Source organism: Adiantum capillus-veneris, chromosome 1 (assembly GCF_014529385.1).
Source record: "Adiantum capillus-veneris isolate H3 chromosome 1, ASM1452938v2, whole genome shotgun sequence".
Lineage (NCBI taxonomy): Eukaryota > Viridiplantae > Streptophyta > Polypodiopsida > Polypodiales > Pteridaceae > Adiantum > Adiantum capillus-veneris.
The window spans coordinates 123,193,316-123,337,494 of record NC_140931.1 but is presented as its reverse complement, the minus strand read 5'-3'; the positions used below and the strand labels follow the sequence as shown (position 1 = coordinate 123,337,494).

The following is a 144,179-nucleotide window of genomic DNA, read 5'->3' as shown; positions in this document are numbered from 1 at the left end:
TCGGCAACAGTGGAACAAACTTGACAGATATGACAATGGATTCTAACTTATACTAAGCTTCATGTTTATCCCCATGAAAATAAACATTGTGTTTTCTTTGCCACATGGGCCCGCTAAGATCAGTGAACTACCAAGGAGAATCAGGTGGTAAATCAAAGAACAGGTGTGGAGAGGGCAATCCCTATATGTACAATTTGATCTCTTCTGAACCTAAAGCCAGAGTTTTTGTTCCAATGAACCCTCAAAAGGTTGCATTTGTCAATTAAAGCAAAAAAATTTAAGCCGTTGTTATAAATCCCAGCTAAAAACATTGAAATATGCTTCAAAATCTATCAATGTAGTGGCCTATATCCTTGGTTGACCTAGTTGTACAAGAACGTAAGGCTCCAATTCCTCCAGAGTTTCATCCAAGTTTGTGATTTGATTAATGTTAAAGCACTTTACATCTGTTTTTGTAGGGTTGAAGTGTTTTACACTCTTGTTGATATTCTCTTTTCAGTTTTCTTTTTGCAACTCATTGACGAGAATCCTTCTGCGCTTGTCAAACAATTTTCTATAGTTTGGTTTTACGCTCCTTAGTTGCATGTGCTCTTTCCAGCATTTCTTGGTCAGTGGTAATTGGTATATTTTTAGATGACAACCACTAATCCAATTTGGCATTTCTTCTCCGTTTAATATTGCAAACTTAATGGCATTACTTGATAATATGGGATGAATCACAAATGGTCCCATTCCCCGGCCTTTTAATTTCCTTGTTATTTGCTTAACAGTAAAGACAAGCATATAGTCAAAAATTGTAAATTCTTTAAATTTGATGTGTATGTAATGAAACTCTTTCATGCGGCGCTTTGTGTGTACATGTCCACAACTAATTTCATTCATAATTCATTCAACTTCTCAAGTTCATCTAAGCGATCAAACCACTCATGACCAATCCATTGAAGCTATTTTGCTACTTGAAGTGTTGGGACTAGGAACTCTATGGGTATTATTGCATTTAGCCCAAGCACCATATTATACGGTGTTGTGCCTAACACCGTTTTGTATGCAACTCTATAAGCTCATACTGCAAAGTGGTGCTTTTGATTCCAATCATACCTATTTTCATTGACATCTTTGTTAGAGCCGTGCACAAATTTTTGTTGATACTTTTGGCTTGTCCATCGGCTTGTATAATTATGAATTCATTAAGTAATTACTCAATGAATTTGTTTAAAAAGTGCATGTCTCTATCACTCACAATTTTAATAGGCAATCCATACCTAGTAAATATATTTTCATACAAAAATTGTGTGGTGGTTTGTGTATTATTTTTCTATGTAGCTTTAGCTTCAAGCCACTTGGTCATATAGTCAGTTGCTTTAATAATATATTCTGTGTGTGACTTTTAGATTGGTGGTGCTATGGGACCCAAAAAATCTAAGCCGCAATTGGCAACGCCCTAGCTCTCACCATTCACCTTAATGGCATTTCATCCTTTCTACTGGGTACTTTGATTTTTGGCACTCGTCACATCTTTCCACATATGTTGCTGCATCCACGAAAAGGGTTGGCCACTAAATTCTAGCAAACAATATAATTTTGGCAGTTTTGCAGCTGAAAAATGTCCGCTAGCCTGTCTTGAATGTGCCTCTTGGAAGATGGAAAATTATTCTTGTCAAAACAAAATTCTCAATCAAGTCAAAAAGATTTGACTTCTGTCTGTATATTTTTTACCCTCGTTTTTTATTTGCTTTTGGAAAATGGAAATCCTTTCAAGCAACCAATCATACATTTGCTCCATCAAGGGGCTATTGTAATTTGGAACAGTGTTGCGTGTTCTATGGGTGGTTTTATTTGACAAGTTCAACAATTCCAAAGATGCATATGCATAGCAAACTTCATTGTTGGCCAATACACCCCCATATGCATGAGACTATGAAAAGAGATATGCTTCCCTTTATGTATGCCATCGAGATGTTCATGAATAGGCGGTCTTGTAGACTTAAAGAAAAATGATTAGGCTTGATAGAAAATTTTGAGCTATTTATCTATACTTGTGGCACACATTATTAAAAGCCTTGTATGCTATAAGATTCTTTTTACAGAATTTTTAATTATGTGAAGTGATGTGGGTCTAATATTTCATGCATTGGTTAATAACAAAAGCAAAACATGTTTTCAAGGCAATTCATGCTATAAAACATCATTTTTGCACCTTTTCTAGTCAACCAACACTTTAAATAATAATATCTATTGGATATGTAAGCTAGGAATTGTCAATTATCTTGAATGTTCAAAACTGCGTCTCATAGAAATTCTCTTTTTTTGTTTGTGAGTTATTGGCTAAAAATTGGAGATTGCTTAAAACTTCTGGTGAATATCAATAAAACATATGTAATGCTTAGAATATACCCAATATGGGCATCTATAACCTTATTTTCATAGTTGCTAAAGAGAATTCTAGATTTTCAATACATTTTTCATACCAAAAAAAAAAACAAAATGAGCCTCAAGCTACAAGATATTTGTGATATTGAAGCCCCAAAGAATATGTACATTCTTGGTTTTGACCTAAAGAGTTGATTTTGATCATAAAATGAGCTTAAATAAGCATCAACACCTTAAAAAGTTCAATGGAAGACCAATTTTTTTCTCTTTTTCAGCATTTTCAACTTTTTGAATTTTGGTTAATAGCTCACTATGAGAATGAAAACTCGGCCTTGAGTTGTCATTTTACCTGTCCTAATCTTGAGTTTGATTATTTAAGCTAGACAAACATGGAAAACTACATTTATTCAAGAAAATGAGCATTTTATGAGATTTCTGACAAAACAGCTTTAGATTTTGGTGAAATTTTCAACGTAGAACTTATCGTTAATCTCCTAACATATCACGTTCTCTTGGCATAGAAAAAATTTCTGCATATTTTTCATGTCTTGACCCACCTACAGTACAAACAAGGCCTATAAATATTGTTGCTACCTATACAAATTAAATGCCAAAACTTGGTAGGAAACCATGACACTGTAGTGTCTTAGGACATTTGAATGTTTGATTACAGAACTAGTGTTAACAAGCTTTTGATTTACATACTTTATGTAAAGGTAGCAGATTCTACGCTAAGTGTCAAACTCTACATACCTTCTATCAAATCAAGTACCAAGTACCAAATCTAACACTAGTTTTTTTATAAAAAAATCATGTTGATTTATTGGTTACAATAGCGCAAAGTTACACTGACCAATTGGTATCATAGACCATGTACCAATTGCAAGTATGAAGTTTCATAATGGAACCTAATAGCAAAGCAAGGACCAAGTACCAAGTACCGACATGTATCAAGTTTTCTCTGTTTTCATGTTAAACCCACATGTAACGAGTTGTATGAAATAGGAACAAGTTTTTTTTATCGTGGACTTCAGAAACGCTCCATGGCGAGCCGCTTGAGCTCTTGCCAGCCCACATGGCATGCATATGTACCAATGAGGCATGTGGGCAAGCTATACGGCTCGCTAGGAGCTCAAACAGCTTATCGATGGACCATTTTTGAAGTCCTCGAGCGAAAAACACTCGAAAACGGCACATCGTTCAGTTGTTTGAGCTCTCGGCGAGCCCTATAGCTTGCCCACATGCCTCTTTGGCACGTGTACAAGCTATGTGGGCTCGCAAAAGCTCTAATGTCCCGTCAATGGGCGTTTCCTAAGTAGTCCGCGAGCGTTTTTTTGGTCCTGGACTTCAGAAATGGTTGATCGACGAGCTTCAGTGCATACGAGCCCACGTGCCAATGGGGCGTGTGAACAAGCTATAGAGCTTATTGGGACTTTCGAAATGACCCATTCGCGAGCCATTTGTGCTTCTGCGAGCCCACATAGCTTGTCCACGTGCCAACGAGGCATGTTGGCAAGCTATATGGTTTGCAAGAGCTGAAATGGTTGGCCGGTGGATCATTTTTGAAGTTCGCAAGCATTGTTTCTATGTTAGGCTCTAATGTTCTCTCTCTCTCTCTCTCTCTCTCTCTCTCTCTCTCTCTCTCTCTCTCTCTCTCTCTCTCTCTCTCTCTATGGCATCTTATGTTATACATCAAGAACGTTTGTCCTAACTGAACAAAAGGAGCCGGTTTGGAACGTAGCAACGATTGCTACATGACAAAAATCATGGGTTTGGGATTTGGCTTGAGCGCCTGCTATTTAAGACTCCATGTATATATTTTAATACACATTTCTAATAAACAAACACAATCATCTATTTTTTATTTAATTTAAAGTTTCAACTTCAAATATTAGCAAAAAGAGAGAGAGAGAGAGCGTTGTTTACCATAATCCATATTCAAGCCGAATTGTAAATTTGTATCACTTACATATGCATCGGTGTGACCAACCTCCGCACTATTATGCGGAATGCAAACAATACGAGCAATGAGAGCAATCATAAATGCAAGAACATGAGAGAGAGAGAGAGAGAGAGAGAGAGAGAGAGAGATGTTTAATAGTCTAATAACTTGTGTGTAGCGGAAAATAACATAGACATAGTGAGTATCTCATTAAGAATAGATTCCTAATGAGCAGAGCAAGAGTGCTTGGATAGAAAGACCAACAAAAGCATAACACCTAGTTAGATAGGCATGGACAATACTTCAAAAAATGAGAGAAATTAAGCTATTGACAATAGTTGAGGACCGGATTTACATGGAGCCAGGTCACCCCTCCAAAAGGCTTTGTATTATAGGTTTCCCCCATCAAGGGAGACATTTTACAATACAATACTTTGTGTTCCTTCAATAACTTGTTTGTGCAATGAAGATGGAAGCTTCAAGCACCAAGCTTACACTTGAAAACACAACATCAATTCCCTCATGGTCTCAGACCCGAGACCTCACACACCTTCGAAGATGGTGAGAGCTAGTGGGGTATGAGAGTAGATCTAAAGGAATACATAGCTTTGAACATGGAGCCTCAATTTCCCAATTAAGGGAGTGACTAAGGCTTCTTGCCCCTTGAAAGCACCATCGGTAGGTAGGACATCTCCCATCTCATAGGCTTGGATGCCTAGCTTGGTAGCCAACTCTGTGGATATGAGATTGTAATTAGAACCAGGGTCAAAGAGAATGAAATCATCATATTCCCGTACCTTTCCCCAAGCATGGCATAGAGGAGATTTTGTGGTGAGCATCCTCTTCTTGGATTTCGACCAAGGTAGCTCTAGGAGGCTCATTTCGTGTATTCTTGTGGGGACAAGCATGATGGGCATGCCCTTGCTCCCCGCACTTGAAACAACGGTTATCTTTACGATAACGCTCTAGCTCTTCAAGAGAGATTTATTTTCACCTTTATAAACTCCCTTTTCCTTCGCTTTGTTGTTGTTGGCATTGCCTTTGGGAGACTTTTGGACATTTTCCTCCCCCTTAGGCTCGTTATGGTCCTTGTTTTTTGTGGGCTTAAGAGTTCTCTTAGCCCCTTGTTGGAAATTGATTCATGAATCCACCATGGTATGGTGTATGACCACAGATATGGTGTGTGACCACAGATATGGTGCGTGGCCTTTGGGAGTTGACATACTCCGCCATATATTTAGTTAAACCCGCCCAAAATTGTTGTTTTTGCTCTCCAAAACCCAACTTTTTGAAGACAGTGGCTTTGAGATGTAAGTCCCAAAACTTGTCTACATATTTGTGAATAGATATATAGGAGGGCTTCAAGCTTCGCCATTCGGGGAGTACTTCGTCTTTGGCAAGTTGTAGCCAAAAACAGCTTCATGTGGAAGCTCTCAAAGCTTTCCATGTTCATGGAGCTTCCCCGTTTGCTCGTAGGCTAGACCACCATTGCCTGGCGGACTTTTGAAAATGCATAGCTACACGGGGTAGCTTAGAGGACTCCGTGAAGCCCTCATCTCCAAACGCCGCATTGAATTGTTGGATGTGTTGGGGTATAAAGCCCAATGTGGTCGCCCAGGTAAGTGGGCGGGCCGCCAGGTATGTACACATATTCTTTTGTAAAAACCTAATAAGAACTCACTATGCTCTACACATTACAGTAGAGCGAGTTCACCATATCGTCGTGCTCTTCTTCTCGCACTCTCTCTCGCGTCGCACTTCCGCTCGTACTCCTTCAACTGGTATCAGAGCTCAGATCGAGGCTCGGGGCAGCACTGTAGGAGGCTAGAGTCACCAACTCAGATTGGAGTGAAATTCGACAGGCGAAAACACGGACCCAAATCTCGTGGGCGAGCCCTAAGGGCTCGGTGTTGGCAGGTGCTGAGGATATCGACACTCCCAGAGTGTTGATTTGTGGCTGTCTACACATCGAAGGATCGCTCACAGTTCTTGGAGGCGTGTCACATACGACACGGGTGCATCTACACACAGACTGTAGGCGACATCCACTAGTTCATCGGGTAGCTTTTGTTTGCTGCTTGATATTCTAGATTTCATCCTGACATTGCAGGTACTTCCACATGGGATGTATTTTCAGAGATGATGTATGTCTGTTGAGGGTTTGCTGGCTGTGAGTCACGCAGCAAACAACCGCCGCAGCGGTTACAGCATATACTAGGAAATTTGTGGATGTATGACTTTGTGGGAAGTCTATGTACTGTCAGATTTACTGCAGCCTTTGTTGAGGGTCGAGTGAGGTTTTATTGAGCTGGGGGATTCTCGAATGTTGAGATCCTTTCAGTGATACAGGTCTTGGAGCGATCCCTCAAGCACCCTTAGATAGGCAGCGAGGATGTATTGACTGTGAGTTAGACAGTTGGGATTGCATCTTTGCTTTACTGCCATGGAGGCATTGTCACATTCTATGCTTACAGGACAGTGACAGGACAATGAGAGACGGTACAGGTGCAGGACAGGTTTACCCACAGCTTACAGTGTTAGAGAGACAGTGGTTTTTTGAGCTGTTTTTGGTCTGTTTTTTAGTACACCATAGCCATTTTACAAAGGAGACTCTGTCAAAAATTCTGCAGAATCTGAAGCTTTCTTGGTTCATTTAACAAGTTGATATTGGTTCAGAGGTCAGTTTACAGGGGAAACTCTACCAAATTTTTCCCAGGAAAGTAAACTACTGTGAAGAGTAGCTATGGCTGGATCACAGGACACTGCTCTTTACAATATCAAGAAGCTGGATGGAACCAATTTCCCATTGTGGAAGAAGCAGATTTGGCACGTGTTGGTACAAAAGAAGCAGATAAAACCTATAAAGCTCAAGGGGATAAAACCAGAAGATATGGACGAAGATGAATGGAGCGAAATGGATGAATTGGCCCTTTCTACCATTATGTTGACTTTGGCAGAAAGCGTTTACTTCAATGTAGCAGACGAGATGTCGGCTTATGAAGCATGGACAAAGCTGAGTGATCTTTATGAGAAGCAGAGTGCAGCTTCACAGGTATACTGGCTTAAGAAGCTTGTTGACTTGAAGATGAAAGAAGGGACACCTATGTCCAATCATCTGAATGAATTCAACACCATCTACAGTCAATTGTCAGCTCAAGGTGTCAAGTTTGATGAAACTGTTAGAGCTATGTTCCTGTTGATCACATTGCCGAAAAGTTGGGACACTTTTCGCACAGCTTTGAGTAATTCTGCACCTCCAGATGGTTTGACCATAGCACGTGTAGAAGGCAGTCTGCTTACGGAAGAAATCAATAGAAAGACAATGGACAAAGGCAGAGGAACAGCCTTAGTTGTCAGGGGAAGGACCAAAGAAAAGTACAAAGGTAGAAAGAGGAATCAGTCTCGTAGCAAGTCCCGCAGTGCTAAAGGCAAGAGTGACATAGAATGCTACCATTGTGGCAAGAAGCGTCACATGAAAAGAGACTGCAGAGAATGGAAAGCAGAAAAAGGCAAAGAGAAAGCTGAAGACCATGGTGAGAAGAACAAGTCCTCAGTGAAGATTCAAGAAATAAATGTGACAAACACTGTTGCAGAGGATGACAGTCTAGTGTGAGGAGACATCTACTTCTTGAAGAATACAATGGGCTCATCTCTTCTTACAGCATCTGATAGAAATGCAGTGAGTGGCTGGATTATAGACTCAGGGGCATCACTTCATGTGTCTCCAAACAAGGAGTGGTTTACCTCTTATGTGACCACTAAAGATCATGTTCGGCTAGGAAATGGGCAGACATGTGAGATCTTAGGTGTTGGAGATGTTCAATTGAAGTTTCAGAATGGCTCTTCTTTCACGCTGAAGAATGTGAGACATGTTCCCGCAATTACAAAGAGCTTGATCAGCACAGGTTTACTTGATGATGCTGGCTACGTCACCACTTTTGGACAGAACATGTGGAAGATATCCAAGGGTTCTATGACAGTAGCACATGGAGTAAAGTCTGGAGGACTTTACATGATTTATGTATCAAATGTCTCTAAAAATGTAATCAATGTAACCGAGCAGCCGAACGTTTCTTTGTGGCATAGCCGGTTAGGACATATGTCCAAGAAGGGACTGGAAATCTTGTCTCGTTCTGGTTATTTGCCTGGCTTTTCATTTAATGATTTTGAATTCTGTGAACATTGTCTGTATGGTAAGCAAACACAGCAGCCACATAAGCATAGAATGTTGAGATCCTTTCGGTGATACAGGTCTTGGAGCGATCCCTCGAGCACCCTTAGATAGGCAGCTAGGATGTATTGACTGTGAGTTAGACAGTTGGGATTGCATCTTTGCTTTACTGCCGTTGAGGCATTGTCACAGTCTATGCTTACAGGACAGTGAAAGGACAGTGAGAGACAGTACAGGTGCAGGACAGGTTTACCCGCAGATTACAGTATCAGAGAGACAATGTTTTTTGAGCTGTTTTTTGGTCTGTTTTTTGAGTACACCAGAGCCATTTTACAAAGGAGACTCTGTCAAAAATTCTGCAGAATCTGAAGCTTTCTTGGTTCATTTAACAAGTTGATATTGGTTCAGAGGTCAGTTTACAGGGGAAACTCTACCAAATTTTTCCCAGGAAAGTAAACCACTGTGAAGAGTAGCTATGGCTAGATCACATGACATTGCTCTTTACAATATCAAGAAGCTGGATGGAACCAATTTCCCATTGTGGAAGAAGCAGATTTGGCACGTGTTGGTACAAAAGAAGCAGATAAAACCTATAAAGCTCAAGGGGATAAAACCAGAAGATATGGACGAAGATGAATGGAGCAAAATGGATGAATTGGCACTTTCTACCATTATGCTGACTTTGGCAGAAAGCGTTTACTTCAATGTAGCAGACGAGATGTCGGCTTATCAAGCATGGTTAAAGCTGAGTGATCTTTATGAGAAGCAGAGTGCAGCTTCACAGGTATACTGGCTTAAGAAGCTTGTTGACTTGAAGATGAAAGAAGGGACACCTATGTCCAATCATCTGAATGAATTCAACACAATCTACAGTCAGTTGTCAGCTCGAGGTGTCAAGTTTGATGAACCTGTTAGAGCTATGTTCCTGTTGATCACATTGCCGGAAAGTTGGGACACTTTTCGTACAGCTTTGAGTAATCCTGCACCTCCAGATGGTTTGAACATAGCAGGTGTAGAAGGAAGTCTGCTTACTGAAGAAACCAATAGAAAGACAATGGACAAAGGCAAAGGAATAGCCTTAGTTGTCAGGGGAAGGGCCAAAGAAAAGTACAAAGGTGGAAATAGGAATCAGTCTCGTAGCAAGTCCCGCAGTGCTAAAGGCAAGAGTGACATAGAATGCTACCATTGTGGCAAGAAGGGTCACGTGAAAAGAGACTGCAGAGAATGGAAAGCAGAAAAAGGCAAAGAGAAAGCTGAAGACCATGGTGAGAAGAACAAGTCCTCAGTGAAGATTCAAGAAATAAATGTGACAAACACTGTTGCAGAGGATGAGAGTCTAGTGTCAGGAGACATCTACTTCTTGAAGAATACAATGGACTCATCTCTTCTTACAGCATCTGATGGAAATGCACTGAGTGACTGGATTATAGACTCAGGGGCATCACTTCATGTGTCTCCAAACAAGGAGTGGTTTACTTCTTATGTGACCACTAAAGATCATGTTCGGCTAGGAAATGGGCAGACATGTGAGATCTTAGGTGTTGGAGATGTTCAATTGAAGTTTCAGAATGGCTCTTCTTTCACGCTGAAGAATGTGAGACATGTTCCCACAATTACAAAGAGCTTGATCAGCACAGGTTTACTTGATGATGCTGGCTACGTCACCACTTTTGGACAGAACATGTGGAAGATATCCAAGGGTTCTATGACAGTAGCACATGGAGTAAAGTCTGGAGGACTTTACATGATTTATGTATCAAATGTCTCTAAAAATGTAATCAATGTAACCGAGCAGCCGAACGTTTCTTTGTGGCATAGCCGGTTAGGACATATGTCCAAGAAGGGACTGGAAATCTTGTCTCATTCTGGTTATTTGCCTGGCTTTTCATTTAATGATTTTGAATTCTGTGAACATTGTCTGTATGGTAAGCAAACACAGCAGCCACATAAGCATAGAAGCAGTAGAAGAGATACACAGTTGGCACTTGTTCATAGTGATTTGTGTGGACCTATGCCTAACCTATCTCTAGGGGGAGCTTCTTACTTTATGACATTTATAGATGATTACTCGAGGAAAGTATGGGTTTACTTTCTCAAGCACAAGGATGAAGCGTTTAGTGTTTTCAAAACGTTTGTGACACTTGTGGAGAATCAGAGTGGCAAGAAGCTTAAATGCTTACACACTGACAATGGTGGAGAGTATGTTTCAAAGGCCTTTCAGGACTTTTGTGAGTCAAAAGGTATAAAACGTGAAATTATTGCTCCTTACAATCCTCCTTACTGCTCCCGAATCCAGAAAGGTTGTCCGTAGCAATGATGTTCACTTTAATGAATCCAAATATCATTCTAAACCAGAGAGGGTTGAGAAGATTAGAAGAGTTGTCTTCCAAGAAGATGGACCTACACGTGCAAGACAAAATGTCAGGGCTCAAGAGGAGCAAGGACAGGATAGAGTGGAACCACAAGTTGTGGCTGAGCCTAAGCCACCTATTGTGCGTAGATCTGGACGTGTCACGCGACCTCCTCAGAGGTTTGTTCCATCTATGAACTATGTCATGTTGAGTGATTGCAATGAGCCTTCATGTTACAAGGAAGCAGTGCAAATGAAGGACTCCGGGAATTGGCAATTGGCCATGCAGTCAGAGATGACAGCTCTGCATAAAAACAAGACATGGAAGCTAGTTAAATTACCACAGGGCAAAAAGGCTCTACCTTGTAAATGGGTTTACAGGTATAAGATCACCGCTCATGATAGTCAGCCAAAGTACAAAGCAAGGGTTGTTGCCAAGGGCTTTAAGCAAGAACAAGGCATTGACTTTGATGAAGTCTTCTCTCCGGTGGTCAAGATGACTACATTGAGATGCTTTCTTGCATTGGTTGCCATATTAGATTTGGTGTTGCACCAAATGGATGTCAAGACAGAGTTCTTGCATGGTGATTTAGATGTGGAAATTTACATGCAGCAGCCATAAGGGTTTGTTGAGAAAGGCAAGGAAGATTGGGTATGCCAGTTGTTAAAGAGTCTTTATGGCTTAAAACAATCACCGAGGGCGTGGTACCATAAATTCCACAAGTTTATGCTTTCTCAAGGCTACAAACGTAGTGAGTTCGATCACTGTCTATATACAAAGAAGGCTAAGGATGGCAGTTGGTTGATCCTTATTTTGTATGTGGATGACATGTTGATTGCTGGCAAACACTTGGAAGAAATTTCAGCTTTGAAGTCAAAGATGGCAAAATCGTTTGACATGAAAGACATGGGTGAGGCAAGTCATATACTTGGTATGCGCATTGAGAGAGACAGATCAAAGAAGTTGATTTGGTTATCTCAAACAGAGTATATTGACAAGGTTTTGCAACGTTTCAATATGGAGAAGGGAAAGGCACTGAGTGTTCCATTGCCACCATACGTGAAACTTAGCAAACAAGATTGTCCTGTGTCTGAGGAAGAACAGGCTGAAATGGATAAGATTCCATATGCGTCTGCAGTGGGTAGTTTGATGTATGCAATGATTGCTACTCGCCCACACATTGCATTTGCAGTGGGAGTAGTAAGTCGATACATGTCAAACCCAGGCAAGAAACATTGGGAGGCAGTGAAAGGAATATTGAGATACTTGAAAGCTACAAAGAGTATGCGTATATGCTATGGGAGTCAGAAGCTAAGTGCAAAGGGTTTTACAGACTCAGATTATGCAGGTGTCTTAGACAACCGAAGGTCTACGTCAGGGTATGTCTTTACATTGGCTGGTGGAGCAGTATCATGGCGTTCTAGATTACAAGATTGTGTTACTCAGTCTACTACAGAGGCTGAATATGTTGCAACATCAGAGGCATGCAAAGAATCAATTTGGCTTAATCGACTAGTAACAGATTTGGGAATCAAAGAAGAGATGCATGTGTTATATTGTGATAGTCAAAGTGCTATACAATTGGCTCACAATCCAGTTTATCACTCAAAGACAAAGCATGTGGATGTGAAGTATCATTTCATCAGGGAAATGCTCGAGGATAAGCAACTTCAGCTTGTCAAAGTTCACACCACAGAAAATCCTGCTGGTCTACTTACAAAAGGACTTCCCTCAGAGAGCTTTGCGCATTTTCGCAAGCAGTTAGGTGTAGGGTAGTACATCACTTCTCTACATCTCTTGTATATTAGCTTGTATAGCAGCTTCTCTCACACTTAAAGTACCACATTGGACTTTAAGTGGGAGGTTGTTGGGGTATAAAGCCCAATGTGGTCGCCCAGGTAAGTGGGCGGGCCGCTAGGTATGTACACATATTCTTTTGTAAAAACCTAATAAGAACTCACTATGCTCTACACATTACAGTAGAGCGAGTTCACCATATCGTCGTGCTCTTCTTCTCGCACTCTCTCTCGCGTCGCACTTCCGCTCGTACTCCTTCAGGATGAAGGCCAAGACTTTGTCCGTAGCACCAAAGGTGCCATCGTAGTTAAGGAAAGAGATGTTCTTTCCTCCCTCTTTGAACTTTTTGAGCTTGGACGACCTCTTCCATGCGGCATAGGATTTCCTATGGCCTCTTCTTTTAGGTGGTTCAAGAGCTGCACCATCACTTTCTTCAGAAGAGGAAGAGTATGAGGAGGATGGAGAAGAGGGTGCCTTCTTTCTCGCGTTTTTCTTTACTTGTTCCTCCTTGTCTGCACCATCACTTTCTTTAGAAGAGGAAGATGATGAAGAAGAGGGTGACCTCTTTCTCGCCTTTTTCTTCTCTTGTTTTCTCTCGTCCCTCTTTGAATTATGGTGTAGAGAAGTGTGCGATGGTATTCTCTGTTTAGGGGGTGTTGGAGAGCACCGAGGTGGCAGGAGACTCACTTATTTCTCGTTCTTTCGGTGATGGCTCTACCATTGAAACTTGAGTTCTCCTTTGGGAAAAAGATGCATCGTCAAGTAGTAGATTTTTGAGCCCTTCGTACGGATCCTCTTCTTCTTCCCTTATCGGAGAGAGGACTCTTTTGGAAGTCTGACTAGGAGGCTTCCTAGGTACTCTCTCTTCTTGGAGGGGAGTTTGGAGAATCCCATGAGTACGTAGTTACCGTTGCACTTCACCTTGGAGGGATGGATTTCCCATGGCTTGTTGAAGCCTAGTAACAAAGTAATTAACAAGCATAGGGGCATCATTAGTAGGTTTTTTATTAGCAAAATCAAAGCTATCAACATTAATTTCACTCTATTTACTATTGTCAGCCATTCTAGCAAATTTTAGGTGTAAAATTTTTAAGTGTACTTTGGCACTTCAAGCCCTAGTTGCTACTCCTCTTATCCCTTTAGAAAAGCACTCAAGCTCCTATACCCGTGGCTCGAATATCATTAATTGCAAGGAATAGAAGAAAGAGACTTTCACCACCAAAACAGCATCGGCTCATGGCAAGCTTCTAATAGCTCAATAATGGTTAAGCCGTAGGCAAGCCCCGTAGGACTCCACTATTAAGATCATAGCTCTGAACAGTGATGCCCCGTTGTCTGCACGAAGTAGGCGCACTGCAAGGCTGAAAAACCCCTATTCTATTTACTCAATTGCAATTAATAACACCAACCATTTATAGTCAACTTGAGGACCTCTCTTCTTCAGCAAGAAAAGAGAAACCTTGTGCTCTAATCCCAATGTAACTTTTAATGGTCTAGTAACTTGTGTGTAGTGGAAAATAACATAGACATAGTGAGCATTTCATTAAGAATAGATTCCTAATGAGCATAGCAAGAGTGCTTGGATGGAGAGACCAACAAAAGCATAACACCTAGTTAGATAGGCATGAACAATACTTTAAAAAGAGAGAGAAATTGAGCTATTGACAACGGTTGAGGACCAGATTTATATGGAGCTGGGTCCCCCCCCCCCAAAAGGCTTTGTATTATAGTTTTCCCCCATCAAGGGAGACATTTTACAATACAATACTTTGTGTTCCTTCAATAACTTGTTGGTGTAATGAAGATGGAAGCTTCAAGCACCAAGCTTACAATTGAAAACCAAGATCAATTCCCTCACGGTCTCAAACCCAAGACCTCACACACCTTTGAAGATGGTGAGAGCTAGCGGGGTATGAGAGTAGATCTAGAGGAAGGAGGAGTATTCTTACAAGAAAGAAGTATTTCTCCTCACATAATCTTATATCTTTATTAAAAGGCAGAGGTCATCTCCACGTGGCAACAAATCCGTGGAAGAGCTGCAGCCAGCCCTCCACAATCGCTTGCCAACAGCCTATGTGGAGTGCTTGCAGTTTGGGTAGCCTACGTGGAGCGCTTGCATCGGGTTGCGGGACAAAAATGCGTCGGGTTGTGGACAGGGCTACGGGGCACAGGCTGCAATATGGTGAGGCTATAAAAAGCCACACCTCAATTGAGGCTTCTTTCCAGGCGCGAATCGAAACGACTCAGGTAACGCAATGGGGTGTGTGTGTGTGTGTGTGTGTGTGTGTGTGTGTGTGTGTGTGTGTGTGTGTGTGTGTGTGTGTGTGTGTGTGTGTGTGTGTGTGTGTGTGTGTGTGTGTGTGTGTGTGTGTGTGTGAGAGAGAGAGAGAGAGAGAGAGAGAGAGAGAGAGAGAGATTGTTGTTGTCCGCCTCTGTCGGCCTGAGCTGCAAGGCTTTTTTTGCAGGCTATTGCAACTTAAGCTACTCTCTGCAATAAGCTCTCTCTCTCTCTCTCTCTCTCTCTCTCTCTCTCTCTCTCTTACACACACACACATTTTGACGCCTCTCTCTCTCATTCTGGCACAAAGTAATCTCTTTCTCTCTCTCTCTCTCTCTCTCTCTCTCTCTCTCTCTCTCTCTCTCTCTCTCTCTCTCTCTCTCCCAACCCGGCCCCGAGACCCTTTAGCTGCCCCAGGCGCGAATCGAAACCGCTCAGGTAACGCAACGGGGTGCATGTGTGTGTGTGTGTGTGTGTGTGTGTGTGTGTGTGTGTGTGTGTGTGTGTGTGTGTGTGTGTGTGTGTGTGAGAGAGAGAGAGAGAGAGAGAGAGAGAGAGTGAGAGATTGTTGTTGTCCGTCTCTGTCGGCCTGAGCTGCAAGGTTTTTTTTGCAGGCTATTGCAACTTAAGCTCCCCTCTGCAATAAGCTCTCTCTCTCTCTCTCTCTCTCTCTCTCTCTCTCTCTCTCTCTCTCTCACACACACACACACACACACACACACACACACACATGCACGCACGCACATTGTGACACCTCTCTCTCTCTCTCTCTCATTCTGGCGAATCTCTCTCTCTCTCTCTCTCTCTCTCTCTCTCTCTCTCTCTCTCTCTCTCACACACACACACACACACACACACACACACACACACACACGCACACGCACATTGTGACGCCTCTCTCTCTCATTCTGGCGCAAAGTAATCTCTCTCTCTCTCTCTCTCTCTCTCTCTCTCTCTCTCTCTCTCTCTCTCTCTCCCCGAGCCCTTCTGCTCCAGGTGTTGGCGGGGCTGATTGAGTTCTCTGCTCTACGGTCTCCTCCCTGCTCGCTTTGAACCTCAAACACAAGGCGCAGCTCTACTCGAGTCCTTCACCCTTAGAAAACAAGGTCGATCTAGGGCATGGTCAGTTGAAATGTCCCTGAATAAAGTTTTTTTCAATTTTAGTTGCTCAAAGTGTAGGCTTGGTTTTATTACTAAGGTATCTCAAATTATTGAGAAAGCGTTTGCCTCAACACACTATGGGATTGCCTTTGATCATGGGGCGACTCGCAGTGTTTGGGAAAAATCATTTTTCTAAACATACAAAAATTCTTTCCTTGAATTTCCCAAGAGGAAATTGTAAAAAATTAGGTTGTTTTTTTGGATTTTTGCACTTTTTTTTCTATTTTGGGGTAAAATTTCTCCCTTTCCTTTTGCTCTCAACCAGCATTTTTGAAATTGAAAATCGTACGATATTAAGCTGAGACACATTTCCCCTGAACATTGGGGGAGGGAGAGAGAGAGAGAGAGAGAGAGAGAGAGAGAGAGATGGATGGGCCTCTTAGATGCGAGTGCTCGAAAAGCACCATTTTCTTGGCCATGTTTACTATAGGCAAACTAGCTATATTTATGTCAAAATGTAAAGTATTCTCCAAAAATTACTGATTATAATTAAAATCCCAAAATGTTTTGCCTTGAAAATCAAGGTCCAATGAAAATACAACTATGACATTTTATTTTCAACCCGAAAATGTGCACTTCAGAGCGGGATAAATGAGTATTGCTTCCCATGTAAAAAAGCATGGCCTACTTATGTGCGCTCAAAAAATCTCGCCAGCTCCATTTATGCTAGAGCCTCCACAACAACAAGGATGTGTTCAAGTCGAGATGATTGATTGCGCTTCTAGAAGAGGTCCTTGGGTGGCTGCCCACAACTCAATAGCAGGAGCACGGAGTGGCTACCCGCAATTCAAGAGGAAGGGTTGTATCTTGCCCAAGCTCAAGGCCTCTCTATGTATCTATGCAGTAGCCTATATTTCCTTGATCTGCGTGAACATCATTGAGGGGCCTCAAGTTGCTGCCTCACCACCGCTCATGCACGATGTCTCCTCGCATTTTGTGTGTTGTTCCCGTGTCTGGCCACCCTCAATGGTGTCCTTCCAACAAGTTTTCCTATTGCGCTCAACACCTCCCCGTCAAGTGTCTCATTTCCCCCCTCATTTTTGTAATTGGTCACTCGATGTAGCTCTATCCTCTATTTCATCTGTGGATCCCATGTCTAGCCGCCCTCAACGTCCTCCGTGTATGCACGCTTATTGCAACATGCTACTCCCATTCAACAGCCACACTTGCTAAAGCTCTGCTCTTTCATCAAAAGCAGCCTAGCAGGTCTTTGATCCTCGGATGTCGATACGCTCCTTGGTCAAGCAACAATCATTTTTTCCTTCACCAACCCACTACCCAAGGTGCATGCCACACCTCTGGCCCATTCCTCCCTCCATTGAAGCAACAATCCTCCACTCTATAAATAGTAGCCCAAGAGCTCAGATCGGTTGGTATTCAAGAACATCAACCTTCTTTCTAGGTCACCAAAAGAAACTATGTGAGATGTAGAGGAGCCTTGGTACATGTGAAATCTTACCAAGTCGTATAGATGAATTTGCAAGGTTGTCTGTTGAAAGGAAAGTTTGAGGCCAACAGGTTATATGGATTAGGGACAGCTAAACTGTGAGTGAATTCTGCCATGGTACAAAGGGGGATGGGTGATGCCAAAGGGAAATGGATAAAAATCAACACGCTATTGTATAGCAGCACCTTCTTCCATTGCATGCATGGCCTCCAGGCCACGTAATACAGAGCCTAATACAGAGCGCGCCGTCTAACAGTCAATTGAAATTTATTTGAGCGAGACTAAAAGAGTTTAAGCTCTAGATCCGGAGGGTATGTACAGAGATCAATACCGAGCACAAGGCAATGTCCAACATGGCCGATGGTGGCAGTGGCACATCAGATAGGCCCTATGGACAAAACAACGAGTGGCACCGATTTAGAAACATTGCAGCGCTGGGAAAATTGAGCAACAGGGCTGTGTAGATAATTTTTGCAACCTTTGAAAATGAGTAGTTACCCTTTGAGCTATGCTAAACTTAGTGAGAAAATTTGGAATTTTCAGTTGAGTTTGATGCAGAGCTAGAGATGATATAAGGATGCTTCTTTTCAAGAGTCAATGCCATGTGTTGGATGATGCATGGTCATTGAAGCATCCAATGATGACAAGTAGCTCATCGAATGGTCAACAAATGGATATGTATCTAGAATGCAAATCATAGAGCCCCTTAATGATTTGGCTTTGTATCTTCTAACTAACTACTGAGACACTTTGTATCTTCTAACTACTGAGACACTTTGATGACGGTGTTCTTTGTAACAAAGGCAATGGCTTGCTTGCCACTTTGAAAATTGGTGCCTTATGGAAGGTTAGGCACACCATGTGCTACCCTTTGTCCTAAATTCCCACTTCTACCCATTTAGATGACTTGTCTATATCCATCATGGCTAAGAGGATATTCTTATCAAGATTACCCATACATTTTTAGATTGGATAAAACGGATTTTTGAGGTGCATAAACATACCCCACTAATTGAAACGATGGATTTCTTAAACCAATGTTAGAACTCAATGAGATGATCACATAGCCATAGAACTTGGCCTGATCGAAATATATATAGCACAAAAAGTGCTTGAGGAGCTTTCTGTCTAGGATGTCATTTGTTGAACTGCATTGACTGCAGGATATGCCTAACCTAGGCAAGAGGGCAAAGGAGCTCTGGGCTATTTTCGATGGATGTGACGTCGTGCTTGAAACTACCTTGATCGACATGTATGCTGAATGTGGTGCACTTCATAAAGCATGAAAGTCCTTGAGGAGCTTTGTGTCCAGGATGTCGTCTCTTGGACTGCATTGATCGCAAGATATGCCCAACTAGGGCATGACCAAGGAGGTTTGGGCGTATTTCAGCAGATGTTAAGGGAGGGTGTCTCTTCAAATAGCGTTGGCATGCCTAAGGTTAGAAAATCCGCATAGGCAGTTCCGCCGTCGACGGCGGCACCGTTGTACTAGTCACTCTTAATAGCTTAGCATAGCTTAGTAATTATCATGGTAGAGGAGGTGAGCGTGCATTGAAGCTTGGCTCTTGGTTGGATTTGCATCACAAAGCCAAGAGTTGTTGGTGTAGGCCTCCCTTCTCACAAGCTTGGAGAGATGATGAGCTTTTCATTAAATCTTGGAGAACGAGAGAGTGTTCTTTGCTTCACACATGAGTTGTGTGAGTGTGTGTGTGTGATAATGCATTGCAAAAATCAGCCCCCTCTCTCTCTTGGTTGACCCCTCTTGCTATTTCCTCATGATGCTGGCATCCCATTGGCCCCTGTAAAGCTTAGCCAATCATAAATTAGAACCATAATTGCTAGCCTTGTGACATGTCCCCCTTTCCCCTTTTGTGAGAGTTTTAGGTATTTAAATAATTCAATTAATCTCTCATTGGACCTCTGGCCAATAGGCAAGGTGTTGAGTTGTTGAATGCTCATTGGACCCCTTGGGAGACTGTCCAATAGTTTTCTAGAGAGCTTAATCTCTATTGGTTCTTTTATCAAGTGTATATAAATGAATTAAAATAAATTTACTCTAGCCTAATTTTCATTGGTCCACCTCTATGGCCATCCAATAGGATTTTAATGGAAATTGGGGGCAACTGGGCTAGGAATCTGACATGTGTCCACTATGCCCTCTGTGTAAAGGGAAGCCTTCAGTGTGTGTGTGTGTGTGTGTGTGTGTGTGTGTGTGTGTGTGTGTGTGTGTTCTCTCACCTATTCTCTCTCTTCCCCTACTTTTAGGGCTCCCCCCCCCCCCCCCAACATCTAGGGATATGTGAAGACTTTATGGTCTTCACAAAAGTATCCAATTTTGCTAAGCTTGACCATTTGGGCTTTACCTTTGAATTTTGGAACCTTAGCATTTTGGAAGTCTTAATGGGCTAAACCCTAAGGTCTTTGAAGCACCATTTATGCACATTGCTCTTTTGCAGATGGCCCCCGTTTGGATCCCTATTTTCCCTCCTTTGGATCTCTACTGTGACCGGTCTGTCAGCCTAACCAATATTCTAGCTTTTTCTCCCCTAGTACTTCCCCATATTAAATGATCAATTTAACATGAGAAAATCATTTAGCAAAATTAGATATTAGTTATTATGAGAGAGAGAGAGAGAGCACTAGAGCTAGAGTTTTGTGTATGTATTTTTTCACCCAAGAGCTAGTGTATATGTGTGTGAGAGAGAGAGAGAGGGGGGGGGAGGAGAGATCACTTAAAGATCTCGAGTGAAAACTGCACACCCAATCCGCCATACAGTCATTGCATGTCCAAACCGTCGCTGATACGACCACTTTTTTTTTAATAAAAAAAATGATTGCTGCTTAAGTGACGTGCCGCTTATGCTACGATGTCACGCGCCACTTATGGCATGCGCCGCTTATGCGATGAAAAGTAAACATCTCAATTTTTGTTGCTTATGCGATGGTTAGGCATCATTAAACCCCTCGCTGGAATCACGGGGGATTCACTAGTAGTAATAGGGGATACCACCTACGTGCAACAAATTTGCCTTTTTAACCCCTATATACGGGACCCTCCTATGTAAAATCTATCCATTTGGCCTTAGAAAACCCCCCTATTGTACACTCACGTGATACCATACGGTAACCCTTAGTGAATCCCCCGTGGCTGGAATCCTTGTTTATGTAACGTGAAGTAGCAATGGCTAAAGCGATGCCTTTTTTCCTCGTATATGCAATGACAAATCGTTGTTGTAGCCGTCGTTGTAGGGGGTTGGATGTAGTAGTGATGTAAAACGTGTGCCAACAATATTGCTACAAGTCTTTGTGGCTATGTTACTCAAATGTAAGACACTAGGGAGAAGTGATAAAGCAAAGAGCCTTGCCCTAGGTCTCCTATAAAGGTGCCCCTTTAATGTAAGACACTAAAACAGGAAAGCAATATAACCATTGTAATAGATTACTATCTTTTGCATAAAGCTAGGTACGTCCAATTTTATATAATCAGCTATTGGACTCATACCTCAAAATTGGTTATGTAATCAGCTATATTTAGTCTATCTAATGTGAGGTGTCCGCCATAATCTTCTTGTTGATACTAGAGAGGACCTTTGGAGATGTAATTGGAGATGTCATTTTCATAATAGCCATGTGCTTGTCTCTCTATGAGGTGGTTTACAAAGTTGAAAACCTGTACCATAAGACGTGCACTAAACCATACTTTAGCCTGCAAACTAAACACTAACAAGAAAATTAGTGAGTAGAAACTTAAAACCTAAAAACCTCATTAATAAACTTTTTGCTAGTTATAAGGCTTGAAAAGCATGGCACTATGTGAAATCTTATTCACAGATCATGGTAAAATCAGTATAGAACGAGTATAAGATTTCTAAAACTGCAATCTAGGTTGAGATATGCTCCTACACATAGTAAGCAGATGATCAAGCCCTAAAAAAAACTCCCTTCTGCATACACACACGATACACAAAAGCCAAGGCTAAGTGAGGGGCATAGAGCAACCCTCACCTGGTTTAAGTAGTGATACCCGTCTAGTAAATGGTCTGAGTAGCCCCAATCTTGGCGAATCACTCTCGATCTGTTCATCATCTTGTTAACATCTCGAGGTATATGCTATCCAACGACAACCACCATGGTTAATCCTCTGTGTGTGTGTGTGTGGGGGGGGGGGGGGGGGGGGGGGGGGGGTATGAGAAGAAATCACACACAGTCAGTGTGCAAGCGTAAAGAATTATTACGGCTACTGGTTAGGGGTAGAGAGCGAGGACAGAGGGAGGGAGTGGGGTGTGAAGCCAAAGTAAAAGCGACATCCTCATCATAATGTACCCAAGTAATGTCCCATTGCGAGAGTAAAAGAGCCATGCATCCAAATGGAAGAGTTCATGTGCGGATTAAACCCCAAAGGCAGGTGCCCATTGAAGGAGTCCATCCCACGTAGGGTAGTAAAAAAAATGCCGCCTGATGCCAAGGAAAGGCCTGCAAATTTCTTAATAAACTTAAACAGGGGCAGGTTTTTCCTAGGAAAAAACTTTAATTAATCCAATTAATTAATCCAAATCTGTACCTAAGAGTGTGTGTGTGTGTGTGTGTGTGTGTACCCGCCCTATCCTAGGTGCCATACACAATGTGTTGGCAAAAGGCCCATTGTATATGGGCCTACTGTTGCCTAATTAAGGAGCTACGATTAGTGTAATTAAATTTCAGGCCAGGCCAACCATTTAGTAAAATAACTTTAATGATGGTATTATTTAGGTCATTCCTTTTAAATCCATTAAGGAAAAATCTGTGAATAAGAAGCCTGATGTCCTCCCAAGCCAAGAAGCAGGTAGAGGAAGAATAGAAAATCATGTACAAAAGACTAATACATGTATTAAGGGTTGTTTTATGTGGTATGTTACTCCCCTTTTTGATAAATTCAATGGAAGAAATTTTAGTTGATCTCTTTTCCACATGAATCGGTAGTCATAGTTACCATTCCAAGGACTGTGTAATACCATTGAAAAGTTAAGGGATTGTATAGAAGTGGAAAAGAACCCGTTAAAGCCATGTAGGTTGGCTCAATTTTAAGGTAGTTAGGGTAAATAAGTCTAATCTCATCCGAGAAAGATCTATTGTTTGAGGCTTAAAATATCATCCATGTATCTGTATGTGTGTTTAAATAGCTCCAGTTTATGACTAGCACTTTTATTCCCATGATTTTAAGAAATTATTTGTATTAAAAAAAGGCTAAATACAAATTGCACATAAGGGGTGAGCAGGAGAAGCCGATAGGGATGCCAAAGCTTTGGTTAAAGCAATGGCCTCCAAAGTGGGCTGAGTTGTCCAGAAGCCAAGTTATGTTATTAACAAGCTTTTCCTCATCAAAGTGGGAGGAGTGAGATGAGTTCATTTTTAAATTCCATCTAGGCTTATTAACGAGAGAAATGTAGAAAAAACCCTTTAACCTAACATGACCAAACAAAATCTTATTCATTTTTCTCAGGACCCTTTAGGGGTATATTCTCGTAACATTGAGTGATGTCAACAAAAAAGAGATGGAATATCTGACTAAGTAGGTTGAGAGTGACCCTTCAAATTCTTGTTCTAACTGGACTTACTTTTTTTGTTCCTGGTTTGGTCTCTGAGACAGTAGGTCTAAACATTCTAGGAGTGGCATAATATTGATGGAATGGACCTCCAAAGTATGTAAATATTCTAGCTTGCAGTCTACTACAAAGTATTTCCGCCCATACATATCAAACATGATTAAACGGGTATCTCTGCCTTTTATGTATGGAAAAACATACAAGCGTTTTTGCTCCGACAACTCTCCAATGTAGGGCTTGTTGCACTTATAATAGAGTATTTGCTCTCCTTTGTTGTAGTTGTACAACCCCACATGAGTGCTATTCGTGTTGACTTGAGTCGCCTCATTCACTCGCCTTAGTTTTGTATTAGGAATGTCCACCAACTTAGGCAGCTTGTCCTTAGGCTCTACATCAACTTTGTCCTTGGTGCCTGTCAAATACCCATTTGTCCACAATATAGGGATTTTGCACAATAAATACATAATGCCCTCATCTTCAAAGTATCGATTACCAGTTTAGTCCATAGCAACAATGTCCTTGAACTCACTAGGTTGCTCTTCTAACTTTACACAATAGCGATCCATACCGTCTTTGTAAATTTCTACTCTCTGTTCGTTTTCAAACTGGTATTTTAAGGACAACATTGTCATGATTCGTGCAGGTTGGGATTGTCCTGCTCCCATGTTTGTTCCCTTTTTGAAACTCACGCTTTTGTATCCCACAACCATGTAGGTATAAGATCTTTTTGACAAAGAGTCAGACAGATTTTCCTTTGGTATTGGCTTTAATGTCTACAACGGTCCCAAATTCACACTCTCCTTTGTGGAAATATGGCTAACTTAGTCTCCTAAAGCAAGGTTTCTACTCTGGTACAATTTTCCTGATCGCAAACACATCAAGAAAAAGTACTATTGTAAAACCCTAACATGTTACCTCATAAATTGCTTCCAAATCCTTGAATTGGAATCATTTCAAGCCGCAAGACTCTAACCCTTGCAATCTATATAAAAAACACTTGGTGGCTATGAGTTTACAGCCACTCTGTTAGTCAAAATTTTGGAACCGAAAAAAATATATCATGCTTTTGGCACAAAACCTAATTTAGCTTGCATAACCCTCAAATGAAGTCCAAATTCAATTTTGAAAAGACCACTAGGCTCCTTGTGACTAGCTCTAGCTATGGTGCAAATTTGGTCTAAGTCTATGACAAAGGAACATAAGTCTATGACAAAGGAACATGGATCGTGATCCATGTACCTCAGTGGTAGAATGTGGTGAAACTTGACACACAGCTTGCCCTTGGTACCCTGACACTAGCTATAAGATTTTTTTGTGGTTTGGACTTGATTAGGTCACCCAAAAGTCAAACCTTAGGTATGTCTTGTCGGTTTTTAGCATGGAATTTTCTTTGGTCTTTTCCATGCATGCTTAGAGTAATCATCAATGAAAGTCACAACGTAAAGGTAATTGCCCAAGGATGGAGTTTGCATGGCCCACAAACATCACTATGCACAAGTTGCAACCTACATGTGGCAACTAAACCATCCTTTAAAACTTCAAAAGCTACATATTACCCAAAATACAACCTTCACAAACATGTTTGACAAGTGCTTCAAGGGGCGGCAAATAAGCAACCATATCAGATTTTTGCAAATGCAGTAAACTATCAAAATTCAGATGCCAAAAACGTGCATGCAAAAGTTTTGCATCTAAAACAGCCTTTGAATCCTATTACCATATACATGTGGTAGTGATGTGTGTAAACACACTAGGACCGCCAGGGCATTTTTTCCCTGTTTAGGAGGTTTTTTCCCCTGTGCATTGTATATACGCCATTCATTCTAGGGCTATCTATCTTTCCATTGCACACTAAGTAACACACTCTATTGTGTGCCTTGAGCTTCCTTTGTCTTCTCTAAGCTATGTGCGTTTCTCTGCAACCCTAATTCCAACAATTGGTATTAGAGCAGGTTGCATCCTCCCGAGCTTAGTCGCCAGCAGCTTGAGCACAAACCTGCTCACTTTCTGCGATTTTAGTGAGCTTTGGGGAGCCTTCGCAACATTTTTGATTCGGGCTCGGTCTCATTACTAAGATTTGTGAACTTGGTTATTTCGTCATTTTGTGCAGCATTTTTGTCAGTGCAATTTTTTGCATAACAGGTCCCTTACAGTCTTTTACGGTTTGTGCTATATAGCACGTGTTTTTCCTGCTTCATTTCTCCTCTTTTCGAGCAGTTTTCACATCAGGTGCAACACACCATGGCTGACAACAACACAGATGTGTTCAAGATGTTTGCTGTTGAGGACAGATTGGATGGGGACAATTACCGTATGTGGGCTTACATGATGGAACATGTTCTTGTGTCAAAGGGCGTTTGGAATATTGTGCAAGGCATTGATGTACATCCTAATTTTGAGGATGTAGGCGATGTTGAGGATGTGGCAGGTCTTGCTTCAAGGAATGCTGCTATTAGAGTTGTTTTGCCTACGACAGAACAAGCTCGTTGGGATGTAAAGGATGTGCAGGCTCATGCACGGATTGCGTTGTCTGTGAAGCGCACCATTGTTCCTCACATTCGTTTAGTAAAATCTGCAAAATAGGCTTGGGATATTCTAGAATGCCTTTATGCAAGCCGCAATGAGGCTAAAATTGCTTTGCTGCGTAAAGAGCTGGAATCAAAGATTATGCATGAGGAAGATGATATGGACACTTTCCTTGCTGGTGTTAACGATATCAATGAGTAAATTATTTGTGCAGGTGGAGTCATTCAGACAGTTCCCTTGTGCAGATCGTTCTTGATGCCTTACCAGATTCTTACCAGACTTTTGCTAGTACTTGGAGACTGATGACCCAAGGAAATCCTGAAGTTGTCAAGTTTGATACATTATGCACATTGCTGTTGCAAAAGTCACTTTCCAAAAAATATAGGATTAGGTAGCGTGCAGTTGACAAGGCTTTTATTTCTTCTCAAAGAAAGGGTGGTAACAGCAATGCGGCCACTTCTTATGGTTCTGTTGCGAGTGGATAAACTTCTATTCCTGATGCTTCTGCTGGCAGAAATTCGTTTGGAAATTTTGGTGATAAGGGCAAAAAGAAGATGCGTTGCCATTATTGTAAAGCTAATGATCACTTGATCAAGCAATGTCCTAAGTTGAAGGCCAAAGAGGCTAAGAAGAAAGAGGGTGGTTCCACTGCAAATGCTAGTTCCACTACAAATGCAGTCATCGTTGAGTCTTCTATGAAAGGAGACTGTGATGCTGATGTTGATGCATAATGGGCTTTTAGTGTAGAGTGCACTTACAATCCTGCTGTCCATGATGCATGCATGTCAGTTGCTGCAGATTCACATGTGTGGTATTTTGACAATGGTACTACAAAGCACATTACCTCGCATCGTGAATTGTTCACCTCTCTCGAGTCTGTCCCTCATGGGAATTCAGTCACTTGTGACAACAATGCCTCTTATCCAGTTCAGGGAGCTGAAAAGATTGTGCTTATTGCTGCAAATGGTAGTTCTTTCACACTTGTTGATGCACTTTATGTACATGGGATCAAGAAGAATATTTTGTATGTATCTGCACTTGCTAGACTTGGACTTGTGGTCAAATTTGTGGATGGCAGATGTATAGTTCATGATCTTAGTTTTGGTGATGAAATTGTTGCATCTGGGCTTTTGTGCTGTGGGATGTATAAGCTCACTTTGTATGACAAGTGTGGACGAAATTTTGCAAATGCAGTTGCAGATTCAAGGGCTATTTCAGATGCAAAACTTTGGCATACATGTTTTGGTCATCTGAATTTTGCCAGCTTGCTGCGTTTGCAAAAATCTGATATGGTTACTTCTTTGCCGCCTCTTGAAGCACCTGTCAAACATGTTTGTGAAGGCTGTATCTTGGGGTAAGATGCAGCGTTCGAAGTTTCCAAAGGATGGTTCAGTTAGGGCCACATGCAGGTTGCAACTTGTGCATAGCGATGTTTGTGGGCCCATGCAAACTCCGTCCTTGGGCAATTACCTGTAGTTCGTGAATTTCATTCATGATTATTCCAGGCTTGCATGGGTATTTCCACTTAAAGCAAAGTCCGAAGTTTTTATGTCCTTTAAACAGTTTTTGGCTATGGCTGAGAATGTCTCGAAATGTACTATGGGCACCCTCCATTCCAATCGAGGGAGGGAGTATATGTCTCATGAATTTAATGCATTTCTAGCTAGTTGTGGTATAAAACACCAATGTACATTGCCTTATACACCTCAGCAAAATGTTGTTGCTGAGAGGAAAAACATGTCACTTATGGAAATGGCACAATGTATGGTCAAAAGTCAAGCTTTGCTGCATTCTTTTTGGCTTGAGGCCATCATGTGTGCCACTTATGTACTTAACAGGTGTCCTACGAAAGCTTTGCAGTCTATTACTCCACATGAAGCATGGCATGATAGAAAGCCTTCTATTGAGCACATGCGTGTTTTTGGCTAATTGGCACATGCTTTGGTGCCACAAACACAATGCAAAAAATTGGATGATAAGGCTGTCAAATGTATTTTTGTTGGTTATAGTGCTGAAAGAAAAGGTTACAGGTTGTATCATCTGCAAACAAAGTGTATTCTGGTTTCACAAGATGTAGTGTTTAAGGAAGATTCTGTTCAGCCGTTGCTATTATGTACTAGAGATAGTAATGTTTATGACACTTTGTTGCCTCTTTTCAATGGTGGAAGCTTGAATGTAAATTCCAATGAGGCAAATATACAGCCTATGGGGGTTTCCAAAAATGTTACAAATCAGCATATTATTGATGCAGATGTACATGATGTACTTGATGAGAAAAGGGTTGAAAATGAGCAGGCTAGAGGTATGCCAAAATGGCTAGTATATACATTGCGTGACAGTAAATTGGATGCACCTTTATCTAGTTGTACTTGTTTAGGCTCTCGCCATGCATCTTATGCATCGCATTGTTATGCTTTGGCTGTGTCTAGCTTACATAATGTTGAGGAGCCTCTGTCTTTTGATGAAGCACAGAATTCAAAAAATTGGATGGCTGCCATGCAATCAGAATATGATGCACTTATAGAAAATGACACATGGACTTTATGTAATTTGCCTCCTTGCAAAAAGGCCATTGGTACAAAGTGGTTTTACAAGTTGAAACGCAAGCCGGATGGTGAGGTTGATTGCCATAAGGCTCGACTTGTTGCAAAAGGCTATGCGCAGCAGAAAGGCATAGATTATGAAGAAACTTTTGCTCCCACTTGTCGTATGACTACTATGCGTTTTCTATGTGCATTGGCAACTCATTTTGGTTGGGATGTACATCAATCAGACATTGTTACTGCTTTCTTGAATGGTGACATATTTGAGGAATTTTATGTAACGCAGCCTCACGGTTTTGTCAAGAAAGGACAAGAGGACAAAGTGTGCAGATGTAAGAAGGCTTTGTATGGGTTGAAGCAATCTCCTCGTGCATGGTATGAGAAAGATGACACTCATTTGGTCAAACAAGGCTTTTGTAACAATCCAACAGAAAGCACTTTGTATGTAAAGCGTGAGGGTGGTGTACTTCTCATTGTGGTTCTTTATGTAGATGATTTGTTGATCACCGGACCAAATGAGAGGCATATTGCTAAATTTAAGACTAATTTGAATGCTACTTTCAAGATGAAAGATTTGGGGCTGTTGCATCATTATCTGACCATACAGCTTAAGCAGTGTGATGGTGGTATTTCCTTGTGTCAGAAAGTTACATAGAGACATTGCTATGTAAGTTTGGACTTGAGGATTGCAAACCTATTGCCACTCCCATTGAAACGGGTTTCAAGTTGAGTCTACATGATGTTGGCGATCCTGCTGATGTCACTCTTTACCAAACTGCTATTGGCTGCCTCATTTATGTATGCAACACGAGGCCGGATATTCAGTTTGAAGTCTCACAGGTCAGCAGATTTATGCATAGCCTAGGGTCTAAGCATTGATAGGCTGTCAAGAGGATTTTCCGCTACCTTAGTGGCACTTTACATCTTGGCTTGTTTTATCCCAAGGGGGGATCATTGCCGCCATACTTACATGCTTTTTCGAACTCAGATTGGGCTGGTTGTTTTGGCACGCGAGTGTCCACAAGTGGTTTTTGTTTCATGCTTGGCAGTTCATGTATATCATGGTTGAGCAAGAAGCAATCTACTATGGACACTTCGAGTTGTGAGGCTAAGTACATGACATTCTTCACATCTACGGTTGAGTGTGTATGGGTCAGACGCCTTATGGCTGATTTGGATGTTGGACAGGACACTGCCAATACTATCTACACCGACAGCCAGAGCACATGGCAGTTGCGAGGAACCTAGTTTTTCATGCTCGCACAAAACACATTGAGGTGCATTTCCACTATGTTAGGGAGAGGCTCTCAGCAGGAGAGATCACCTTGGCTTATGTGCCAACACAGGACAACCTTGCAGATCTTTTAACAAAGGCATTGTCTCATGAGAAGTTCGAAGTTTTCCGCGAAGATTTGGGCTTATTCCCCTTTGTGGATTGATCATGTCCTCAGGGCATGGCACTTCTTTTTACTCATGTGCCAGCTCTCGTTCATCCCATCACTCCAAGGGGGATTTGTTAATATATACATGTGGTAGTGATGTGTGTGAACACACTAGAACCGCTGGCACATTTTTTCCCTCTTAAGGAGGTTTTTTCCCCCGTGCATTGTATATACGCCCATTCATTCTAGGGCTATCTATCTTTCCATTGCACACTAAGTAACACACTCTATTGTGTGCCTTGAGCTTCCTTTGTCTTCTCCAAGCTGTGTGTGTTTCTCTGCACCCCTAATTCCAACAAATCCACAATTGCATTTACAAAATTTTGCTCACAATTGTCATACAAAGTGGGCTTATATAGCCTACGACATAAAATACCAGATGCAACAATTTCATCATCGCAACTGAGATCATGTATTGTACATTTGTCATTCACAAATTTGACTACAAGACCAAGTCTAGGAAGTGCAGATATAGACAAAAGATTCTTCTTGATCCCAGGTACATACAAGGTATCAACAAGTGTGAAAGAACTTCCATTTATAGCAATAAGCACAATCTTTCCAACTCCCTGAACTGGATAAGAGGTGTTGTTGACATAAGTGACTGAATTCCCATGAAGGACAGACTCAAGAGAGGTAAACAAATCACAATGTGAGGTAATGTGCTTTGTAGCACCGTTAAAATACCACACATGTGAATCTGTAGCAATTGACATACATAAATGCATCATGGACAGTAGGATAATAAATGCACTTTGTAATAAAATCCCACTCTACATCTACATCATCATCACAATCTCCTTTCACAGAAGACTCCACAATAGGTGCACTTGTATTGGACCCTGTAGTTGATCCAACCTCTTTCTTCTTAGCCTCTTTTGCCTTCAATTTTGGACACTGCTTGATCAAGTGATCATTAGCTTTACAATAATGGCAACGCATCTTATTTTTCCCTTATCATCATAATTCCCAGAAAAATTGCTTCCAGCAGAAGCATTAGGAACATGTGATTTTCCACTCACAAAAGAAGTGGCTACATTGCTATTACCACCTTTTCTTTGAGCGGTAATAAAGCCCTCTTTAACTAGACGGTGTCTAGTCCTTTTTTTTTGGAAAGTGACTCTTATAGCAACAATGTGCATAATACATCAAACTTGACAACTTCTGGATTTCCTTGGGTCATAAGTCTCCAAGTACTAGCAAACATCTGGTAAGAATTTGGTAGGGCATCAAGAACGGTCTCAACAAGGGAATTGTTAGAAATGACATTGCCTCCAAAAATAAGTTGCTCATTTCTATCCTTCAGACTAGCAAGGAAAGTGTCCATTTCATCTTGGTCATGCATAATCTTCAACTCTAGCTCTTTACACAACAATGCAATTTTTGCCTCATTGTGACTTGTATAAAGACCAGCCAGTATATCCAAGCCTATTTTGCAAATTTTGTTGAACAAATATGAGTAGTAATAGTGTGATTCATAGACAACGCAATCAAATCATGAGCATGTGCATCTTTTACATCCCAACGAGCTTTCTCAACTATAGGCAAAATAGCTCTGGCAGCAGCAATCCTGCCACCAAAATTTGCAACATCCTCAACATTGCCTACGTCCTAAGATCTAAGGCTAAGAGTAAGGGACCTAGGCCTAGGACAGTGCCATTCGTAAAGGGGTTCCTTTATAGGAGACCTTGGGCAAGGCTCTAGGCTATATAAGAAGATGGTTGGGTGGAGACTTGGTGGCACTTCTCCTCAGTGTCTTACATTGCTATCAGAGAAAGGCTATGATCTCTCTCTTCCACATACACATGGAGCACGGCTCTCGCTCTCTCCCTCTTTATCTCTCTTATGTGCATGCAAGGTGTGAGCTCTCTCTAGGTGGCAACAATCATATCTTCTCTCTCTAAGTCATCCTCCATAGCATGCTAATTTTGAAAGGCTTGAATAAATTTTAGCAAAAGCTACTTTAGAGAGTACTTTTTCGGGCTATTCTTGGGCTGTCGTCGAGTGAGGAGGAGTTGCATGGGAACGCCCTGATGCACACAAGATACCCAGGTTTGGACCTGCATGAAATGAAATGATTTGCATGTGGTTTTAGAGGTTGCACCCCCCAGCATCATTTTTTGTTTCTATAGCAGCCACTGAGGAGTTCTCTACAAGATGGAGGCAGTCTCTCTTCCTCCATCATCTTCTCATTGTGATGTCTATCCCATGGCTTGAGTTCCCTTTAATATTTAAGCCCTAATTGAAGTTTTGGCAACCTATGGCATATATTTCTATGCAACTTCTACTTTTCCTCCTCGCCAAAGCTCATCAATGGAGAAGCTTGCCTTGGTTGCGGAAATTGGGTCACTTGAGAGATTTTTGAGTCAGTCGCTCAAGATCAAAACCTATTTTTTCCCCCCCCCGGATATTTGGCATCAATTTATTTTCTTTGTCAACTCCATGCATGGCATGTGTGCTTAATTAAAGGAGAATAAGGACTTTGTCATGTTTAGGAAGACCTCAAGCACGCACGATATTGTATAGGCTAGGATGATTTGAGCTTGCAGCGCAGGATTGGCCTTGCAGTTGGCTTTCCAGCATGGGAATGGAGACTCATGCAACATGCATGGCTTGCAAAAGCTTATTTGGTCTATAACACGGCTTGAGAGACAATTTGATTGCAATGATTCTCTTTCCAAGTTTCGGATTTGGCAAGCAGCACAACAATGTTTTTCTGCAAATCTCTTATTGTTTGATTAATTATGTATGCATGCCATGATTTTATCTAATATGTATGCTTGGTGAATCTCATGGCAACATCAACCTAAGTGGATCTAAAGCCACACAACCTTTCGATGGTGATTAAATTCGACCGCACCAAAGTGTTCAAGTGAGACACGATCAAGTATGCAAGTCATTTTTCTAAGGCTTGCTTCAAATGCACAAACACACATCACAATTTGGCAAGATGATGAAGGTCTTGTCTTGTGTGCAAGCATGATTATCCTACTCTAGATAGTCGTCAGTGATGCCTTTGTTGTTCAAACCAAAGCACATATGTTTTGGATTTGGATGGCTTGATTTTATGACACTGTTTATCATCTCTATGTATGGTATGGACTGTTTGTTTGATACATGCAAGGCAGGGCTATATGACATTGACACTTGGAGTCAAGCTCATGGTTGCTCTTACTTTGTGCAACACAAGGTTATGCACTACATGCGTGCAAATTTGTTCCAACTTAAATCTATTTTGGAGTACATTCAATTTCTTCCAAGTTGCTCAAGGAGCATACCTTGGATGCTAAGCCAATAATACATGGATAGCCAAAATCTCTCCACAAGAGATGCGCATGATGAATGGCACAAGCCTTATCCAACCAAGCACAACATACAAGAAGCACGGCTTGTTATGCCCATCAAGTTTTGCTATGAAGCAATATGCACAAGCTGCAAGATACTCAGTCTCGACGTTTTTATGCTTGGAATATCGTAATCTGTCATGTTTTGCATATACTCAATATGCACATGGGTGCATCTCTTATATGCATGCCATAAACTCACTACTAATAAGTGCTTGGATATATGCTTCAATACTACTACTAATGCTCTACTCAATCAACATGCAAGGCATGTGGTTAATTTGACCTTCTATGTTTGCACGATCCATGCACAACATGTAAACTTTTACAAGGTACAATCTGTGCTTGAGATGCAATCTATATACACGAATGCATATATTAGCATCCAATTTTTCAGGTATAGTTATGACACGATCTTAACACATGAATGCTTGTCTATTTGTTTATGTGTCATGAAAGCACATGAGTCATGTATACACCACACTGGTATTAGGTCACATTCATGGCATGTGTAAGAGATTTTTGGCACCACAATACCAAGTTAGGTACTCCAATTCTATTCCTTATGTTGTTTTTCTAAACATGAATGGCATAAGTACAGTCAAATGTGAGTAAGACTTACTAAAACCCATGTCTAGCATGGCTTCTAACATGGTTGTCATGGGGTTTTATGTTTCTTCAAGCATGTGTTCTTGATATACATATCCAAGCAAGGCTTTGTTCTATCTCTCAGCATGGCTTGTACACAGACATTCAGTTGTCTAGCACTTTTAGGTGATACGACTTGCAAATACGATATGTTCCTTTGCTACCATGTTATAGGCTCAGTTTAGGTGCAAGTTTTGCACTACGAGTGCATTGGGTCAACTAAATACAACAAGGTAGCAACCAATGTGGTTCTTTTTCTTTCTTAAGGTTTTATGTTGATATTTTCTTCTCTCTTATCAACGTACACCAACACGGCATGCTACTTTATCTTCTCTCTCTGCTATGATTATGCAAATCAAATAGTTACCTCTTATGAGTATGGAAGGAACAAATGATGTTCTACAATAAACTCTAGACGATAGTTTTAAGTTTAAAAAGTTGTAAGTTGGACATCGATAACAACTGCTATAGTCCGTTGGCACCTGTAAAACGCATTCAAAGTTAACATATCTGTTGTCTTGTTTGAATGGATGCAGGTGAGGACTCTATCCTTTCTTGGGATTTTTTTGGCTAAGTTGTTGTCCGTCTTTGACATACCAGACTCTTACCACTTTTTGGAACAAATAGCATAGATCATCCTTTGTACTTATATATTAGAATGAGACCTCATTCTTACAGCAATGTACAAAAATATTTCTAAGACTGATTTGTTTTCGTGTTGCCCCTGGTCACTTGTCTAAGCCACTGTCTTTTGAACTTGTATGATCATTTGTGTTTATTTATTAATGTAAAACAGCTACACACACACACACACACCAATCATGTTGCATGGAGTTGCTGAAGAAGATTGGAGACATATAAGTCACAAAGAATTCAACTTGGCGGCATGCTTGAAGGAAGAGAAGGTGAGTTTGTGGAATCATCATCTTTTGGGGACGCAAAATTTGGATGATTGTGAGAGTTTCATGGAGATTCCAAAGCATATTTGATACTTGCGATTCTTGGGAACGCCAGTCTTTTGTGAAATCTTTTTGGTTTATTTTTGTGTTTGGACTATCACACCTAGATTCAATCTTTGTTAACTTCCTAATGATCGAGGTCAAAGGATACATAACACTGATCCAATGGAGATGATGCCACATTGAACACCACATAGGAGCTCAATATGGAGCAGTTTATGATGATTCTTGTATCTTATTGCTCCTCTCTCTTCTACGAGTCATAGCATGCGTTGGGATCTTCCACTTAATATATCCTAGAAAGTGAAAATGGAAAGCACCATGGCTATAGTAATGAGTCCTCACATATGTTAGGCCCATCACTACCAAAGAGCAAGAGATTGCATCAAATAGTTTATCCCCCCCCCCCCTAATGCATGTATACAATTATTACATTGGCCTTAGGAGTAGTAGAGATACCAACAATGTGATTGGTAATGAGGCCAAATCACGTATTTGCCCTAGAAATGATGACTATGATTAATTTGTGTGTGGCTCATGCAACCTTAAATCTTTTCCAATGCCACACGTGGGAAACCGGAGCATAATGCACTTGTCACTCTTTGGTAATCTTGACTAGTGCTCGCTATTCCCAAAATTTATTGCACACTACCAAAATGGGTGGGGCCAAGGTTTATACAATGGATTTGTCATACTTGGGAGCCAAAAATCTTTCACTAAAGTAATTATGTAGCATCGAAAAATGGTAGATCTCTGAATGTGGAGCTGAGTCCTCATATAGTCTATCACATCTTCGATACACATCAAGAGCATACATCATGTGGGTCACGGTCTGTTTCATCTACGTCATTTATTACAAGGTGGCCAATAAACCTGAGCTTTTTTCAAAGAGTGTGGAGCAAGGGTATATCCCAGATTGTCTCTTCAAATGCACTTATAGGTTTATATGTCTAGCATGGATAAGGAGGTTGTAAATTGTTTTCAATGGGGCTACAATAGGAGGGCATTATCTCATATGCAATCACTCTTGATTAATGTACTCCATGCAACCACTCGTCTAATGAATGAGGGTCAAATTTTCACTAGCTCTCTGAGATGATCAAGCCAATGTTTACCACTATGACGCTGAGTGCAAAATTGAAACTGTTGGGACTCTAAAGACTGGTAGAGTTTGACCTTTTCAACTTATTATAGCCATAAAATACAAGTTTTTTTCCTTATGTTTCATCAATTTTGTTCTTGTTTTAATTTTGATTTTTCATTTTACCTCTTCAATACTATTGGTCTTGCTAGCTCAGGCTTTCTTCTTTGGCAACAGTGCTAGCGGGACGCTGGATGATGCCACATAGCTAGCCAAACACTAACACACACATGTCAATACTTGAGTACACCCGCCGGCTAGGGCATTGAGGCAACTTAGGGGTGTCAACCCTAAGTGGACCACTATGAGTGCGTACTCAACAACCATGGCTCGACTATCCCAAACAAATGACTCACCAGGTCTATAATTACAGGATACCATGGTAGTCAATAGATCGTTAAGCATGCACTTGAGCTCTAAATGACACAAAATAGATAATATTCATTCAAGTAAGCTCGAAACATGCAAGGATGCACTTCTGCTACACCATAATTGAGCCCCAAAATTCATGATTTTTGGGCTCCTCCAAGACGAATCTTCAAGGAAATGGTACCAATAGCAAGAGACGGTGTACGGATTGGTTGCCTACTCACCATTCCTGTTAATCATGGGCGATCGGCGTAGACCGGGAGCCTTGGTTTGTCTATAGGTGACCATTGCGCAAGCGCTTAGTGGTGGTGCTCACTTTACGGCACCATTGATTGGCTGCGGCATTGCTGTTACGCATGCTGAGGTGTCAACAACTCATCACGTTCCAAGTGCTGACCTGTTGTCACCCCATTGGACACTCAAGGGTTGGATCCCGTGTATGAACGTGTTGTGCATCTGATGGCTGCAGCGGAAATTTCAGGCCAGAAAGAGTTGGAGATGAACGGTTCGGAGTCGCTCACCCCCGACTCTCGACCTTGACGGACCAAAAATGTTTGTGCTATCAATATTCCATGAAAATGTATCGTTTTTTCCCATCCCTTCTAACCCAAAAACTTACAGTAATCCGCAGGAAATCACTAGAAAAAGACATTGATGGGGTAAGGAAAGGATGCTAACTATCCTTTCCTAGTAAACACACCGACGGCATCCCACATACGTCTATTGTGAGCATTTAGGGCAGCTCACAGTTATCCATATACTTGTAAGTACATAATTTGGAGCGTATCTTTTTTTTTATATACCAAATACGCGCTTTGAATTTATAAGAGAGAAGCAAAATTACATCTGATCACCCATGGAAGGGGTAAAGAGTTAGATACATCAAGGGATAAGTCCATAAACCTAAGCAAAGTTTTATATTGTCTAACTCTAAAGCCTGCATCTTTACAAAAAGGGGCTGCCATAAGACCAGGGATACAAAGGGGCCACAACAGTTAACTTGATAGTAAAAGTGGTTAGCACTAATGTTCACAGCCAATTTATTTCCTCCTGAAGCCTACTGGCAAAGTTCAGGGCCTCTTCATTTTTACTGCCAACCCTAGCACTTCATCCTTCATCTCCTGCACCCAATTATAAATCACATCCAGAGTGCCATTGTCATCCAACAAACCCTGCAAGTCTTCAGCCCTTCTTGCATAAAGCTCTAGAGAGTCTTTCAAGATTGAGACTCTATGCCTGTAGATCCTCATTTCTTCAAGCTTGAGGTAGGAGCGTATCTTTTGAGATTTTGGACAAGAATGGCACATTAAATTGCATTTTTGCAAATTTATCTCTCATAACCACAAAAATTGGAAATTTTTTGGCTCATCCGATGATTAATTCCTTTTATAGAACAGCCAAATGATCCTAAAGGTCCTTCTAAAATAGCCATTGGGCTCAAATAGCTCAATTCTTTCATTGGCCATAACAGAGTGTTGGCAATTTAGTTTCACCAACAAAGCATGAGAAACATCAAAAGCTTCAGATAATCTACAACCTCTTTTTGTATTGTTAAGAGTTGGAAACTTTGGCATATTTGTATGTGGGATTAATCCTTCCGTCCTTGGCAACAAGTCATTCCTTAACATACATGATAAGGGTGTTACTAACCCACCTCAGTTGTCGTGAATTTTTGGCCTATCAAAACATAACCTCATGGGACCCTATAAACATTCTTTTCTCGATTTCTGGAGTGATTCGAGTTTGAAGTAAATAGTGGTTACCCAATTGCCCCAACATGGTAAGGCTTAAGCTTTGAGGAGTTTTATCAGATCATCAAGTTGGACATGCTACTTCTTTATGATGTAGACAAAGTTGAACATGTATAAGATTGTCCATGGTGGTTTTGTAGATCATTGCTTTTGCATATTTTATTGGAAGATGATCGTTGGGATTCCAAGTCAGCAAGCTTTGCAAGTGCACCTTGTGCCCTATTTGTGAAGCTTCCAAGCCATCTCAATGCAATTGAAGTTGCATGACGCCTTCTCCCCATTGTACATCATTTGAATAACCTCATCTGAAAGTAGGAGACCGCTTTAAAAAGTAAGAGCTCATTAAATATACCATGAGGCTCCCACAAAGCGACAAACTTTCATTTCTGTCTACTATTGTTATGCCAAGAACAATTTCTTGGTCAAGATCTCCAGTCTCACATTGTTGAACCAGTATGACTTAACATATATATGCTTTTCTCCCCTAGTCCCCTTTGCTGCGGTGGATATTATTAGAACATTTCCTCAAAACTAAATGCATGCAATAGAAGCCTTTGTTATTTCAATCTCATTGGCCTGTATCATTGATGCTAGACCAACTAGGCTTTGGTCCACTAAGCATTTGACTGACTTGACAAGAGCTTAGACAATATGTTCTACTTAGTCCGAGCTTCAATCATTTGATAGTCTGTTCCTTTGTTATTTCCCCCATTTTTGAACGTCTCGAGGGCACAATGCTGAAGAAGATGATGGAGATGATACATGCATCACAACCTTCACAAATACAAAGCTGACACAGGTGCCCTAGTTGTCTTTCGTAGAAGGCAACGGTGGACTTCGTTGGGGCCTCTCTATGAACTGTCATGGCCTCTTGGTACAAGTAGTTTTTTCTTACTGGCACGTCTCTATGTTACTTTCAAGGAGGCCTGCGACACTGAATCACATTTACAGTTTGTACCAAGTCGCAATGCTGTGAAGACCCAAGACTCCATGGATTTGAAGTTTAGATGCACTAGAATAAATGGAGAGAAACTGAAGCTGAGATATAACCCACTTCTTTCATATGATAACCCCAAATGAGGGGCTTAAATCTGGCCAGAAATCCTCCTGTTTACAATGCTTCGCACATATAGAATAATGGGCTCATCAGAGCCATCAAGGTTGTGGCATACAGAATTTACTTACATGTTCGACAAGACCATAGTCATGGAGGTACAATCCAATTTACTTAAAACGGGTATGAGGTCAGAGTCTGCCGAAGCCAGACAAAGAGAATTATGTCGGATGGCCACCTCCCATGAAGTTCCGCAATAGCCATTGATGAGACTCAGCTGTTCTGTGCTGACGAAGCAAGGCTGGCCTCGAAAAATTTGGGTAAACTGCCTCATGATTTTCGCTCTCTTTTGCTCAGGAACTCAGTCCCTGCGTTTTCCTGGAGAGTAGTGATCCAGGACTCTGTTGTTGAACTTTATGCTCCTTTGTCAAGACCTGGCATCTCAAAAGATAATGCAAACTTCTCGACACGCGCTCGAAGCTCCTCAATCTCTTCATTGTCTTGTAAACCCTTCAAGAAGGCCTTCTGTGAATGCCCCTGCTCATTGCGCACTTTCATTGCTATCTGCAGAGCACTATAAAGAAACTCTGCAATTATTTCAAAGTCTTCTTCCAAGCAGCCTCTTGAAGTCATGGCCGGGGTCCCTGTCCAAGGTCCGATGAATAGAGATATGAGATTCACAACGTCCATTAAAGTTCCAAAGCCAGGAAGCCAAGCATTTGGAGTACAAAGTTCGAAATTCAGGCATCCACTCCACTTTTTTATTTCTACGCTTTCCAAGAGTCCAGCTTTTTCATGTGTCTAAAAGATTTCACAGGCATCCTCGATAAGTGGGTGCATATCAGTATGAAATTGACCCGGCAAAGCAATATATATACTTAAAAGGTTAAAGATGTAGGAGAAGCGTCAAGAATAAGGCAGCTACTTTTTTAAAGTATAAACAAACAAAACCAGGTTAAATATAGGGAATATTACCGAAATACCCCTGAATTTTGTGAAAATTCCCAAACTTTCCCTCGAATTTCAAAAAATTCCAACTATACCCTAATACCAATGTTTGATAGATTTGCTTGAATTCTTGCATAGTTTATTGTTTTCAACAATAGAGATCAATCTTTAATTGTCTTACTTAGAATTTTCGCCACCGAGCTCACAGATAGAGGCATTCGTGTCTATAAATACAAACCATTTCATCTTGAAAGTCCACACTACCATCTCAAATCCTAGCTCTACCATCTTCTATTGAGAGAGAACCAATTTCCTATCAAGATTTGCAAAGAAAAATATACCTTCATAAGTTCAGAAGTCTGAACTCATGAATTATAAGAGGGAATAAAGCACTCGTAAAACTATAAAGCAAGGGACACAAGAAAAGAAAAGAAAAAACAAAAGCAAACACACAAACAAACTAAATCAATTTGTTTGCTACGAAACAAAACATAATTAAATTAAAAATGTTTTTAGAAATGGCATGCGTAAAATAAGTTGACGCAACTTACTTGGCTTAAAACCATTCTTGAGTTCTCAGGTAAGCTAAATACGAATCGCGAAAAATGAATACTACTACAAACCTACGAAGAGCAAAGATCCAAAGTTGACGATATGTGACCTCAACTTCGCTTCTTGTCCAAACAAGAAGAATAAGATTATCACCTTTTATCATGCATAGCTTAGACAACAGCTATGACATCCCTACTCACGTCGTCAGTGCCCAAGAGTAGGTGCAGGTTTGTATAGAGGTCATTCATGCTTTGAACGTACTCTACAAAACCAACGAGCTGAGTTTCTATCACCCTCTGGACTAACAACGGGTATTTTGGGAATTTTGAAATCCTCCAAGGGCATTTCAGGAAATTTTGGCAAATTATGAGGGGTATTTTGGGAATTTCCACAAATTTCAGGGTATTTTGGTAATTTTCCCTCCATAGAAAGATCTCTATGACGAGTTTCCACTGTAGCTCCAACTACGGTGTACTATCAACATGCACAAAGCATTGGCCCTATTTTCTTTCCACAGCCAAACAAAAAGCTAGGCATTGCTAATCAAGGTAATGCAAGAAAGTACACCAATGGTTGCGTCTTATCATTAGAATAGGGTGCAGAGTTTTTATTGAACAAAGAAATACATATTCCTGACTTCATTAGATTGACTCTGAAATAGGAGAGTGTCTTTACCCATTCGAACACCCCCAGGAGCCATTGCACCGCTATCACCATAAACGGCATTTTTATTAAGAATAATGCCAGATTTCTCGCATACCTTTTCAAAATGCATTCCTGCAATAAATACAGCAAGTGTTAGGTTTACACCTTCCTTCTTATAAATGCCAATATTATTCAAGAAAGAAACGCTCCACTATTTTACCTGTCAGTTTGAAAGGTCGAAGATCCCACAGCATCAAATGATTATCTGTGCCACCAGTAACCATCTTGCAATCCTTTTTCTGTAAGGCCGCAGCCAAAGCCTTGGCATTTTTCAATACTTGGCAAATGTGCGCCTTGAATTCTGGCGTATCCACCTGCAGCAAGGCAACTGCAAGAGCAGCAGTACGGTTATTGTGAGGCCCACCCTGTATGGAGTGAGACACAGCAAAGTTTATTTTTGCCTCAAAATCATAATGATCTGCATCATCACCAGCTGATTTACGTTTTTGGCCCTTTCTAAAAAAGATGATGCCTCCTCTTGGGCCTCTCAAACTTTTGTGTGTTGTGCTTGTGACAATGTCGCAATACTGGAAGGGGCTATTGCATTGCTGAAGCCATAAAATAAAGTAACAATTAGAGCCATGCGTTTGCAGGTTGACATCAACTTCACTTAGATGTACTGATTGTGCAACTATTCAAAGCCTAAAAACAATTCAACCACATTCACTACCACAAGAACCTAAACAAATTTAGGTTCAACTTCTCAAATTTGAGTAGCCTTCAATCTCAATGATCGAATAAAAAATCGTTCGCTCAAATAACAAAATAAATAACCATACCATGAGCCTTTGTGCACAAGGACGCAAAAAAATTTCAGAGCATGGGGGGGGGGGGGGGGGGGGGGGGGGGGGGGGGGCAACTATATTTGCAGGTCTACTGTGTTTCATGACATTAGGGGCCGGTATCACCGTCTATTTCGAAAGGGTTTTGGATTTCTCAGACACGTTATGCACTTAACGCCCAAAGATTCTTGGGGCTCTCCCTCCTAGAACTTCAAAGACGTCGGACAGCCATTCTACGAGAGAAAGTATCTGACCACCCACCTAGAAAAGCACAATTAGGGCTTTATCCCCCAACAACCAAGTATGAGTATTGTTGCTGTCACAAACGGGAGTGCACACGAGCAATTAATAAGCGGACAATAAATAGAACTTGACCGAAGAGAGAAGGCAGAAGATCGACACAGTTTTGGACCCCCCCCCCCCCCCCCCCCCCCCCCCCCCCCCCCAAACCAAAAACAAAAAGAGAATCTTTATTATGGGGAGAATCTTTTTACAAGTAGAAGAACCGGAGTAAACCCCTCTGTTCTAGATCTCAAACTCGATGGTTGTTTCCTTCCCATTGGGGAGCCTGAGAAACTGGCTCTCGACTTAAAATCCTTCCAGTTTGTACTCAGAGCCTCAAAGCTTTCCAAACCGTCCCAAGTTCCGTTTCCGGAATCCCCGAGCGTACTCCCGAGCCTCCTTGCTCCTCGTCCGTGATAGGGTACCTACAAAAAGCACAAACACAATGGCAAAGAAGCATAGATCTTATGCACAACCAATACCCATCGCTCCAAGCATGGAAAACAACCTCAGTACGCTAACTTGTTGTAGTCACTTGCAGTCCCATTTCTAGAGAGAGAGAGAGAGAGAGAGAGAGAGAGTTGGCGGCATTTCTAAAGAGAGGAGAGAGAGAGATTCTTGTTCGTACACTGTTTTTAACCAGTGAGGGGGCGCCCTCTTTTGATTAGCTTCATTTTAATAAGGGGGCTGCCCACCTATTAAGTGGGGAGCCGTCCACTTATAAAATAAGTGTTAACCTGTTCAAAAACTCAGAAAAGACTTGTGAGATGAAAACTAATGCTTGTGAGAGTGCGCGTGTGCGGAAGAGAGAGAGAGAGAGAGAGAGAGAGAGAGAGAGAGAGAGAGAGAGAGAGAGAGAGAGAAACGCTGTGTGTGGAAGAGGGGCGATCAGTCCCCCCCTCTGACCATCAGACAGAAAACGACAATGAATGGCTGTGTACAGATGATAAGTGGATACACCCCCTGGCTCCATATATAGGTGCCTAAGGAGGGGGTCGAGCAGTGCCAGAAAGAGCTCCACGACCCAGCATAAAAAAAAGGGATATAAGGGCGCCCGGACAAAGTGGACGGCCAGCCCAAACGATGGGCGGCCGGACGATGCAGTTTGTATGCGTATGCAAAGGGTGGCTAGCCCGGAGGCACACTAGCCGCACATGTATGCCCTAGACCTGTGAAGCAGCAGAGTGGTGTAAATCTAACACCCCCTCTCAGCACCTGATGCTGAACAAACCGCATGAAGCTGAAGATGTGAGGCAAATGATAAAGATGTCTGTTGCGATGGCCACTGAAGGACAATACTCCCGGCGAACTCCACGAGTGTAGCAGCAGTCTGGGGTGTCACGACCGTAAAGAAATCTCCATGGCAAACTGCCATCACAAGCAGTGTAGCGAGCTGCTGTACTCCACCAATACAGGGTGAAGATACTACGTGAAGGTCCCGAACTGTGAAAACAACTCCTTGTCGTCAAAGAAGTGCCAATAGACCTGCAAGTGTCCTGCCCAATAGGATCTGTGGTGTTTGTAGTTAAACCGTCTGGAGAAAATGGAGAAGCCCAAGAACCGTCATGAGCATGACCAGAAGCTTGTCAATGGATAAACCTGCAACCCAGTGTGGCCAGGTGGCTAAGCTGTGTAAAACTCCACGAAGGCCAGATGTAGCAATTTGCGTCGTAAACGTCCTCCAAGAAAAGCAAGACTAAACAGTCTGCACTAATAGAAGCTACTGTAAGCTGCAGCAGTCACCAAGAGACCGCACGGACCACCACCGGATGGTATCTTGTCAATAGATAGGATAATTCAAGATAAGGGGAAAGCCAGACGCAGCAGTTTGCGCTGTGAAGGGCCTCTGAGAAGAGGTGTGGTCAGACCAAGTTGTCCGCACCGTAACATCTTGTAGATGTAGGGAAGCCGGACTGAGCAGTCTGCGCTGTGAAGATCCTTTGAGAAGAGGAAAGGCCAGACCAATCTGTCTGCACCGTCTTGCATGTATCTCCTGCCTCCAATCCTCTGGTGTCAAACAAAACAAAATCAGCGCCAACAACGCCACCAAACCGCAACTCAGTGTGGCTCTCAATGTGAATGAGCCGGGAGTGGCATACTGCCCAGGTTGGGGGATATGGTAAGGTTAACAAGGGTGAGTGTAAGCGACTCAAAGGTCGCAATCCAAATGATCAGCAGTGTAGAAGAGCAGCTGCACTACCATCCAAGCCAAGCTTCGGGTGACTCCGAATGTCGTCGCGTAATGATGCCCGATCTCCCGCATCTTGCGGGTAAACTCTCGAAGAGAGTCCAAAGCGCTGAAGTCCCACTCCAATCTGTAGATCCAAGCAATGAGCCTGTCCAAGAAGAGGTTCAAGTCTTGATTCCAAGATCCTCTCCCTAAGTCCATGTAGATGCTCCTGTGTAAGCAAGTGATCTGACGTGTCGAGGTCAAGTGGTAAGTGTCTGTCCACCCAAGATGGTGGTGTCTTCTCTGGGAATGTCGGAATCCCATATGCCATGAGCATGGCCATATCTCGTGTGAACTCCTCTGATGAGTGCATAGGTGTGTCCATAGCAAATCACATCACCACCCCCTCTGGAGTGCGCAACGGCGAATGATGGCTGGAATGAATGAATCTCCCACATCACCACCCCCTCTAGAATGCGCAACTGGCGAATGATGGCTGGAATGAATGAATCTCCCATATGCCACGAGCATGGCCATATCTCGTGTGAACTCCTCTGATGAGTGCATAGGCATGTCCATAGCAAATCACATCACCACCCCCTCTGGAGTGCGCAACCGGCGAATGATGGCTGGAATGAATGAATCTCCCAAGGATTGTATGCCCGTAGATGATCAAGCCGATGTCGAAGATAATGTGTACTGCAGCAGTCACTGAGAGACCGCACAGACCACCATCGGATGGTGTCCTAGCAAGAGGTAACTTCATCCTTTGTGAAAAACACAAATCGTGTGGCTCCTATCCACCCAAAAACGCAACTGCGAGGTGATGAAAACCGCTGCTGTCCAGCAATTTTCAGCGTGCTCGTACGCTCACGGCGGTGGGGAGGGTGGGGAATCAATGTCACAACCCAAGGTGGGCTGAAAACAGAGAAAACAGCAGGTTCAAACGGGTGAAATCTGTCGATCTGAAGAGGAACAAGACCAGCGAGGCACCGGATGCCAAGGCAGGGAAGGTGGTGGCAAGATCTGCGGTCGAAAAGCTGAGCGCTGCCCTTTTGCTGCAAAAATGCAGCAGCTGTCCAAAAACGCAGATATGGATCAAAAACGCAAATGGAGAAGGGGCATTTCCGGTGAGGAAATTGCCCAGAAAGTGTAGCGCTGGCAGTAGAAACAACAGATCTGATGGTTGCTTGCAAAAACGCAGGTGGCAAAGCATTCCTTCGCGATGGAAGCTGTCCAAATGTTGGCGCCACCCGCAGACAGATTTGCAGAAACGCTGATGCTTTCCAAAAACGCTGGCTGTTGTGATCCCTTGGGAGGAGAACCTCTGCAGGTGATGAAAAGTTGGTCCCATGGAGAGCCTGAAACTGCTGATACCATGTGAGAGTGCGCGTGTGCGGAAGAGAGAGAGAGAGAGAGAGAGAGAGAGACACAAACGCTATGTGTGGAAGAGGGGGCGATCAGCCCCCCCACTGACCATCAGACAGAAAACGCCAATGAATGGCTGTGTACAAATGATATGTGGGTACCCCCCCTGGCTCCATATATAGGTGCCCAAGGAGGGGGTCGAGCCGTGCCAGAAAGAGCTCCACGACCCAGCATAAAAAAAAGGATATAAGGGCGCTCGGACAAAGTGGGCAGCCGGCCCAGATGATGGGCGGCTGGACGATGCAGCTTGTATGCGTATACAAAGGGTAGCCAGCCCAGAGGCACACTAGCCGTACATGTATTCCCTAGACCTGTGAAGCAACAGAGTGGTGTAAATCTAACAACGCTCACATAGCACTCTCACGCGTCCCTTCATGCACAGACACAATGCAGACATAGATTTCCTTGCAGAAAAGCATCTGTTTTCCCGGAAAGCACTCAAAAACATCCCACTTCTATTCAAAGCTTCTCAAAACCCATCTTTACTCATGCTTGCGTACGCATAATACTTACCCAATTCGGATTTCCTCCCATACCAACGGAATATTCCCTATTGGATGCTCTTGTCACCCATCTTGTGACGCATCAAGAATATTCGTTTCTCGGTCTCCCCCACCGAACTAGAGGAACAGCTCCTTCGCGATGCTCAATGTCACCCATCATATGAAACATCGGAGATGTCCGTTCATGATGGCTTTTATCCGTTCTTGTAGATCTATAGTTTCTACCTTAATAGTTCAAGTGCACACATTTAAAGATCCTAATTTCATTAAATAGAAATTGTCACAAGACGGGGACCACGTGCCAATAGAAAAGAACAGATTGAACAGACTTTTAGCACTTTAATAACAATTGAACTGAAAGAGAGAGACGACAGAGACGACACGCGACGCGGAGTGACCGCCCCAGAGAGTATTGGTCCCAAACCTTGGCGCCCCTTTCGATGTTTCTTTTATATTGCATCAACACAGTACAAGCCGGTACTCCAGACTCTGCACCTTCTCCAGGAAGCATGCCAGAGAATGAGCCCTAACCTCATATTTAAAGGCCCTAGGCCCCAAAAGCAGTTTACAGTAAAAAGACTTCAAACTCAAAAGCATCTGGTCCAGAAGCAAAGCCAAAAAGCTACCAACGTAAATCACGGAAATCCGTACAGCCTGCCACGTCATCATGCCATTGCAATTTTCGGAAATTTGTCACGTCATCAGTTTTTGCGTGTGCGAGTCCTGCTTTATTTTAATCCTTTATGTCACTTGGGGCCCCATCGGACGGGGTCCCCATAAGTTGGTAGGACTTCTTCTGCTGTTACTTGTTCTTCTTAGGGTTTAGGCCCCTCGGCCGGCATCTGTAAGTTGGCTCCATTCTTTAGGCTTTGACACGTCAACAGTTTCTGACATCTCGCCTTCTTGAAAGAGAGTAATCATCCGCGATTACAGCATATCTGCAAAACAACTCTAGTTAGCTTAAAAAAATTTCCGAGGGTCATTCCGAGAGACATTCCGAGGGACAACCAGTTTGCTCTTTTTATCAAGGAGTTAGCTTCTCCTTTCTGCTCTTTTGATCAAGGAGTTAGCTTCTCCTTTCGATTGTTTTGATCAAGGAGTCAGCTTATCCTTTCTACTCTTTTGATCAAGGAGTTAGCTTCTCCTTTCGTCCAGATCGAAACTCTTGATATTCCGGCGTAAAAATATTAGCCATCACACACAAACCATATTGATCTTCCACAAGTGTCTTGATGCACTAAAAAATTACATACTCGGGCAATCTCATCCAATTAGGAATATTCAGTAATTGGCACATCACAATGCAACACAAATGCTCACATATGCATGTTACAAGACATAGAAACATAAAGCCGCCGATAAACACTCCTCCCGCATAACCTAACAAGGTTCGGGCCGGGAGATATTCAACGACTCCCTCATCACTCCTCCCGCATAACCTAAAAAGGTCCAGGTCGGGAGATATAGAGGCCTTTTACAACCAAACGCCCCCCATACCGCAACCTGTGTCGTTTGGAGGTGTTGAGAGTAACCACAACTCAGACTTCTTAATACTCCTCCCGCATAACCATCCAAGTCCGGGCCGGGAGTCACAACAACAATTATATTACAAGCATACAACCAAACGCTCCCCAGACATCCCGTCTGCGTCGTTCGGAGGTTCAAACAATAGCAAAACAACATCTCTACAATGCTTGGACTTGCCGACGATGTCGACGACGATGAGGACGACGACGAGACGGGCTGAAATCTGAAAACGATAAGGGCTGAAATCTGCAAATCTTGTATCTGTTGAATTCTAACTCTATGTCGATGACGACGATGCGACGACGCGCTGAAAACGCAGATGCTGAAATCTGTGTTTTCCAAGCTGAAACTGTAAACCTTGCGGAAACTGAGCGTGCGACGAGGAACTACAGTGGGAAGGTGAGATCTGCGAGGTTCGGGGGTTCTTCTGCGATGTCTAAAGGCTGAAAACTGAAAACGCTGATGTTCCTTGAGTTTCTTGAGGTTCTTGAGGTTTTCTTTCGCTTGCAAATCGCGTTTGAGAAGGATCTTCTCTTCACCCGAGTTCTACTCCTTTCCGCGGGCGCACCCCTTGGCGGCCTTGCACTCACACCAAGGTTGCTTTTTCCCACCTCACGTCGATTGGCCGGCCGCTAAGTGCACGGTCCGCTCTCAATGAGTGAAAAGAGACACAAGGGGAGGCTGGACAAGCCCTTCTTTCTTGGGATTCCTGTCACTCTTCAACAAAACACGTTTAGGAATCGACACGCCCAAGCAAACTTAGGTTCGTGCGACCTCAACAAGCAAAAAAAAATTGTGGTTCTTTCCTTGAGTGATACAGAACACTGCCAAAGCTCTGATACCAATGTTAGGTGCAGCGGAATGATGTTTGCGCTTTGCTCAAGATGAGAGCTCCGAACTGTGCTCAAGGTTCCTTTTTGTTCTTATGGAAGGTAGAGCCTTCCGTTCTTAATGGAAAATGCTATGATCACAAACAAAGTGAATGGACAATGTGCGTGCAAGTGTATGAGACTGAGAGATAGATAGAGAAGAGATACGACACCCGAGAGGTTGTAAAACCCTCCTCCGAAGGCCCCACTCTCGTCGGCGAGAGTGGTCTAACTTTGATTGCACAAAGGTGTACAATGACGATGCATGGACTGATGCAAATGGGGGCTATGTCAATGACGACGATGATGACTTTAGGGATGTACTTGGTCTGCTTCTATCTATTGTCCAAAAGGGGGAAAATGCTGAGGTTCTGGGTGATCTTGGGGCTGATTCGTATGGCTGAAAATCTCTGTTTTGTCGAAGGTTCTAAGCTGAATAAAAATGCTGAAATGATGCACCTTTTGGCTGCGTTTTTGTAGCTGTGATCGTAGGTTGAAACGCTGAGGAACTGCAAGTTAGGGCAGCGTTTTAATGGGCTGAATACCTGCTGCAAAAACGCTACCAAAGGCTGCGTTTTCACGGCTGAAATCTGAAGGACAAAACGCTGGTGTTGCTGCCCTGCTAGCGACCAAAAACGCTAATGGCTGGGGTTGGATGTCGCAAGGAAAACGCCAGGAAATTGGAGCTTGATGGCGATGGCTGACGGAGAAGGAAACGCCAGAGCTTGAAGGAAGGTAGGCGATCCAAAACGCTGGGGGTGCTGAGGGGGGGTTACTGCTGAGAAGTGGCCTATTGAGCGAGAAGCTCCTGCTGCCTCTTCTGCCAATTAGTGCTAGTCTAGGTTTGCTTATATACAAACTTACTCAATTTGCCCTACCTACTTTCCAACAAAAGTCGTTAAAAAATAATAAGTGAAAAATGTCAAAAATAGGGAAAATAGGCTAAATGCATTGGAAAATTCCCCTAACTGATTCTAATGGATTCTGATGGGAATTCTGATGATCATGCTGTGTGCAACCAAAGGATATGCATCTATACCAAGTGACTGGGCATGCACGGTCTACGGATAGACTCACAAAAGTGCCAGATCAGTTCTAAATCTAGACTAACTGGACTGACTGAACCCTGATCATGCTGTAGCTTGTCCACGGACACATAGGGCTGGATGTGTCACGTGACAGGTGGGGTTTTGTCGACCGTTGGTGCGGGCGTCGGCTCCTCTGGTCTATCAATGCGTTTGGGACAATTAGAATGATTGTGCCTTGTTTGAAAGCATCCAAAGCATTGGCCTTCTTGTAGTAAGGTGTCTCGTTGTTGAGGCGTCAAACGAGGCCTTTGCAGTTGATTTTCACGAGACTCTCGAGAGTTTGTTCGTTGTTGCCGAGAGTTGTGGTTAGCAGCCGGAGATTCTTCCGTGGTAAACTCTAGCTTTCCCTTCATCAGTTTGTAGCCAACCACGGCATGGTCCATAAGTGCTTACATGGTAGAGACTTGCTTGGATAGACAATATTCCTGCAATGGTGATGGTAGTCCAATGGTGTATCGCTCGCACTGGGCCTCCAAGGGAACAGATCTAAAGAAGGACACCGAAAGGTACACGTCGAAAAACCTTTGGTTATATTCGTCCATGGTTTCGGTGGCAAGCATTTTCAAGTTGCCTCACTCTGCCAAAATCTGGACTTCAAACATCATCATGTAACTACGTGAAAAAACTGTCTTGAAAGCTTGCCAGGTCCTTGGAGCATGTTGTTGTGTCGTGATTGAACTCCACCATTGAATAGCATTATCTTTAAGAAATCCCGCTGCTCGAGAAATCTTGGATTCTTCTGTATAGTTCCCCAAAGCATAGATGTTGTCAAATTGCTGTAGGAACTGCAATGCTTTCTTGCGATCTTTCACCCCGGAAAAAGTGAAAAACTTGACTGTCGTGCCACCATCTTTGAAATCTTTGGGTTGGTTAGGCGCATATCCCAGGTATGGATAATAAGGGTATCCATATGGGCTCCAACCATTGTAGCCTGGTGGCGGTGGTGGTGGAGGTGGGGACAATGGCAGTGGAAAAGGCGGTTGCACTAGATCAGGGTCAGATGGCTGCACCATATTCCTGAACACTCCCCCGATTGGAACAAACGGCTGAGAAGGTTGCCGATTGGAAGCTCTCGTACTTTCTGGTGCCGGAGGAGGAGGTACCACCTGGGGCATCAGACGGGGTAACATGTAGTTCAAAAATTGTTGAAAACTTTGCAGCATCGGAAGATTCTGGTGAGGATGCCGCGAAAGAATGTTAGTGAAGCTCATTGAGCAAAAACTACAAATATTCTACTAAATCCATGAATTCCAAGTATTGGGTTCTTTAAGGCTTATGCCCTGTAAGACACTACGATGAAGACGGGAGCGCGCCCAATGCGCAATGAAGTAAGGGTGGGAGTGGCTAATAAGTCCGGGTTGGAGGGCAAAGATACCTCAAATAAAATTCCAATAGCTTTGTTTGCTCTGTTGTAGGACCGGTATGCTTTCAAAAAAGCACACGCCTGATGCTCTGATACCACTGTCACACGACGGGCACCACGTGCCAATAAAAAAGAACAGATTGAACAGACTTTTAGCACTTTAATAACAACTAAACTGACAGAGAGAGACGACACGCAACACGGAGTGGCGGAATTCCACTCCAGAGAGTATTGGCCCCAAACCTTGGCGCCCCTTTCGGTATTTCTTTATATTGCATCAACACAGTACAAGCCGGTAGTCGAGACTCTGCACCTTCTCCAAGAAACATGCCAGAGAATGAGCCCTAACCTTATATTTAAAGGCCCTAGGCCCCAAAAGCAGTTTACAGTAAAAAGCCTTCAAACTCAAAAGCATTTGGTCCAAAAGCAAAGCCAAAAAGCTGCCAGCGTAAATCATGGAAATCCGTATAGCTACCACGTCATCAGTCAGCGCAAAACGCGGAAATCCGTACAACCTGCCACGTCATCATGCCAACGCAATTTTTGAAAATCTGCCACGTCATCAATTTTTGTGTGTGTGCGGGTCTTGCTTTATTTTAATCCTTTATGTCACTTGGGGCCCCATCGGACAGGGTCCCCATAAGTTGGTAGGACTTCTTCTTCTGTTACTTGTTCTTCTTAGGGTTTAGGCCCCTCGGCCGTCATCTGTAAGTTGGCTCCATTCTTTAGGCTTTGACACGTCAGCAGTCTGTGACAGAAATTACTCAAAAATAAGAAAATGGTCAATTTAGCAAGATCCCTCTGGCTTCTAAACAGTTGTCCTCAACTGTAGTGCTCGTACATATCCTTCCAAAATCTGGGGATAAGGTGCTGATTCTGGCTTGGTCATCCATTGAGCATCCAAAGTAAAATCGTTCTTGAATTTGACCAAATACTTCAATCGTGCAGATGTAACCCTATGTGCATGTGGACAAGCTGCAACTCCTATTTCTAGGGTTCAGGCGTCACGCGCGCATTACACTTGAGCCATGTGGACAAGCTACTGCTTCAAATCATCATTCGTCTTAAGTTAATATAGCTTAGGATCTAGCCTGGCACTTTGTGAGCCTCTAGGACATGCATAATAAGGCAAGTTAAAAGTTGCATACCCTCTCTTGCACATTTACAATCACTTAAGTATTTAGGCATATTAACAGTCATTAAAGTCATTTAATAATAAACGATCTCTTTTAAGTGAAGTCGTGGGGGTATAATTCAGCCTACTACTCGACCTACTCCATTTTCAGTACATAAGTGAGTTTGGGGCTCACTTTATCCATCCATCAGTTCCCCAATAGCAGATCAGCCTGGAGTTTTTGCACTAGATCAGCCCTTGCATTTTTGCCCAGTATCCTCAGCACCAGCGTTTTCAAAATTAGGCTCAGCCCTAGCGTTTTTGCATCAGATCAGCACTAGCATTTCGCTGATCATTAGCATGAAGCATTCATCAAATAGCCATTGTATTCGCATTTGTGCAAGTAATCTAAAGCAAGTACTTGCTCTGGCAACAAAGCAAGGGGGCCTTGAGGGTGGTCGGGACCCAACATGCGGTCTCTCTCTCTCTCTCTCTCTCTCTCTCTCTCTCTCTCTCTCTCTCTCACACACACACACACACACACATTGTGTTCATTGAAGTAAAGTAACCTTGTGTTTGTGCAAAGTACTAGATCCGAGCTAAAATCCTTAAAACCCTTCCGCCGCACCTAACATTAGACAGCCTAGGAAGTGTTCTGGCACCTTTGTGACTCTCCACATGATCACCGCCAATGTCTACTAGGTGTAGGCACCAGGGTTATAGGAATTTAGCTTTAGAATGGCCTAGTAGTTTATTGCACATGAATTGATAATAAGTCAACATTATTATGACATTTATGAGTCCAGCAATGGGATATCATCTAGCAGTTTTGTTGCTCGACCCAACACTCCCAGACAACGAAGGGATCACCACTTCGATTCATTCAGAACCTAGTAACCAATGGGCAGCCAGTCCCTCAGCAAGACCTCCACCATCTACACCATTTCCACCTCCTCAACATCCATAGCGTTCGTGATCCCAGCCATCGGTAGCAGATCCTCACCAACGTTTTGCATCAGTTCAGCCAACGTTCTCGGATTTCAACCCATCATCATCATCCTCATCAGCACCCTTGACATAGGCATTAGCAGATCAGCCCATTACCTCATCGCAGTTGCACATCCAAGCCATAAGCACCATTTGCAGCCCTTAGCCCCTCAGATCCAAGCATTTGTAGCAAGATCCCACTAGCATCTGTATCAACATTTGTGCAATCTAAACCAAATACCACTCTAGTCATAGAGTTAGGGGCCCTTGGAGGGAGGCTTGGGACCCCATCAAGTGTTAGGTCTTCTTTTTCCCTCTATCACTCACAAAACCTTCACTCACAATAGCATTCTCTCTCTCTCTCTCTCTCTCTCTCTCTCTCTCTCTCTCTCTCTCTCTCTCTCTCTCTCTCTCTCTCTCTCTCTCTCTCTCTCTCGCATCTGAGTCTCCTGAAAAGTATCAAACTTGATCGAGTGGCCACCTTGCTTAAACTCTCGGACTTTCTTGCTTTTATCTTCGAGAAAGTCATACTGGTTGGCTTTGTAAAAATTCTTCTTGTTCGCATAAAACTTTCCGTCATCGGAATCTGAGCTGTCTGTAGACGAGTCCTCGGTAGAACTGTCAGTCTCTGGGCGAGATTTAGCCTTCTTTGCCTTGCCCTTTCCAAAGCGTTGCTTCTTGCTTCGCTTTTTACCTTTTCTGTCTTCTTCGCTCGAATCCGAGGAGCTAGAAGAACTGTCAGAAGAAGAAGAAGAAGAACTGGGTACTCCTTCAAATCGAACACGCTTCTTCCATTTCTTTGCCTTGTCAAATGTCAACCGACGACCCAAATATCCCGGGAAGTCAGTGCCTTTCTTCTGCTTTTTGCCGTGCTTTTTGGCTTTCTTTTGCGTGTCAAAAAGCTGAGCAATCCGTGCATCAACCACGTTCTCCAGTTCCTTCTCCGTATATTTCTTGGAGGCAGAAGGTTTCTTGAGAGCGGGTTTCGGGAGTGGTGTTGTGGTTCTCTGCCACTCCATCTGTACCTCTTTCAAAGAGGTCTGGTTCATATATTTTGCCATCTTCGGGTCCTTGGCAAAATTGAGCATCATCTTTGTTGCATCGTTGATCAACTGGCGACACTCTATCTCTCGCCGCTCCGCCTAAGTAGGCCAAGGCGGGCCATACTCTCAGCCTGAATCTTCGTTGTGATCCCAGCCCGCATCTCCAGATGCAGGGGGAGTCGACTGATCATTGCCTGAAGCCATAGGTGCCACGGAAAAAAATTCGGGGATCGGATTTCCCGTAGAAGAGAAATCGGCCGTGCTCAAATAACACTGTAACAGACTTGGACACTCCAAGTCAAGAATCAACCGCGACAGCACCAAATTACCACTTCAAAACAATTCACAGATCACAATAGATTTGCACTGGCCCGACGGAGTTCCGTGCCTAGAGATATTGGCCCCAAAGACTTGCGCCCCTTTCGGTATTTCTTTTTACATTAATCAATCATCAAAGTACAAGAGAGCGGTTAGGGTTTCACTCTCAGACTCTGCGTCCAGATGCTCTGAGAAGTGAGGCCCTCACCACTAATTTAAAGGTTACAAGGGATGCCCAAAAGCAGAGCCCCAAAAGCTTTAAAAATCAAAAGCATCAGTTCTCTCTCTCTGTTAGAGAGTCTTTTCTCTTTTTTTTTATAAAAAAAAAGCAAAAGCAAAATTCGCGTCGCTCATCATTTTCCAAAAAAAAAATAATAATAATAATAATCCGCCTCCGCGATTTTCGGAATTTAGGGTTTTTGGCAAAAATTAGGGTTTGCAGGAATTTTAGGGTTCTGGCAGAAATTAGGGTTTCTGCTGTCCGCCACGTCATCACTTTGTGACAAACCTCCCTTGGTGGCGTTTTCCCTCCAAGCAGAAAGACTTCCCTAGCCCTAGCGTTTTTCATCAACATCAGCTTGGCGTTTTCCTCAGCAGATACCCCTCGCCAAGAAGACCTCAACACTAGCGTTTTGCATCACAGAACCCCTGCCAGACCATCTTATCCCTAGCGTTTCCAAAACCCCCAATCGCCCTGCCATTTGCATGGCGATTTTCAGCAGATGAAGACCAGCAGATTTCAGCCCGCAAGGACCTGCCCACATCAGCGTTTTTGGTGTCATATCATTTCAGCCATTAGCGTTTTTGGAACAGCAGCAAGGCGACATCAGATTTCAGCCAGTAGCGTTTTTGGACAGCAGTACATAAGCGTCAGATTTCAGCCCTTAGATCGGTCTCGCCATCCCTGTCATCGACATCAATCTAGCCTAGACTTGCATCAGTCACATGCATCCACTCTGTACCAGTTTGTGCAATCAATAGTAGACCACTCTCACCGACGAGAGTGAAGGGTTTTACGTCTCTGGTGTCGTATTCTCTTCTCTCTCTATCTCTCAGTCTCATACACTTGCACGCACAGTGTCCATTCACTTTGTTTGTGATCATTGCACTCTCTCATTAAGAACGGAAGGTTTTCCCTTCCATAAGAACGAAATGAACCTTGAGCACAGTTCGGAGCACTCATCTTGAGCAAAGTTTAAACATTCATTCCGCTGCACCTTACATTGGTATCAAAGCTTTGGTAGTGTTCTGTATCACTCAAGGAAAAAACCACAAGAACCACATAATTTTTTTTGCTTGTTGAGGTCGCACGAACCCAAGTTCACTTGGGCGTGTCGATTACTAATCGTGTTTTTGAAGAGTGACAAGAAACCCAGGAAAGAAGGGCTTGTCCAGCCGCTCCTTGTGCCTCTTTTCACTCATTGAGAGCGGACCGTGCACTTAGCGGTCGGCCAATCGACGTGAGGTGGGAAAAAGCAATCTTGGTGTGAGCGCAAGGCCGCCAAGGGGTGCGCCCGCAAAAAAGAGCAGACCTCGGGTAAAGAGAAGATCCTTCTCTAACACAGATTGCAAGCAAAAGAAGAACCTCAAGAACCTCAAGAACCCCAAGAACCCAAGACATCAGTGGATGGTCATCATTCGAAGCGGAATGGATACTTCGCTTAGAGGTGATGAGCATGAGAGAGGCGAAGAAGAATTTTCCCCACCAGGAGGTTTTTCTGACCCTCCCCCTTCCCCATCTACGCCAAGGATTGCACTAACTCCTATGGAGGAGTTGACACAGTTGTTCAATGGACAACAAGTTCGAACCCAAAGCAAGAGAAGCAGAAGAAAGGCCTACAAAGAAGAAATGGCAGACAGAGATCGTGAATACGAAGAAAGCATGGCAACCATAGAGCGTGAGTACAACTTGGAAGACAAAGAAAGACAAGCCAAATTGGATCGCGAGAACAAAGAAAGTCAAGACAAATTTGATCGCGAGAACAAAGCAAGACAAGCAGAATTTGATCGCGAGAACAAAGCCATAAAAGAAAAGAGCGACCAACACATGAAAGAGTTCTTGCGACTCTTTTCTCAAGTGCAGGCACAGATGCAAGAGATTCAGGAGACGGAGACTCTCTCAGTCTCTACTTCTCCCAAGCATGACACACAGAATTTGCATGATGATGATTTGAATGCTAATGATGAGCATGATGATTTGGATGACACTGACAAGCATGATGATTTGCATAATCAAGATGTGATTTCTCACAAGCATGATGAATTGCATGAAGATGACGTGATTGTTCACAAGGATGATGAGTTAGTGGATGCTTTCTCTAGCGAAGCTAACCTTGTTGCAGATTCGATCAATCACGAAGGATCGATCTTGGCTCTCGAGCCTAGGTCCAAAGAACCCTCACAGGAAGTATTATGTGTTCGCATGATTCATACGCACGCATTGTTCGAGTGTTTCATTCGTGATCGTTTCCTGTATTTTAGTCAGCGTCGTTATGTGATCCCTTTTCCTAGGCATGACATATTGTACGTTGAGCACGTTTCTCTCATGGATGAGCACGAATGTATGTGGATTGTTCATGAAAAGCTGAAAAGTATGCACTCAAGGAAGTCACATTCCATGTCTCTTCCTTGGCATGACACGGTTGTAGAAAGAGCACATGAAAGTATGAGCATCAAGCATGGGCATTTCGGTTGCGAATTGCCACAGTTGATTGCTTTAGATCAGAAGAGAAAGATTCGATCTCATTGTTTGCATGCGTGTGGTGAACGGTTTGGCACTCCGTCTCTTTGTTCATCTACATTGCATGTACAGTCTTTAAGCAAGACAAGATTTTTTCCACTCACTTTACATGGAATAGCTATGTTCATGGTTTTTTGTTGGAAATGGGTTCAGGAATTTTCAGCCATGGAGATTCTTGAAGAAGAAAGAAGCATGACTCTCGACGGAGTTGAAGCATTGAAGGAGCCACAGAAGAATTTGTGTCGCTTTCAGCGCGGCCAAAAGAAGCGAGCGTTGCAGACCTTTATGAAGTTCAAGTACCGCACGACCCACACATCAGAGTGGGCCGGCGAAGAGTCCCTTCCAGGATTCCGGATGCTAATGGCGATCTCCCTCGACGCCATACAATTCGGTAACAGTACCTCACTTTGAAAGGAGGGGATGTCACGTGACACATTCAACCCTATGTGTCCATGGACAAGCTACAACACGACCAGGGTTCAGTCAGTCTAGTCAGTCTAGATTAAGAAGTGATCTGACACTTTTGTGAGTCTGTTCGCAGACCGTGCATGTCCAGACACTTAGTGTAGATGCATATCCTCTGGTACTTAGTGTAGATGCATATCCTCTGGTTGCACACAGCATGATCATAAGCATTCCCATCAGAATCCTTCAGGGGAATTTTCGAGTGCATTTAACCTATTTTCCTATTTTTGACATTTTTCACTTATTATTTTTATGTCACGTGACACATCCAACCCTATGTGTCCGTGGACAAGCTACAGCATGATCAGGGTTCAGTCAATCCAGTCAAGTCTAGATTAGCAATGATCTGGCACTTCTGTGAGTCTATTCTTAGACCGTGCATGCCCAGTCACTTAGTGTAGATGCATATCCTCTGATTGCACACAGCATGATCATTAGCATTCCCATCAGAATCCATCAGATTCAGTCAGGGGAATTTTCTCTGGCCTTCGTCCCGGTATGGACGCTCTCATCGCGGAGGAGTGCCTTGATGTGTTGTTTGCAATTCAACAGACTGCCTTCACTAGAAGATTTGTTGTTTCTCCTCTCTCAGGATGTGATATGATTTTGGGCATTCGATGGTTTCGTGATAATGACGCTCTCATGAAATTTACAGCTAACACTATAACTCTCAATGCCGACAGTGATTCTCCTATTGTCATTCATGGAGAGGACATTGCTCTGTCTCCATCTCTCATTGCTAATATGCAGGACAAGGTTGAAAGGATTCGAGATAAGGAGATTCTCTCAGTCTCTCTTTCTCCACAACATGACACACAGGATTTGCATGATTATGAGAAGCATGATGATTTGCATGATCAAGATGTGATTTCTCACAAGCATGATGAATTGCATGAAGATGATGTGATTGTTCACAAGGATGATGTGTTAGTGGATGCTTTTTCTAGCAAAGCTAACCTCATTGTAGATTCGATCAATCACCAAGAATCAATCTTGGCTTTCGAGTCGAGGTCCACAGATCCCCCACAAGAAGATTCGATAGATCCGCAAGAAGCGATCTTGGCTCTCGAGCCTTGGTCCAAAGAGACATCACAAGAAGTATTATGTGTTCGCATGATTGATACGCACGCATTGTTCGATTGTTTCATTCGTGATCGTTTCCTTTATTTAGTCAGCATCGTTATGTGATCCCTTTTACTAGGCATGACATATTGTATGTTGAGCACGTTTCTCTCATGGATGAGCACGAATGTATGTGGATTGTTCATGAAAAGCTGAAAAGTTTGTATGTCAGGAAGTCACATCCCATGTCTCTTCCGTGGCATGACACAGTTTCCGAAAGAGCACATGATTATATGAGCACCAAGCATGGGCATTTCCATTGTGATTTGCCACAGTTGATTGATTTCGATCAAACAGAAAAGATTCGACCTCATTGTTTGCATGTGTTTGATGAACGGGTTGTCACTCCGTCTCTATGTTCATCTACATTGCATACACAGTCTTTAGAGAAGACGAAGATTTTTTTCCTTCACTTTACATGGAATGGGTATGTTCATGGTTTTGTGTTGGAGATGGGTTCAGGAATTTTCAACCATGGAGATTCTTGAAGACGAAAGAAGCAGATCTCTAGACGAAGTTGAAGCATCAAAGGAGCCACAGAAGACTTGAGTCGCTTTCGGCGCGGCCCAAAGAAGCAAGCATTGCAGACCTTTATGAAGTTCAAGTACCGCACGACCCACACATCAGAGTGGGCCGGCGAAGTATCCCTTCCAGGATTCCAGATGCTATTGGCGATCTCTCTCGACGCCATACAGTTCGGTACCAGTACCTCACTTTGAAAAGGAGGGGATGTCACGTGACACATCCAACCCTATGTGTGCGTGGACAAGCTACAGCACGATCAGGGTTCAGTCAATCCAATCAAGTCTAGATTAGCAATGTCTGGCACTTTTGTGAGTCTATTCTTAGATAGTGCATGCCCAGTCACTTAGTGTAGATGCATATCCTCTGGTTGCACACAGCATGATCATCAGCATTCCCTTCAGAATCCATTAGATTCAGTCAGGGGAATTTTCCAATGCATTTAGCCTATTCTCCCTATTTTTGGTATTTTTCACTTATTATTTTTAAGTGACTTTCCAACAAAAATAGTTAGGACAACTTTGCTAAGTTAATATATAAGCAAACCCAAGTTAGCACTTTCTGGCAGAAGAGGCAGAAGGAGCTTCCCGCTCAACAGGCAACTTCTCAGCAGTACCCCCCCTCAGCACCTAGCCTCGCCATTAGGAGTCCTCCCCTTGGCGTTTTTCCCAGATCCAGCCATCGCCATCCAGTCCCTCACTTGCCTCGCGTTTCCACCATCAACTAGCAGCAGATCCAACCTTTTACTAACGCTAGCATCCCTTGCCGATTTTCAGCGTTTTGACATCAGCATTTCAACCCATTCAAAAACGCCAGCAAGCCAGACCTTTCAGCGTTTTTGTTCAGCATTGGAACTGTAACCGGCCTGTTAACTTCAAAAAGGGCAGTAGACTTTACTTCAAACCTTGATTTAGCTTTCACCCATTATTAGTCGTCTATTCTACCTGTGCTATAATGACACAAGAGAGGGGAATGGGATACAGATGCTAGAATGCATCTGTATGCGAGTCAGACACCAGATTGGCCCCTAAATAGGCGCCACTTTCGGTATTTCTTTATTCTTTAAAAGAGGGAATAAAAGTTGTGGTTCCCTACAAGTTGCCCCGCACAATCTGGGCTGAATTTCTTCTGTTCTGGCCCGATTTCGGCAGCATAACTGTACTAGGACCCTTCACAGTCAATATTCCCACACATTAGATGACTTTCCCGACGCATACGGACACTTTGCAAAACCTGGCGAGAATCTGTAGCACACTGAATTCTCTGTTTTCTGCCCCGAAAATGCACCAGATTACCTGTATAGCGGTCCCCTTGCGTCCCCGAACCTCCTGGGGGTATTAGGGTCCGTTTAGTGCCAAAACCCTAAACCTGCAAAAATACACAGCAGGCTGTAATTCACTGTTTCGGCCTCCGTTTCGCGTGCCGGTCGCATCTGTAGCAAGTCCTCGAGCTCCCGCACCTGTAAGGCTACTTGCCCTTTAAATCGGACGGGATTTCGCACGTGAAACCTCTTCGAATTCACCTGTACCTGAGGGGGATTAGCCGCTAGCTAATCCAGTACCTGTGCAAGAGGCTCTTGCCTCGGCAATCGCGCATGAACCCGCACAATTGTACATTGGTCAATCTGATGAGCCCACTAGAGGGGCATAACCATAAAGAATAGGGGAGAGAGAAAGCGGTGAGAGGTGTGCAGGTCATGACATCCTGCACCTCACTGTACATAGAGGGTAAGCCAGCACTCCATTGAAGCTCTCCCACCTGTGACAGCACTCAAAAACGAGCTCACAGCTGGAAAAAAATAGCAATCCCTAAAATTTAGGAGTTTCTCCCATTACATTCTTCTAGGTCATCCGACCCTCTTTGTACACTGCAGCCACACCCAGAACTGAAATGTAGCCTATGTAGCAAAGGATTCCGCTTTGGCTGGCCAATGACCCCACTTTGGCTAACCATAGTCCTTGTCCAACCTTAGTGCTCTTTAGCCCTCACACCTGGACTCTCTCTGAACAGTTCCACACTGGCTATATAGATTTCCAGAGGGGTGTTTCCAAAAGGTAAAACAAACGAAATTCCCCAAAGAAAGAGAAAATAAACAAAAATGGAATTGCCACTGGCTGGTGACATACCCCCTGATTGAAATCTGAAACGTCCTCGTTTGCACCTATGTCGTACATGGTCACAGTCAACCCTAGTGTATTCAACACCTCGTCGACACATGTACGACACATACATGCTCATTGTCAACCCTGATGTATTCAACACCTCGTCGACACATGTATTGCCTACGTGTGAACCTTGTCCCAATGACATAGTGCTAGCTTCGCACTCTGCCTGCTTTGAGTCATTAACTTTGGATCCAGTAACACTTTCAAGCATACCCAAACCGACAGTTTAAGAATGTAGTTACACATGTACCCTTTAATAGAAGCAATTACTGTATCCTTGACAAACTGACAAGAAATACTCACTTCTATAGCACTAACCAAACTTTTGGACATTCCATAAGAGCAATTGCCAAACTGACAATCTGTACAGCTCTAACAGTCATGTAACATGCACTTCATTTGAGCTCACTGTAGGTAACATGTACATCATTTCTTTCAGAAGCCATTGTCACACTGGCAATCCATGTAGCTCTGAATCTCAAGGGGTCAAGGTAGGTTGCAAACCAAGGTTTTAAGTTCCCATACTTTTAGTGACTCTGCAAGTTCACTTTTTTTCCATCCACTTGACATCCAGAGGTGAATAGCTTTTGAACTTTACCAAATAGCACCTTGCAACCTTGCCTTTTCTTTTCTTTCTTTATGTGCCAAAATCTGTTCCGGGACCAAGATCTCGTCAAGTTCCTCGACTTCCGGCTGATCTTCAACTGGCATATCTTCTGGCACATCACCCACATAGGGTCTGAGAAGACTCACGTGAAACGCATTGTGAATCTTCCAACTCTCATGCAATTTCAGCCTTTATGCAATATCGCTGATTTGCATACTAAGCATCGAAAACAATCTTTCTTTGCTCTTCATCTTGATCTTTGGAGATTAACCTGTGATCTACCCTTATGCTGTCACTTTTATTGGGCTGAGAATTCTCTTTTTGACCTAATTTTGGCAGCATAACTGTAGTAGAAACCTTCACAACCAAAAATCCACATATCCAAGTGATTATCCACGCATAATAGAGCACTTTTGCAAACCTATCCTGGAAATTCAGCACGCTGAATTCTCTGTTTTTAGCTCCTAAAATGCTCCAGATCACTTGTATTAGTGTCCTCTAGCTTCCCCGAAGCTCTTGGGACAAAAAGGCATCAAATAGGGTCAAAACCCTAAATCTGCAAAAAAATACAGCAAACTGTATTTTCTTCTTTCGGGCTCTGTTTTGCGTGCCAATCGCACCAATTCGTCGCCTTTGATCTTCTACATCAGTAGGACTACTTGCCCTTTGATTTACACGAGATTTCTGGCAAGAAATCTTGTTAAATCATCCTGTACCTGTTTTGAATTAGTCTTTAGCTAATTCGGTACCTGTATGAAATCATTCCAAGTGGAAGGAGTCTGTCCTTGTAACAACAGTGTTTTCCACCACACTGACTTGCATTTTTTTCAGAAAAGTGGCAGCTTTCCTGACTTTAAATGCTCCTTCCAACAAATGCTTTGTCAAACTGTTCGAGGAAAGAGAAAACCTTTGTCCTCTCATCAAAGCCATTGAATGTGTCAATGGACTCACTGATCATCTTCTTTGTATGGCTTTAGCTTATCCATTGACTCCAAATTGTCAAAAGAGACAGTTTGCATAATGGGTACACCTGTGGGAGCCATCTATACTCCCTGGCCAGTAACATGTTGATGTCCAGGTGTCATATTCACTGATGGGATTGAAAAACCAGCCATACCCAAGTTGCCTTGTGACACCCCAAACTAACCTTGTGTGCCCTGAAATCCTGGGTGCAAACCAATGTTTGCATACATGGGGTTGGGCACCATGCCTTGCATACCCCTAAACACTGTTCCTGGCATGCCAAAACTGCCTTGAACTTGATGTGCTATTGATGAAGATTGTGTAAACTCCATAAATCTTGGATTCTCCATCAATTGCTTGAACATGGTCACAATAGTAACAACCTGCAAAGCTTTCTTTGCTTGGCCTGAACTCTCGCCAATTTCATGTGCAGTTGGAATAGGTTGTCTATCCTCTGAAGAGGAACCCTCTTCCTTGTTGCCATCCATCCTGTATCCAAAGAAAGACTCGTAGCCTTTCTCACCTGTATCCAAAGAAAGACTCTCGTAGCCTTTCTCACCTGTAAATCCAAAGAAAGACTCGTAGCCTCTCTCACCTGTAAATCCAAAGAAAGACTCTCGTAGCCTTTCTCACCTGTAAATCCAAAGAAAGACTCGTAGCCTTTCTCACCTGTATCCAAAGAAAGACTCTCGTAGCCTTTCTCACCTGTAAATTCACTCGATCTACTTTCAAACTCTCTGTGTTTTCAAGGTCATCCCAAACTCTCTCTGTGTCTTTAACCCAAACCGACCAAGGCTCACTTTTTGAGGAAAAGTGATTTAATCCCGTCGATGGAACCATGTAACCGGCCTGTTAACTTCAAAAAGGGCGGTAGACTTTACTTCAAACCTTGATTTAGCTTTCACCCATTATTAGTCGTCTATTCTACCTGTGCTATAATGACACAAGAGAGGGGAATGGGATACAGATGCTAGAATGCATCTGTATGCGAGTCAGACACCAGATTGGCCCCTAAATAGGCGCCACTTTCGGTATTTCTTTATTCTTTAAAAGAGGGAATAAAAGTTGTGGTTCCCTACAAGTTGCCCCGCACAATCTGGGCTGAATTTCTTCTGTTCTGGCCCGATTTCGGCAGCATAACTGTACTAGGACCCTTCACAGTCAATATTCCCACACATTAGATGACTTTCCCGACGCATACGGACACTTTGCAAAACCTGGCGAGAATCTGTAGCACACTGAATTCTCTGTTTTCTGCCCCGAAATGCACCAGATTACCTGTATAGCGGTCCCCTTGCGTCCCCGAACCCTCCTGGGGGTATTAGGGTCCGTTTAGTGCCAAAACCCTAACCTGCAAAAATACACAGCAGGCTGTAATTCACTGTTTCGGCCTCCGTTTCGCGTGCCGGTCGCATCTGTAGCAAGTCCTCGAGCTCCCGCACCTGTAAGGCTACTTGCCCTTTAAATCGGACGGGATTTCGCACGTGAAACCTCTTCGAATTCACCTGTACCTGAGGGGGATTAGCCGCTAGCTAATCCAGTACCTGTGCAAGAGGCTCTTGCCTCGGCAATCGCGCATGAACCCGCACAATTGTACATTGGTCAATCTGATGAGCCCACTAGAGGGGCATAAGAATAGGGGAGAGAGAAAGCGGTGAGAGGTGTGCAGGTCATGACATCCTGCACCTCACTGTACATAGAGGGTAAGCCAGCACTCCATTGAAGCTCTCCCACCTGTGACAGCACTCAAAAACGAGCTCGTAGCTGAAAATCACGTTTTTGCCTTCTCTTTAAGTACTAAACTGGCCTCAGAGTGCCAAGTGTCACTCATTTGTGCATTTTCCCGCTTTAGACCCTCGGGTCTAAAAATATCTCACCTGCAGCCTCTGTTGACTTGGCCACAGAGTAACAAAATGATTCCCATGTCAAACTGCACGTAATGACGCGAAGACATTTTGTTGTCCAAAAATAGCAGTCCCTAAAATTTAGGAGTTCATGAGGCTTCTGGAAAGTGTGTATTGGCCTGCATGCAGCTCCCGTACTGCCTTTGACTCCCTTTGGTTTAAGATCCTAGTACCCGCCAACTTAAAAGTCATGCCGAGGGGCCTAAATGACTTTGAATTGAGCCTAGCCAACCTTTTACTGCTGGGATTTCAGTGCCAACTGGCCTGATCATCTCATGGCGACCTACCCTTCCTAACTGCGGGTGAAACTCTCGGCCAACAATCGTTTCACACTGGCAATGCAATGTCCGGGCATTTGTGATTTTAACAAGAGGGTCCCAAAAAATAAAATAAAAATCAAGGAAAAGAAACCAGCAAATATATATAGTGGTTGTCGCAATCTCGTAACATACCCCCCTCTTAAAATCGCAAACGTCCTCGATTGCATGCCATAGATGATTTATTGTGATTAGCATCCTCTTATCATCGCATGTATCTGCAAGAAAGACTGTCAAACATGTGTACAAATGACTTAATGACACCTTCATACTATAGTCAAGTAATGTAAACTTCTATTGCACTGAATAACGTACATGTGAAAGTGCTAGCTCTATCATCACCCCTCTTTTGAGCACGTGCCAAGCCCTTTGACCTTTGCTCTACTGAAGTGACCTGAGTTAGGGAATACGTGGGTTGCAAACCAAAAGCTTCAAGGTAACATTGCAATACATTTGGTGACTATACATGCCATAGATGATTTAGTGTGGTAAGCACCCTTTTACCATTGCACACATCCGCAAGAAAAACTGTAAAACATTTGTACAAATGACTTAATGAGACCTTCATACTTTTGTCAAACAATGTTGCATTGAAATCCTTGTTGGATGCCAATGTTACCATACATGGGGTTTGGCATCATGCCTTGCATACCCCCAAACACTGTTCATGGCATATACTGCTGGTTTCCAGGCGCATAACCAGCCATGCTCTGAAACGATGATCCACCCCCGAAATACCCAGGATGTATCGTGGGTGGTGGAAAAACCTTACGCATAGCCTAAAAATTGGTTCCCTGTCCATTTAAACCAACATTTGGACTCCGAAAGGTGGCTGGCTGAACTGGTAAAGCCTATGGTATTGGCGTCCTAACCACGTGTTCATGGACAAAAAAAATTTACCTTCGAGCCGCAACTGACTCCGCAACATGCGAGTGCTCCTTGCCCTGCTGGGACACATAAAGGACTGGGCATGAGCCTCAACAAGCTCTCCTCCATAAAAAATGTGCCTTGTCTGCTGTGACATTGGTGGCGCTTGCAAAAATTCCATAAACCTAGGATTCTACACCAATTGTGAAAACACATTCACAACAGCAACCAACTGTGTCCTAAACGAATCCTCGTCTAGCTACCCAGTCATATACCCTTGACCTTGTGGAGCATTCAGATCAACAAAAGGCACAGACATTGGTGGCCGTGAACTCTCGCCAACCTCAAAGACCAAAGGAACTTCTCGTTTGTCCTATGAAGAGGAACCCTCTTCCTTGGTGTCATTCATCCTATCTGCCATAGTGTAATTCCAAGTTCTTGTGCATTGTCTTCGTTGAAAACCAACCAAGGCTCACTTCTTAAGGAAAAAGTGATTCTGTCTTGGCGATCGAATCATGAAACCGGCTCGTAGGGCAATAGACTTGAGCTTTTATCTGATTCTTACTTTAAACTGTTAAACTCTTCGACACAGAGGAACTTCACGAATAAGCATGTGATTGGAATTCAACACTTCAAAACAAAACACGGCTTGGCAGCTAGAGCGCTCCCAACAGACAACGACACCCTGTTGGCCTCAAAGACTGGCGCCCCTTTCAGTATTTCTTTATTCTTATTACACTTGAGAAAAACCTGTAAACTTCTACAAGCTGTCCCACTTTTATAGGGCTGAAATTCCCCTACTCTGACCCGATTTCGGTAGCATAACCACAGTAGAAGTCTCCACGGACAAAATCCCAAGAAAACAGTGACTTTCCACGCACTTTAGAGCGCTTTACAAAACCTAGCGAGAAATTACAGCACGCTGAATTCTCTGGTTTTGGCCTCCAATTTCCACCAAAACACCTGCTCGTTGATTCCCTAGCTTCCCCCAAGCTCCTAGGACCTGTGGGCATCAAAACTCGCCAAAAACCTAAACCTGCAAAAAATTACAGCAAGTTGTTCTCTGTTTTGCGCTCCGATTCGCGTGTCAATCACTTCTGTGGGTAGCCCTGGACCTCCCGCACCTATAGGGTCACTTGCCCTTTGAATTAGACAAGATTCCTCGCGGGAAATCTCTCTAAATTGTCCTGTACGAGCACCCAAGGCTTCCCGAGGCTCCTCTAGCATTACCTTGCACTTTAGGTGCGAAACCCTAAACCTGCAAAAAAACATAGGAGACTGTAATTTTCTGTTTCGCATCATTTTGAGCGGAGCAAACACGTCTACGCATGTCTTAGAAGCTCCCGAACGCAATGGGACAATTCCCTTGTGAATAGGACGAGTTTTCACGTGCAAACTCTCCATTTTCGGATTTCTTCGCGATGGAAGTGTACGTACCTGTAGGGATTAACAATTAGCTAATCCGGTTCCTGTACAGAAGCCTCTTGCCTTGGCAAACACACATAAAACCCCTAGAATTGTACATGGTCATCTGAGAAGCCCAACTAGAGGGGCATTACCATATGTGCAAAGGGGAGAGAGAGATGCGCGAGAGCAAATCGTCACGCTACATAGAGCAAGGGAGAAGGCAAGCTTTCAATTAAAGCTGTGATCACCTGCAACCACTACTGACACACACTGTGTAGCACAAGTATAAAGTCCAAAAATCAAGCCCCACTCAAAAATGAGCGCTCCCTCTTGGATGAGGCTTCTAGAAAGTGTGTGTTGGCCTGCATGCAGCTCCCCTACTGCCATGTGTCCATTCGACTCCCTTGGTTTAATTTCCTAGTACCCACCAACTTAAAAGTCATGGTGAGAGGCCTAAATGACTAATGACTTTGAACTGAGCCTAGCCAACCTTTTACTGCTCGGATTTCAGTGACTACCGGCCCGACCATCTCGTGGCGACAGGCCCGACCTGATTGCGGGTGAAACTTGTTAGGGAATAAAGGCCTAAGTGCTTTGTACTTATAACTTATAAGTTAAAAAGACTTATAAGTGAGGGGGCCCAAGTGTGAATGGCCCCCTAGTCACTTACTCATATACTCAAATGTGAAGCCCAAAAGAAATATAGCGTGGCTTTTCCCAAAAATTCAACGAGCTCTCTCTCTCTCTCACGTTTTCCCTGCGCAAGCTTCTTCTGCTCCACTCTCCCCTTCTCCTTCACTCTCATTGCATAGAACAGCAAGTGGGCTCTCTCTCCTGCTCCCCCACACATGGTATCAGAGCTTTAGGGTTTCCAAGAGAGCCATCTTCGCAACACAGATCAGAATTCTGTTCTTGCTCGCTGCGGGAAGGATATTCAACCATTTTCGATCAACTCTGTCGCGAAGGGATCCTCTCACCGTGTAGAATCGACCTCCGGTGACAGTTTCCCCAAAATTAGGGTTTCAAAAACTGGCGAACAGCAGCCTATTTCTGCTGAAATTGACCAATTTCGGGGTCAATTTGATGCAATTTCATTAGGGCAAGTCTCACAGGTCAATCTTACAGGTGTTTCCACCAACGAGGTTCTGAAAATTCAGCAAAACAGGTGTTTACAGGTCTGATTTTTGCCCTAAAATAGGGAATTTCAGCAAGCAAATGATGTATACACCTTGTGAAAACCTTTGGTAAGGATTTGGCAGTGAATGTACGCTGTTTTGGGGTGATTTCGCGTGAAATTTGCTCGCTGTTTTTCTGTAACAGCAAGCTGTTTTTTGCCCGATTGCGCACATTTGGGTGTGTTTAGGTTGGCAAAACAGGGTTTCAGTGTTTGAAATCACTCAGAATGGCTTCTAGCAGTGAAAGTGGCAATTTGTTGCACATTCGCAAGCTTGAAGGTGCCCATAACTTTGCTATATGGAAGAAGCAATGTTATAATGTGATGTTGCAGAAGAAACAGGCGAAACCTATTAAGTTACAGGGTGTGAAACCGGTTGATATGGAGGTTGAAGAATGGGAAGAAGTGGACGAGTTGGCTCGCTCCACGATCATGCTTTCGGTGTCTGACAATTTACTCTTCAATGTAGAGAATGAGCAGACAGCATGGGGCATGTGGAAGCGTTTAGACGAGTTGTATGCACAGCAGAGTGCTGCCAGTAAAGTGTATTGGCTTAAGAAGCTTATGGATCTCCGCATGAAGGAGGGCACGCACATGTCAGTGCACCTCAATGAATTCAATTCTATTTTCAGCCAACTGACAGAGCTGAAATTCACGATTGATGAGGAGTTCAAAGCTACTTTCCTGCTATGCACATTGCCCGAGAGTTGGGATGTATTCCGGACAGCTCTTAGTAACTCAAGTGCGTCACTTAAGTATGCAGATGTAGAGAGTTCTCTCTTGATGGAAGAGATGAACAGGAAGAACACCACAGGTGGGTCTTCTAATGCATTGCACTTGAGAGGCAGGTCTCAACAGAGGGAGAAATCTGACAGTAAGGACAGGGCACGCAGCAAATCTCGTAGGAAAGATGTTGTGTGTCATCATTGTGGAAAGAAAGGGCATTATAAACGGGAATGCTATGAGTGGAAGAAAGAGAAGAACAAGGGTGCTGAAACTGATGCAAAGGACAAGGGAAATGCCAAGAAGAACACTGTGTTGATTGAGGAAATCAATGTTGCTAGTAGTTGTGACAGTGACAGCAGCACTGATGTACTCAATGCCTCTTCTGTGGATGCACATACCCTTGCTATGGGTTCTGATGTGGACATGCATACTTGGATTCTTGATTCAGGTGCGTCCTTTCATGTAACACCTCATAGGGATTGGTTTACACAGTACTCAGGTGAGGTGCAGGGCACTGTTTATTTGGGAGACAACTATGCATGTGACATTGCAGGTATTGGCAATGTCCAGTTTTCTTTTGCTGATGGTGTGACTTTTGTTTTGCACAAAGTGCGACATGTGCCACAACTCAAGAAGAGTTTGATTAGTACAGGGCAGCTAGATGATGCAGGCTATCACACCACTTTTGGTGATAGTAAGTGGAAAATTTGTAAAGGGGCCCGGATTGTAGCCAAGGGTTGTAAATCGGACACTTTGTATCCTTTGCATGTATCTAGTGTGCGTGACCATGTTGTCACCGTGACCGAGCAACCAAGTGTCTCTTTGTGGCATGGCCGGTTGGGACACATGAGTAAAAGAGGAATGGAAACTCTGTCTCGTTGTGGTTATTTGCCGTGTTTGAGGTATGCTGATTTTTCTCATTGTGAGCACTGTATTTATGGTAAGCACGGTCAAACACCGCACAAAAGGTCACTTTCTTTGAAGTCTGACAGGTTAGACTTAGTGCATTCTGATGTATGTGAAATGCCACAGTTGTCCTTAGGGGGAAAGAAATATTTTGTCTCGTTTATCAATGATGCTACACGTAAGGTGTGGGTGTATCCAATACGTGCTAAAAGCGATGTTTTGGATACTTTCAAGAAGTTTCTTGCGTTTGTTGAGAATCAAACTGACAAGAAGCTTAGGTCTTTGCGCTCAGACAATGGGGGGGAGTATGTATCAAAAGCATTTATTGACTTTTGTGCTACTAAAGGTATTAAAAGAGAGCTCACGGCTCCTTTTAATCCCTCTCAGAATGGAGTTGCAGAGAGGTTGAATCGGACTATCCAAGAGAAAGTTCGGAGTATGCTGTCACATGCTGCATTACCTCATGGTTTTTGGGCAGAAGCTGTGCAAACAGCTATTCACTTGATTAATCGCTCACCTAGCAAGGCTTTGGGTGGAAAGGTGCCTGAGGAGGTGTGGTCTGGCAAGCAACCCTCATATGCACATTTAAGAGTGTTTGGTTGTGAGGCCTATGTTCACATCCGGAGTGAACTGCGCACCAAACTAGAACCAAAGTCTCATAAATGCATTTTCCTAGGATATGGTGAGGATGGTGAAATGGGGTATAGATTATGGGATCCCGCATTACAGAAAATCATACGCAGCAATGATGTCATCTTCAATGAGAATTGCATGCACAAACAGCCCACAAAGGTCGAGGAAGTGCGCCGGGTTGTTTTTCGTGAAGATGTTACATATGGACAGCCAAGAAGGCCCAATGTTCAGCAGCCTTTACATGCTGAAAATGGTGCTGAAAATCAGCCATTAGCTGCTGGAAATCAGCCCCAACAAGTTGCCATTGATGCACCACAGGTAGGGGAACAAGTTGATGCTCCTAGACCGCCCGTTGTTGCGATGCAACCGGCTGAACAGCCTGCCGTTTTTGATGGTTTACAGGCTGAAAATCCACCTGTTATGGATCATTGGGTGCGTAGGTCTACTCGGGTGACAAGGCCCCCCGATAGATATGAACCGTCTTTGGACTATGTCATGCTTACTGATTGTGGTGAGCCGTCTTGCTATAAAGAGGCTATGCAACGGGAAGACAGTAAGAAATGGTTCAAAGCAATGGTTTCGGAAATGCAGTCTTTGGAGAAAAACCATACATGGGACTTGGTTGATTTGCCTAAAGGGCATAAGGCTCTGCCATGTAAATGGGTTTACAAGACCAAGGTCACATCTGATGCTTCTTCTAAGTACAAGGCACGTTTGGTTGCTAAAGGGTACAAGCAAAAGCATGGTGTGGATTTTGATGAGATTTTTTCTCCTGTTGTAAAGCTTGCCACATTACGTCTTGTTTTAGGCCTGGTTGCTTCTGAAGATATGGAGTTAAAGCAAATGGATGTCAAAACAGCGTTTTTGCATAGCGATTTGCTTGAGATGATCTATATGATGCAGCCAGAAGGTTTTGTGTCAAAGGGGCAAGAGAAGAAAGTATGTAGACTCTTGAAGAGCTTGTATGGTTTGAAACAGTCTCCCCGTGCATGGTATCACAAGTTTGATACATTCATGAGGTCTCAAAAATACAAAAGAAGTAATTCTGATCACTGTTTGTATATCAAAACGGCAAGTGATGGATCTCTTCTATTGCTGATTTTGTATGTTGATGACATGCTTATTGCGGGTAACAATGTCACGGAGTTGGATGCACTACAGCAAAGCTTAAAGAATCGCTTTGACATGAAGGATCTTGGTAATGCTAATCATATTTTGGGCATGCGTATCTCTCGAGATAGACTCAACAGGCGTTTGTATCTATCTCAACGAGATTATGTTAATAAGGTGCTACATCGTTTTCATATGGATGGGGGAAAGGCACTTGGTACTCCGCTGCCACCATATGTAAAACTGACTGTACATGACTGCCCAAACACAGATGATATGCGGGCTGAAATGGCCAAGATTCCTTATGCATCAGCCGTTGGCAGTTTGATGTATGCTATGGTTGCTACACGTCCGGACATTGCATTTGCGGTGGGAGTGGTAAGCAGGTACATGAGCAATCCTGGCAAAAAGCATTGGGAAGCAGTGAAGTGTATCTTGAGATACTTGAAAGGCACTAAAGACTTGTGCATTTGTTTTGGGAAGAGTGAGACATCTGTGCATGGCTTTACAGATGCAGATTTTGCTGGACATCCAAATTGCAGGAAGTCTACCTCTGGATATGTGTTTACATTCACAAGAGGTGCAGTTTCTTGGATTTCTAGACTGCAAAAATGTGTTGCTTTGTCTACCACTGAGGCTGAGTATGTGGCTGCCACTGAGGCATGCAAAGAAGCTTTGTGGCTCATGCGTTTGGTAGAAGAGCTTGGCATTAAGTCACCGGTTCCTGTGCTACACTGTGATAGTTAAAGTGCTATTATGCTTGCAAGGAATCCTGTTTTTCATGCCAAGACAAAGCACATAGAGGTGAAGTATCATTTTATCAGGAGTGTGCTTGATGACAAGAGCATTACACTTGTCAAGGTGCACACAGATGACAATCCTGCAGATCTTTTGACCAAGAGTCTTCCAGCAGAGCGGTTTGCATATTGCCGTCAGATGATGGGTGTTGGATGAGTAAGTGCATGATCAGCTGTTGTATCATAGTTAGCTGATTCTTTGATCTCCCAAGGTACATTGCCTTTAGGTGGGAGGTTGTTAGGGAATAAACGCCTAAGTGCTTTGTACTTATAACTTATAAGTTAAAAAGACTTATAAGTGAGGGGGCCCAAGTGTGAATGGCCCCCTAGTCACTTACTCATATACTCAAATGTGAAGCCCAAAAGAAATATAGCGTGGCTTTTCCCAAAAATTCAACGAGCTCTCTCTCTCTCTCACGTTTTCCCTGCGCAAGCTTCTTCTGCTCCACTCTCCCCTTCTCCTTCACTCTCATTGCATAGAACAGCAAGTGGGCTCTCTCTCCTGCTCCCCCACAAAACTCTCAGCCAATGGCCGTTTCACATTGGCCATGCAATGGTCGGGCATTTGTGATTTTAACAAAAAATTAAATAAAAATCAAGGAAAAGAGACCAGCAAATATACATAGTGGTTGTCACAGTTCTCTCTCTCTCTCTCTCTCTCTCTCTCTCTCTCTCTCTCTCTCTCTCTCTCTCTCTCTCTCTCTCGTTTGCCCTAGCCTCCTCCCTAAACATCTTTGCACACTCCCCACAAGGCTGCAGGGCAACGCCTCGCTGGGAGGGGGGGTTAAACCAGGGGAACGGGGACGGGGATCGGAACAACAAAAAAAAAAACAGTTTTTTTGGCATTTTTTGACCTACACACATGCCACACACACAGAGCATCACTTTGACCACAAATTTACACTAAATAGACCAAAGAGCACGAGTCATATAGGCGCAAATGTGCTAATAAAACATTGATGGATACAAAATGAAAAGTGCATGCCACAAGGGCTCAAAAAGCCTAAAGGCTTAGGAGTCAGGACAAGCCTCAAGGATAACAAAAAGTACAAAGGGCTATGTAGTAGGTAAACTCTAGACTCGAGAATGATCAATGATCATCAAACTCAAGAAGTGCTCGCCTACTGAATCTCCATATCGTCGTCGTAGTTGAGGTCGTCATCGACGTATGAGGCCTCGCGAGGCTCGCATTGAGGCTCGAAGTCCTCCTCTAGCTCCTTCAAAAGTGTATCGGCCATAGATGGATTCTGTTGCTAAATTGGCTTTATCTGACATAAAAATAATTCTAAATGAATTATTGGATTTATAAGTGAGAGGGTTCTCGCTTGGAACACCAGGAAAAAATAATTCTAAATGAATTATTGGAATTTTGAGTGAGAGGGTTTTTCTCACTGGAGACATCCGAGTATAGAGTATTCCTAGTGCGTCATTGAAAATAATGACAGGAGCACTGAGAACGGGAATATCTGTAAGGCCACCAAGAACGAGTACTTCTGATGCGTCACATCGGATGGGTGACAGGGAGCATCGGAAAGAAGTATCCGACCATCCGGGAACGGACATCTCTGATGCATCATAGGATAGGTGACATAGAGCATCGTGAAGGGGATTGTACCGTAAGTTCGATAGGAAAGGACTAGGTGATGGGTATTCCTGATGCGTCACAAGGTGGGTGACGGGTGCATCGAAAAGGGGATATCCATAGTCGACGAACTGGAAAGAGGAATACACGTAAAGACGCAAGCACAAGAATAAAGATGGGTTCTGAGAAGCTTTTCTTAAAAAGCGGAAAATTTTAACGAGTTTTTCGGGAAGAGCAAACGCTTTCCTGCAAGGAATCTATGTGTGCATTGCATTTGTGCATGGGGTTGCATCCAGGGACGCCTGGGAAGTGTTGTGAAAGGCATTGTTTTTAACTTATAAGGTTTTATTGAGTTTTTGGGCAGGTTCAGACCAATTTTAAAATATGCCGACTGCCCACTCAATAAGTGGACAGCCACTTAGAAAATAAAGCAGCAAAACTAGCCAGCGAATTCTCTCTTCCTATTTCGGGTAGAACCAAAAAAAAAAACACCCGCAATCTCTACGCGAGCAGCTATTCGTGCCGTGGTCAAGGAGCTATAAAAGCACCACATGCCCTCACTGAAAAGAGGTTGCCAGCGCCAGCAAGAGAAGACTCTGCCGCCAAAAGACGCGAGAGATTGCGAGACTACGAAGCACGGAAGTCGCTTTTCCCGCACAAGAGCGACAAGTATCTATTGTGGATTCGCCATACGAATTGTTGTCGCGTGTTTGCGTGTGTTTGCAGGTACTTCATCACGAAGGAAAGCGAGAAGGCTTCGGCCTACACTTGGGAATTTCGGGAACGGAATTCGGAAATTGTTTGCGGAGTCTCGACTCCGAGTACAAACGGAAAAAGGATTGAGAGCTTGTCTCTCGGATTTCCCTTACGGGAAGGAACGACCATCGAGTCAGAGAATTAGAACGGAGGGGTTTTCTCCGGTTCTTGTGCTTGTAAAAAGATTCTCCCTAATAAAGAATTCTCTTTAAGCGGGGGGACCAGCCCATCTTCTGGTCCCCAGTACTGTGTCGATCTTCTCACTCTCTCTCTCTCTATTTATTTCTCTCTATGTCCTTTGGCTTCAATATTAAGTGATAAATTCTATTTATCCAAGTATATTTTATATTGTTATGCACTCCCGTTTGTGACAGAGGTATCAGAGCATGGTCTCCTCTCTTTCTCTGTAAAGGAGGACTACTCTGGGAAGATACGGGAAGAAGCCATGACAAGCCAAGAGAGATTAAGCAGGCGGAAACTTAAGTCCTGCAGCAAAAGCTCGCAAAGTTGGAAAAAAAAAAATTCTATATGCAAGAAGTCGACACAAGACTTGGGATTCTCTGCGAAGGTGACAAGAGCATGATGCTCAAGAACCTAGAGAATCCAAGGAGCGGAATGCTCGAGATCCTTCAGAATCCAGAAAATATCCATGAACGTCAATCCAGAACTATAGCCATGAAATCCCGTCAATTTCGGGAAGGATATGAAGAAGGTCTTCAGACCTAGGAACACTTCCAATCAAGTTTGATACTTTTGACAGAAGGGAAGATGCCGCGAAAGCTACCGCTTTCATTCGACAGTTTGAAGTTGCCTTTGCAAACGGCAATTTCTGAAAAAGCGTCGAAGGTGAGGCATGTGACCAAACACCTCAAGGGGATTGCAAGTACTTGGTGGTATACCAAAGCTCCTCAAGGAACTTACAACAAGACTTGGATTCAATTCGAGGCTGCATTTTTCGATAAATTTTTTTCCTCTATGCTTTGAGGAAGGCATCCAAGAAGATTGGGGATCGGTTTGCTCAATAGGAACACGAGTGAGTCAAAGCAAGTAGTGGTTCACTCTTGCCAAGGTAGCTCCACTCTCGACCCTCTCTGAGGGAGGAAAGATGAAGAAATTTAACAAAGGACTTTTGCCCGAATTTCGTAAACGCATCTGCAAGATACTTTGCAGCAGATGGTGGAGTCAGCAATAAAAGCTGAAAGTGTACACCTTAGTGTACATAGAATTCAATCCCCGTAGTGGGACGAGAACCATTGAACACAGAAACAACGAATTTTTGTTACCTCTCCTCGAAGGATACATTGCTATCCGGAGAAAGTTTGGAGTAAGGGAATTCAATCTATAACTCCTGAGATTTTGAACAAAAGACCCTCGAACTTTAAGTGAGAGGACAGGTCTTTGATCAAAGTTAAATCTTTGAGGGATTTGAAAACTGCGTATTGCTTTTATGCACGAGATATGCATGTGTCTAACCAGGACAATCACACTCTCAAGTGTTTATGAGAGTAGGGTTGTAACAGACTTGGACACTCCAAGTCAAGAATCAACCGCGACAGCACCAAATAACCACTTCAAAACAATTCACAGATCACAATAGATTTGCACTGGCCCGGCGGAGTTCCGTGCCTAGAGATATTGGCCCCAAAGACTGGCGCCCCTTTCGGTATTTCTTTTTGTATTAATCAATCATCAAAGTACAAGAGAGCGGTTAGGGTTTCACTCTCAGACTCTGCGTCCAGATGCTCTGAGAAGTGAGGCCCTCACCACTAATTTAAAGGTTACAAGGGATGCCCAAAAGCAGAGCCCCAAAAGCTTTTAAAATAAAAAGCATCAGTTCTCTCTCTCTCTCAGAGAGTCTTTTTCTCTTTTTTTTTTTTTTTAAAAGCAAAATTCGCGTCGCTCATCATTTTCCCAAAATATATATATAAAAATAGCCTTCGCGATTTCCGGAAATTAGGGTTTACTGGAATTTTAGGGTTTCTGGCAGAAATTAGGGTTTCTGCTGTCCGCCACGTCATCACTTTGTGACATACCCCCCTCCTGAAAGCATTGTAATCGACCGCGATTATGCCTGCAAAACCGACAAAAGCCATAAACCGTCTTAGCAGACACTGACTGTTAGTACCTACGTACTAGGAACACACATCTAGCACATGTACAAAATTGACAGTCACATCACACGACATCACAGGACATCACCAGACATCACAGGACATCACATGACATTCAACATTCATTCGGATCTTAGACCATGATTTATCGGCAATGTAGCTAGCAATCACATCTAGGTCCAATCTGGACCTCATCGATGTCCGATTGACTAACCCCTATTGCAACCATGTCTATTCGAGATCAAGTAGACCAAAATGCTGCAGTCATTTCGTCTATCATTTCCTGCACTCACAAGAAGTCAAGAACAAGTCAGTATCATAATCAGGAATTCCATTTCATAAAGTCATCCAGCAAAATACTGTCAGCTCTCAGTATCCCTGAAGCTAAAAGAGACATCAGTGACTTTAGTATCAAAATCGAGGCATCTGTTGACAAAGGAGCGGAGTAACTCCCCTCTTGTGCATCCCCCTGCACCAGATCTTCGGCCAAGCTGAGTTTCTGGGTTCCGTTTGGAGTAGACTATGCTAAACCAAAACATCGAGGTAAAGTTTCACAATCCGAGGAGTATCTGCTAGGTCCTCCTCCTCCATCCACTTCGCATCAAATGTAGGAAAGTTCTTGAACTAAACCAAGAACCGCCTTCAGACTTTACCTTTCTTCGTATCATTATGTGCCAAAATCTGTTCGGGAACAAGGATCTCCTCGTTTTCTTCCACTGCGGGTTGCTCATAAGGCTCCCCATCATCAGGCACATCACCCTTAACACGGTTCAAGAGACTCACATGCAATGCATTATGAATCCTCCAAGCATCTGGCAGTTCCAATCGGAAGGAGACATCGTTTATCTTGTCAGTGATCTAGAAAGGTCCATAGTATCACATACTAAGCTTTGGAAAAAGCCTCTCCTTTCCCTTTTTCTTTCGTAGGCGTGCCTTCTCAAAAGTAAGAGCACCCAATCATCCTCCTTCAATCTCAAGTCGCGACGATGACGATCTGCTGCCTTTTTCTGTCGTTCTTGAGACTCCTGCAAAGTCTCGCGAACCTTGGCAAAAGCCGTATCCAAATCTCGCGAATATTCATCCGCTTCAAATATCTAATCTTTCGTGCTCAGGAAGGATGGAACCTTCGCAGCACTTTCAACAATCTCACATGGCGTCTTCCCCGTCGAAGAGTGTATCGTGTTATTATAGGCAAATTCCACCAAAGGTAAGTTCTTTTCCCATTGAGTCTTCTAATCCAAGATACAAGACTTCAATAAATCTAAAATCACTGAATTGGCAATCTCAAATTGCCCGTCAGTCTACAAGTGGAACGATGACGAGAACTGCAACTGCGTGCCAATGTTCTCCCAAATTGCCTTCCAAAACAAACTCATAAATCTAGGGTCTCTGTCGGAGACAATCGTCTCAGACGTGCCATGTAATCGGAAAATCATCGTGATCTTTTTGTGTTCTCGGGAGATCAAAAATGAAATCCATTGCAATACTTTCCCAGGGGTGGGTGGGTACGGTAAAGGCTGTAACAATCCCTGTGCCTTATGCCTGTCAAACTTGACCTTCTGGCATACCAAGCAACTGCGCACAAACTCTTCCACATCCTTTTTGAGTCTCGGCCCAAAGAAGTATTTCTCTACCCCCTTCATGGTGGTAGCAATGCCACGGTGACCCGTAAAAGGTGGACAGTGGCATTCAGTCATAACTTTTTCCCTCAACGGCTGTGTAACGCACAACATAGTCTTTTTCATCAAGTAGCCTTCCCGAAGGGAGTATCCAGCTACTGTATCCCCATCCCGTATCCGTGTGAAAATATCTGCAAAATCTGTATCTGTGGCATACTGATCGACCATATTCTCGAAGCTCCTATGATGTATCGCGGAAATAGCCAGAACCAACGATTTCCGAGACAAAGTATCTGCCACCACATTCTTCTATCCCTCACATGGACAATCTGGAAGTGGAACTGTGACAAGATGTTCGCCCACCGCATCTGCTTTTCCGAAAGCTGCTTTTGTGACAAGAAGTAGCGCAAACTCTGATGGTCTGTAAAGGCAGTAAAATCCGCTCCGAGTAGGTAATGCCGCCACTGAGTAAGAGCGTGGATAACCGCCAAAAGCTCTTTCTCCTAGATCTGTGCTGTCATCTCCGGCCTAGAGAACAAACGGCTCTCGTAAACTGTGACATGGCCTTCTTGCATCAAGACCGCACCCAGACTACGACCACAAGCATCACAATATACTTCAAATGACTTCTGCAAGTCCAGCAAAGTCAAAATAGGTCCCGTGGTCAATTTCTCTTTCAATGTCCGAAAGGCAGTCACCTTTGTGGGTCCCCACGAGAAAGGTACTCCTTTCTGAGTCAAGGTATGCAAAGGGGAAGCAACCTCTGCAAACTTTCGTATGAACCGCCTGTAGTACGAACACAGTCCCAAGAAGCTTCTAGCTTCATGGACATTCCTCAAATCGGACCAATCACAGATAGTCTCTATCTTGGCCAGGTCCATTTGCACTCCTGCTGCTGACACAATGTGTCCCAAAAAGTGTATCTCTCGTAGGAAAAATTCACTTTTCTTTGCATTAATCACTAACGTGTGATCTCGTAATGCTTGAAAGACTTGAAGCAGATGATCTCTATGTTCTGCCTCATTCTTGGAGAAAACAATGATGTCGTCAAAGAAAGTGCCAACAAATAGCCTGTACTCTCGAAAAATCCTGTCCATCATCCGGTTAAATGTCGCAGGAGCATTGGTTAAGCCAAAAGGCATCACCAAAAACTCAAATAACCCAAAAGTCGTCCGAATAGTTGTCTTGTAGACATTTCCTGGCGCTATCCTGATCTGATGATATCCACTCTTCAAGTCAATCCTGCTAAAGCACGAGGATCCCTGTAACCTGTCGAGTATATCATCGATCCTAGGAATCGTAAATCTGTTCTTGATGGTGATTTCGTTGAGAGTGCTATAATCGATGCACATTCTCCAAGATCCGTCTTTCTTCAAAACCAACAACATTGGAGAGCAATACGGTGAAGTACTGGGCTGGACAAGACCCTTTTCCAAGAGGTCTTTCACTGGGTTCATAATCTTTTCATTCTGTACTCGGCTCACACGGTAAGGTGGCCGATTCGGTGGCGTGCTTCCAGGTATCAGATCAATGGTTTGATATGATACCTGGGTTCATAATCTTTTCATTCTGTACTCGGCTCACACGGTAAGGTGGCCGATTCGGTGGCGTGCTTCCAGGTATCAGATCAATGGTTTGATCGTTAGGCCCTCTGAAAAGCAATCGGCATGAGTGTGGAGAAAAATCTTGGCGTTCTTTTGATCAGGTCAAAACATATTCAACCTTTATCCATCGTTCAGTTCTCTTCCAAAAGAATGAGTAAGAAACTGAAGTTCATCAAGTACAATCTCTAAGCCCTTCATTTATCAAAGTCGCTTTCTCGACCCGGTAGTCAACCACGGCGTAGTTCTTGTGGTACCAAGGGATCCCGAGTAGAACGTCACTCGCGTGCCCTGAACACCCTTGTCATTGCAAACAAAGTTTGCCAATGCTCGGTGTAATGGCAACATCCCATCCGGGTGCCAGTCGAACTACCTCCGCCTATGGCGTCAGTTTGTTGGGCGTAATTTCCAAATCGAGCCGCCAATTCCAAGTGAAAAGAAGTTGGCCTTGGCTCCTTCAAAAGAGCTTCCTGATCCTTCACTTTGCCCCAAAAGCGGCAAAGTTTGTACTTTCATTCATTAGATTCGGTGCAGGTCTCACGCCATGTGGTACCACTTCTGCTTTTCAATCTACCTTTTCTACCACATTCCTCAACTGCTCTCGAACTCTCAGACCTGTGGTCATCTTTATCATTCTGTTCTTTCTGTGCCTTTTTAGGGCACTTCGCGGAGATATGTCCATGTTCCCCGCATCCAACGCACTTCCTCTCTCGGATGAAGCGAGCTCTCTCCTCAGGAGTAAGCTTGGGTCGTGCATCTTTTTTTCTCTGGGTTGCTCTTTTTCTTTCTACTTTCATTCCCAGAAGTCTGTTCGGCTCGTTGTGTCATGGCCTCATCTGTGGGGTAGGTCAGACTGCCAGAGTGAATGGCAAAGCCCCGCTTCGCATGACTCATCAACTCCTGAATAGAAGTTGACTTCTTTTCCAAGCAGTGATCTCGGATCTCTGTAGGTAGACCCAAGGTAAACCGCTCAATCTGTTCTCTGAACGAGATCTTCTTGAATGAAGAGGCGGGTAGAAAAGAGCTCCAGAATCTTTCACAATAAGCATTGATTGTATCTTTCTTGGTCATCCGAAGATGGTTCCAAGCAGCTCGTACATCTCGTTCATATTCTTGCGTCAATCAAGAAGAAATAAAAAGCTTCTTAAATTTCAGCCATTTAAGTGGCGCACTCTTGTTAAAAGAAGCGTGGACCACCAAGTACGAGCATTCCCCTTAAGGTAAGAGGTAGCTCTCCAAATCTTGGAGTGCTCTGAATAGCGTCCTCCCGCGAAAGCGATGTCAAACTGCTGTATAAAAGACAAAGCCTTCGAAGCATCTGAGTATCCTGAAAAAGTATCAAACTTGATCGAGTGGCCACCTTCCTTAAACTCTCGCACTTTCTTGCTTTTATCTTCGAGAAAGTCATACTGGTTGGCTTTGTAAAAATTCTTCTTGTTCGCATAAAACTTTCCGTCATCGGAATCTGAGCTGTCTGTAGACGAGTCCTCAGTAGAACTGTCAGTCTCTCGGCGAGATGTAGCCTTCTTTGCCTTTTTCTTGCCCTTTCGAAGCTTTGTTTCTTGCTTCGCTTTTTACCTTTTCTGTCTTCTTCGCTCGAATCTGAAGAGCTAGAAGAACTGTCAGAAGAAGAAGAAGAAGAAGAACTGGGTACTCCTTCAAATCGAACACTCTTCTTCTGTTTCTTTGCCTTGTCAAAAGTCGATTGACGACCCAAATATCCCGGGAAGTCAGTACCTTTCTTCTGCTTTTTGCCGTGCTTTTTGTCTTTCTTTTGCACGTCGAAAAGCTGAGCAATCCGTGCATCAACCACGTTCTCCAGTTCCTTCTCCGTATATTTCTTGGAGACAGAAGGTTTCTTGAGAGCGGATTTCGGGAGTGGTGTTGTGGTTCTCTGCCACTCCGTCTGTACCTCTTCCAAAGAGGTCTCGTTCATATATTTTGCCATCTTCGGATCCTTGGCAAAATTGAGCATCATCTTTGTTGCATCGCCAATCAATTGACGACGCTCCATCTCTCTTTGCTCCGCCTGAGTAGGCCGAGGCGGGCCATACTCTCTGTCTGAATCTTCGTTGTGATCTCAGCCCGCATCTCCAGATGCAGGGGGAGTCGACTGATCATTGCCTGAAGCCATAGGTGCCGCGGAAAAAAAAATTCGGGGATCGGATTTCCCGTCGAAGAGAAATCGGCTGTGCTCTGATACCACTGTAACAGACTTGGACACTCCAAGTCAAGAATCAACCGCGAAAGCACCAAATAACCACTTCAAAAAAATTCACAGATCACAATAGATTTGCATTGGCCCGGCGGAGTTTTGTGCCTAGAGATATTGGCCCCAAAGACTGGCAACCCTTTCGGTATTTCTTTTTGTATTAATCAATCATCAAAGTGAAAGAGAGCGGTTAGGGTTTCACTCTCAGACTCTGCGTCCAGATGCTCTGAGAAGTGAGGCCCTCACCACTAATTTAAAGGTTACAAGGGATGCCCAAAAGCAGAGCCCCAAAAGCTTTTAAAATAAAAAGCATCAGTTCTCTCTCTCTTAGAGAGTCTTTTTCGCTTTTTTTTATTAAAAAAAAGCAAAATTCGCGTCACTCATCATTTTCCCAAAAAAAAAATTATAGCCTCCGCGATTTCCGGAAATTAGGGTTTCTTGCAGAAATTAGGGTTTTTGTTGTCCGCCACGTCATCACTTTGTGACAAGGGTTGAGTCAAAACATTGTTTTATACGATGAATTGCTTTGCTTAACCATCCGGAAGGTCAACTATTGATCTCGTATCCGGTAGTTCACAAACAAATTACCTGCTATTGCGGGTAGGACGGCAGAAAGGAAGGAACCATTCCGAGCTTTCAACCAAGAAAAGCTTTCACTAAGCTTATGAACCAACACCCCCTACCCGGTCAGGGAAGACATGGTAGTGCTTTTCGCACAAGTGAATGAACACTCTCTTTGAGGTTTTGCTCTAAGGTCGAGCCAAGGGATCGTCAGGTGAGCATCTTCGCTCTAAGGATCTTACGAAGGGAAGGCAATTTCCCAGGTTCACCAAAACTTTTAACACAACTTAAGTATTATGTACACTTTTGAGTACATGGATAACACACAAAGATGCAGACCTATGCCAAGGAACTCGACGAGTTTGTTATACTCTCTTGAGCGCCTTTTTGCGCGCAAGGATATTCCGACACGAGAATCTCTATTTGAGATGTGTTCGGTAGAAGGAATTTGAGTTTCTCTACGGAGAAGAGGTTTTCTGATGGTAGTTGATCATTGAGTACGCTATGTGCCTTTACCAGTACAGTAGCAACTTTTGGTTGCGGTATATGTTTCTCCATGAGCAGGTCAAGTAGCATTTACACGCTGCTGTAATAAATTCGAACTATTCTGTTCGTAAGAATATAATCCGCCAACCGTTTCAAAATGGTAAGAATTACATATGGGAGAACATCCCTGAGAATCAAAGAGGGATCGCTCTATAGTGAACCGGGTTTGAACATACGTTCACAAAATGCTATGGCTAGAATTCTATCTGCCTGAGATTTTGCAAGACGTCATTGATGCTCGCAAGGTGAATCATTTTTTTATGATTTTGTAAGTAAGAGACGCTAATGGGTGTCGGGAAAACACTGTTGGTGGTAATAACTCGCAGGAGGAAAAAGATTGGAAGGAAGTGCCGCCGTGCACAAAGAATCTTCGGATTGGAACCGCCCACCTACGTTGAGCGACGGCCCGGAACACAGAACCTTCTTTAAGGTGATCGCAAACTTTGTTTGTGAAAGAAAGACATCAAACTTAATGCTCTATGATTTGGGCATTCCCTATGTTGGAGGACACAAGAGGTTTAATACCCTCTGGACTAACAGCGCAGGATTATGCGCAAGGACAGATCCCAACCCTATGTGTCTGTGGACAAGCTACACCACAGCAAGGTTCAGTCACTTCAATCAAGTCTAGATTAGCAGTGATCTGGCACTTTTGTGAGTCTATTCGTAGACCGTGCATGCCCAGTCACTTAGCATAGATGCATATCCTCCGGTTGCACACAGCATGATCATCGGAATTCCCATCAGAATCCATTAGCATCAGTTAGGGGAATTTTCCAGTGCATTTAGCCTATTTTCCTATTTATTGGGATTTTCACTTATTATTTTTAAGTGACTTTCCAACAAAAGTAGGTAGGGCAATTTTGCTAAGTTAATATATAAGCAAACCAAAGTTCACACTTTCTGGCAGAAGAGGCAGCACGAGCTTCCCGCTCAACAGGCAACTTCTCAGCAGTACCCCCCCTCATGACCCCCCATCGACATACCCCCATCTCTCCCTTGGCGTTTCCCCCACAGCCAGCATCGCCTACAGATACCACTTGTCTGGCGTTTTCCCTCCCTAGCAAGATCGCCATCAAAGCTTGGAATCTGGCGTTTTTACCTGACCTCCATTAGCGTTTTCAGCTCCCACTAACGCTAGGCATTGACAGCATCAACTCAACATTCTGTGGAGTTTTACCAGCACAAAGACCTCAGCTTGATAGCGTTTTTGCAGCAGGTTAGTAAGCCTTTGAAAACGCTGCCCTATCTTGCAGATTTGCAGCAGCCTTAGACCTGCAGCATCAGCGTTTTTTATCAGCAAAATTCAGCATTGGAAAACGCAGGTTTTCAGCAGTTAGATCAGTAGTAGATCAGCCCTATCAGGTTGCAGATTGTTCCCCAAGTTTAGTCCAAGAAAAACGCAGCCAAAACAGTCATTTTCAGCCACCAATACAGTCCCCGAATTCAGCGAATAGAAGAACTCAGATTTCAGCCATCAAGTCGTCGTCGTCATCACCGTCGTCGTCATCGGCATAGTCCCATTGCATCAGTCCATTGCATACGCATTGTACACTTTTGTGCAATCAAGTAAACCACTCTCGTCGGTAAACCACTCTCGCCGACGAGAGTGGGGCCTTCGGAGGAGGGTTTTACAACCTCTCGGTGTCATATCTCTTCTCTCTCCTCCTCTCAGTCTCATTCACTTGCACGCACAATATCCACTCACTTTGTTCGTGACCACAGCACTCTACAAGACGGAAGGCTCTCTCCTTCCCTAAGAACTAAAAGGAACCTTGAGCAGTAAAGATCACTAATCTTCAGAAATACAACATTCATTCCGCTGCACCTTACAGACATAGACCTAAATTGATTTTTAGGAGGATTATTCTTCTCGGGATTGAGAAGGTGGAATTGAGTTAACAGATTCTTGGAAAGACGAATGACGAGTTCTTACATGGCTCGTAAATTTGATGAATGGTGAAGGATATCCTCGAAGTACTAGAGGAAGGACATGAACTGGTAAGGTAAGTATTGAATTATGAAATTTTGTTTAATTTACTTTTTAAGTTCTGTACTAAGAAAGGACCAACTCAACTCACCACTGAGCAAGATTTGGAATTTTTCCGGCTTCTCCCCGGCAGTTCAGTTGGCCCTCTATAGTTGAGGACAACTGTTTATAAGTGAGAGGGATGTTGCTAAATTGGCTTTATCTGACATAAAAATCATTCTAAATGAATTATTGGATTTATAGGTGAGAGGGTTCTCGCTTGGAACACCAGGAAAAAATAATTCTAAATGAATTATTGGAATTTTAAGTGAGAGGGTTTTTCTCACTGGAGACATCCGAGTACAGAGTATTCCTAGTGCGTCATTGAAAATAATGACGGGAGCACTGAGAACGGGAATATTTGTAAGGCCACCAGGAACGGGTACTTCTGATGCGTCACATCGGATGGGTGACAGGGAGCATTGGAAAGAAGTATCCGACCATCCGGGAACGGACATCTCTGATGCGTCATAGGATAGGTGACATAGAGCATCGTGAAGGGGATTGTACCGTAAGTTCGGTAGGAAAGGACTAGGTGATGGGTATTCCTGATGCGTCACAAGGTGGGTGACGGGTGCATCGAAAAGGGGATATCCATAGTCGAGAGGAAATCCGAACTGGTAAGAGGAATACACGTAAAGACGCAAGCACAAGAATAAAGATGGGTTCTGAGAAGCTTTTCTTAAAAAGCGGAAAATTTCAACGAGTTTTCCGGGAAGAGCAAACGCTTTCCCATGAGGAATCTATGTGTGCATTGCATTTGTGCATGTGGTTGAATCCAGGGACGCCTGGGAAGTGCTGTGAAAGGCATTGTTTTTAACTTATAACGTTTTATTGAGTTTTTGGGCAGGTTCAGACCAATTTTAAAATATGCTGGCCGCCCACTCAATAAGTGGGCAACCACTTAGAAAATAAAGCAGCAAAACCAGCCAGCGAATTCTCTCTTCTTATTTCGGGTAGAACCAAAAAAAAAAAAAAAAAACGGCCGCAATCTCTATGCGAGCAACTATTCGTGCCGTGGTCAAGGAGCTATAAAAGCACCACATGCCCTCACTGAAAAGAGGTTGCCAGCGCCAGCAAGAGAAGACTCTGCCGCCAGAAGACGCGAGAGATTGCGAGACTATGAAGCACGGAAGTCGCTTTTCCCGCACAAGAGCGACAGGTATCTATTGTGGATTCGCCATACGAATTGTTGTCGCGTGTTTGCGTGTGTTTGCAGGTACTTCATCGCGAAGGAGAAGCGAGAAGGCTTCGGCCTACGCTTGGGAATTTCGGGAACAGAATTCGGAAATTGTCTGCTGAGTCTCGACTCCAAGTACATACGGAAAAAGGATTGAGAGATTGTCTCTCGGATTTCCCTTACGGGAAGGAACGACCATCGAGTCAGAGAATTAGAACGGAGAGGTTTTCTCCGTTTCTTGTGCTTGTAAAAAGATTCTCCCTAATAACGAATTCTCTTTAAGGGGGGGGGCCAGCCCATCTTCTGGTCCCAGTAGTGTGTCGATCTTCTCACTCTCTCTCTCTCTCTCTCTATTTATTTCTCTCTATGTCCTTTGGCTTCAATATTAAGTGATCAATTCTATTTATCCGAGTATATTTTATATTGTTATGCGCTCCCGTTTGTGACAAATTCTCTTGTGCCATCTCCCACTCAGTGAAGGGATCTGCCTTGTGCGTGACGCTCTTGGCAAGCATGCGCAAGTTAGCCCTCACAAACACCAAATCATTGGCCCTCTCGACCCCAAGGCGATTCCTCTTCTTAGAGGCAATGTGGCTGTACACACTCCATAGTTGCTCCAAGCAGCTAGTGGTACATGCTTGGCTAAGGACACGAACAACCAAGCGCTGCAAATGTGGGCCATCTCCTCCATAGTCCTCCCACCACAAAACTGAGCCAATCTTGTTGCGATCAACCTGTGCATCTACACATCCATAGGAGCCCTTCTTTTGCCTGTAGTTGAGTAGCTCGTCTCTAATCTTGCCCCTAGTGTCACTGCTAGGCTCAAGGCGCTCCAATGCAAGCCGACATCCTTTGCTCACGTCCTTGTCGGTCTCTTGACGCCTTCCCTGAAACTTAGAGTCAAGCACATTAGCTGCCGCATGAAGTGGAGAGTAGTATCCATTCCACCTCGACTCACACAAGCCATGAATCTCCGCATACTGAACAGGGTCAGGCACAAGCTTCTCAAGTGCCTCTATCATCCGATTCATGGCTTTGTAGACTTTGCCAATGCATGGCTGCAAGCCATCCACAACTCGAAGTAGGTGTAGAATAGGCTTGACCATGGCGTCAAGAGTCTTCACCTCCTCCCACCAAGCGGCGTCGTCGGCCCATTCTCGGCATTTCAATCTTGTTGCTGATGTAGACTCCGGCATGGCCTGGAACTCATCAGTAAGAAAGAGGCCCCTTAAGGCTCCACCACATGTAGACAAGCGGGCCTAGCATAAGCCAATTGAATGCAAATCTTGTCTCTGAATATTTGAGCGAGGACAAGTGGCTCCTCTTTGAGAACTCATGGTGCACCTTTTGATGGTTGAGCACAAAGGAGACAATTCGAGAGGCGTCACCAATGGTTGGCGAAATCCATGACAAGTTCCCTATGTCCTTAAGGAGGTTATTGAGGCAATGCACCATGCAAAATGTGACATGGATGCTGGGATACATGCCCTCAATGATAGCGCCGGCTGCCCTATTTGACGCCTCTCCATTTGCAACCATACAAAGGACATTCTCCGGGCCGGTGATCTCTATGGTGCTTGTCCACTCCGCAGCAAGCATCTCCGCGGCCTTGCCACTGTCGGATGCATCATGTGACTCCACAAAGTACATCTCTCCCCGAGAGTAGGCCACCACTCCGTGGATGGACCGCTTGCGAGTGTCGCTCCATCCATCTACAAGGAGAGAGACGCCATTGGTCTCCCACAAATCCTTTGTTGCTTGGGCCGCTTGCTCCACGGCAAGCTTCTCTTTGTCAAGGAGGGTGGTGCGAAGCCTCCCCGATGAAGGTGGCACATAAGAGGAGCCATATCCCCCTATTTTCATAACCATGGTTCAAAAGTATGGAGATCTATCCACACAAAATAGAGCATGTTGTGTTAGTATGGAGAGTCGAGAGTCGAGACCCCATAATGAATACAAAATGGGAGATTGCAATGTGCATATGCCAAGGGAAACTCACCGCGAAGCATGAAAGGCAATGTGCTCGTGGAAGAAGAATCGGGCAACCGACCTATCCACCGCTTCCTTCAATTTAGGATTCCAATTTTCGTTGAGGGTGCTTTGGCGACGCGCAACGGAAGAGGACGGTGTAGATGCATCTGTCTTGAGCGCTTGAGAGGTGTCGTCAAGGTTGGCTTCCTTTGTTCTCGCGGTGTCGCCCCTCTTGGCTGCTTCTGCAACCTCATACACCGTGAGCTTCTCAAGAAGCCCCAACCTCTTCTCGAGAGATACTCGAGGGAAAAACTTCACCTTGTGACCGGATTCATGAAGAAGATGGGCTCGCACTTTGTTTGCACCACCCATTCTCTTGTACGGGCATAGCTTGCACGTCCATGGTCTTGCACCGCCACCTTTACCACGCATGCTAGAGTCGACTTCATCCCACTACGACCATGTTTGCACGGCGGGCCTCCTTCGAGAAAAGCCGGCTTGAGAAGTGGAGTTAGCTTGAGATGACATGATGGTGGAGAAAGAGTAGAGCTAATAGCTTAGAGGAGAGCTTGTGTGGAGAGAGTAGAGGAGAGCTTCAAAGTTGAGAGGGTAGAAGAGGGAGAGAGTGGAGACTCAAGGGTAGAGCTCGAGTGCTTGTAGGTAGACCATAAGACTCTAGAGTCTAGAGTCTAGTGTCTAGTGTGTAGATAGTCGAAGGTAGACCGTAGAGAGGAGAGCTTGAGGGAAGAGGAGGCCCAAGGGTGCTTTTATAGCCTCCAAGGGCCAAACCCCTCCAAAAAAAGTGAACGTTGGCTGCAAATGAACGTTGAAAACGGTCATTTTTGTCAAATTCTAAATTTTTTGCCGGTCATCTCCGTCTATTCCCGGCCGTCCCCGTCAGTCCACGGTCTGGCAACGTGCGACCCCACCCGTCGGTTGATTTTCCGACCGTTCCCCTGCGTCCCCTGCTGTCCCCGGCCCGGTTTCAGCATTCCCCGGCCCTAGGCCCCGTCCCCCTCGTCCCCTGTAACTATGTCAAGAACGCCAACTACAATATTTCTCAGCCTCAGTGAGAATTGGGGGACTTCCGTCACCTTGGTGCCCTGACGAGGGCACACTAGAAGGTGCGATCACCAAGCTCAACGACATCCACCAACCAATCACCATCGAGCCCAACACAGTCTCTTGGATCAATGACACAAATAGACGTGTGCCACTTGAGCACTGCATCATCACCTTCAAGACAAAGGAGGAGCGGATGAAGCTATTACGCCAATCCCGCCTCCTCAAGGGAACCAAGTTTTGGATAGAAGAGGAATAGACTACCAACCAGCTGAGACTCAAGGCAAGCGAGCTCAAGAAGATACACAAAGCCCGCAAGCAAGGTAAATGGGCTATCTACCGGGGTGGTAAAGCAATCCAAGAGTATTGGACTCCCAAACCGACCCCTCCATCCCTTGACCCACCCTAAGTTTTTTCCTTAGTTTTTTTTAATGTTTTGTTTTACCCTATCGATGGTCCAGACTTTACTTGATATGTATCCCACTTCTTCACTTGAAAGGAATTGTTGTACTGTTTTTGTTTTGGTCCCATAGGTCATAAATTGTGACCTCAATGGACGATAATTCTCTCTCTCTCTCTCTCTCTCTCTCTCTCTCTCTCTCTCTCTCTCTCTCTCTCTCTCTCTCTCTCTCTCTCTCTCAGCATATTTGAAGAAAAAGCATGGCAAGAAATACCTGGGCTGCAACAAGACCACTGATATGAGCCATGTCACACATCAGAATTGCACCACATCTATCTGCAATATCACGGAATTTAGAGTAGTCCCATTCACGGGGGTAAGCACTGGCTCCACAGATAAGGAGTTTTGGTCTATATGTAAGTGCAATGCGCTCTAAGTCAGTGAAATCAATGTACCCAGCGGAGTTCACTCTGTAAGGAAAACTCTCAAAGAAAATAGAAGCCCCTGACACCTTCTTTCTACTGGGGGTATAATAACCATGACTTAAATGACCTCCTGAGGGCGAATCCAAACCCATTATTCGGTCTTTGGGCTGTAAAAGAGCTGTATAAACTGCAAAATTTGCTGTTGTACATGAGTAGGGTTGTACATTGACCCCCCACATAGAAGGTTCAAGATGAAATGCCTTCAACGCTCGTTCAATGCACAGGTTTTCTATCTGGTCAATGTTTTCATTACCGCAATACAGCCTTGCACCTGGCATGCCCTCAGAGTACTTGTTAGTAAGATGGCTACCAAGTGCTTCAATAACTGCTTGAGAAGTATAATTTTCAGATGCCACGAGCTCGATAGTTTTACATTGCCTTTGCTTCTCCTTTTCCATGATGACCCAAAGATGAGGATCTACATGTGGTAACTGCTTGTTTCCCCATGCCTGAACTGAAAGACGTCGTGCAGCTAAATCTGCTGCCTGTGTAGGATCATAAAAAGCACTTGGCCTGGAGGAATTCAAATTCGGGACCCCAGAATTTGCATGTGACTGAGTGGCTTGCTGAGCATTGATTATGCCATGCCAGCTACTTTGAGCAGGTAAATTAACACTCGGAATGGGCTTCTGTATGGGAGATTGAGAGGCAATATCTACTGCTGCGGGACTTGGTTCCATATTCCGCTCATGAGAGCTATGCTGGGGTAAGAATGTGTGATATGGTTGAAAATCCTTTTTGCTCTTCTTCAGAACCTGTACGTGCTCTGATGCATGGGCCGGGTTTTCTCTGACAATAGCTGCAGGATTGGGGTGGTGGTGTGAATTTGGCTGCATTGCAGAGTAGGTTCCATAATGAGGGTTCTCTTGCGCATGTGTCGCGTGAAGAGGTAAGGGGTGAAAAGGTAAACTGTGCTCTAGGGGACCACGTATGCTGGTAAATTTAGAAGAAACCCCATGCATGCTTGGGCTAGAGGAAGGCCCATTCATGCTAAAGCTGGAAGAGTGCCCATTACCACTAACACTGGAAGTAGGGGTTCCTGGATGCTTTGAATCAGAAGCCTCCATGTCTGCTAGAAGACATTAACCTTAATTCGTAGAGCCCAATTTGTCTTGACTTCTCCGCCAGAGCAGGCTGTTGTATGCGCGCTCAGAAACCTCTCAAATGCAGAAACTTCAAGTCTTCACTAACAATGTGCTGCACGAAAGAGAGCATCTCACCTGCGCTCGAATGGAATACTAGAAGCCAATGATGATCCTTGAACGTCCAACACCGATGTCCCTTGACGCACAATTCTGTGAAAATCTCGAGCACCCAAAATATGGCAAGTGTCCATATGGGAATGTCTTTCTTGTTATGACCAGGGGGGTATGCACCATTTTGACCAGGCCTTTACTTTGCATCATCCAATCACCTCGGGCTTGCCAAAAACGATTTTCCTAACCGAAGAAAGCAAGGGCACCATTGAAAGTCTTGAGGTTTTAAGGTCGAATTTTGCCGACTTGAGCTCGCAAAATTTTTCTAGAAGGTTGATGGGCTTGGCAACAGGTGTCACCAAGTCCACCCTTCCCGCATAAGGCACTCTCTCTCACCCAAGTGTGGTAGATTGGTTATGCCATTTCCCTCTTGAATAACAGGTCTTGAGTTCAACTCTCCTCGTCGGATAGATCTTTAAGGTCTCTTCCGATAGTTTCCTACGACGTTAAAACTCTCTTCTTCTTCTTCTTCTTCTTCTTCTTCTTCTTCTTCTTCTTCTTCTTCTCACTCTCTCTGCTTCCCCCCATTTACGGAGTTCCAAAACGGCGCCACCTCTCTCCCTCTCCCCCCACGAAGATTCTGGTGGGTTGCTCGGTATTCCAGGTGGTAGATGACGCTTCCATGAAGGATGGGTTATATCAACCTCAGCTCCGCTCGAGCGCAATTACTTCCTACACATATGAGAGAGAGAGAGAGAGAGAGATGTTGCTTGCGTAGTCGGCTGGTGGGCTTGGGGCTTTTGGCTTCGGTTGTGAGCTTGCGTAGAGAGAGAGAGAGAGAGAGAGAGAGAGGTGCACTCCGTGCTCCTATAACTCCCTGTGCTGCAGTGCTCGACCAAGGCCTCGAGTCCTCCTTGTTGAATTGCTCTTAGCTCAGGCGCACACATCTCTCTCTCTCTCTCTCTCTCTCTCTCTCTCTCTCTCTCTCTCTCTCTCTCTCTCTCTCTCTCTCTCTCTCTCTCTCTCTCTCCTACTTTGTGAGCATTTAGGTGCTTTAAACTTGCAATAGGAAATTCTCTAGAGGCATTGCTGCTACATTCCCAGTTTTTTGAGCGGAGCTGAGAGGTCCCACCCGCCGACTCTAAAGTTGGGATGGGTTCCTTGACAGGTCTCTAGGCCTAATAAAACTTATATCCTCTATGAAAAATCCAAGGAATATACCTTTGCTATTGGCAATGGCTTGGAACTATAGCCCTAGAAAAAGACCGAGTCTTGTCTCGCAAGCGAAAACAGGACAAAATCTAAAAGACCCAAAACTTTGTTGGTCCTATAACCTTTGCAAATGGGCTAAGGTATCCTCGTCCAACGCTTTTTTCCCTCTGCATGAGTGAGGGCACAGTCGTTGGTGGATCCCTCTTCCACTGAAGAAGTCTTCTAACATTATTGTGCGGGGATGGATAGTTACCTGACTAATCAAGTCCACCCATCCATGATCGACAACCTTAGTCGATACCCACTTACCACCCCGTACTCACACATGCTTTTGTGTTTTCTAATTACTAGTACAATCTTTCAACACTTAAAATAGTGGTTCATTTCAACTTCCCGTCACACAATGATTCATTAAAACAAATATTGAAAACAGCATTGGAAAGCATTCCTTAACATAGAAATATCTTTAAATTTAAGACAGGGTACTCTCAACCAAAACATTGACCATAATAAACATAACTAGTACTCTTCTTGTCTCAAGACCACCTAAGGGTGAAAAACGGCACCCATTCCTTATTCATTAAAACAAATATTGAAAACAGCATTGGAAAACATTCCTTAACATAGAAATATCTTTAAACTTAAGACAAGGTATTGTCAACCAAAACATTGACCATAATAACCATGACTAGTACTCTTCTTATCTCAAGACCACCTAAGGCAGAAAAATGGCACCCATTACTCCTCACATTCGTTCAGCGAAATCTGCAAAACAGGCTTGGGATATTCTAGCAGGTCTTTATGCAAGCCGCAATGAGGCTAAAATTGCTTTGTTGCGTAAAGAGCTAGAATCGAAGAATATGCATGAGGAAGATGATATGGACACTTTCCTTGCTGGTGTCAAGGATATCAATGAGCAACTTCTTTCTGCAGGTGAAGTCATTTCAGATTGTTCCCTTGTGCAGACTATTCTTGATGCCTTACCAAATTCTTACCAGACTGTTGCTAGTACTTGGAGACTTATGACCAAAGGAAATCCTGAAGTTGTCAAGTTTGATGCATTATGCACATTGCGGTTGCAAGAGTCACTTTCTAGGAAAAACAAGACTAGGCGGTGTGCAATTGCACAGGCTTTTATTGCTTCTCAAAGAAAGGGTGGTAACAGCAATGCACCCACTTCTTATGGTTCTGCTGCGAGTGGAAAAACTTATGTTCCTAATGCTTCTGTTGGCACCAATTCATTTGGAAATTCTGGTGATAAGGGCAAAAAAAAGATGCGTTGCCATTATTGTAAAGCTAATGATCACTTGATCAAGCAGTGTCCTAAGTTGAAGGCCAAAGAGGCTAAGAAGAAAGAGGGTGGTTCCACTGCAAATGTTGGTTCCACTACAAATGCAGCATTGTTGAGTCTTCTGTGAAAGGAGACTGTGATGCTAATGTTGATGCAGAATGGACTTTTAGTGCGGAGTGCACTTACAATCCTATTGTCCATGATGCATGCGTGTCAGTTGCTGCACATTCACATGTGTGTTATTTCAATAGTGGTGCTACAAAGCACATTACCCCACATCATGAATTGTTCACCCCTCTCGAGTCTGTCCCTCATGGGACTTCAATCACTTGTGCCAACAATGCCTCTTATCCGGTTCAGGGAGTTGGAAAGATTGTGCTTACTGCTGCAAATGGCAGTTCCTTCATACTTGTTGATGCACTTTATGTACCTGGGATCAAGAAGAATCTTTTGTCTGTATCTGCACTTGCTAGACTTGGACTTGTAGTCAAATTTGTGGCTGACAGATGTATAGTTCATGATCTCAGTTTTGGTGATGAAATTGTTGCATTTGGCCTTTTGTGTCGTGGGCTGTATAAGCTCACTTTGTATGACAAGTGTGGACAAAATTTTGCAAATGCACTTGCAGATTCAAGGGCTGTTTCAGATGCAAAACTGTAGCATGCACGTTTTGGGCATCTAAATTTTGCCAGTTTGCTGCGTTTGCAGAAATCTAATATGGTTGCTTCTTTGCCGCCTCTAGAATCACCTGCCAAACATGTTTGTGAAGGCTGTATTTTGGTTAAATGCAGCATTCTAAGTTTCCAAAGGATGGTTCAGTTAGGGCCACATGGAGGTTGCAGCTTGTTCATAGTGATGTTTGTGGGCCCATGCAAACTCCATCCTTGGGCAATTCCCTGTACTTTGTGAATTTCATTGATGATTACTCCAGGCACGCATGGGTATTTTTGCTTAAAGCGAAGTCCGAAGTTTCTATGTGCTTCAAACAATTTTTGGCTATGGCTGAAAATGTATCAAAATGTACTATGGGCACCCTCCATTTCGATCGAGGGGGGGAGTATATGTCTCATGAATTTAATGCATTTCTGGCTAGTCGTGGGATAAAACACCAATGTACAGTGCATTATACACCTCAGCAAAATGGTGTTGCTGAGAGGAAAAACATGTCACTTACGAAAATGGCACAGTGTATGGTAGCTTTGCCCCATTCTTTTTGGCTTGAGGCCATCATGTGTGCCACTTATGTACTTAACACGTGTCCTACGAAAGCTTTGTAATCTATTACTCCATATGAAGCATGGCATGATAGAAAGCCTTCTATTGAGCACATGCGTGTTTTTGGCTATTTGACATATGCTTTGGTGCCACAAACACAGCGCAGAAAATTGGATGATAAGGCTGTCAAATGTATTTTTTTTGGTTATAGTGCTGAAAGCAAAGGTTAGAGGTTGTATCATCCGCAAACAAAGCATGTTCTAGTTTCACGGGAATAGTGTTTGTGGAAGATTCTATTCAGCCCTTGTTGTCATGTACTAGAGACAGTACTGTAAGCTCATAGGACATTTATGACACTTTGTTGCCTCTTTTCAGTGGTGGAAGTTCGAATGTAAATTCCAACGAGACAATGTACAGCCTATGGGGGTTTTCGAAAATGTTACAAATCAGCCTTACTGATGCAGATGTACATGATGTACTTAATGAGGAAAGGGCTGAAAATGAGCAAGCTAGAGGTATGCCAAAATGGTTGGTGCATACATTACATGACAGTAAATTGGATGCACCTTTGTCTAGTGGTACTCGTTCAGAATCTCACCATGCATCTTATGCATCAGATTGTTATGCTTTGGCTGTGTCTAGCTTACATGATGTTGAGGAACCTCTCTCTTTTGATGAAACACAGAATTCAAAAAATTGGATGGCTGCCATGCAATCAGAATATGATGCACTTATAGAAAATGACAGATGGACTTTATGTGATTTGCCTCCTGGCAAAAAGGCCATTGGTACAAAGTGGGTTTATAAGTTGAAATGCAAGCCGGATGGTGAGGTTGATTGCCATAAGGCTCGACTTGTTGCAAAAGGCTATGCGCAGCAAAAAGGCATAGATTATCAAGAAACTTTTGCTCCCACTTGTCGTATGACTAATGTGCGTTTTCTATGTGCATTGGTTGGGACGTACATCAATCAGACATTGTTACTGCTTTCTTGAATGGTGACATATTTGAGGAAGTTTATGTAATGCAGCCTCGCGGTTTTGTCATGAAAGGACAAGAGGAGTGTACAGATGTAAGAAGGCTTTGTATGGGTTGAAGCAATCTCCTTGTGCTTGGAATGAGAAAGCTGACACTCATTTGGTCAAACGAGGCTTTCATAACAGTCCAACAGAAAACACATTGTATGTAAAGCATGAGGGTGATGTACTCCTCATTGTGGTTTTTTACGTAGATGATTTGCTGATCACTGGACCAAATGAGAGACATATTGTTGAATTTAAGGCTGATTTGAATGCTGCTTCCAAGATGAAAGATTTGGGGTTGTTGCATCATTACTTGGGTACACAGTTTAAGCAGTGTGATGGTGGTATTGCCTTGTGTCAGAAAAGTTACATAGAGACATTACTATGTAAGTTTGGACTTGAGGATTGCAAACCTATTGCCACTCCCATGGAAACAGGTTTGAAATTGAGTCTTCATGATGTTGGTGATCCTGTTGATGCCACTCTTTACCAAACTGTTGTTGGATGCCTCATTTATGTATGCAACACGAGGCACGATATTCAGTTTGCAGTCTCACAGGTCAGCAGATTTATGCATAGCCTAGGGTCTAGGCATTGGCAGGCTGTCAAGAGGATTTTCTACTACCTTAGTGGAACTTTACATCTTGGCTTGTTTTATCCCAAGGGGGGATCATTGTCACCACACTTACATGCTTTTTCGGACTCAAATTGGGCTGGTTGTTTTGACACGCGAGTGTCCACAAGTGGTTTCTGTTTCATGCTTGGGAGTTCATGTATATCATGGTTGAGCAAGAAGCTACCTACTGTGTCCACTTTGAGTTGTGAGGCTGAGTACAGGGCAGTCTTCACAGCTACGGTTGAGTGTGTATGGCTCAGACGCCTTATGGCTGATTTGGGTGTTGGACAGGACACTGCCAACACTATCTACACTGACAGTCAGAGCGCATTTGCAGTTGCGAGGAACCCAATTTTTCATGCTCGCACAAAGCACATTGAGGTGCATTACCACTATGTCAGGGAGAGGCTCTCAGCAAGAGAGATAAGCTTGGCTTATGTGCCAACACAGGACAACCTTGCAGATCGTTTCACAAAGGCATTGTCTCATGAGAAGTTCGAAGCTTTCTGCAAAGCTTTGGGCTTACTCCCCTTTGTGGACTGATCATGTCCTCAGGGCATGGCACTTCCCTTTACTCATGTGCTAGCTCTCGTTCACCGCATCACTCCAGGGGGGATTTGTTACCATATACATGTGGTAGTGATGTGTGTGAACACACTAGGACCGCCAGGGCATTTTTTCCCTTTTTAGGAGGTTTTTCCCCCTGTGCATTGTATATACGCCCATCACTCTAGGGCTATATATCTTTCCATTGCACACTAAGTAACACACTCTCGGTTGTGTGCCTTGAGCTTCCTTCATCTTTTCCAAGCTGTGTGCATTTCTCTGCAACCCTAATTCCAGCAGTTAAGCTTTGATGGCATGTCTTGCACCGTCTCTTGTTTATGGTATAGACTTGAGAGTGTAGCTTTCAAAAATTCAATTGTTGGTCTCCAAGGCCGTGTAATCTCACATATGCTATCATGGTTCCCTACTAGGCCTCTGCATGGCCGTTTCCCCTTGTTGCACTTTGCTCTCCAAGGTTAAGCACCTACGGATCATGGACATTTCTCCTTGCTACAAAGTTGTCCAAGATGCTGCATCTTGCATGATGGATCATGGCCGTTTCCCCTTGCTATAATGTTGTCTAAGATGTTGCACCTTGCTTGATGGATCATGCCCGTTTTCCTTTGTTGTAACGGTGTCCAAGGTGGTGCACCTTGCATGCCCTTCCCCTTGGAGTGGGAAAGGCCGCCTCTTAAAGGGGTAGCCCCTAAAAACAACCCCAAAGGGTGCTCAAATGAGAAAAGGAGAAATTGGCTATGGCATGGGAATTCCACAACCATACAAAGAAGGAATGTGAAGCTCTTAGCATATAGAACAGAGTTCGGTTTGCCATGCTAAAGAGTAAAAAAAGGCTTAGGATCCCCATGCAATTTAAATTGGCATCATATCATGTGCCTTCTATAGGAGCCCCCCATTGCCTTCCTTGTATTTTAGGGACACTTCACGGGCAGCTTTGTGTTCTCCTCCTCCATGCGATGGTCAACTCCTGCCGGTTTGAACAAGCATGCCTACTTCCATGAAATTCACATGCAAGCTCTCCACGACCCTGCATGCTACATGGAACTCAAAAAACTCCACGACCTTTTTGTCTAGGCATAGCCATAGTCTTGCATGCGAGAGGGAGCGATCAAGAAGGTTACAATAAAAGAAAGCAAGTATCGTCCACCTTGGAGCTCCTCCATGCTTGCTACCTCCCCCCTCCTAGCTCTAATATCGATGTAACTGGGAACTAATGCATGGGAACCATGCCATATATAGACCATTGGCATGCTAAAAATATAGCCCCCCTGTATCGCATGTGCATCCTGGTCCTTGGCCTTCCCACTCCTTCCTTAGGCCCGACAATGCATAACACTCCACTCTAGGAAATGCACATGCATACATTCTCATGATCTCTTTTACTTATTTATGTCAATGGTCATCGCACAAGCATCTGTGCAAGGTATGCATGGTAATTTCTTCTCCATATATGGTGTTTTGGTGCTTTATGTAGGGTTTCTATGCTTCTACCAATTCGAGGTTGTCCTCACTCATGTCTTCTGGACGCACACCTTTCGAACTCAACCCATACTCTTCATGAAGCTCCTCAATTGTATGGTATACTTTAGTGAGCTAGGGTTTTCTTCCATTTTTTTGTTTCCTAAGTTGTGTCAATAAGGACTCATGGTTAACAAACTTAGCAATCTTTACTATGTGCTTTTTATAAAGAAAGATGTTTTTTTTTTTTTAAGTGCTCAACTTTATGGAAATAGAAAGAAAAATGGCCTAATAATAGAGAGTTTTGATACAGTACTGTAAAGTATCAACTTTGGTGCTTCAGAGTATGAAATTGGGCATTGTAAACATCGATTTCCTATAAATTTATAATAGTAGAAATACACTATATAAATGGGGCATTGTAAACACCGATTTCCTATAAATTTATAATAGTAGAAATACACTACATACATCACTCCTAAAAAATTTGCAATGTACTCTCAAAGTTTAAAATAAAAGTATTATGCAAAAATCTTGTTGAGTTACCCTTTGACCATAACCAATCTATGCATATGCATGCAATGTCAAATTTGACAGCCTGCCATGTTGTTATTGACAAGAATGATAGGAATGCATACTGCATTGACCAAAACAGGCTAATCCATAGAAACTACACAAAACCATGTCTCTACAAATCAATAGCCATTGAAAACCCACAAAACAACATATGCATGTGCACTAGAAAACTTGGCAATGGAACACCTATGCACTTGAAACCATGAATGTTAATATATATTAATTTGATGGTACCTAGGATGCATGGAATCTCAATTCTCTGTTTTGCTCTCAACTTGTTCTCTTTCTCACCAAAAAGGACAGGTGGTTATTATATCTGGCTCAGTCTGGGGAATTGTGTTGATGCTTAAAGGAGACTTCGTGCCCTCCTTGCCCTATGTCCCTTAGGCTTTCTATAGGATGGTTCTAATAGGCCCCTTCCTCAATGGGATCTTCATGTCAATAGCAGCAAGCACACTAGATGCGGAGCACCAAGAAGAGTGTTGGCAACATAACACAAGGGGCTGCAAGATGCATGGAGAGGTTATCATCTATAGAAATTGTGCAAGTTAGGGAACATGTGCTCGCTACCCAATCAAAAGAGTGGCGGCCAGGGATGTGTGTGTGTGTGTGTGTGTGTGTGTGTGTGTGTGTGTGTGTGTGAGAGAGAGAGAGAGAGAGAGAGAGAGAGAGAGAGAGAGAGAGAGAGAGAGAGAGAGAGAGAGAGAGAGAGAATTTATTATTGTCCTTGAAGGTGAAACATGACCTATGGGACCAAGGATACATGTGATGTAGTATGTACGGGGTTGATAAATGATTCTCGATGCTCCAAAATTGTGGTGACGAGAGTCACAAAGGAGAGCCCACACTATGGATGGGAGAGGAAAGTGTGTAGGTCTAATTCATGGCTGAAAATGTGAGGGAAGCAAGTTTGGATGTGAGAAAAAACTGATCACTCTAGTATTGTGTGGTACTCATACTCTCAAACTTGAAGTGAGCATAATGTGTAGAATTGATTTGACTCTCTCCATTGCCCCATCACCCTGTCTTGTATCGAAGGGACTCAAAGCTAAGCCAAATAGGTGTGAAAGTGCAAATTACCAACAAGGGATAGTCTCATGCATATAAGGGTGAGTACGGTTTCCTCTTTCGGTGAAGAACGTGGTTTTTTTTTTGGGGAGAGAGAGAGAGAGAGAGAGAGAGAGAGAGAGAGAGGAGAGAGAGAGAGAGAGAGAGAGAGAGAGAGAGAGAGAGAGAAGGATGATGACTTGCTTGAGTTCAAACTTACACTCATATCCACTCCCTGTCAAAATCTCACCCCTCACCAAACACACTCGCATGTTCTGTTTCACACACAAAGTAGACACCTTTATTTTATGCCCAACCTTTAAAAAATATGCCCCATTTTTTATGTCCATGTGATTTTTCTTTCAAAATATATCCTTTTTCCTCGAAAAGAATCCCCTCCAAAATCCAAAATATGAAATGCTAAAAGCACCAACTAGGTAGAGAGAAACTTGGTCCTTTTTTTGTACCACCAAACCATACTTGTATCCACAAGGTAAACTTCCACATAGGCTCCATGTAAACAAGAGATGGTTCATACAATTAAGCTATCCAAGAGATATACATAAAAAGCCTACAAATACCAGCAAGAAATATTTTTGGACACGGGAGTGCCAAGCATTTGCAAATCTTTTTATCACATTGAGGGGTATGTTATGTAGCACTTCTACGCAACAAGTATGAGACACCAATCTTGCCACAATAGTGCAAGGTTATGTCTATTCAAAGTTACCTAAAATTCCTATGCTAAAGTATAACAATCATTCAAAGATGTCAAGGAAAGCACCATTAAAAGCAACCACTCTCTACTACTCGACTTAACACAACCATTTAACCATGCCTATATGCATAGCAACAAGAGGGAAGGGATTTCGACCCCTCCCCCTAGACACATTGTGAAGGATTGGAGGGATGGCCATTGGGAAGTCTTTACTTACTCACCATACCTTGGATCCATACCTGTCAGTCAACCTTGCCGAGCTCCTTTTCATAAGAAAAAACACACACATCCCATAAGATATAACCCCCCACACACACGCAACACACACCAGGCATGGAGGAGCCCTGTACATACACACACACATGCGTTGAACAAGTTTTTTCCCCTGTGCATGAGCCCTTCTTTTTTGACATGCACTTGCACATGTTGTTTCACCTTGCTTGAGTACCCACAACCCCTCACCCGCGTGTTTCAAACTCAAGATTGAACGTGTCCAGCTTACAGGAATACCTAGAGATGGCTTCACCTTTGCTTACTCTAGCCCACCTGCATCTTGGGAGATGGTGTATGTTGAAGACCTCCCATGAAATAAAAAACACAGGAATTTAAGTTTTTGGATGACACACACAACGAGAGAGTGTTGGACTTCTCGACATAATCCTTACAATTCAAGGGTAGACAAAATCACAGTTTGGGACTTTGGAGTCCACTTTCGGCTTCGTACATTCGGGTAGGTGCTTATGCACCTACTCAGTATAGAAGGATTTTTATAAAAAAATTGCTTTTCTTGCTCAGATGAACTACTCTACTTAAATCTATTTTCTATGTGTCATTTTTATCTACAATCAGCTATGTCTACATATGAAGATATGGGATGTTATAGCCTTGAGTAATGCAGATAGCTGAAAATCACTGAGAAGTGTAGACACTGTTGATCATTTTGAAAACTTATGGATCTTGAACTATAATTAAGCACAAGAAACTTGTTTATGTGTTTGCATCTGATAGGTATAATATCATATGTCTTTTCAAATCTCTGTCATCGGTTAAAAACAACTTGGGAAGTTTACACTCAATTTGTCCTTTTGTGGTTGATGATACACATAGTTTTTGGATTTAATTTTTTTTCCTGTTAATACTCGGAAAATGTAAATGCTATTAAGGATATTGTCCTGTGAGGTGGGAATGCATTAAATCACGATTGAAATTCCAATGGTTTTCAAGTTAAACATACATCTTCTTCTTTGACGTTAACTCTTAGTGGAGGATAGGCAGATATGATCACTTGTTTTACCTACAAGCTCATGTGATGGTCTTGACTATATAGCATACATATGAGATGTCTCTGGTCTGCATTACTTTTTCAACTCTTATGGCGTGGTTGTGACTTTACCCAATGCGATAATTCTAAACTACGTCGATAATGTTTTAGTAGTAGGATATGTGGGTGTGCATTGATTTTGCAGCATGTGGATAAATATTTCACACTTAAACACTCAATCACGATCAATCATTGATTCAAAAATTGAGGATTTATTATGTAAAGAGAAATATACTGGCCATTTTGAAGGTTGCTGGTCTTTTTATGATGAGCTGCTGACCAAATTCTTGATCAAATGGTTGACTACTTAGACTCCTTAGACTCGGCTATATAGTATTACAGATATACCTTAGAAGCATATTGTCTCTTAGTATTTTGAGAATCTTACCCATCTTTTTGGAGTAACAGGGATGCTAACCATAGCAGTAAGCAACAACATGCTTCTTATGTGGGTTTTCAGAAGACGTCAAATGTCAAATATCTTGAACAACGTGGTTTCAATCTCTCACACATGTTTTTGGATTGGGAAGTCGGGTTTTTTGCAGCTGATGCTAACTTTTTTCACGTTCATGGTGCTAAGTGTACAACTGTAGCATTATGGCAATAGCTAAGTATACTCACATGAGTGAATTTTGTATTGTTAATTGTTCTTCAACACTTTCCTTTTTTGGTGAATAAATGCATATCTTTTGGAATTAGAGCTAGTATTTTCTTAGACTCAACTATATAGTATTACAGATATACCTTGGAAGCATATTGTCTCTTAGTATTTTGAGAATCTTACCCATCTTTTTGGAGTAACAGGGATGCTAACCACAGCAGTAGGCAATGACATGCTTTTTATGTGGGTTTTTAGAAGGACTCAAATGTCAAATATCTTGAACAACCTGGTTGTAACCTTTCAATCTCTCACGGATGTTTTTGGGTTGGGAAGTCAGGTTTTTTGTAGCTGATGTTAACTTTTTTCACATTCGTGGAGCTAAGTGTACGACTGTAGCATTATGGCAATAGCTAAGTATACTCACATTAATGAACTTTGTATTATTAATTGTTCTTCAATGCTTTCCTTTTTTGGTGAATAAATGCATAACTTTTGGAATTAGTGCTAGTATTTTACTCTGAAATCACTCCAATGGTTGTATAAAAGCCTTAATCCTCATGTGAGGGTCTCGAATGAGATGGCATTGGACTGGACTTTTGAAAAAGGATCCTAATTACAAAGGAGATGCTGATAAATGACTCAATCTACAAACATAATACTTGATCTATGCTATGTTGTTAGTTTTTGTTTTAATTCTTGACACCAATAACAAGGGGAGGGAGTCGTTGACACCTGCCTTCCCAATTATTGTCAAGTACTAATGGACTTGCATTTTTTGGATGGTGGCAGGTAAGAGGTTTCCTCCTTGGGATTAGGGCGACAACTGCAACAATAACAAATGATCACCCATTGTCCAGTTATTTGTATAATTGACTGATAGCCCTTGTATATGCTTCTTTGATAATTTCATACAGTGACAAATAACACTATATATGTCAATGTCTAGTCTATGCGTCAATTGTAGTCTTATCTCTGTCAATTTTAAAGACTACTTCTTATATAATATAGACATAGTTCTTGGCTATTATATACACTCTGTCTGGTTTCTAGTCCCATTGTGTGGCTCAATAGTTTGTGAAATCAAACTATTGTTAGATAATCATTCTTACACATACACACACACACACACACACACACACACACACACACACACAGAGGCTCCTGAAGGCGATCGGCCAACCTAATATTTTTTATATCTCACAAGCATGGAAAGCCTGGAATGAGTAAAGAGTTACAAAGAAAGCTTATCATGGAGTGTAGAAGCTTGTCACTTCCAACTTCATGCGCTCACTTCTAGATGCGCATGAAGCAAAAATGATCCAAAAGCTTCCATTTTACTTTTGACTAAGAAATCCTCCCTCACTTAGAAGATGTCCACACCAAGATGGGGTAAATGTTTTGAGTCCCCCCCCCCCCGTTCCTCGAACCTTATATTTCATACCAAAATTTCACAAACTTTGGTGAAATTTTGGAGATAAGGTATAGAGAGAGTTTGTGGAACAAGGTGTGTGTATGTGTTTGTTTCATTTTTTGGGCCAAGGGGGGGTTGTGCATGAATAAGTGTGATCTTTGAAGCTTAGAGATCTCCAATGGATGATCCCGTCTAAGAAGGTTTCAACATATGCTATTAAAGTCCACTGAATTGGTAGAAAAGAGTATGGACAAGGTATCTTAGCTAGACCAAATGGCTAAGCATGTGTGAGAAGTGGGAATTGGTGGAGTTGTGGGTGATTGGCCATTGGAGCTACATGTTAGGCTTCATGTACACCATCCTGCAATATGCGTTAGTGTCCCTGCTTGACAAGTGCTATTGCTCGCACCAAGCTTACTAGATTCCATTGATGATGGACATAAAAGTGGACCCTCATATTTTCTTTTGGATCACTTGCCAATTTCCATTAATCTTATAAAATCCATAGGAGAAGGAAAATAGCCCAAGGGTCTAAGAAGCTACTACCTTCTGGAGCACACTTGTTCAAAGACCCGCTATTCAAAGGCTGGCCAAGAAAGCTTTGGGCAAGCTCAATAAAGATTTCAATGCAGATAACCCTAGAGATGGGGACTCCTTTACCAAGGGCATACAAAAAAGTGATTAAAACCATAGGCCCTAGGCTAAATAAGTCTCGAAAGGAACACTTTAAGCAATTGGAAGACGAAGTTGAGAAACTTACCATTAAAAAAAAGGAATGTCCTCTAAAGTGGAACACATAAAATGGTTAAACGTAAAAATGGACCTTGCAGATTATCACCTGGAAGAAGTTAGAAAGGCCAAAATATTATCCAGAGAAACCTACCTACATCCCGAGGCGGCTAATCAAGCATACTTCTTCAGGACCTTGAAAGTCAAGAGGGGTCAAGGCCAGGTTCATTCTCTAGCAGACATGGAGGGGAATGAGGTGAAAGATCAGGATGAAATGGCTAAGGTGATTCTAGATCACTTATGCCAGATCATAGGATAGCTTGAGGCCTGCTCTGCAAAGGTGGATGAAGCCAGGGCAAATACCTTGAGGAGCGTCAAGAAAATTGTGTTGCATATAGAAGCCGAACTATTGAAGAAGTATTTTACTGAGGAGGAATGCTCTTACCCACTGAAGGCTCTTGGAAAAGAGAAATCCCCTGGGACAATTTGACTAGGGAGTTCTTCATAGAATTCTGGGAGGATCTTAAGTCCTTAATCGCGTGAATAGCTAACCAAGCCTTGGTCAATGGGGCCCTTGACTTGAGAATTACAAGGGTTCTCATTAAACCCATTCCAAAACAAATCTATAGCTCTCTGTTGAAACATTGGTGGCCCATAACCATGATGCCAATGACTTACAAAATTATAGACAAATCACTAGTCCTTAGGATTTCTTCCCTTCTAGATGAAGTTATTGCTCCTCACCCACATGGTTTCATCAAAGGAGGGTCAATATACGATAACAATTGGCAGCATGGTGGGAATAGAATACACATCCTTCACAAAGCAAGAATGTGTTTTTCTCCAGCTGGATCTGGAAAAAGCCTATTACAAAAATACATGGTTGTTCATTAAGGATGTCATGAAAGCTTTGGGCTTTGGGCCATGGATGTGTCGGTTAGCTCTTGCCCTCAGTGTTGGAAGACATTTTGAGCTTTTGTTTAATGACAGAATTGTGGGCGCATTCAAAGTCAAAAGATTAATCAAGCAAGGATGCCCACTTTCCCCATTACTTTTTTCCATTGGCTCACATCCGTTGGTCTCAATGCTAGAAGACACTGCATGGAGAGGGGAGATACAGGGATTGACCTTTCTAAACAGTGAACAACTCCTAGCGAAACTTTTTGTAGATGACTCCATGCTCTTCTGTAAAGCTTGCCCCCAGATAGTTAGAAAGGCTCTAGAGATTGTGCAAACATTTGCAGTAGCCTTTGGGTCAAAATGCAATATTGAAAAATCAAGATTGATCTCATTGTTTGAAAACAACTCCTTTGATCCCTCTTTGTGGACCGAAGAGATAGTGTCAAAAGGTAAAATTTTCTGACACTTGGGTGCTTCGTTGGGGGTTAACGTAACACACAAGCAAATATTCCAATGGGTCCTGGACAAGGAAAGGAGAACGATGCGAAGATGGGAGTATGTGCTGCTTCCTTTTGTTGCGAGCATAGTGAAAATGATCAACTTGTTTATGCTCCCCTACATAGCCTTCACTAGCCCGCTTCTCAAGTTAGCCAAGTGCAATTAGAAGGACTTCCTAAAACTAGAGAAAAGGTTATTGTGGAAAAACAATACCAAAGATATGATGCCATGGCAGTGGGCTCCTTGAGAAATTATTGCGAGATCAGTGGAACAAGGAGGCATAGGGATTATCAACCCGGTTATCCATGCAGAGGCCCAGTGTGCCAAATTTCTATTAGCAATCTTTGTGCAAGACCAGGCATGCACTATTACATTCTTTCAAGGTGGCCAGTGGAAAGGCTCGGAGGTGCACAATAAGATGCTCGCCCCTCCGTGGGCCAAAATCAGAGGAACAACAAGTGAGTCAGTGGGAAAGTGTATTAGAGCATCAAAAGCACTTGAGTGGGGAGAGCTAACCAGGTATGTTCAAAAATTCATTAATCATTGGTCCCCTTAGCTCTCTAACGCAGGAAACGCATCGCTAAATCCATTTTGGAGAGAAACAACCAGAAAAATGAACAATATTGGACTTAGTCATTTGGCCCATTTCTGGGACAACACTAACAAGAGATGGAAAGTGATAGACCAATTGGTTACCCTATACAATCTCAGTGGGATAGAAAGACTACTGGCCATCTTTGGGAAGGGCTAGATAACTATTGTATGCTGGGTGTGAGTCCAAGCTCGAGTGGAAAGCCAGGTGCTCGCCCAAGAGCATACACTTTTGTAAACCAAAAACCAAGGATGTTTACCTCACTTTGATGGTCTCATCTGATTGGTTTTCCCCACTTAACAAGCAATGGGGTAAGCAATGGTTGGTAAGATGGGCGGTGATTGTGAAGAACATATGGTTTCCACAATGGTCACTGGCATTGAAGCTATTTATATAGAAGATAATATGGGAAGCGTTGTTGACAAGAGTAAAGATCCATGCTAGGGGGATTGGCTTAGATAGATGTTTGAGCTGTAAATTGGCTTGTGAGGACCTCCCGCACCTTTTCAAGGAGTGGCCGGCTATCTACGGCCTAACAGGAGAAATTTGCAAGTGGGTTGAAAGGAGGATAACAGGTTCTTCAAGAATGACTTGTTCCTTGGAGGGATGGTGATGAAAAGACAAGTTCTTTGGTATGCACATAGATCTCTAGATTTTTCTTTTCAAAGTAAATTTGGAGGTTTAGGATCCGCCAAGTTTTTATATAAAGAAATCATACTTGAAATTACTGCTGCTATGAAGGTGCATCAACCTTAGATATGAGAAAAGACCACAAGACGTCTGAAGAACGCAAGCTGCAAAAGAAATGACATAGCGTATTCACACAATCAGTAATAAAATTTGATAAAATTCAAGTTTGTCTAGTATCTTTCCAAGGGCTCCGACAAAGATTTTTTAATAGCCTAATGGTGGTAATTTCCTAAATTTATCTACCTTATGGTTGTACTAAAAAAAAGACCTTTATTTGTTTGACGATTTTGTTAACAATTCCTTCTATGGTGGAAAAATGGAAATCTCCACTCAAATGCCCAACCCCTGCAATGCACATGGTTAAGCCTTGCCTGCTTCTCTCTCTCTCTCTCTCTCTCTCTCTCTCTCTCTCTCTCTCTCTCTCTCTCTCTCTCTCTCTCTCTCTCTCTCATAACTTTCATAACTTTCAGGATGTGGTTGTATGGCACGGTGACGTATTTTTGAGTTTCTCTAAAACTTCCCCGTGCGCTATTTAGACAGTTGGCAATGATGCAACTATACTTCTCTCTCACTCACTCACTCTCTCTCTCTCTCTCTACCCTCTCCATCTCTCTCTCTCTCTCTCTCTCTAATGCAGCCATTTTTTGACCTAGTAGACAGAAGTTCACTCTTTTGATCATAACTTCTTCATCCAAACTCCGATTTGGGTGATCTATAGCCTCAATCAAAGAGCACAATGCCCTTTGCGCATTGATGCAAAGACATAAACTTTCAAATTTATGGAAGGCATTTCTGTAGCAGCATTTCTGAAGTGAACAGGTTCAAGAAAGTTGACTTTCATCTCTTATTTTACATACAATGTCTTCCGACACTCGCAAGGGTTCTTCTTCAACAAGGTCCACAACCATTGTGGAAAATGATCCAAAATCTCTTAAGTGTGGAGATAGCAATACAACCACTCAACCAACACATCCAAAACCATGATCATGGCATACTTGGTATCACTGCACACCTGATGTGAAAATTGCCTGAAAAGAGGAGAAAGGAAGCGGGAACAACACGTGCTATAGAGCACAAACCGTAGAAGATTGTAAGGCACCTGTTATGCAGAAAACGGCACTACCAAAAATTCTACACAAAATGACGAAATAGCCTGTGCATACTGCTTGTAGTGGAAACGAAGGCCGAAATGAGTCTGAATCAAAAATCGAAATGAGCCCGAATCAAAATTTTTATCGACCTACGAACACTCGCCAAAGCTCACAAAAATCAGAGAAAGTGAGCAGGCGTGTGCTGGAGCTGCTGACGACTAAGCCTGGGAGGACGACACGTGCTCTGATATATCGATTTTTGGAATTAGGGTTGTAGAGAAACACACACGGCTTGGAGAAGATGAAGGAAGCTCAAGGCACACGATAAAGAGTGTGTTACTTAGTGTGCAATGGAAAGATAGATAGCCCTAGAGTGATGGGCGTATATACAATGCACGGGGGAAAACCTCCTAAAGAGAGAAAAAATGCCCCGGCGGTCCTAGTGTGTTCAAACGCATCACTACCACATGTATATGGTAACAGAGTCACTTGTAGTCGCCGTGGGTATGCATCATTTGGCGTCTGTTTGAGCATATTGTCTGGTATTGTACATTACTTGTGGATACTGCCATTGTACGCCTTTGTGGAGCGATACTTGGTTTTATTTGGCAATCACAGCCATTTCTAAGACTTGGTCTAGAAGATAGTCATTTCTGAGACTTGACTATACGAGATTTGCATAAGCTTTCGTGAGAGGATCGATAGCGTGAGGTTTTATTGACCTGGGGGGTATTCTCAAGTGTGAGATCCTTTCAATGATATAGGTGGTTGGAGCACCCTTTTCGTGACCTTGCCATAGGCTATGTACTAGTGATTCCTACTTGATGCTCGGGTTCTACTGTTGGCAGGTTATGCATACATATACAATCTATATTTTGGGTTCTTACTGCTCTACTTCTGGGGAAGCTTTGCCAAAAAATTTTCAAGTTGTGATGGCTGGTTTTTTGTTCTTTTTGAGCCATTTATGTTGTTATGCTGCTGAAATTCTAGCAAAATCAGAGGATAAGTTAGGCGTGCCTTCTTGGGAGCTGCATGGTTGGCTTTAATGGATGATCAAAATGGACCTCAATTCACTCCTTTTCATTTAACACAAAGAATCCAAATAAATGTTCATGTGTCCAGGAAGATTTTTTTCCAGCAACGCATAGTCTTTTTGTTCGGGCCAAGAAGATTAAGAGAGATACCCTTTGCCTGTTGTAATTCCGATGATTAACTATGAAAACTCATTTGATGTGCATGTGTTTGTCCTTATCTAAAGTTGAGCTCCATTGAAGTTTTTGGGGATTGAGTCAGTCAAAAGTTTTGGGTTCTTGCACGTGTGTTAGAAGGGGTTCTCAAAGCATCAAAGTCTGGGTAGCCATGGCTTTCTCTTACATGGAAGAAGTGATGAAGATGTGGAAGACTTTTTGGAAAAGATGGAGGTTTCCTGCATTAGCAATCAGATCATGATTCAGCGCAGATGTTACGTCTTCTCCAGATTTGTTTGAAGAGTGATGCACGAGTCTGATCCAAAGCATTTGAAGAGGAGTTGCATGCGGCTAATCCACCTGTGAGATTAAGTTGGGACAATCTACGGCATGGATTGGAAGTGGAGTTTGTGAAGATAGAAGATCCTGACAAAGTGTGGCAAGAAGTACATGGTTTGGTGCAAAGGGAAGGTGAGCCAGTAGATTCATACATACGTAAGTTTTCACTGGCATGGGAGCGGATTTGTAAGGCCTTAGCACCACAGGTACCCCAACCTAACATGATGAAGAAGGACAAGTTCTTGGCTGGTCTTTGGGAGAATATACGTTGGAGAGTGGAGGTAAAGAAGCCTAGGACATATGAAGATGCATTAGATGTAGCGAGGAACAAAGAGTGGAAGCTGAGAAGAATGAGTCAGCTAGTAGTAGAGTCTTTGCCCATGAGGTCTGAGTTTTAGCCTATGGATTCTTTGCAAGGTCGCATGCCAAGGGTTCATCATGAACCAGTGGTTCCGGTTACTCCGCAGGTTATGCCAGCAGCGATCACTACAGTAGTGGAAGATGATGGGCTAACGCAAGACATGAGGGAAGTGGTAGATTTAATGAATAATCTCAGTCTAAACATGATAGGTAATGTGGGAAATAATCGAGGTTAGGGGAGGTTTTCAAATCAGCCTGGAGGTGAAGAATGGTGTTGGACAAAGCAATGGTAGAGTCTGGAGGTAGACGCCCACGTGTTATAATTGCGGAGAGTTGGGCCACATCAGACCGCAATATGATAACCCACCAAGGATGGGGGGAGACATGTATCCATTGCCAAAACAGGTGCTTATTAGGTCAAATGATTATGGCATTGAAATTAAGGGAGAAGAAGGAACTAGTGGATTAACCCAAGAGGAAAAGGGAAAGACAAAAGTGATAAGTGTGGTCACCTTGGAGAAGGCAGCAAAGTTGGAGGATACATTAAGGATAAGGAAGGAAGAAGTGCCCCAGGTCCTAGCAAGAAGAAGGGAAAGAGCCATGAAGACGAGGATGTCAAGGCCAGGAGGAAAAGAAGGGCTCGTCGCAAGTTTCATGTTTCAGATTTCCGCTAGGGGATGGGCAAATAAGCTATGACTTGAAGAAGGATCTGACAAATAGAAAAGTAGATGTTACTTTTGGGCAGCTTATAGAGATGGCGCCTAAGCTAAAGCGACAGTGGAAGAGGATGGTTCACCCAATGGAGAGAGAACTAGAGAGAGGTTCAGTGAAGATGTTGGCGATGGATGAGCTACCAGACATTTTCCCAATAGTAGATGTGTGGCACAAAAGAAAAAATTGAGCCCAAATATGTGTCATAACACACTCATGTGTTGAGAAGATGGGGATAATTGTGCGAAAGGTGAGCCGGGAAGGCACTGGGCCCCTGGCTATGAGAGGTGCGGGGAAAAAAGGTGTAGCATACACATTTAACGACAAAAGAGTTTAAAAACAAGCAGCTCGCCTAATTCCAGTTAATCGATAGAATCCATGGTTAAACAATCACTATGGAGGCTTAAATGCTCTTTACAAGAAGAAACCTCGCTTAATCCAGGTGCTAAACAAGAAAAGTAATAACGTCCTGCCTTACACTGCCTTTTGCTTCCCGATTTGAATGGCTAATGGGCTTGGAGCAGGCTTAGGAAGGTCGCTACCTCTCACCTTCTTCCCCGGAGAGCAAGAGATCAATCCGATGCTTGGCTAATGAGGCTTAGGGAAGGTTTAAGATGGCTTAAGAGAGCTTATGACTTGGGTAATGAAAGATTAGAAGATTAGGCTTGGTTTAGGAGATAGAAACTGGATTAGGCTTGGCTTATGAAGATAGAAACTCGATTAGGCTTGGCTTATAGTAGGTTATGAGAGGTTTAAGAGAGCTTATGAGGTTCTGAGTAGGTTTAGGAAGTCTTATGAGTTTAAGCTTAAGGGATTCGAGAGGTTTAGAATGGCTTATGAGCTTAAGCTTGAGGGATTCGAGAGGTTTAGGATGGCTTATGGCTTAAGCTTGAGGGATTCGAGAGGTTTAGGATGGCTTATGGCTTAAGCTTGAGGGATTCGAGAGGTTGAGGATGGCTTATGGCTTAAGCTTGAGGGATTCGAGAGGTTTAGGATTGCTTAAGGCTTTTAATGAGTCTTAGGAGATTTGGCTTAACCGGTTAAGGAAGATTATGAGAGCTTAAGAGCTTCCTTCAAGAAGATGAGGAGGAAATCTCATGAATGAAATCGGGGAGCGGAGCGTAGGTCGACTCACACACACACATAGAGATACACAGAGAGCTTACACAGTACGTAGAGAAATCGTTGAAGGGTTATCTCCCAAAACCTTATTATCCACAAAAGTATATGTGAGTATATACAAAGAGTTAGTGATAAGTGAGTTAGGCGGGCGGGCGGGCATATCCGTATAAGAGGCCACTTGGGCTTTAATCCCAAGTGGCCACTTGGGCTTTAATCCCAAGTGGCCTCACTTGAGATGAAAGCTCCCAAAACCTTATTATCCACAAAAGTATATGTGAGTATATACAAAGAGTTAGTGATAAGTGAGTTAAGCGAGCGGGCGACCATATCCGTATAAGAGGCCACTTGGGCTTTAATCCGAACAACCTTCCACTTAAAGTCCAATGTGGCACTTTAAGTAACTGTAAATCTATGAACATAAATGTACAAAGATTTACATGGCTTCCATCTATCCAATGCCCAATAACTCGCGACAATGCACAAAGCCCTCTCCTGGAAGTTCCTTTGTGAGTAGATCAGTAGGATTGTCCTTGGTGTGGATCTTCAACAGTTGTATCTGCTTGTCTTCAAGTACTTCCCTAATGAAGTGATATTTCACATCAATATGCTTAGTCTTCAAATGGAACACTGGATTCTTTGCCACTTGTATAGCACTTTGACTATCACAATATAACTCTAGCATATCTACTTTGATTCCCAAGTCTGCTACCAATCTAGCTACTTTGCATGCCTCATTTGCTGCAACATACTCAGCTTCTGTAGTAGACTACGTAATACAATCTTGTAATCGAGATCGCCATGATATGGCACCTCCAGACAATGTAAAGACATAGTCTGATGTAGATCTCCTCTTATCCAAGTCTCCTGCATAATCTGAGTCAGTGTATCCTCTAACACTCAAATCTTGACTACCATAGCATATGCGCATACTCTTTGTATGTTTTAAGTATCTCATGATACCTTTCACTGCCTCCCAATGTTTCTTGCCGGGATTTGATATATATCTGCTAACCACTCCCACTGCAAATGCAATATCCGGACGTGTAGCAATCATTGCATACATCAAACTACCCATTGCAAACGCATATGGAATCTTATCCATTTCAGCCTTTTCTTCCTCAGACACAGGACAATCTTGTTTGCTAAGTTTCACATATGGTGGCAATGGAACACTCAATGCCTTTCCCTTCTCCACATTGAAACGTTGCAAAACCTTGTCAATATACTCTGTTTGAGATAACCAAATCAACTTCTTTGATCTGTCTCTCTCAATGTGCATACCAAGTATATGACTTGCCTCACCCATGTCTTTCATGTTAAACGATTTTTCCATCTTTGACTTCAGAGCTGAAATTTCTTCCAAGTGTTTGCCAGCAATCAACATGTCATCCACATACAAAATAAGGATCAGCCAACTTCCATCCTTAGCCTTCTTTGTATATAGACAGTGATCGAACTCACTACGTTTGTAGCCTTGAGAAAGCATAAACTTGTGGAACTTATGGTACCATGCCCTCGGTGATTGTTTTAAGCCATAAAGACTCTTCAACAACTGGCATACCAAATCTTCCTTGCCTTTCTCAACAAACCCTTTTGGCTGCTGCATGTAAATTTCCACATCTAAATCACCATGCAAGAATGTTGTCTTGACATCCATTTGGTGCAACACTAAATCCAATATGGCAACCAATGCAAGAAAGTATCTGAATGTAGTCATCTTGACCACTGGAGAGAAGACTTCATCAAAGTCAATGCCTTGTTCTTGCCTAAAGCCCTTAGCAACAAACCTTGCTTGGTACTTTGGATGACTATCATGAGCGGTGATCTTATACGTGTAAACCCATTTACAAGGTAGAGCCTTTTTGCCCTGTGGTAATTTAACTAGCTTCCATGTCTGGTTTTTATGCAGAGTTTCATCTCTGATTGCATGGCCAACTGCCATTTTTTCGAGTCAACCACTTGTAATGCTTCCTTGTAACAAGATGGTTTTCCGCAATCTGTGAGCATGACATAATTTAGAGATGGCACATAGCGATCAGGTGGTTTGGAGACACGCTCAAAACCTCTCACCACAACTGATTCTACCTCTCTAGCCACTATAGGCTGTTCCTGAGCCTAACCATGCTGTCTTGATGTGCTAGCACTAGGTCCATCTTCCCTAAAGACAACTCTTCTGATCTCCTCTGTCTTCTTTGGCTTAGAGTGAAACTTGGCTTCATTGAAATGCAATCATTGCTACGAATAACTTTTCTGGACTCAGGATCCCAAAGCGAGTAACCCATCTTGCCCGATTCTCCGTAGCCAAGAAATATACACTTCTTGCTCTTTGGTTCTAACTTATTCCTGAACTCCTTAGGAATATGGCTATAAGCTTCACAACCAGAGACTCTGAGATGCTTATACAAAGGTGCCTTGCCTGTCCATAGCATCTCGGCCACTTCACTCTTATCCAGAACCCTACTAGGAGACCTGTTGATCAAATGGACTGTTGTAGCCACTGCTTCCGCCCAAAATCCATCACGCAACTCAGCATTTGACAACATGCTTTTAACCTTCTCTTGTATGGTCCTATTCATACGTTCTGCAACCCCATTTTGTGAAGGTTTATATGGTGCAATAAGTTCCCGTTTAATCCCTTTTGCTTCACAAAAGTCTTGAAACGCTTTGGAAACGTACTCTCCACCATTGTCAGTTCTCAAGCACTTCAGCTTCTAACTACTCCGATTCTCCACAAGCTGCAAGAATGTCTTAAAGACCTTGAGCACCTCATCCTTGTGCTTCAAGAAGTAAACCCATACTTTGCGAGAATAGTCATCTATGAATGTACAAAAGTACGCTGCTCCCCCTACTGAAAAACTAGGCATTGGTCCGCATAGATCACTGTGAACAAGAGCTAACCGTTCATCCCTACGATTCCTCTTTGATATGTGCGGTTCCTGTGTTTGCTTACCATAAACATAGTGCTCACAAAACTCGAAATCTTGAAATGAGAATCCATGCAAATAACCATAACGAGAAAGTATTTCCATTCCTCTTTTTGACATATGTCCCAGCCTATGATGCCATAGTGATACACTTGGCTGCTCAATCACATTAATTACATGGTTTTTAACCTCTGAAACATGTAAAGTGTACATAGTTCCTGACTTGCTGCCATGTGCTATAGTCATCGAACCTTTGGAGATCTTCTAACCGATGTTCCCAAAAACTGTCACATAACCCGCATCATCCAACTTCCCTGTACTGATCAAGCTCTTTTGGATTGCTGGAACATGTCTGACATCTTAAGCCATAAAGAAGATCCATTCTGAAACTTCAACTGCACATCTCCCACTCCAAGTATATCACAAACCTGCTCATTGCCAAGTCTGACATAATCTATAGTAGCCACATATGATGTAAACCACTCTTTGTGCGGAGAAACATGTAAAGATGCCCCTGAGTCGATAATCCAATCACTCATAGCATGTCCATCCTCTGCAGTCAAGAAAACAGAATCAAGATTGCTTGTGAGGAAGATGTCACCAGCTGCTATACCAGAATCACTGTCTGAACCAGATCCTGTGACATTCACCTCTTCAATCTTCACTGAAATCTTCTTTTCATCTTGCTTAGAACTCTTTGTTTTGCCTTTTTCTTGTTTCCACTTCATACAATCTCGCTTCATGTGACCCTTCTTGCCACAATGGTAGCATTCTATTGCATCCTTTGACTTCGAGTCACGAGACTTACTTCGGTTTTGTGCCTTCTTACCCTTCTTCTCTTTAGACTATTGTCTCCCTCGAACGACCAAAGCACTATTGCCTTTGCCTTTGTCAATGTTCTTCCTGTTCACTTTCTCTGTGAGCAAGTTGCCTTCTACATTGGCACTTGTAAGACCTTCTGGAGAGATAGAATTACTTAACGTTGTACAAAAAGTATCCCAACTATCTAGCAAAGTGATTAAGAGAAACATAGCCTTCACTGAATGTGGAAAGACTATCTCCTGTGCTATTAACTGGCTTAAAATTGTGAAAAATTCATTGAAATGATTTGACATGGCTGTCCCTTCCTTCATCTTCAAATCCACCATTTTCTCAAGCCAGTAAATCTGAGAAGTAGCACTTTGTTTCTCGTACATACCACATAGCTTTTGTTATACGCCATACGCTGTAGTCTCTTCTGCTACGTTGAAGTAAACATTTTCTGCCAGTGTCAGCATGATTGTGGAACAAGCTCTTCCCACTCATCTTCAGCCATACCTTCTGGTCTCTCCCCTTTGAGCTTCAGTGGCTTCACTTGTTTTTTTTGCACCAAAACCTGCCAAATCTGCTTCTTCTAGAATGGAAAGTGTGTACCATCTAGCTTCTTTATGTTGTAAAGAGTCTCACTTTGAGAAGATGCCATATCTGCCAAACTGTTTATTTCTGGGAAAAATCCGGCAAAGTTTCCCCTGTAAACTGGCCTCTGTACACAGTAAATAAGCTGTAAACAACAAGCTGAACACCTCTCCTCAGGAACTGTCAGTATTTTGGAAATTTTTTGACAGAGTCTCCCCTGTAAACTGAGCTCTGGAAACCAAAAGATAGCTCAAAAACAACCATAAATAGCTGACCACTGACAAATCTAAGAATCTCTGTAATATGCTATCCTGTAAGCATACACTGTCTCCTGTCTGGGCGAGGACAGAACTTGTATCTGTCTCAAGATTGAACCCTGAACAATGCCTCGACAGCCTAATGCATAAGATGCAATCCAGTGTCTACACAAAGTCATACATCCTATGGGATAAAATTCGTTGAAGAGGTTCGTGTAGAGGGGAACTCCAGCAACCTAACCCACCTCACAGTGGGTAACCCAGCCCCTAGTGCTTGGCTTCAAAAAACCTCACACACGACCCTCTCAGATGGCTCAACAGACTACCCAGAACTAGCATACATCCTACAATAGACCAATCACTGTCCTATGACCGATGCAGCGGTCTGTCTGCCAGCGTGACTCACAACTAGCAGACCCACAATCTGAAGGAGTACGAGTGGAAGTGCGACGCGAGAGAGAGTGCGAGAAGAAGAGCACGACGATATGGTGAACTCGCTCTACTGTAATGTGTAGAGCATAGTGAGTTCCTATTAGGTTTTAACAAAAGAATATGTGTACATACCTAGCGGCCCGCCCACTTACCTGGGCGACCACATTGGGCTTTATACCCCAACAACCTCCCACTTAAAGTCCAATGTGGTACTTAAGTGTGAGGGAAGCTACTATACAAGCTAATATAAAAGAGATGTAGAGAAGTGATGTACTACCCTACACATAACTGCTTGCGAAAATGCGCAAAGCTCTCTGAGGGAAGTCCTTTTGTAAGTAGATCAGCAGGATTTTCTGTGGTGTGAACTTTGACAAGCTGAAGTTGCTTATCCTCAAGCATTTCCCTGATGAAATGATACTTCACATCCACATGCTTTGCGTTTGAGTGATAAACTAGATTGCGAGCCAATTGTATAGCACTTTGACTATCACAATATAACACAGGCATCTCTTCTTTGATTCCCAAATCTATTACTAGTCGATTAAGCCAAATTGATTCTTTGCATGCCTCTGATGCTGCATAATATTCAGCCTCTGTAGTAGCCTGAGTAGCACAATCTTGTAATCTAGAACACCATGATACTGCTCCACCAGCCAATGTAAAGACATACCCTGACGTAGACCTTCGGTTGTCTAAGTCACCTGCATAATCTGAGTCTGTAAAACCCTTTACACTTAGCTCCCGACTCCCATAGCATAGACGCATACTCTTTGTAGCTTTCAGGTATCTCAATATTCCTTTCACTGCCTCCCAATGTTTCTTGCCTGGGTTTGACATGTATCGACTTACTACTGCCATTGCAAATGCAATGTCTTGGCGAGTAGCAATCATTGCATACATCAAACTACCCACTGCGGACGCATATGGAATCTTATCCATTTCAGGCTGTTCTTCCTCAGACACAGGACAATTTTGTTTGCTAAGTTTCACATATGGTGGCAATGAAACACTCAATGCCTTTCCCTTCTCCATATGGAAACGTTGCAAAACCTTGTCAATATACTCTGTTTGAGATAACCAAATCAAATTCTTTGATCTATCTCTCTCAATGCACATACCAAGTATATGACTTGCCTCACCCATGTCTTTCATGTCAAACGATTTTGCCATCTTTGACTTCAAAGCTGAAATTTCTTCCAAGTGCTTGCCAACAATCAACATGTCATCCACATACAAAATAAGGATCAGCCAACTGCCATCCTTAGCCTTCTTTGTATATAGACAGTGATCGAACTCACTACGTTTGTAGCCTTGAGAAAGCATAAACTTGTGGAACTTATGGTACCATGCCCTCGGTGATTGTTTTAAGCCATAAAGACTCTTCAACAACTGGCATACCAAATCTTCCTTGCCTTTCTCAACAAACCCTTCTGGCTGCTGCATGTAAATTTCCACATCTAAATCACCATGCAAGAATGCTGTCTTGACATCCATTTGGTGCAACACCAAATCTAATATGGCAACCAATGCAAGAAATCATCTGAATGTAGTCATCTTGACCACCTGAGAGAAGACTTCATCAAAGTCAATGCCTTGTTCTTGCTTAAAGCCCTTGGCAACAAGCCTTGCTTTGTACTTTGGATGACTATCATGAGCGGTGATCTTATACCTGCAAACCCATTTACAAGGTAGAGCCTTTTTGCCCTGTGGTAATTTAACTAGCTTCCATGTTTGGTTTTTATGCAGAGCTGTCATCTCTGACTGCATGGCCAATTGCCAATTCCTGGAGTCCTTCATTTGCACTGCTTCCTTGTAACATGAAGGCTCATTGCAATCAGTCAACATGACATAGTTCATAGATGGAACAAACCGATCAGGAGGTCGTGAGATCCGTCCCGATTTACGCAAAATAGGTGGCTGAGGCTCAGCCACAACCTGTGGTTCCACTCTATCCTGTCCTTGCTCCTCTTGAGCCCTGACATTTTGTCTTGCACGTGCATGTCTATCTTCTTGGAAGACAACTCTTCTAATCTCCTCAACCCTCTCTGGTTTAGAATGATATTTGGCTTCATTAAAGTGAACATAATTGCTGTGGATAACCTTTCTGGATTCGGGATCCCAAAGTCTGTACCCCATCTCACCAGAATTACCATAGCCTAGAAAGATACACTTTCTACTCTTTGGCTCAAGTTTGTTCCTAAATTCCTTTGGAACATGAGTATATGCCTCACAGCCAAAGACTCTGAGATGCTTGTATGAGGGAATTTTGCATGACCATACCATCTCTGCCAGTGAATCCTTCTGCAAAACCTTGCTAGGAGATCTATTTATAAGATGAACAACCGTTGATACAGCTTCAGCCCAAAACCCATTTGGCAGTTGTGCATTAGACAACATACTTCTAACCTTCTCTTGTATGGTCCTATTCATCCTCTCAACAACACCATTTTGAGGAGGCTTGTAAGGAGAAGTAAGTTTACGTTTTATACCTTTTGACTCACAAAAGTCCTGAAAGGCCTTTGGAACATACTCTTCACCATTGTCAGTGCGTAAGCATTTAAGCTTCTTGCCACTCTGATTCTCCACAAGTGTCACAAACGTTTTGAAAACACTAAACACTTCATCCTTGTGCTTGAGAAAGTAAACCCATACTTTCCTCGAGTAATCATCTATAAATGTCATAAAGTAAGAAGCTCCCCCTAGAGATAGGTTAGGCATAGGTCCACACAAATCACTATGTACAAGTGCCAACTGTGTATCTCTTCTACTGCTTCTATGCTTATGTGGCTGCTGTGTTTTCTTACCATACAGACAATGTTCACAGAATTCAAAATCATTAAATGACAAGCCAGGCAAATAACCAGAACGAGACAAGATTTCCATTCCCTTCTTGGACATATGTCCTAACCGGCTATGCCACAAAGAAACGTTCAGCTTCTCGATTACATTGATTACATTTTTAGAGACATTTGATACATAAATCATGTAAAGTCCTCCAAACTTTACTCCATGTGCTACTGTCATAGAACCCTTGGATATCTTCCACATGTTCTGTCCAAAAGTGGTGACGTAGCCAGCATCATCAAGTAAACCTGTGCTGATCAAGCTCTTTGTAATTGCGCGAACATGTCTCACATTCTTCAGCGTGAAAGAAGAGCCATTCTGAAACTTCAATTGAACATCTCCAACACCTAAGATCTCACATGTCTGCCCATTTCCTAGCCGAACATGATCTTTAGTGGTCACATAAGAGGTAAACCACTCCTTGTTTGGAGACACATGAAGTGATGCCCCTGAGTCTATAATCCAGCCACTCAGTGCATTTCTATCAGATGCTGTAAGAAGAGATGAGTCCATTGTATTCTTCAAGAAGTAGATGTCTCCTGACACTAGACTGTCATCCTCTGCAATAGTGTTTGTCACATTTATTTCTTGAATCTTCACTGAGGACTTGTTCTTCTCACCATGGTCTTCAGCTTTCTCTTTGCCTTTTTCTGCTTTCCATTCTCTGCAGTCTCTTTTCATGTGACCCTTCTTGCCACAATGGTAGCATTCTATGTCACTCTTGCCTTTAGCACTGCGGGACTTGCTACGAGACTGATTCCTCTTTCTACCTTTGTACTTTTCTTTGGTCCTTCCCCTGACAACTAAGGCTGTTCCTCTGCCTTTGTCCATTGTCTTTCTATTGATTTCTTCCGTAAGCAGACTGCCTTCTACACCTGCTATGGTCAAACCATCTGGAGGTGCAGAATTACTCAAAGCTGTACGAAAAGTGTCCCAACTTTCCGGCAATGTGATCAACAGGAACATAGCTCTAACAGTTTCATCAAACTTGACACCTTGAGCTGACAATTGACTGTAGATGGTGTTGAATTCATTCAGATGATTGGACATAGGTGTCCCTTCTTTCATCTTCAAGTCAACAAGCTTCTTAAGCCAGTATACCTGTGAAGCTGCACTCTGCTTCTCATAAAGATCACTCAGCTTTGTCCATGCTTCATAAGCCGACATCTCGTCTGCTACATTGAAGTAAACGCTTTCTGCCAAAGTCAACATAATGGTAGAAAGGGCCAATTCATCCATTTCACTCCATTCATCTTCGTCCATATCTTCTGGTTTTATCCCCTTGAGCTTTATAGGTTTTATCTGCTTCTTTTGTACCAACACGTGCCAAATCTGCTTCTTCCACAATGGGAAATTGGTTCCATCCAGCTTCTTGATATTGTAAAGAGCAGTGTCCTGTGATCCAGCCATAGGTACGCTTCACAGTAGTTTACTTTCCTGGGAAAAATTTGGTAGAGTTTCCCCTGTAAACTGACCTCTGAACCAATATCAACCTGTTAAATGAACCAAGAAAGCTTCAGATTCTGCAGAATTTTTGACAGAGTCTCCTTTGTAAAATGGCTCTGGTGTACTAAAAAACAGACCAAAAACAGCTCAAAAAACCACTGTCTCTCTAACACTGTAAGCTGTGGGTAAACCTGTCCTGCACCTGTACTGTCTCTCATTGTCCTGTCACTGTCCTGTAAGCATAGAATGTGACAATGCCTCCATGGCAGTAAAGCAAAGATGCAATCCCAACTGTCTAACTCACAGTCAATACATCCTCGCTGCCTATCTAAGGGTGCTTGAGGGATCGCTCCAAGACCTGTATCACTGAAAGGATCTCAACATTCGAGAATCCCCCAGCTCAATAAAACCTCACTCGACCCTCAACAAAGGCTGCAGTAAATCTGACAATACATATACTTCCCACAAAGTCATACATCCACAAATTTCCCACTATATGCTGTAACCGTTGCGGCGGTTGTTTGCTGCGTGACTCACAGCCAACAAACCCTCAACAGACATACATCATCACTGACAATACATCCCATGTGGAAGTACCTGCAATGTCAAGATGAAATCTGGAATATCAAGCAGCAAACACAAGCTACCTGATAAACTAGTGGATGTCGCCTACAATCTGTGTGTAGGTGCGCTCGTGTCGTATGTGACACGCCTCCAAGAACTGTGAGCCGTCCTTCTTTGTGTAGACAACCACAAATCAGCACTCTGGAAGTGCAGATATCCTCAACACTTGCAGTCATAGACCGAAAACCCCAAATTTGCAGAGTCGGATCTGCACCCGCCAAGACCACGTAGTCAAAAATGGCCTGCGCTGAACTTTGTCGAAGCCGAACGGTGGTCGAGATGACCTCAGAATGAAATTCTGAGAACACCAAGCCCTACGAGTTCTCCCACAGGATTTGGGGCCGTGTCTCTGCCTGTCAAAATCTCACTCCAATCTGAGCAGGTGACTCTAGCTTCCTGCAATGCTGCCCCGAGCCTCGATCTGAGCTCTGATACCAGTTGAAGGAGTACGAGCGGAAGTGCGACGCGAGAGAGAGTGCGAGAAGAAGAGCACGATGATATGGTGAACTCGCTCTACTGTAATGTGTAGAGCATAGCGAGTTCTTATTAGGTTTTAACAAAAGAATATGTGTACATACCTGGCGGCCCGCCCACTTACCTGGGCGACCACATTGGGCTTTATACCCCAACACAATCACAGTACATCAATCTGCAATACATGCCAGTGGTGTCAAGCCATCGTATGGCCACACCTCCCCAGGAACTTGACAAGCACAAGAACTAGCAATGCAGACTGCAATATATATATATGATGATATATATGTGTACCTGGTCTATAGATGATGCTTTGGAGACTAATGGGTGATGTATGTCGATGCCGACCACCTCTTGCTTGCCAATCTACACAAGACGGCTGAAACCTATCTTCTGATGTAGTGCTTAGAACGAAATTCTGAGGGCATAAACAACTTCGAAAGGGGGGTAAAACCCCAGGTCACCTACTGGAAATACTCTCGGAACGCCGAGTGTGAATTTCCAAGCTCTCGATCCAGAATCTTCCTGAAAAGTGCGCGCGCGAGATTACGCAAAACCGCACTACACAGGGCTTTGATACAAATTGAAGTCGGGGAGCGGAGTGTAGGTCGACTCACACACACACACACACACACACACACACAGATACACAGAGAGCTTACACAGTACGCAGAGAAGTCGTTGAAGGATTATCTCCCAAAACCTTATTATCCACAAAAGTATATGTGAGTATATACAAAGAGTTAGTGATAAGTGAGTTAGGCGGGCGGGCGGCCATATCCGTATAAGAGGCCACTTGGGCTTTAATCCCAAGAATGAAGGAGAAGAACTCCGCCAAAAAAAATGAACTCCCATTGGCTTTTGCTCATCCTCCCCTCTCTTTTATACTTTTCATGTCTTCTACTTGCTAAAAATGGCTAGGCATCCATTAGCGACGTCGCTAATAGGTCCTCCCCCTTGGTGATGCGGCAAGGCCGTAGTCCATCAGCAGATTTTTTGCCGAAAGCGATATCAAAAGGAGCGTGAGGGCCTGCCATGCGGTTCTTCCTTCATCGCCGAGCTCAGAAAATCTCTTCCTTGGCCGGTGCAAGCATAGCTTCATCACCCTGCGCCACTCGTCGCTACCTTAGCCTTCACCCCCTCTTTTTTTTCCCTTCATTCACATTTGAAACCAAAAACCCCCTTTGGGCGGCCGACCATGGGCAAACTTTGGAGGCCAATGCTTGGGCGGCCATCGGGCGGACATAAGATTACGGCCATTGAGCGGCCATAATTGTGGCCATTGACCAATATTTAATGGGCTTGGCACCACACTTGGCATACATATCTTTTAAAGCATTGCAACAGCCGATATTCCAGACACGAAGCTCTATAAAATCTACGGCACCACATTTGGCATACATATCTTTAAGATGCAAGTATAGGTGATTGCATTTAAGTAAGGCCTTCCCCTCACATCCGATAAAAAGTGTCAGAGTTTCTTTCGAGTCAGCCGGGTATTGCCACTTACGACCACTCCCGGCCAAGCACTGCATGAAATGACATCACGGGCATGAGACTCATCAAGCTATTACTACTCCCGCATCCCAAACCTTGGACAATAGACAAAACTCGCTGCTGAAACACCGACCGAGCCGACTGGACTAGTACGGAACCGGCCCCTGTGAATCTTTATCGGCCAATATTTTGGCAACCGGGACTCCGATCACTGATCTGAAAAGACCGACGCTCTCCACAAAGTGAGCACTTCAGGCCCATGTATTCATTTCATTTTGTCACCTCAGCTGCAGTAGTTGCCCAATCCGATACGGATCTGCAATCGACTTAAACTTCAAACTGCCATAACTTCTTCATCGTAGCTCCTGCTCACAATCAGCATGATGTAGGAAATCTCCAATATCGCCCTCTGTTTCCTCATCTGTCATTCATGCTACTTAGCAAGCCATTATTACTTTGAAAAGGTTCATCAGGCACCCCCTCTGAAGGGGTACATGTATCACAAAGCTGAGCTATATTGCTATAACCTTCTCCTTCAGATTGGGCCAAAAATCCATCAATTATGGAATCTGCTTCTATGATAATAGAATCGGCAAACATATTGCCAAAAGCAACCATAAGCTCATTCACATTATCAGGTACATCCTGTGTTAGGTTCACAATCTCGGTCACTTCATCAGCTATTGTATATATAATAGATTTGTTTATGCAATCATCTGTAATAAATATGTTGCCCTGCTTAGCTATAGTGCTCATAGATCCATTAGAAGCCTGTAGTGGGTCATCTTCTTGATAGACTTGTTGAGAGCATCCCATGCCAAGGTCAGTAGCTTGAAAAATTTTTGTTGTACAGTCTAGCTCTTTGCTAGAACCATTACTTGAGGTAACTTTCATGCAAGAAATCTTCGAAAAAAATTCATACATTTGTGTTTCAGCAGTAAATTCATCATGTACCTTTGCTTGGTTGCTCAAAATATGGTCCTTTGAAGTTGAATCTGCTTCTTCCAAAGCTGTATTTGCCTTGTCTTTACTTCTTGCAGAAATATGGTCTCAAAATTGATCATAATTAAGAAACTGCATCTGCACCCCTTCTTCTTTATAGAAAATAATCTAGCCTCGTCGTTAATCTCCTTCATTGCCAACTCAATAATCTTTGAGCTTTCGTGAGCAAACCCATCTGCAAAATAGTCCCACTGCGTGGGACATGTTTCGGCCAGTTCTCGTACCTTATCTTTAAACTCGGAGGTTACAACTTCTTCAAAGGTCGAAATCATCCGATCTTCTGGAATTCCTCAGCTCTTCATCTCCGCTTTATAACATGCAAGGAGTCCATCTAGATCATGCCCTTGAAAAATTCCATACTGCTCATGCACGACATCAAGTGCCATCTCCACTGCATCATCAAGCTGCTTTTTCATCTTCATAGCTTTTACTTCTTGCAAGCATCCCTGAACTAAGCCCAACATGTTGGGCAGATCTGCTCTACTGCTAGATTTTTATTAAATCTATTGAGGTTGTAATCTTCAATAAACTGCTTCAATTTTGTTGGAATCTCCATCCTGACCTCCCACCCCGGCTCGTTTCGCGTCGGGTTCACCAAGAATGTCGGGGGATAATTGTGCGAAAGGTGAGCCGGGAAAAAAGGTGTAGCAGACACAATTAATGACAACCGAGTTTAAAAACAAGCAGCTCACCTAATTCCAGTTAATCGATAGAATCCATGGTTAAACAATCACTATGGAGGCTTAAATGCTCTTTACAAGAAGAAACCTGGCTTAATCTAGGTGCTAAACAAGAAAAGTAATAACGTCCTGCCTTACACTGCCTTCTGCTTCCCGATTCGAATGGCTAATGGGCTTCGAGTAGGCTTAGGAAGGCTACTGCCTCTCACCTTCTTCCCCGGAGAGCAAGAGATCAATCTGATGCTTAGGGAAGGTTTAAGATGGCTTAGGAGAGCTTATGACTCAGGTAATGAAAGCTTAGAAGATTAGGCTTGGTTTAGGAGATAGAAACTCGATTAGGCTTGGCTTATGAAGATAGAAACTCAATTAGGCTTGGCTTATAGTAGGTTATGAGAGGTTAAAGAGAGCTTATGAGGTTCCGAGTAGGTTTAGGAAGTCTTATGAGCTTAAGCTTAAGGGATTCGAGAGGTTTAGGATGGATCATGAGCTTAAGCTTGAGGGATTCGAGAGGTTTAGGATGGATTATGGCTTGATCTTGAGGGATTCGAGAGGTTGAGGATGGCTTATGGCTTAAGCTTGAGGGATTCGAGAAGTTTAGGATTGCTTAAGGCTTTTAATGAGGCTTAGGAGATTTGGCTTAACCGGTTAAGGAAGATTATGAGAGCTTAAGAGCTTCCTTCAAGAAGATGAGGGGGAAAGCTCATGAAGGAGAAGAACTCCCCCCAAAAAAATGAACTCCCATTGGCTTTTGCTCATCCTCCCCTCTCTTTTATACTTTGCATGTCTTCTACTTGCTAAAAATGGCTAGGCATGCATTAGCGACGTCGCTAATGGGTCCTCCCCCTTGATGACGTGGCAAGGCCGTAGTCCACTTGCAGATTTTTTGCCAAAAGCGGTCATAAAAGCAGCGCGAGGGCCTGCCATGTGGTTCTTCCTTCATCACCGAGCTCAGAAAATCTCTTCCTTGGTTGGTGCGAGCAAAGCTTCATCACCCTGCGCTACTTGTCGCTGCCTCAGCCTTGGCCTCTTTTTTTTGTTCCCTTCATTCACATTTCAAACCAAAAACCCCCTTTGGGCGGCCGACCATGGGAAAACTTTGGAGGCCAATGCTTGGGCGGCCATCGGGCGGACATAAGATTGCGGCCATTGGGCGGCCATAATTGTGGCCATTGGCAAATATTTAATGGGCTTGGCACCACACTTGGCATACATATCTTTTAAAGCATTGCAAGAGCCGACATTCCAGACACGAAGCTCTGCAAAATCTACGGCACCACATTTGGCATACATATCTTTAAGATGCAAGTATAGGTGATTGCATTGAAGTAAGGCCTTCCCATCACATCCGATAAAAAGTATTAGAGTTTCTTTCCTGTCAAAGCTGGGTATTGCCAATTACGACCACTGCCGGCCAAGCACTGCATGAAATGACATCTCGGGCATGAGATTCATCACGCTATTACTGCTCCCACATCCCAAACCCTGGACAATAGACAAAACTCTCTTCTGATACATCGACCGTGCCGATTAGACTGGTACAGAACCGGCCCCGATCAATCTTTATCAGCCAATATCTTGGCGACTGGGACTCTGATCACTGATCTAAAAAGACCGACGCTCTCCACAAAGTGAGCACTTCAGGCCCGTGCATTCATTTCAAAATTTTCACCTCAGCTGCAGTTGCCCAATCCCGGTACGGATCTGCAATCGACTTAAACTTCAAACTGCCATAACTTCTTCATCGTAGCTCCAATTGACGAGCCGTAAAGACAGGCATGTAGAGATTTTTGAGTACTTCAACTTGGATTAATAAAACCCCAACTATGACCACATTAAGCACACTCATTTTTTGGCATTACCAAGACATCTTTTGGTCCTTAGAGCCCCATCTGATACACTTTTAGCTTAAAAATTGGCTTGTTAGCAAGCCCTTATAACTGCTGAACAATCATGCAGGATTCAAATACACTTGACTGACATTCCTTTGCTTATTTTCTCGTCATGGGAGTGAAGCGGAACGACAGCATATGATGCAAAGGTGGTGGTTGATTTTCATGTGATGCCAGCGGGGTTGGGAGCATATCCCAATATACTGGGTAGACCATGGTCACATGCAGTGGGAGCTGCTCAAGATTGGAGACGTGGTACCCTTAGCCTCTATAGAAAGACATGTACCAAGAAGCTATATAATATGCACACAAGGAAAGTATTAGAGGAGCTTTATGAAGATGAGGATGAGTCTAGTGATGAAGACTATTCCATAGTGAGACTGGCGAGGACATTGATAGTACTACCAGCAGTTATGAAGATGTTGATGTTGCATTTCTTTTGATGGACAAAGAAATTTATGAATCTGGTTTAGTTGCATTTGCAAATGAGATTGAAGATGAAAGTGAAGGGCCTTATGAAGTGCTTGAAGGGCTGATGCAAACCAAGGTTGAATTGTCAAAGAAGCAAGAATTGATGACACAAATGATCAGTGGAGACCTCTCAGATATGGAGAAGGAGATATATTTGCACATGCTGGCTAGTTTTCCTAATTTGTTCATTACTTCATATGAAGAGATTAAAGGGTTCAAAGGAGAAGAGATGGATATAGAGCTAAAAGAAGGTGCTAAGCCAGTGCGGCAAAGACTAAGAAGGATGGGTCAGGAGTAGATGGAAGCCTTGTAGGAAGAGGTGGACAAGTTATTGAAGGTAGGGTTCATAGTCCTAGTGGAGACCACAGAATGGGCGAGTCTAGTATTAATTAGCCCAAAGAAGGATGGAATGTGGAGGATTTGTGTAGATTTTAAACCCTTAAATGTAGCCACTAAGAAGAACCCATACCATCTTCCATTCATTGATTAGATCTTGGATTCAGTTGGCAGGTTATGAGAGGTACATTGTGTGTGATGGTTTTTTAGGATATTTTCAATTGAAGTTTGCTCTTAAGACCCAACAAAGACAACTTTCATTACGCCATGGGGTTGCTATTGCTACACGTTATTGCCATTTGAGTTGTCAAATGGACCATCTTTCTATCAAGAGAGAGCAAATTGGGTATTGGCACCATTCATTGGTGGTTGTGTTAAAGCTTTTATGGATGAATTCTGTGTCTACAACAGTAGGGCTGAACACCATGAGAAGCTGCAGATGGTATTGGCTCGATATGATGAATGTGGAGGACACCTAAATCCAAAGAAATGTCATTTAGCAAAGTCAAGGGTGAAGTTATTGGGCCATATGGTGTTAAAAAAATGGCATTGAGGCTGATTCAAAAAAGGTTAAGTCTATTATTCTTCTTCCATCACCTAAGAATACAAAGCAATTGGAAACCATTATACACAAAGTGAAGTACATGGCGCGGTTTATTCCATTTTCTTCACAACTCCTTTATCCATTACGACAAGTGGCACAGCATGATCCATTGCAATGGGATGACAAGTGTGAAGCAGTGTTTCAAGAGGTGAAAGAGGTGTTAGGGGGGCTGTCAGCCATGCAGGCTCGTGATTGGGAGCAAGTGTTTTATGTAAATCCATCAGTAGGGGATGATGCCATTGGAGCCATGCTATTGCAAAAGGGAAAGGGCAGCCATTATATGAGGCCAGTGTATTGTGCAAGCTGAGTGAAGTTGGTAGCAGAGAGAAAATTCCGGAAGTAGAGCTAGTGATGGCCAGTGTAATATTTTCTTGTCGACGATTTTGTCATTACTTACTACCACGACCTTTTGTTTTCTTAACGAGTTACTCCTTTTTGCCACAATTAATTAATGGCACTAACATATCAAATGTGGTCAAGGAATGGGTAATTGAGATGCAAGAGTTTGAGTTCTCTTTTTTAGTAGAAGACAGTACAAGAGCTACCCTAGCTGATTTGTTGACTTACAACGAGAATCCCCTTCTTGTTAAGGAAGAGATGGTGAGAAGGGTAGTTGAAGAAGTGCCCTAGTTCAGCAATTCACATGTGTTGTTCTTTGATGGCTCATATAGAAAGAGCCATGATATGGCTTCAGGGGGTATAGCTCTTTGCGATCCAGAGGGGAAGCTAGTATGCAAGAGAGGGTTCAAATTGGATGCGCATGTTAACAATGAGGCTGAATATGCTACGCTGGAAGCCGGATTACAAATTTGTTTGAAGCATGGGATTAGAAGGTTGAGCATAAAAGGTGATGCCTTGTTAATTGTGAAGCAAGTGTTCGGTGTGTGGAAGAGCAAGAACACCTCATTGAAGGAAATGTGTTTCAAAAGTAAAGGCCTGTAAAAAAAGTTCGAAGCATGGAGCCTCAGACACATTGAACATGCTTTGAATGGAGAGACACATGAAGCAGCTCAAAGCATGATTGGGGAGCTATTTGTGTTGAGGACCAATTTACCTCTCTATCATGTCCGGGAAAGTTTGGCTCAAGAAGAGGAGTTTTTGCTAATAGGAATCATTCCGAAGGACATTCAAAAGTATAAGAAGTATGGTTTTGTGCATAGAGCATCCAGGTACAAATTGATTGGTGATGTCTTCTACATGAAAAGGGCTGATCACGTGTTGAGACGTGTACCTGGGCGGGAGGAGCTTTATAGAGTGTTGGAAGAGAATCATGAAGGCGCATGTAGCGGACATTTTGCTCTAAAGATCACCTTGCATAAGATCTTGCAAGAGGGGTATGTATGGCCTAGTTTGCACAAAGATTTTCACCATTGGTGTAGGTCTTGCAATAGGTGTCAAGCATTTGGGAAGAGAGTGTTGAAGCCAGAGCTACGAAAAACCATTCTGGCATTTGATGTGTTTGAAAAGTGGGGGATTGATGCAATATGCCCGTTACCTATCACAAGTAGGGGCAAAAGCTATATTTTGACTGTAGTGGACTATCTCTCTAGATGGGCAGAGGCTATAGCGGTAAAACAAATCACTATAAACGATGTGGCAAAATTTGTGTACGATGAAATATGTTGCAAGTTTGGGGTGCCACTGGAGCTACTTTTGGACAAGGGGCCAGGATTTAGAGCTAAACTATTAGACTTTTTATGTGCAAAGATGAAGATTAGGCACCAGCATACCACTCCTTATTATCCACAATGTAATGGCTTAAATGAAAGATTCAATGCTGAGTTGGTACAAATTCTTTGGAAAGTGATAGAGCACCAAGGAAAGAATTGGAATTTGGAATTGTCTACTGCATTATGGGCTTACTGTACTTTGGTAAAGACATGTACAAGGTTTACTCCATTACATTTGGTATATGGAAAGGAAGCACTATTGCCTGTGGAAGTAGAGTTGCCTGCGATCAAGGTGCTAGAAAAGTTGCTTGGGCAGTCCAGTGATGCATTCAAAGAGAGGCTCTTACAATTACAAGAGGTTCAATTGGATAGAATGAGCGCATTGGAACATTATGGACAGATGCAAGATAAGGCTTAAGCAAAGATAAATGAAAAAGTCAAAAGTAAGGGTATCAAGAAACATGACTTGATTTTGCATTACAACAGTAAGCTGGACAAGACATTCCAAAAGGAGTTTCAAATTAAGTGGGAAGGCCCTTTCAAGGTAGTGGCGTGTTTTTTGAATGGTACATGTCAACTGGCTAACCTAGATGGGATTCTACACAAGTCAAGGGTAAATGGATTGCGTCTTAAATTATATAATGCTAGATTAATGATGGTGGAGCAAGATGAGCTATCTGCAGAACAAGTAATGTATGTAAGGGATGAGGAGACCTATGACGCGGCGAGTCTCATATCTCTTTTTGTTGCTGCTGATCATGAATGATCTAGCAGTCTAGGGGATGGGCAAATTATGTTAGGAGTTTTTTGGAAGAAGTGATTGTGCATATGTACATACACATGCATGGTGCATCGAATAAAGGATTGCCCATTTTCCATAGCCAGGTGGTTACGTGGGGCCCACATGTGTACAAGTAGGACAGTGTGTACATAGTATATCAATTTTCAACATCACTAGTATTATTGTGTTTTTAATGATAATGAGGAGTTGATAGAGCGTAAAACTTCTTGAGGAAGCTATCAACGGGCCAATGCATGAGGTAAGCAGGTGCGTCAAGTGGCATCCAATGGCGTCAGGAGGTCGAATGGGGTCAATACTTGTATGTGGTAAGCGAGGACACAATGGGGGTGTTTTTTTGTGATGATCATGCAGAAAGGTCATCATGAGAACTGTATCTGGGGGGGCACTTGATGTGATTGTGGGATGCATTATTGAGAAAAGTTGAGTGCCACGTGTGCGGATGGATGTAGAAGGGTGACAAAAATGCACTACGTGGCCATTTTTTGGCATGTTCCGGGTCCATTTGAGGTCAATCAAAAGGCCAAAGGTGCCCAAGGAATAAAGTGAAGTGTGGAAATTGAAAAACCTGATAAAAAGGCCAGCAAAGTGTGGAGAGAAGAGGAGGAACAGCCGCAACTGAGTTTTTGTTGTTTTTGGAGCCTGTTTTGGCCATAAATTGCTCATGCGAGGTCAGATTTGAGCACTCTGATATTGTAGACAAGGGTTTTGGGCCATTCCAAACGCAATGGTGCTATCTATTTTGCCAAATTCCTCACTATTTTTTTGTTGTTTTGGCTGTGTAAGTTTAAGATCTGGCACATGAGTAAAGGGAAGTGCCATGCCATGAGGACATGATCAGTCCACAAAGGGGAGTAAGCCCAAAGATTTGCGGAAAGCTTCAAGCTTCTCACGAGACAACACCTTTGTGAAAAGATCTGCAAGGTTGTCCTTTGTTGGCACATAAGCCAAGCTGATCTCTCTGCTGAGAGCCTCTCCATGACATAGTGGTAATGCACCTCAATGTGCTTTGTGCGAGCATAAAAAACTGGCTTCCTCGCAACTACCAATGTGCTCTGATTGTCAGTGTAGATAGTGTTGGCAGTGTCCTATCCAACACCCAAATCAGCTATAAGGCGTATGAGCCATACACACTCAACTGTAGCTGTGAACACTGTCCTATACTCAGCCTCACAACTAGAAGTGGCCATAGTAGGTTGCTTCTTGCTCAACCATGATGTACATGAACTGCCAAGCATGAAACAAAAAACACTTGTGGACACTCTTGTGTCAAAACAACCAGCCCAATCTAAGTCTGAAAAATCATGTAAGTTTGGCAACAATGATCCCCCCTTGGGATAAAACAAGCCAAGATGTAAAGTGCCAATACGGTAGCCAAAAATCCTCTTGACATCCTGCCAATGCTTAGACCCTGAGCTATGCATAAATTTTCTGACCTGTGAGACTGCAAACTGATTATCCGGCCTTGTGTTACATACGTAAATGAGGCAGCCAATAGAAGTTTGGTAAAGAGTGACATTAGCAGGATCACCAACATCATGTAGACTTAACTTGAAACTTGTTTCCATGGGAGTGGCAATAGGTTTGCAATCCTCAAGTCCAAACTTACATAGCAATGTCTCTATGTAACTTTTCTGACACAAGGCAATACCACCATCACACTGCTTAAACTGTATACCCAAGTAATGATGCAACAACCCCAAATCTTTCATCTTGAAAGTAGCATTCAATACTTGCACGTGGTAAGCGAGGACACAATGGGGGTGTTTTTTTGTGATGATCATGCAGAGAGGTCATCATGAGAACTATATATGGGGGCCAGTTCACATGATTGCAAGATGAATTATTGAGAAAAGTTGAGTGCTAGGTGTGCGGATGGATGTAGAAGGATGACAAAAATGCACTACGTGGCCTTTTTTTGGCCTATTCGGGGTTCGTTTGAGGTCAATCAAAAGACCAAAGGTGCCCAAGGAATAAAGTGAAGTGTGGACATTGAAAAACCTGATTAAAAAGACCAGCAAAGTGTGGAGAGAAGAGGACGAACAGCCGCAACTGAGTTTGTGCCGTTTTTGGAGCATGTTTTGGCCATAAACTACTCATTCGAGGTTGGAGCACTCTGATATTGTAGACTAGGGTTTTGGGCCGTTTCGGATGCAATGGTGCTATCCATTTTGCCAAATTCCTCATTGGTTTTTTTCTATTCTGGTTGTGTAAGTTTTTCCTGTGAGCGAAGCCTCTGCTTAAATTTGTAATTGTATCTGGCATATTTCATCCATATTTTGTAAGCTATTTGCCCCATTGGTGTTGGCCCAAGCTCAATTATATCTAAACATAAAAAATCTTCCTCTTTTGAGCTGAGTTTTTTGGGTGTGTGTGTGTGTGTGTGTGTGTTGAGTGGGCAAATGGATAGTCTCTCTCCTGTCGCTCCAACAGTGTGTTCCCTATCTTGGCCAGGTGGGTTGTGTAAGCCGAGTGGTGCCCCATAGTGTGTGTGTGCGTGTGTATCATCCCAAGTGTGTGTGTTGGGTGATTATAGAGGCGTTGTGTGTGTTTCCATCCCGCTCACAACGTGTAAAAGAACAAGCGGGTTTTCATCGATGCCATAGCACCATTGATCATCTTGTCACTCTTTGTGTTCTCATGGAGGAAAGTCAGCTGAAAGACAAGCGATTGTATTGTTGTTTTGTGGACTTTAAGAAAGTCTTTGATATGATTCCACGTAACAATTTGTGGAGAAGGATAGAATAACTCCAAGTGCCAAGTGAGTTTATGCTTGCGATTTCTCGAATCTATGAGAAGGTGATGTGTCAATTACGCATGGGAAGAGGAATTTCAAAAAAAATTGTAAGCACAAATGGGACTAAACAAGGATTTTCGTTGTCACCAACTCTCTTTGGTCTATTCATTGATCAATTGGAAAAAATGGTACTTGATTTTATACAAGAAGAATGCATTGAAGAGGTCACTATTTGCAATGCGGTCATCATGCTTTGTTGTATGCGGATGATGTAGTGCTTCTAGCACACACTTTAGAAGATGCACAAAAGCTTATGGTTGTCCTTTAGAAATTTTGATTGCATACTGGGCTGATTGTGAATGAATCCAAAACAAAGGTTATGCTTGTGAAAACCAACCATACGGAGAAGCCATGCATTGTGTACAACAATGAGACCCTTGAAGTTGTTTAAGTACCTTGGCCTTGAGATTCCCTCCAATCACAAGTGGAATTAATGTTTTATGTGTCATTTGGAAGCAGGAAAGAGAGCATATTATGAATTTGAGAACATGTGTAATGCGGGAAACATCATGTGTTGGGTTCTCAAGAAGTACCTTTTCGATGCATTGGTGACACCGGTTCTTCTTTATGGAGTTGAAGTGTGGTGTGGGAGCATCTCAAAGTCTACTTGGAAAGAGTTTGAGAATTACCCCTTTGAAATTGAGTATCAACTCCATGAATAGGATTTACATATTTTTCACCATTGAAAATAGTACCATAGTGCCTCCGCATGTTGGACAAAAGATCCTTTGTAAGGTGTCATGTGTCATGAAGCACCACTATCAAGGATCCAATCACGACCATATCAAACCAAAAAATCCATCTCAAGCTCCAATGTCCCTAGAGAATCCTATGAAGGAAGTATCTCCAAATGAACAAAGGATCGTGATTGTACCACCGCTAGTAATGGTTTTTTTCCCACAATGATTGCAATGTCGAGTTGCCTTCCTTTTCATCATCAATCATCTTTAGATTCTTGTTGCTTTTCTTCTTATCCTTCTACTTGTAGTTGTTGTTGTTGTTGGAAAGGATTTAGAACTGGGCTTCTTTCCCGCATTGAACCATTGTCAAGGAATGATCCTTAGGTGGTGAGTGACCCATTACATATTTAGATTCTTCTTTTCCAAATATTCATCATCCATTCCATTTACACTTTAGCAGTAAAGCAACTAGATGTGGGTTTAACACTTGATAGAGTCTACAATAGAGGGACTTGCTAGATATATCATTGAAGAGCAAAGAGAGTTGTGAGTGAGATACCAAAAGCATTTCATTCTTCAAATTTTTTCTATGCTTTGAGAGTACTATTCGGTTTTTGTTATGACTTTAGTTTGCATTGTTTGTTTGCTTTTGTTTCAAGTTTCTTTGGAGCACATAGAGTAGGGTAATTAGAAACCATCACCATCAAAGTGGGTTGAAAAGATCTAGGCAAAAAGGATTGAAAGCCATATTTCGATCAAAAAGACCATAACTCCAAAAAATTTAAAATTTGATCATAAGGACGTAGAAGTTGATCTAAACACAAAAAGTTGGTGTTGAAGGGCCTCAAAAAAATCACCAAAAGCAAAGTGATAAGTTTCAGTAGATTTTGTTGTGGAACATGGATCATGATCCATGTCCCCCGAGAGACATATTAATAAAAAATTTAGATCATCTGACTAATATTGAGTTCAAGTAATTGATCCCAAAATTTGGGGTTAAATTGAAAGCAAAAACACACTCAAATCAAGGAAATTATGAAAATTTATCAAAAGCTACTACAATTGACCAAAATTTGGAAAATTTTAACTTTTTGTGATCCAATTCCAAAAAGATTTTGGAAATAGATTCCAAATAGCATCTATAAGCTCACAAAATTTCATGTCAAAAGGAGGTAAAATATGGATCAAAATGTATCTCACCAAAAATTTTCACCAAAAATCAAACAATGATTTAGTAGAGATATATAGAAACAAAATTCTCAAAGACACACTGCAAAAAAAGTTGAAAAGAGTGATCAAAAGAGCCAAAATTAGGAGATAACCAAAAGAATCATTCAAAGTGACACCAGAGTTCATTTTTGCTTGACCAAAACTAATGTCAATTCAAAAAGATTTTGGGGGTAGGCTACAAACATCATAAGCTATCAATTCACCAAATTTCAAGTCCAAAAGTGATGGAACATGGATCGTAATCCATGTCCCCCATCTAAGACTTTTTGGCAAAAATTTCTCCAATCTGTAGCGGAGACCATTAAAAAAAATGCTTTCCAAGGCAAGATTGCAATACCAATTAAAAAAGCTCATAAAAAGCGCCAAGAATACTTCAAGGCAAAAACCCATAAAGTCGGACCTAGGGTTTGCTTTCAGAGCTGACCAAATCAAGTACAAATCATACAAAAATCATATAGCTGATGTCAAGGTACCAAGGGCAAGCTATGTATAAAGTTTCATCACATTCTACCACTGAGATACATGGATCACAATTTCCCCCTGTCATCACAGATTAAAACCAGAATTGTATCATAGCTAGATCTAGTCATAAGGAACATAGAGGTCTTTTCAAAACTAAATTTCGACAACATCTGAGAATTTTGCAAGCTAAAATATATTTTGTACCAAAAGTACAATTGTTCTATCAAGTCAAGAATTTTGACTAACAGAGCAACTATAAACTCATAGCCATCGAGGGTTTGTTGTGCAAATTGCAAGGACTAGAGCATTGCAGCTTGAGGTGATTCCGAGTCAAAGATGTGGAAGTAACCAAAGAGGTAACATGTTAGGATTTTGCAAAAGTTCTTGTTTCTTCATGTATTTGAGATCATGAAGATTCTATCCAATAAGAAATCCTGCTGTAGGAGACCAAGTGAGTAATATTTTCACTAAAGAGAGTGTGAATCAAGGACCATTGCCTCCCTTAGACCCGATCACTGAGAAAATTCTACCTGACATATCATTAGAGAGATCTTATACCTATATGTTTGAGGGATTCAATAGAGTGAATTTTAAAAATGAAACAAACATGGGAGCAGTACCATCCCAATCAAAACCAACAATGAAACTGTTGCACTTGAAGTATCAATTTGAAAATGATTAGAGGGCAAAAATTTACAAAGACGATATGGATCTCTACTGCGTGAAATTAGAAGAGAGACATAGTGAGATCAAAGACCTAGTACATGTTGACTATAGTGGTGATCGATAAATTGATGAAGAGAAAATAATGTATCTAGTTGTGCAAAATCTCTGTATTGTGGACAAATGGGGAATGATGGGCACACAAGACAAAATTGACGTAGAATCAGTCGAAAGCTGCCTAAGTTGGACATTCCAAATGCAAGACTAAAGTGAGTAAACAGAATGACATGAGTCAACACGGACAACAGTCACGTGGGGCTTTGCAAATCCAATAATGGTGAGCAAATGCACTATTACAAGTGAAACAAGCCATACGTACGAGAGTTTTCAGAGGGTTGTATGTCTTAACATATATTGAAGGTAGAGATACCCATATAATCATGCTTGATAAGTATGGGTGGGATACTCCACAATAGACCAAAAAGAACTTGAGAGATATACATACTATGAAGACATAGTATTATGGCACTCCTAGCACGTTCAAACATACTGTATCGATAGAAGCAGGAAGATTGAGTATTGATAGAATGAGAATTGCTGACTCAATGAGTCAACCGTAGTTTTTAGTGCCTAGACCAATGGGATCCTTGGGTTGAAGGTTTCCAATGACTACTTATAGGGGCAGTGAATCTCTCACAACATGGTGTATATCAAGAGAGTTCTAGATACCTTGATAGAAGCAAGATATGCACAGCCTGGGGAGAGAGCCATAGAGAGGACTCCAACTAGAGTTCCTAGTGAGGGTTACAAGGCTAGAGATGTCCTAGCAAGAGAATCTAGAGTTGTGAAAATGGTTGCCAAAACAAGACAAATTTAGTCATCTCAAGTAGCCAAGTGTGGTGCCAAGAAGTACAAAGAAGCAAGAGACCCATATGCACATGTTTCACTCTTCAAACAAGATTTGCGTGCTAAGCAAGTGGCATATTTCTACACTCAGTACGAGGATTTGGGCTCACATTGGAAGGAACAATTGATGATGTCATTGGGATTGCCAAGGAAGTTTGACTTGGTTCCAACCTTTGAACAAAAGAGATTTTCCAAACATAGAACAACTTCTATGCAATTTTTTTGAGAAAATATCTAAAAGGAGAATCAAGCACAATATTGTGTCCCAAATCTACGCTTTCAAGCAAAAGGACAAAAAAAAAGTGAAGGAACTTTGTTGTGCTTCCAACATACATAGAGAGATATCTTGTACAAGATCTACCACAAGATGAGAGGTTATCAGTTCTCTTCATAGAGGGCTTGAGAAGCTTGACTCTCAAGAAGGATCTGCACTTGAAATCTTGCACATCTTTTGAGAAAGTCACTAAAGAAGCATTGTATCCAGCTGACAATTGTAAGGTTTACAGAGAGGTGATGGAAGATGTAGACAATGCGACTAGCACTGCCTCTTCTACGACAAGTGAATCCACAACAAAGTGTACTTTTCAGACTCCAATCATGTCAAATGTCGATCAAATGGTCAGAGAAGTGATCAGGAGGATGAACCAAAGCAATAGACCAAACTGAAATGTACGACAACAACCATCAACAATAAATGCATCATGTATCTTGAAGTGATCCGTGACTGATAAAAAATGAACCAACCATGAAACCAATGAGTGTTTTTACAACAAAAATGATGTGAGGGAAAGGCCATATGGCCCTCTAGGGGTGAAACCATTGCGATCCCCAACGAGGTACCAAATAGGTCCATATAATGCAACCCAAGGGGGAGACAAGCCCCAACCAGTGTTGGGTCAACAACCACCTCAAAAGAATCAAGCAATGACACACATAGCCAATAGAAACACTCACCAATCAGAGAATGTTTCCACCAACTTCATATTATGAGGAACCCATTGAGACCTATGAGAGGGAACTTGAGAGTAATGCACATATTGACAAAGGTCCTCCTTATTGAACTAGCAGCGATGATGCTGCAAGGCCATCTTACATTGCCCAACAAACAAAAAATCATTATATGATGGACGCGAGCACTCGTATTCATAGCAAACCAGCACCTAGAGGTTATCCTCCTAGGTTGGGACATCAAATAAGGACTCCACAAGCATCCCAATCGGCAGGTCAGTGCTATGAATGTGGAGATGATCATCGGGCAAGGGTTTGTCCACACAAGGGTGAAAGTAAAAATTATTTTTGATTCTATGATGGATGTTGATTCAATCATGCTCTTCAAATTTGTCCCAAAAATCCTAACAACAGGGGGAAAGCAACGATGAACATCATTGAAAATTTGCCGTGCTCAAGTGGATCAAAAACCGAGCCTACAATTCCTATAAATGTGGTGACTAGAGCTCAAGCTTAAGAAGCTTCCAAAAACACACCTATCAAGGAAGAAACAAACTTCTATTTCAAACAAAATTTGAGAGCTTATTGGTAAGGACTCAAAGAAAATCATGGAAAGCCAAATGAAAGAAAATGAAAGCAAAGAGGCCGAAAGAGAAAACTATCTTAGAGATAGAGCCGCAATAAGCCAAGGAGCAGCTAAAACTTGAAAAAGAAAACAAAAATCAAACGTAAGGAGCCGTGTTATCCAAAATATCATCGAAAGGTTCATTTTTACTAGATAAAGTTTTAGAACATTTACAGGCTCTTTTACAAGCTTATGAAGCTAGACTGAAAACCATTAGACACTGCAAGAGAGATGGATGATATATCTGCCTCTTGAAGTTAAGAAATAGAGACTAGAAATATGCAAAAGGCTCATAGAGACCACTCAAGCTCTAATGGAGCCAAAAAAACTAAATATCCCTGGACATAAAGTTTTAATTCACGAAAAGGGACAGGCAAATTGAGCACAAAAGAGACAAAACAAATGATCACATGAGGCCGGAGCCAAAAAACCATCGAACACAACGGTAGTGGCTAATACCACATATGATCACATGAGGACGGAGTCAAAAAAACCATTGGACACAAGGGTAGTGGCTTATACCACATATGGCTCTAAGTCACAAGTAATGATGCAAATTCTAGAAATGAAAGAGCCATGGCAACAAGCCTTGTGGGAAACCATACGGAATAGAAAGGGTGGTAGTGCACCTTTCAAGTTTTCACCTATCATTAAGATCAATATGGATCATAAGTTCTAATTGAGAGATATACAATATCTATATGGTGATGCACGAATAGAAGCATTTGTGGAGAGTAAGCTTGAGACATTAAAGACTTTGTCGTCTTTCATAGTAGAGCATGAAAAAAAAAATGAGGTCAAAGTAGTGTCTTCACAATGGAAGCCGACTACAAAGATGACAAACACTAAGAGCCTACACAAACTAATGTCAACTCCTATACAATGCAGAATAACTCTCTCAAAGCTATTACAAATTAGACCACGTTTATGGGAAGAAGTGGCCATAAACTTAGACAATATGGGGATGAAAATTCCTCATAAAGACAAATGGGTAAGAATACACAAGATAAACCAAAGGCAAAACCAATTCCTATAAACAAGGTGGGTGATTACTGTGAAGGGGAAGAAGGGAATACCACCTTACCCATGGAGCACAAAGGGATCAAAACCATTGCTATGCTTGCTAGTGGGGCTAGAGTGGCCATTTCCACCAAGGAGATATGGGACAAATGGGTAAGACCTGCTCTTAGAAAAACAAGAATGAAACTACAACTTGTAGATATATATGTTGAGAGATTGGTAGGTATGTTGGAACAATTTATAGTGCATTCATGTGGAATAGAGTACGAGCATACCTTCCCCATAGTGGATTTTGACAAGAGCAACAACTTTGATGACATTTTAGGGAGACCATTCATGTGTCAAATAAAAATTGGTACAAGATTGGTTCTATGACCATATTTACTTAAGGCACAAGGATATTGCCATGAGGATCATGTGAATGACCACACCTATAAAGATGTTAGTTGAGCTCTTGTATAGGAATTTGACTCAACAAAGATCAACAAGAAGGAAATACTTGCAGGGTTACGAACCAAAGCACATCTTTGGATGTGTGGAGCTTTGGAATGTGAGAGCTTGGCAAGAGAAGACTATATTCTAGAGAGAGACCAATAGAGGATAAATATTATATCCCAGAACCATTTTTAGAGGAGTTGTTCAAACCCTTTGGCTGGAATCAGATACTAACTCTAGACGTATGTGTGAAAAAAGTAACCCCTCCCCCCCCCCGCCCCTCAATGAAATTCTTTGATGAAGAGGGTTGTGAAATTGCACCCTTCTAAATGGCGAGTGTTATCTTGGAATTGGGGTCAAAGATCAAAGATCTCAATGCACAAAGAACTATTGAATGCAAACGCATAGTTGATGTGATTTTCATTAGAGATTTGAGTGAAAAAACGAGGAAGATCTCCAAAATTCACAAGACAATATTCTTTAGAGATAGATGCAAAAGATGAGCTATCAAGTATCTCTAAAAACAAAACAAAACCGAATGAAAAAGAGGTGATCTTCTATGATTTCCCTAACTTGACGCCTAGGAGATAAGAAAGTTATCGTCAAAAAGGAGTAAGAAAACAAAAGCAAACACAAGGAAACCCTATGCCTCTTACGAGGAATATTTCCAAAATTCACAAGACAATATTCTTTTAGAGATAGATGCAAAAGATGAGCTATCAAGTATCTCTAAAAACAAAACAAAACCAAATGAAAAAGAGGTGATCTTCTATGATTTCCCTAACTTGAAGCCTAGGAGATGAGATAAGAAAGTTATCGTGAAAAATGAGTAAGAAAACAAAAGCAAACACAAGGAAACCCTATGTCTCTTATGAGGGAAAAAATGTAGCATTCGATGCTTGTAGGAGCAGCAAATTGTGTAAAAAACAAGATCATACGAGGATATACAAAACCTGCTTCTACAAAGTCAAATCTAAAGAAAACACTCGCTCATCAAAAATTAGAAGAGGGCATGAGGTGTAGTTTTGATTGCCACAAAAAAAACCCAAAAATAGCCTTAAAAGCTCAAAAAATGAACATTTAAGCTCACAAGTTTTTTTTTTTTTAATTATGGCTAAAAAATCTTTAAATTTCTACGTCATGCTTCATTTAACAATAAAGGATCTTGAAAACAATAGAAAATTGACAAATTTACAATCATATATTTAACTCAAAAAATTTACATTCCCATAATCACATCATTATTTGACCAATTAATAAAACATAAGCTTTGTGATTTCACTATTGTGATGAAAATGCAAAACAAACGCAGGTTTATAGTTTACAAAGCCCAAATTTTGCATCTAAGTTTTAAAAAAGTTAACAAGATTATCTCTACTTTTGCAACAAAGCTTCATAAACGAAACTAAAAACTAAAAGTATGAAACAAGTTTAAAAGCATATTTCTTCTCTTTGTCATTCACTATTTGTTTTTCTTTCCCTCTAGAAGACAATATAAGATATTTTGC

General features: G+C 42.7%; 1 protein-coding gene across 4 annotated transcripts; it reads right to left on the bottom strand.

Annotated features, from left to right (window-relative positions):
• Positions 1-38,861: 38,861 nt before the first annotated feature.
• On the bottom strand, positions 38,862-92,433 carry LOC147465478 (serine hydroxymethyltransferase 4-like). Of its 4 annotated transcripts, none has more exons than XM_086520394.1 (6): positions 90,885-92,433; positions 42,358-42,570; positions 41,512-41,629; positions 41,242-41,409; positions 41,052-41,153; positions 38,862-39,520 (listed from the first exon to the last, which is right to left on the bottom strand). In XM_086520394.1, exons 1-6 carry the CDS (start codon positions 92,160-92,162, stop codon positions 39,291-39,293), a joined length of 2,109 nt encoding a protein of 702 aa, XP_086376520.1. In that variant the 5' UTR covers positions 92,163-92,433; the 3' UTR covers positions 38,862-39,290. The 4 variants fall into 4 exon arrangements, with proteins under 4 accessions (XP_086376520.1, XP_086376512.1, XP_086376535.1 ...); XM_086520386.1 differs by having other exon boundaries at positions 41,242-41,629; positions 90,885-92,229; positions 92,316-92,422; XM_086520409.1 differs by lacking the exon at positions 42,358-42,570 and having other exon boundaries at positions 90,885-92,430.
• Positions 92,434-144,179: the final 51,746 nt, after the last annotated feature.

Excerpts from the sequence above, each read along its gene's own strand:
- LOC147465478 (XM_086520386.1), bottom strand. The coding sequence starts at position 92,162 with ATGGAGGCTTCTGATTCAAAGCATCCAGGAACCCCTACTTCCAGTGTT. Across the intron at positions 42,571-90,884 it reads GTGGTCTTGTTGCAGCCCAG|GTACCCTATCACGGACGAGG; the intron begins GTATTTCTTGCC and ends TGCTTTTTGTAG. Across the intron at positions 41,630-42,357 it reads TTACTCCGGTTCTTCTACTT|CAATGCAATAGCCCCTTCCA; the intron begins GTAAAAAGATTC and ends TTATGGCTTCAG.